We start from the raw sequence: 144,179 nt of genomic DNA, 5'->3' as shown, positions 1-144,179 counted from the left end.
GAATAGAAATCTAACAAGGAATCACCCTCCTGAGAAGATAATTGGAAGTAAAGACAAAAGTGTGATGACAAGGAACATAGTAAATGAGGAGATATGTTTAATATCTCCAGTTGCATAGATAAAATAGTCAAAGATAATCACTAGATCTAAGAAATGAAGGAAGAATTGGATCAAATAGTAAAGAATGATACATGAGAGTTAGTTCCTAGACCAAAAGACAAGAATGTGATAGGAACAAAATGAGTTTTCAGGAATAAGATGAACAAGTAAGGAGAAGTTGTGAGAAACAAGGCCAAACTTGTTTGTAAAGGCTATTCATGGCAAGAAGGCACTGATTATGAGGAAACATATGTACTTGTAGCAAGAATGGAAGAATTAAGGATGTTCTGAGCTTATGCATTGAACAAGAAATTCAAGATTTTATCAAATGGATGTTAAATCTTCTTTTCTGAATGGAGAACTAGAAGAAGAGGTTTATATTGAAAAACCTAAAGGTTTTCCTTTATGAGAAGACAAAGAAATGATATGCAGATTGAAGAAAGCTCTTTATGGTCTGAAGTAAGCACCAAGAACCTGGTATGCAAGGTTGGGCAGTTACATGGAAAATCTTGGATTTGCTAAAGGTACAGTAGACAATAACTTGTATCTAAAAGAAATTGAAGATGGTTTATTGCTTATTGTAATATTTGTTCATGACATCATTTTTGGAAGTAATGATGAAGCTAGTGTTAAATTTGCTGAGGAGATGAAGAATGAATTTGAAATGAGCATGATAGGAGAAATGAAGTTTTTCCTAGGTTTGCAAATTGTGCAAAATAATGATGGTATATTCATTTCACAAGCTAAGTAGCTAAAATATTTGTTGAAAAGGTTTGGTTTGGAAAGTTGTAAACCTATTTGCACACCTATGATAATTGGTCACAAGTTATCCAGCAAAGATGAGACACCTACAGTGGAGTAGAAGAAGTATAGATCAATGATTGGAGGTTTGTAGTATCTAACTCAAACTAGACTAGATGTAGCAAATGTAGTTGGGATTGTAGCTAGAATTCAAGTTGATCCTAACGAATATCATTTTGCAGCAGTGAAGAGAATATTCAAATATCTGAAACGGACATTTGATTGTGGAATTTGGTATGATAGATTAAAAGATTTCACACTTTGTACATATACTAATGTTGATTAGGTAGCCAGTATGGATGATAGAAAGAGCACCAGTGGTGGAGCATTCTTTCTTAGAGGAAGATTGGTTTCTTGGTTAAACAAGAAGCAAGATTGTATTTCACAAAGTAATGTTGAGGCAGAGTATGTTGCAATAGAAAATAATTGTAATCAAGTTATGTGGATGAAGCGGATGCTAAAGGATATCAGAATTGAGATTGAAGAACCTATTATCATTTACTATGATAACACAAGTACAATGAGTATGTCTAAGAATCATGTATTACATTCTAAGATAAAGCATATAATTATTAAGAATCATGTGCTGAGAGAGAAAGTAACAAAAAAGGAGATCAGATTGGAGTATGTAAGTACTAAGGATCAAATTGTAGATATCTTTACAAAGCCTTTTCCTAAAGATAAATTTGAGTACTTTAGAGGTATGCTTGGGGTTATGTGCCTGCCTACTTTTGAGTAGGTGATGTAAAGAGTGCATCAATCTAGTGGTATAAAGCACTATTATTTGACTAGAGTGAATGATGATGCTTCTTGTATGGGGGAGTATCTGGTATGTACAAAGTCATTGAGGACTCTTGGTATTTGGTATTTGGTTTTGAACATTGTCTTTGGACACTCGAGTTGGTTGATGACTTGGACCAACTGATTAACAATTGGTATTTAACAATTGGAACATTGAGTTTAAGGACTTTGACATTGATGTCAATGGGGAGAATATGCATGAAAAATATTTCCTAAAGCATGGGGGAGATTATGCATGAGATGAGAAGAAGCAACAGCAAAGTACTACTTGGTATTCTTGGAACTTATATTTTTTTCATCTATGTTTCCATCAATTCCAAAGGGGGAGATTATTAGCATTAATGTTGATGATACTACATTGGGGGAACATCCTGAGAATTGGAGAGTATTGATATGTTGCATTCATGACTTTGTTTGTCATTGATGTCAACATAGCATTATTTTTGTAAAGACTAACAGAGTAGCAGACAAAGATCTTGATGTTATGAACAATGGTTTGATTGTATGGTCATGTGTAGTTATGGACATGTTCAAAAAAGTGTCCTAATGATGTGGTTAAGTGCATGGAGTCTAAGTCAATGGCGTACAAAAGTTGTACCTAATTTACAGAGACTAGTTCAGACATAGAGTATTGAGAAAGCAATTCCTAATGATTGTTGGCTATCTTACATCTGGGATGTAATGAAGAGATGCATAGTTAGGCAATGATAGAGGATAGTCAGATGATGACATTAGCAAGTGTTCAAGCCTTAGTATCACACGTGTGAATTTTTGTATAGATTGTGAGTCGATAGTGCTATTGTAATTATAATTTAATTAATTGTCTTATTTTAATTAATTAGGAAAGCCTCAAGGCCGACTCAAGGAATTACTATGAAGATATGGTATAAAGGAAAAATGTTTTCCTTGATTGTAAAAGGATGATCAACTGTGTTCAAGTATTGTGATCATTGTTCAAGTGTGAAGTGTGAAAAGAAGCATAGTTCTTACTAAATGCATGTAAGTGATCCAAGGGATTATTGGATGCGAGATTCGAGATTTGGTTACAAGATTTGAAGGAACAGAAGTTTGGTTGACAAGATAGATACAGAGGAAGGAAGTACATTTTAGTTCTATTATTCAACAAGGAATAATGTAGAGATCATTTGGATAGTGGGTTTGTTGGTCTTGTCCTTGAAGCTATTTGGGTAGTGGGTCCAGCTATCTTCCACAACTCCTAATAGGGTCGGCACAACTCCTGACAGGGTTGGAATCTCCTAACAGGGATTCAAGGTATCCTAATAGGAACTCATAAGTACTGAATTTTGTAATAGACTCCTTACATGGTCTATCCTCTAACAAGAAATATTTATATTAGTATATCATCTTGTGGGTACCATCCCTATTGGGGTTTTCCCTCTGATCAAGGGTTTCCCTAGTTAACATATCTAGTGTTATTGTGTATGAGTATCTTTTTGTGGTTTCATTTTATATTACTCATATGGTTAAGATTGTTTAAGGTTGCTAATTGTGATATTAGTTGATAACTAATTAACCCCCTCCCCTCTCAGTTATATCAGTGGACTATATATTCTAATAGGGTCTACTCTTTAAAAGCTTTACAAGACTATTATGTCTCAGCTTGACAAAAGGATTTTATACTTATAATGAAGTAAGGATACTATTAGGAGATTTAAATAAGATGTGTTAAAACCACTCTATTAAGAGATTTTCCCTAACTCAATATGTCAAAATTGATTAAGTACTTGATCCTTCGATTTTCTCTACAAGCTATTTATAAATATCCTCTCTTCAACATCTCAAAATGATCTCCTTATCTAGTATATTCTATTGTGTCCTTCACTATAAGGTTGCTCTGTCTAATCTTCTCTCTAACTTAGCCTCATTGCTTTGTACTTAGCTTGTTCATTTCTTCACATCTTCACACTCATTGTTTTTAATTTAGGGTTAGATCCCTTCCTTAAATAAAGAATTGTAGAAAGTTCTAGATTTTAATAAGCAATCTACATTCAATCCTTTTTCTATTTTACCATTCTAATTTCATGATTGGTAAATCATCTTTTCTTGGGATTAATTTCTTCTACCAAAATGCATAACCTACTCCTTAAATGTCTCTGCAATCGTTACATGTCATGTAGAACTTGGCTAAATTGATTTACATAAGTGTTTGTGTCATTACAAACTCATATGTCAAAACTAGTTTAATCAAAAATTGAATGTTCTAATACTCAATCATAACTAACATTCATTTGTCACTCAATCATAACTAACATTCATTTGTCACTCATCTGATCTTGCATTTTCCCCTTGTTTATTCTGACATTTCCCATTTCATTTTTTTTATACATATTCCCATTGTTTTTGACACTTATGGCTTGCGATCTACAAGGGTCAGCTAATATTTATCCAAAAATGTTTTGTGAGAAGCCAAAATCTCTTCAACTCCTTTATTCCATCTTTCTCTCACTGATTCCATGATTTGTATTTGAATCTCTAGTTGAGCAACTTGATCAATCGAGCTCTCTACTATTGAAATATGGGGATCGTTCCTTGATAAATCTTGAGCCACTAATAATTCCATTTGAATTATCTCTAAATGGGGTAATAACATAAATTAAATAGAAATTAATGTTTTCCTAATGTTATTATCTCTAGCCATCAACTTGGCTAACCTCCCTTGATCATATGTCATTTTATTGAAAGAATGTGAGCATGAACTTGCATTCTTGCTCAGTGAAATTATACAAGCCTTCATATCTACTTGTAACTTATCAATAGTATGTTAATTTTCCAATTTGAAGAAATCAACATCACAAAGTTCTATATGCAAAAAATGAATTACTTTCAAAATTTCTTCCACACTTGTTAGAAGAGTAGAGAGCTCAACCTTCCTAATTACAAGTTAGCTTGAGACTTTCTCCAAAACTTTGTGCTCAAATTTCTTTTCAGACCATCTCATCAATTTTTCATTGGTATCTATATCTTTATTTTGTACTTTATCAATTATATACACAAGTTGATCTAAAATTTGATGTTTCTCATTAATATCATGAATCTCAAAAGCATCAACAAAAATATCCTAATATTATGTAATACATGTTTTTTCTTGTGTTCTCTTCTTAATTGTTCATGCTTTGTCTTGTGACTTAGCAAGGTTTGCAAATGTTGCATTTTCTCTAGAGTCATATTGTTCAATTCATACGTAGGCAATGTAATTACCTCGTCTAAACTCATTATTGCCTTTGGAGTTTCATCCTTTTATGCCACTATCTAGTATTGAGGGGTCTTATTATTAGGTAGTGATACGTGGATTTGGTTTCCCTTTGCACGCAATCTAGATGTTTGCCTCAGCTCCTATGGAGTTGATCTAGCCTAGTTTACAAGTGTAACAATTAATGTCTTTGTTGGCATGGCACTCAATAGTTGTATAAGAGCTTGGATAGCCTCTTGTTCCTTGGATTTCTCTTTTGACTCTATTTTCTTCTCCTTCTTTTGTTCTTCTCTAGTGTCATCTATGACATGGGTAAATTCTGGAAACACAATTATTACCTTACCCTATTGCTCGACACTCATGTCAGAATCCACTATAACTAATGTAACTTGAAAATCATCAATCTTTGCACTTTCAATCCTTGGATAATCTTGAATTTTCAACAAAATTGAATTGGTGCATGGTAGAGAGGAGTCTGAGGCATCTAATGTAGCATTTTTCAAGTCTTCCTCAGTTAATACATTATGATTTTGTGGTGATGAATTAGGAATGTCTTCAATAGTGACAACATCTTTTTGTTTACTCCCTTCTACCAATTGCCTTATTTATTCTTCTATCTTTGCAACTTCATCTTCATCATCTTGACTTGTTAATTATATTACATCTTTTCTTTCTTCCTCTTCTTCTTCATTAGCCAATAGAACAAGCAATCCAAATGCTTTCTGCCATATATTATTACAATCTCTTTATCTACTTCATCAGCTTTATTCTTCAAAATTTTATACGTGTGTGCTATTGGAAATGACATATAATGACATCAACTTGTGACCCTATCCATTCTAACTCTTTTGTTTTTTCTATTTTTGTCTTCTCTACTCACAACAACCTGCACGCATTCTTCAGAAGGTCAAATTTTTGCTCTCTCCCCCTCAAAATGACTCCTCATCTCTAAATATCAAGATCAGATTCATCGAGTATTTTGTCTAACCTTGTTTTTGTATTATTTTGAATGTTTTAGCATTGTTTTGTATGTTGTTTTTAATTTTGAAATTATTTTTGTTTAAAGTTTGTTTAGTTTTTTAAAATGCAATTGGTTTCTTATTAGGAAATGTAAATAATCAACCACCAAACCCTACATCATCAAATGAACCAAATCCCCTTCCAGATCAACAAAATATTCTACAAAATCAAAATTAAAACCCTTGTGAGTAAGAGCAAGAACATTCATGACCTCCACCGATTGCAAGACCTCCTCCTAGCATCGGGAATAATATAATAAATGAAATAGAAAGAGGGGAAAATCAATTAGAAGAAATCATTGGTAGGTTAAAAACTTACATGAAAACTAATCCTATGAGAGCATAATTAGCATCCTCCCTTGAGTCCATTGTGAGCTAGGTATCATTTGTTAGTGGTGAGTTGAATATTGACATGTTAAGAGAGAAGAACAAATAAGATATTATGCCAAAAAATTATCCTATGATGATGTAAAAAATAAGAAAATAACAAAAGATGACATATGTGCATTATTTAAAAATCCAGGAGAAGAAGACATTGTTAGAACTACAACTAAAAGGTTCCCCATCCACTGGTGCATCCATGGTGATATTAGAAATAACTTTTAGGATAGATGGTGGATGGTTTTTGATTTCGTACCTCACGAGGTTCCAATATATTTCTTAAGGAAATCGTATTGTGAATTTTTCCTTGAGGAGATCCCAAATTATTTTGACATGTTAGATTCTTAGGGTAGAGGTGGGGGGTCATCATTTAAGAGGTCAATGTTATATTGTGATCCTATTGCAGTTAGGGTAATTGTTGTCAAGCCATAGGATGAGCATATTACTGTTCCTTCTATTATGAAGGAACGTAGAGACTGATACACTAGGGACTACCAATGCTTTGACATAGATCCTCATTCATTGCAACAGTCTATTAGTTGCAGAGGAGCCTTCTTTGTGCCATAGTTACATGTGTTTGTCATGTGGATTTTTATGCACATTTAGCAGTCACATTGGGGAGACTATGGATGATGGGTTGGTCACTAATGACTTCCTAAATGAGACATTTGGCATTGACACACAAGTAAATATTTACAATTATAATAAACTAATTTGATCACATTTCATATGTACAATGAATGACTAACAAATTAAAATGTCTTAACATTGTTCAAAATTTAGGGTAAGAGTGTTGTTGGCCTTAATGCAGATACCCCAACCCCACTTTACATCATGTTGATGTGTCCATAGTTATGTATTAGTTTAATTATTTCAATTAATACATCTATTTATTAAGTAATTATATGAAGGATTGGCAAAAATAATTTGTCCATGTGCATTAGTTCTCTACTAGACCATCGACATTCGCAATGGACTAGTCTGAGCTTAGGTGTGATACGAGCTTCATAGAGGTACATTTATTTCATGTTAATTTGATTCATTTTATTATATTATAATCTATTAAAAAAAAAAAATGTATTATATTGACGTTAGAGACTCCTCATTTTCGCTAGTCCATCAATCATAGATTTGCTTCTGCAATGGCTAGTTCAGAGAAATTGACTAAGTTAAGAAAGAGTGTGCATAGTTTTTGTTGTTTTAGATTAAGGTAAAAATAGGTTTTGAGGGGACTCAAAACCCCTTTATATCATAGACACCAAAGATATTCAAAGAAATCCCAACCATCCGAAAGGGATCCAAACAAAGGTTATACAGTGACTAGATACCCCAAGTAAGAACTAAAAACTAGAAGCAAGCAGAAATAGAAAAAACATTATATGTCTAGCAGCACCAACAAAAAAATCCAAAAAAGAAACCAAGAGGAACTCTTAACTGGCCAACTAGCAAGGGGACTAAGAATTCCTTTCACTCCCTCTTTATGGGAGCATAAATTCATATAGAATTGAGGAAGGGCCTTTTTAGATCCTTTCCTAGTAACAAGTGTCCACCCCTCCTCCACCATCATAGCCTTAGACTGCCAAACTTGAGAATCCAAAATAGAGGGAAACTCATCCAGATTTTGACAAGGACCAACTGTCATTACTTCTTCTATTAGACTAGAGCTAGTACTAGTAGTCTAATAACCAATTCTAATAATAGAAGCACCAAAGCTAAAAGTGCTAATACCAGAACCAAAAGAAGAAATATTACCAATGCCAGTAGATATACAATTACCAAATCCAACAATTGTAGCACAAGACACCTTATCTTGTCCAGAATTAGTAGTCTCAACACAAAACCACTGGATTTACCTCGACCAGAGTCTTCACCAAGAACACTAGATTTAACATCTTGACCAAAAAAAATAGTCTCATCCTCCTTCTAAAAGGATCCAAGACTACTAGTAGACAAAGGACCAACCCCATAGGAAACTTGAGCATCCATCTTGGAATCAAAAGCATTCACTACCTGAGAAGGACCAGAAGGAACTTCCAATATAGAGGATGGATCCCCCAACTCTATAGATCTAGAGACCTCATCCACTGGAGTAGATATTTTGACTATTGAATAATGTTTCTCTAATGCACCCTTCCAGCAAGAGGAGGGTCATTTATTTCTAGATTTTCCAATCTCGCACTTAGCAGCCATAAGTCTAGTATTGAAACATTTTTTACACCTAAAAGAGAGGCCCTCATAATCTAGCAACTGAGTCCAATAACCCTTAAAATAACTTTAAATAATCTCAATTGGGAGACTCTTTGAAACATCAATAGCCACCAGAATCCTAGCATAAGTGGAATGGAAATGCTCAAAAGATTGGGAGTCAACCAAAAAAAAATCCCCTAAAGCCTTTCCAATTTCCATAAAAACATAATTCATCCAAAAATGAAGAGGAAGATTAGGAAGCCTCACCAAAGTTGGGATTTTGAAGAAAGAGTCAGTTTGAGGGTTAAAATCTAGATTCCATAAGGAAAGTGGTTCTCCCAAGAAAAGATCTGATAATAGAGAATGGTCTTCCTATCCTTAGAATTGACAAAAGAAACAATGAAGAAACCTTTGACCAAAAGGAAGATCTCAACAGTAGCCATAATAAATGGATCCCAGTGTTTTGAAATCCATGCATGAAGCTCTAAGAGAGTGGGCCAAAAACCCTTAAAGTGACAAATAATAGAATCCTTAGAGAGATCCCTAGTATGTTCCTCAATTTCTACAAGTAACTCATCCCCTAGATTAAGCGATATTGACTTGCAGGTGGGAATTGGAAAAGAGACAAAAGGTTTTGTGGCCTTTTCCAAATCCCCACCCTTGCATAGGGACTAGGCATATGAAAACTCTTTCTTAACATCTATTGTGTTGGCAACCACCGCATCATTACCATAAACCTTAGCACCAACACCAACACCCTTGCTAGATTCAGAAGCCATAGAACCAAAGCTAGCACCCAACACACCATTACTAGAATCCTTGGCACCAACACTAGTGCCCTTCCCAAATTTAGAAGCCATCATACTAGTCTTGATCACACCACCAAAACTAGCAACCACCACACCAATGCTAGAAACCCTAGCACCCTTGCCAAATTCTGAACCAGAATCAATAACCACCACTCTAGAACTAGAGTCAGAAGCAACCTCACCATTACTAGAAACCATGGCACCAACACCAGTGCCCTTGCCAGATATAGAAGCCATAGTACCATAGCCAACACCCAATGCACCATTTCTAGAAACCCTTGCACTGGCACCAGTGCGCTTGCCAGATTTAGAAGCCATCACACCACTAGAACTAGCAACCACCACACCATTGCTAGAAGCCTTAGCACCATTCTTACTACTTCCACAACTAGCACCCTTGCTAGATTTAGAAGCCATTACACTAGTCCTGATCACACTAGAACCAACTACCACCACACTATTGCCAAAAACCCTAGAACCATTGTTACTAATTCTACAACCAGTGCCCTTTCCAAATTCAAAAGCCATCACACCAGCCCTTATCACACCACCAGAACCAGTTGCCACTGCACCATTACTAGAAACCCTAGCACCATTGTTACTAATTTGGTAATCAGTGCCCTTGCCAGATTTAGAAGCCATCACACCAATCCTGAGCGCACCAAAACTAATTACCATCGCACCATTGCTAGAAACCCTAATGTCATTGTTACTACTTCAACAACCAATGCCCTTGCCGGATTCAGAAGCATTGTAAAACTGTTGTTTCCTAAACAACATATATAGTTAGTTGTTGTCCTTACATAGTTTTAGTTTTTATTTACAATAGTTAGTATTAAAATATCAAATGGTATTCATAAGTATAATCTAGTGATTATATTGATTGAATTGTTGTAGGGCCTTGTTACTATTGATCATGTGTGAGCCTCTAAGGTGGATATATAGAGTGACTATTTGATGGTGGTAAGAAAATAATTAATTTTGTGTGTACATATATTTGATTTCAATATATAATAATTATTGGTTCATATATACTTTGTTTATATCCTTTCTAGTTAGAGAGGAGCCTAAACAAGAGGATGAGTGAACATTTGAGGAAGACCCCAGCATCCCCCATCATCTCCCTCCACAAAATGATCGAAGAACTCTAGGGATATGTTTCCTTCCCCTTGTGGGAAGGAGAAGATATAGGGATGGACACACATATAGGCATTAGTGGACATATGTCTTGGATATTATGTTAGTGGACATATTTGACATACATTTGATGTATACATGACATTATATATTTGATGTATGACATATATTTGATGCATGGCATTATTAGACTTACAACTTTGATGCATTGAATTGTTCATGTATGACATTATTGGTTATTGTAATATATATCTTATTTTTCTTTTTTACATTTCAAGTATTTCATGTATTTCATTTTAATGTAATTTGCATCCAAAGTAAGCGTAGGAAGCATTATAATAAGTTTTGATAGTATCTTTTGACATGTGAATAAGGCTATGATATTAATGTGTATTTAGATTGTACAAGTTATGAGTAACTTATTTGGAGTTTTTGTTGGGATGAAAATAGTAAAACTTGGATTCTTATTACTATTATACAAAGAACATTGAAATTTGAATCTTGAGTTGGCTGCATTATGTAAATTTTTAAGATTGAATCTTACTATCATCATAAACATGTCATGAGTTTATATATGCTTTATCTTCACAACACATGAAGGCTTGAAATGAATTTTTATAATTGCTTCATAGAATTTGATATCAAGATTTCTTGCTTATCCATCTCTTTGAGAGCTTCATTCATGGAAGCACATTATATATGTTCTTCTTATGATTCTTGCAGCTATAGTCGTTGCATCTTTTCTTATATATATTTTGTGTTATTATCCACTATACATTGACTACACTATCTTTGACCTCCTTTGTATGGTGATGGATTCTACACCCCTGAGATGTCATCTTCAACTTCTTTGACCTCCTTTGTATGGTGATGGATTCTACACCCCTGAGATGTCATCTTCAACTTCTTGTATTTTTTGTTATTCTTACAAGTATCAACACACAATGTTATAGTGTGACCCTTAGGCTCAATTCTATCTGGCATGCCTGAGAATGTTTGAGTGATCAACAAGGAAATATGAGATTAGGATGAGGGTTTACTCATCCACTCAAAGCTAATGAAGCAGATAGTTTGGCCCCACAACAAACGGTTAGAGATTCACCATTTAGTGACTTTGAACTGGCCAACACTACAAGTTACAACATCACCCAAGATAGGGGCGTAAAATCAAAATGGAATAAAATATCTAAAAATAGAGAGAGTTTATTGTAGGCCTCAATAACACAATCTTGTAGCACCTAATGTTGCATTGATATCTCACACGAGCTCTAAGATATGCCTTGTCGAAGATTGCTGCCCTATGACATTTAGTGACCCTTAGGGTCAATTCTAGCTGGCATGTCTGAGAACATTTGAATGCTCAATGGTGAAAAATGATTTCGGGACTAGGGTTTTCCTAGCCACTTGAAGCTAACAGAGAAGATAGTTTGGTCCCACAACAAATGGTTAAAAAGATTCATCAGTTGGTGAGTTTGAATTGGCCAATGCTACAAGTTTTAGTATCCCCTGAGATAGGGCCACAAAATCAAAATGGAATTGAATCTCCAAAGAGAGAGAGAGAGGGTATTGTAGAAATAAAAAACACACTCCTATAACACCTAACATTGCATTGATACCTTGTACGAGTTATGAGATATGTCCTATCAAAGATCATTGCCCTTGGTATTTAGTGACCCTTAGGGCCAATTTTGTCTAGCATGCCTAAGAATGTGTGAGCCATCATTAGGGTAGGAAAAAATGGGGACTATAGTTTACCTAGCCACTCAAAGTTAATGGAGTAGACAATTTGATCCCACAACAAATAGTTAGAGAGATTCACTAGTTGGCAACTTTAAATTGGCCAACAATACAAGTTTCAATATCACTCGATATAGGGGTGCAAAATCAAAAAATCAAATCTCCAAAAAGAGAGAGAGGTTATTGTAGGCCTTGACAACATGATCTTGTAGCACCTAAATTTTCATTGATACCTCACATGAGCTCCAAGATATGCCTCGCCAAAGATCACTACCCTATGACCTTTAATGATCCTTAGGGTCAATTATGTCCTACATGCCCGAGAATGTTTGAGCGATCAACAAAGTAGAATGAGCTTAGGATTAGAGTTTACCTGGCCACTTGGAGCTAATGGAGTAGATAGTTTGGTCCCATGATGAACGGTTAGAGAGATTCACCAATTAACAACTTTGAACTTGCCAATACTGCAAGTTTCAACATCACCTGAGATAGGGCCACAAAATTAAAATAGAAACAAACCTCCAAAAAGAGAGAGGTTATTGTAGACCTCAACAACATGCTCTTGTAGCACCTAATATTGCATTGATACCTTGCACTATCTCTGAGATATGTCCCATCAAAGATCATTGCCCTATAATATTTAGTGACCCTCAGGATCAATTCTATTTGGCATGCCCAAGAACGTTCAAGCAATCAATGGGATAGAACAAGCTTAGGACTAGGGTTTACCCAACCACTCAGAGCTAATGGAGTAGAAATGTGTTGTTGAAAATGAACTATAAATCAACAAAAAAATAATCTAAAATTTTCCAATCACAAGAATGGATCTAATTTAAGATATGTCAACAAATTTTTCAACTAGAAAATTATATTCATCTATTTATATTAATGATATTAATGTCTATGTACAACTTAGCTCTAAAAGGCGCTAGTGGGAAAGAGCTAAGAGAGAAAACCTTCGATCTTGCCCAAAAATATATATGAAATATAAATGTTACATCAAATGTTTTTCTAATTATACCAGTTGGATCTACTCTACAATTTATTATCTCAAGTATTGCCATGTGGTCTAATTCGTTAACCTTCCAAAGAGTCTTATTATATGGTTTTCCCCCATATTTGATCAAGCGGACATTTGACACAACAACAAGATTTGAATAATAAAGAATCTTCCTCTTTGTTTTATGTTGCCCAAGTTTTAGTTCATATCTTTTGCTTTAAAGTTTTCAGTCAGGTCAAGTGTCAAAGGAATGAGTCTGAGTCTAGATTGCCTATAGGATGATCTTTCTTCTCATCATCCCTTTGAGCTAACCTAATGTGGGAAATTATATGAGCAATGCATCAGTCCAAAGATAGGTGATTAGGGTTTTGGGAGGGTTTGTTCATGCTTTTCCTGATGAGAAGAAGTCTAAAGTTTCTAAAAAATTCATATGTTCCTTGTTTCCAATCATGTGAAAGAAAAAGATTTATGGCAACCCCTCATGAAAATATTTCTACAACTCTCTGAGAAACCCTAATTATATGGTCAAGTACTCCATTAAAGAAATAACATAGGTAGAATGAACAAACCATGAGCATATACAGAGAAAATATTGTGTAGTAACATCAAAGGCCAAGCTTGAAGACAATATATAGATTATAAGAATGAACTACAAGAAGATCAGTTGAATTCAATGTAGAATGAATACTTAAAATTGTAGAAATGGTGAAGAACATAGTCAAAGGTGGTGAAGACCTGAGTGTAAATCAATTCAATGAGTCAAAACATGTCTAATCTTCCACTTCATTAAGTTGAAAAGTCAATTGAATGAAAGAACACAATCTATTAGCTAGTTGAAAGTTAGATGCTTACCTGTCATATTGGGTCTCGTTCAAATATTAAATGCAAGTTATATGCCTTTAGCCATTAGATCAAAGAATATCTATGGAGGTCACAATGTCACTATATAAAGATGCTCATTTGTTAATTCATGTGACATAGTGACATGAAGACACGTGTCTAGTGGGCCACCATCTCTCACAAAGCATCATCAGAGTCTAGTCACAAGGTGCCATGAGGCAAAACAGTTTGATGTCAGACAATAAAGTACTACCACATATATGCCATGAGGTACATAACTGGAAGGTGGACCCATGCTGCAAAATAAGAAAACATAACTTCATTTTTTATCACTGTCAAATCAGGAAGAGATCCACGATTGTCACTATCTCACTATGCAAAGTTATTAGACCATTATTCATAGTGACATAGAGATGATTCAATGCATGGAACTATGGGGCCAAATTCAATTGTGAGCCATAAAAGGTAAGTGGCTTCCACATTGGCATATTGCAATTGGATAGGTTCTCTGACAGTGACAGAAGTGGCTCAATTTTGCAAGCACCATCAGATCAGAGAGGATCTACGAAGGTTGTTATGTCACTATGTAGAGTTTCTCGATCGTTAATTTATGTGACATAGAGACCAGAGGGACCCACCATAGAAGTTATAAAGGAAAGTCATAACGTTTAAATCATGATAGTTAATTTGAGATCGACAGCTAGAATTTGAAAATGTAGTGACCGTTGTAATATGAAATATATGTATTTGGCATGAAATAATAGAAGATGAAGGAAACAATGTTAGCATAGGGTTTTCTGAAGATTGCAAGAAGCTGAACAATCATGGAGTGTTTTCAAGAATATCTCTAATTCAAAATCATCAAAAGAGGAGTTGGCACATGCTCATATCATGATATAAATTGGATATTTTCATATTTTATTCTTTATTATATGATTGTTGCTCTACCAGAATTTAGAAATGATAACAAAAAACTATAAATGTAACCTCATTTGATAATACAAAGGTCGTCAAACTTGATGGTGAATGAGTTTGTAATTCCATTTACTTTCTGTTTACTGCTCATTTTTTGTTGCACATTCTTAGATTAGTTTTGCATATAGAGTTGAAGGACAATTATATGTGAACCTGTAATAATTAGGTGGATTCCATTTCATTTTGATATTTGCAGTGAAAGTGATTCCATTTACTTTCCTCATATATGATTATGCTTCCTCTCTCATTCATTTCATATCATGTTAGATAGTTTCATTGAGAAATGAAAGATAAATGTATATAAATCTATTAGTTATTGGTTGGATTCCATTTCATTCAAGGCTGATAGTGAAAGCAATTCCATTTTCCCTCATGTGCTTATCTCTTCATTCCTCTTTTGCATTTAGATGGTAGATCTACACTTAGAAGTAGGAGTAGATGTTAGAAGAACTTCAAGGTAGCTTGTGATATCCATTCTACTGGGTGTTATAAGTTGCTCAATCTATTTCTGCCTAGGGTGCTTGTAGTTATGAACATCTTGGTTTATCCTTTTCTACTCTCAAGTTAAGAGCATACCCCATTTTCCAACGATCTATTAAAAACATAGTTCATTGCATATATTTCATATAAGGGAGTTGTATCTTACGATTCTAAGGGAAGTGATATAACACATACACTGACCCAATTGTTGGTGAACATCCTTTTGTTCCTCACATTTTGGACATCTAGAGTCAAGGTAAAGCCAAGTTAAAAGGAAGGATAAACTATCAACCAAAATTTTCCAATCCTCAAATAACCACAAGTTATGGTTCTTCATAGAATATCATTTAAGCCATGTATTGGTTACAACCACCGCACCTATAGGGTACTATAAACCTTCACCATCTATAATTGGGTTATCCAAATTTTTTTGCCTGGACACAATGACATAAATAATAATGTGTCCCTTCTTCATTGTCTTTTGGTGCAATAATAGAAAAAACATGGCCTACAGTGATAAATGTACATAATATGCTCACTAATTTAGCAAATACTTAGGAAAAAGTTATAAAGTTACATACATACATACATACATACATACATACATACATACATATATATATATATATATATATATACCATGTTGCACTAGATCAGACAAGTGGTCAAATTCAATGGATGAATTCATCTCTACCATTTCCAATGCTCATAGGGGCTAATAGGTGTCAATTGGGTCCAAAAATCATATATCTCATTTGTTGACCCATTCAATTGACTCGCACTCATCCCAATTTTCCTTTGCACATGATGGACAAAAGCATGCAATTTTTTGTGTGTGGATACTCCATGAACCTACATCAAAGCTTCTAAAAGAGTGCAACTAACTTGATCATGTTAGTGTGCAACAATCCTCATATGGTGCAGTGTTAGTATTATCTATCAACCAAACAAATCTATGAACCATAGACTCACCTTCCTTATCTGGACCCATTGTAGTGTTACACCACTGGATGATAGAATTTACATTTGTTAATGATGCTCTATCTTTATACTTTAATTCTTCATGAGCTAAGGCTCTTTTGATATTTCCACCATTATTCTCTCCCTTTCCATGACTAGCCTCTGTGAAATTCCACATACATTGAATTCTAGTCAACATGTGCATCCTGCTCAACCAATAGAACATCCATGCATTCTTGAATCAAGATTCATAGTTGTCTGACCAAATGATGTGTTGATGATATGGTATGCCCCTATTAGCAAAATCACCATAAAACAATTGAAAGCAACCATCTACAAACTCCATATAATGTTAGCAATCATCATTGATGTAAAAATGGTACTCCCTCAATATCTTCATGTCATCCTCTATACTTGTAGGTGAATGTATGAATGTTATGTGAACAAATATGGAAACCTATTGAGAAGTATAATACTTAGCTTGCACCTCATTTTATGGTTGTAGTGTGTAGTTCTTTACAAAATCTACAACTGAAACAATGGTATCCAGTGTAAATGTATCCTTACACAACTTAAATTGCAAATCCAGCATTTGATCTCTATATGTATGCCTTGCATACTCATAAATAATCTTTTCACAAAACAATCTTCAAAAACTCATACACTAGAATCTTTTCAATGACTAAATCACATCTTTTAACATGTTTCCCATCTTTTGGAGCATATGTCACTATCTTATATTTTTTGTAATCTACTATTTAATTTTCAATTGCATCTGTACTATCCATATGTTCACAAGTTGATAAAAGCTGAAAACAATTGCAAATTAAGCATGTACCATCCAAGCATGATAATTTGTAAAAATTTTATCCGTCTACTATTTCACATAAAATGTTGGAAATGAATTCCTCTAAAGATCTAAGTGGCCAATTTATGTCACAATCCTGCAAAACAAACTTAGAATGCAAAAACACACATATATGCCTGAAAATATCAAAATGGTTAGAAAAATCAATATTTATCCCACAATAAGAAGTTGTGCATGCATGATTTATCTTCACATAAAAATGTTTAACCATCTCAAAAAATCTTTGACTAGTTTGAATTTGAGGATATATACCCATAAATTTTGCAAAAAATTGTGTTTGAGTTGAGTCTAAAAAATGTTTTGCATGTGGATTGTGGTTTTAGCTACCAATCCTCCTCCTTACAACATCTATTTGGTTAGTGGAAACACATGTGTTATTTGTCCAAATATGTTCAATCAACAATTTCAATGCTTCACTAGTTTCTTTATCCTTTCACAGTAGTCTACCACTAAATTTCCATAAAAAAATTTTGTTGGATCTTCCACTCTCTCATGCCTTACCATGGCTCTCCTTAGAGTGCCTCTACCAATTTTCAATGTTTTTCTTGTCTTTCTCATGAGTCTAGCTTTCTTCATTTAGATTCTTACTATTGTTAATGTAAGTACGCATCTTGTGATATTACTATCTTTGGTGTGTGAGTTAGAACCCACTTTGTCATATGCGCTCATTAAATTCTTTACAATGATTTCTTTGTTTGACTTATCCATCATTCTTAGCCCAAGAATCTTCATGATGGGCCTAAATTTTAAATTCCTCATCATTTCAACAAATAAAATGCATTGACCTATCAAATTTAATTCTTCAAAGGATAATCTCCACATATGATTAACTTATCTTTTACAAGTACACTTGTTAATCTAGTCAGGAATTGATTTCAAACTATTAGTATCAATATTGTTAGACTTTAGGAAAGATTTATGCAAATGTACTAACATTGCCTCTTCAAGGTATACCTTTTTTAAAGGCATATTTCTCTCTTATATTTATAATGAATATAAGTCACAAAGAGACATGTCCCTTGAAGGGACATGTCTATTTATTAATTATAAAATTAATAATAGCAAATAAATATATATATATATATATATACATCATTATAAAATTATATCTCATATTTTATCTCATATATAATTATAGATATATAATTATATAATTATATATTTATCTGACTAAAGCTATAAAATATCAACACTCCCTCTTAGCTAAGGAGGATAAACACATTTATTACCTTAATGTAATATCAAGTTAACAAGACTAAGGATATCTTTAATCATAAGATATGCATCATTTATTTGATATCACATTTAACATCAAGAATATTGGTCTCCTAGAATATCGACATTCGATATATCCACCAAGTACTCAAAAAAAAGTTTTGATATCACATATGATATCATGAATATTAGCCTCTTAGAATATTAATGATATTCACCAAGTACATGTTAACCATATTTTCCCTCCCATCAAAATTTGAGTTTGCATGCCAAACATGTCCAACGGTCATATATTCAAACACCCAAATGATCAAATAAAATATATATTCAAAACTTTGGCTTATCCTTTATTATCCTAAGTCTCAAGCTTTTTATGCTTTATTCCCTTAGAAACTCAAGTTGTGACCATGTGACTACCCTTCATCACCAAGTCGTTGTAGCCTATGGTTTAACCATCAAGAGAGGTGCAAATGTGCGACGTGGTCTTCCTAGCAATCAGCATAGCTTCGTAGTTTAAAAGGTTGGCATCTAGTTATGAGTGGTAACATAGGGATCTCTCGTGATCACTGGGTCACAAAGAGTTTAGTATAAACCATGGTTAGGATGGCGAAGCCACAAATCACCTTATGCACGCAATCACTAGGGTCAGTGATGAGTTATAGAGTTAAGTTGCAAAACAATGATAGCATGAAGTGAGGATGACCTGGGTGATATGGTAGTCTCTGATTGGTAAAGGAGCTAACTATGTAGGATGGGTCCCAACTATATTCTTGATCGTTAGATCTAAAGAAATCAACCCATATTGCTATGTTGTTATAGATAATTGTACACTCAATTTATATGGCGAGATAATGATGATGTACCATGTGTCTCAACAAACCTAGGTGGAGAGCAACAATGATGGTTAGGTTTCACACTGTCATAGGCATTTCATGTTAAGTCAAGTTCCATGTTGCGACAACGCGAATGGTATGTGATGGTTAAGTTCACAATTTTTCTATGTCACAATAGTCAGTGGAAAATGTTGAAGATAAGCTACGAAGCAGTGATAGATAGTTGGTCACAATTTTGCAAGTAACAACTACTAAGGAAGAAAGGTGGTGGTGAAGTTGTGATCATAGGTGTTCAAACATGAAACATAATTCAAATGTTGGCAGGGTGGCATAATCATAAAGCATGATTGGTTCATGTGGTAAAGCCTAAATATTGACTCTAGTTGGCTGATGACACGGCTGATTTGGTGTATTGATAACAAAGAAAACAACTCTTTGATCATATATTAGATATTTTTGACCTCCTTTAACCACTTTTATCATTCCCCATGCCTAATAAATGTAAAAGAACACTCCATTGCCACCACGTGATCCATCTAATCAATAAGAACATTAGTAGCCAATGTTTATATCTTCTTAGGGCTCTGTTTGGTGAAGAAGTGATTTTCTTGCATCTAGATGTGTGCCATTATGAGATCTTTTCCATATTTTCAGTGACTATTCTCTACAATCTTGAATGTAGTTGTTGAGTTTTACCTTAGAGTAGAAGCTATCCGAGTTATGATTGCACTATAAAAGTAGATTTTGTAACCCTTCTTAGGGTTCATCTTTTTCTCTAATTTTGTAGTATTATGTATCTATGCTCTGCTACTATAATTTCCTTTTCCTCTAATTCAATATATTCCTCTGTTGTATCTCTTTCTTCATTAATATATAATTGTGCAATACCCTCTTGCCTTTGTCTCAATAAATTGTCTTCATTTCTCAATTGTATGATTGTATATACTTGGCTCTTGAATGATATAAAGTGAAGTCTTTCCTTATAGCACTCTATTGGTTTTTGATCTACATATGATTGATAGATTCACAAGGATTGAAATAGTATACTTTGAGGTTTTATTGGTGAACTATGCATTCTTGGGCAGAGATAAGGTTGAACATAGTATTTGGTGTATCACCTCCTCTTAGATTAGATTAGGTAGTTTACTTTCATGCATTCCTTCTCCCTTTATCTCTTAAGAAATAGTAAGGTGCATCCTGATAATAAGGAAACTAGCCTTCTCGAGAGACTCAATCTCAAGTTGCAAAGTCCTACACTTTTGAGATTGTTTCCATGTTACACAAGGTTGCCTTTAGCTAAGACTTTATGCAAGGGTGAAATCTTTTGTGTCAACAATTTTTAGCACATCCTGTGGGACAAACTCTTGAAGCTTTATAATCTCATCGGTTTCAAAGAAGAAAAGTTCCAATATATGTTGAGAAGATAGTGTTGATCTTAGTATTTTCAAGCCTTAAAGAGGTTTATTTTCAAGTACTTGGTGACTCTATCCTACAATATATCTGGTTTCTAGAACAAGTTGTTGTGATTCATGCCCAAAGCTCATACAAGGACATCTTTTAAATGTAATTTTCAATACACTGAGCTTTCATTTTCAAACCCTAGAAAAAAGATAAATAGATTATTTCTATCACCAATTAGGAGTGCAATAGTAGCACATACACCTACAAGATCTCTTTCCACTCCTTATGTTGATTGATCTAATCATATCCTGGGTTGCCATCTTTTCATATAAATAGGTCATTATTCCGTATGGCTCAGCCTAGAGCACATGCATTTGCCACCTTTAATGGTGGGAGTCCTCTCATTTTGGTTCAAAGACATGATATTCCAGTCTTAGCTCTCAAAAGTATACCTAATTTCAATGGTGAAACTTCCATCTCCCCTATGAAACATATTCAAGAGATTTAAAATGTTTGTAATATACATGGTATTGTAGAGGATGTTGTTTTTTTTAGGCTTATAGCTTCATCCTTGAAGGGAAAAGCATTACAATGGTATAGAGGTTTTCCTCATTACTCTTTTACTGATTGGGATGGGTTTAGGAGCAAGGCTTTGTAAGCGTTTTGAGGAAAAAAGTGATCACATATCACTTTTAGAGTAGTTAATAACCATCAAGAGAGCACCCCATGAATATATGATTGATTTTAACTATAGGTTTCAAAAGACATGGGATAGAATACCCACTATAGAAAAGCCTTCTCCTAGTAATGTATTCTTGTATTACCTCAGAGACTGTAACAATGACATTTCTACTACTCTACAATCTATTGGAGGAGACACTTTACCAAATGCTTATGAGATTGATATAAGAGCAAAAAATATCTTGATACAAGTAGGGAAGTTAGCCCCAAGGCCTCCAATGCCTTTCTTTCCTAACATGCCCAATCATCAACCTATTGTAGCCCCTATCCCTACTTCCTCTACAAGTCAGTCTCTTGATGTGGCCCCAATAGCTTCCACATCTTCTAATGGAGTTGATAAGATTGAGGCCATGATGCAAGAATTGATGCAGAATATGGACAAGAAGTTGTAGGATCAAGAAAAGAAGACAGAGGAGAACAATATAGTAATGTAAAAAATGATTAATGAGTTGGTGACTATGAAGAGGAAACAAGCTCAAAATAATAAGCCTACCTAACTTCAATATAAAGGTCCCATACATAATAGATCTCCAAACCAAAGTCATGTCACCTATAATCATAATAGACCTATCAACAACACCCATACTACAAATACCAACCTAAATAGGGTTTTAGTCCCTCAAATAATCTTTCTCAAGATCAAGACTTATGCCTTTCTTATAACAACTCCTATGGATATTGTATGTGTCAGAAGGGAGAATCTTATTTGGGATTAACTACACAAGAACAAGCAGTAGATCAACAACACAATGCTAATCAACCTGATGTTGCTTCTCATCTACGACAACAAGGTGATTGTTCTTTCATGAACCATCATTCAGAGGAGCACTTCCATGCTAATCATGATGTCATAGCTCAAAACACCAAAAGTAAAAGAAGAGGTATTGAAGATGCTACATCCCCCTCACCTAATCAAGTTTCAACTTTAGATGTGACTCCTCATGCACCAGTGATGAATTCAAAATCCAATGGTACTCCTCAGTAGAGACAAGATATGAGCAACAAGAAGTCTACTAAATCTCAGACTTCTCAAATTCAGCCACCAATCCATACAGCTCCTAAAGCTTCAGTAAAAATAGTTGGTGCTCCTTCCTTCAATGTGGTAGATCAAATGAAAAATACTAATGTCAATATCTTTATATGGGATGTTGTTGCTACTGTACCATCACAGAAGAAGATACTACAACAAGAGCTAGAGAGCATAGTCATGAAAGATTAGCCACCAAGAGAGGAGAATGCAACAAGCTTGATGCAACCAATGAAAAAAGGAGAAACAAGTAAGAAAATTGGGCCTCCTCCTTTCTATGTCTCTTTAATCCTAGGAGATAAACTAGTCCATAATTGTATGATAGATTCAGGGGCTAGTAGCTCTATAATGCCTAACTGTGTAGCCAACCTCATGGGTATCAAATATGATCCAACAGTTAGAGATGTGTTCTAATTAAATGGAAGATTTGTCAAGACTATAGGAGTCTTAAAAAATGTAGAAATGGCATTGCATGCCTGCCCTAGTTGTACTATAACACAAGACATATCAGTAGCTGAGGTCAAACCACATTTTACCATATGTCTTTCCAGAGACTTTACTACACAAATAGGTTGCTATATTCCATCTTATTGGTCTTTCATGTTTTTTAGAACAAGGTATGGAACAAAAGCTTCCAGAAGAGCAGATCCTTTGGCCCTCAATCATATAGAAGCCTACACCCCTAGTTCCATAAACATGAATTGCACTATCTTTGAGGGAGAGGATGGAGAGATAGCACATGAGCCTGCCACTTCTTTGACATAGGTTCTTGACTTTATTTTGGATGAGTGGACCACTACTTATTAGTTTGACCCAATACAAGAAGCTCTAGAGACATGCCTTGGCACGTATTGCATATTAGAAAAGGATGCTCCTATTCCTAATCTCATAAAAGGTAAAGAAGATATTGATGGATTGTGGAGCATGTTCTTTATCAAGAAATTTAAATGGCTCAAGGGTTGGTGTCATGCTCATTTCCCTGAATTGGAGAGATACTATTTCTCTTATAGGCTCTAATTTAGCTACACTAATAATGTAGCAGAGTATGAAGCTCTAATCTAGGGTCTCCAACTTGCACAAAGGAGAGGCATCAAGTTCTTGAAGGTATTTGGAGATAGTGAGTTGATCGTTAATCAAGTGAGAAGCTAGAATGTTACAAAGAACAACCTTCTCAAATCATACAAGCATAGGGTTTGGGATTTTCTTGAGGACTTCCAAGCATTCAATATCTAGAGTATCCCTAGGAGAGAAAATAAACATGTTGACAGGCTTGCAAAAATTGGTGCTTCTTATGATATACTAGATCAGGTTGTTGATGAAATGGAGCAACATATAAGAATTGTTGTAAGACCTATTGTTCCTGATAATTGCACAAATTGGCAAGTTTTTGACTCTGATGTGCAGATTGTCAATTTCTTGCAGAATGAAGTAGAGTTCTTTGCTAAAAATTAGTCTAAGCTCCAAAATCAGTATGGAGACTAGATTTTGAACCTAAACTTCAACAAGTTACCTAAAGGTCTAGTCACCTTAGAGGGAATTTTCAACTCTGATGATCAAACAAAGGGCAAGAATTTAAATCTAAGTGCAAGCAAAGATGATCATATGCCTGTCACCATTGTTGATGGAAGGACTCTCAACTTGGGAAATGTATGCACTAATATGGAACAAGAGGTCTTCATTAAATTATATCAAGAATCCAATGATGTTATTGCTTGGACATATGAAGACTTAAAAGGTTTTAATCCAAAATTATCTTAGCATGCCATAGATTTAGATGATAATTCCAAGCCCAATTAGGTAGAAGTAGAGGCCAATTAACCCTAAGATTGAACCGCTAATGAGAAAAGAATTATCAAGGCTCATAAAGGCAAACATTATTTTCCCTATCAAGCACTCCTCATGGGTGGCTAACCTTGTCCTTATTAGGAAGAAGAGTGGAGAGATTAGACTATGTGTAGACTTTAGAGGCCTTAATAGGGCTTCTCTTAAAGATCACCATACCCTTCCCTTTATGGAACAAGTCCTATCCAAGGTTAGTGGTTCAGAAAGATTTTCTTTCTTAGATGGTTTTTTTAGGCTATAATCAAGTGTTAGTTCAAGAGTCTGACAAATATAAGACTTCTTTCAACACTAAGTGGGACACCTATGCCTATTGTAAAATGCCCTTTGGACTAACCAATGTAGGTGCAATATTTCAGAAGGCAATGGAGATGGCCTTCAAGGGTATGTTGGAAAAATGTGTACTAGTATATCTGGATGATATAACTATCTTTTCAAAACATGCAGTAGATCACTTTGATCATTTGAGACAAGTATTTGAAAGATGTAGAGAGTAGCTGTATCCCTGAACCCCAAGAAGTGTGTATTTTCTACTAATCAAGGAAAGCTATTAGGGCATATTGTGTCAAGATATGGGTTAAAAATAGATCCAGAGAGGGTAGAAGCAACTTCCCACCCATAAGAAAGGATTGTAGAGTTTCCTTGGTAGGATCAACTCCATAAGGAAATTCATCCCTGATCTTGCTTCTATGGTAAACCCTCTCATAGCTATGTTAAAGAAGAACTTGGTATTCACTTAGACCAAAGAAGGAAAGGCTAGTTTTGAAAAAATCAAGTAGTCAATTTCATTAGCCCTTACGCTTGTCAACCCCAAATTTGATAGAGATTTCACCCTCTACTCCCTTGGAGGAAAGTCGAGCATTTCAGTTGTTCTTACGCAACTAACTAATGAAAATTTGGAACAACATATTGCTTTCTTCAATAAAGGGCTTAATGATTATGAGGAAAGATATAGTTATGTAGAGAAATAGGTCCTTGCTATTGTGAGTTGTTCTTACATAGCTAAATGATGAAAATTTGGAACAACATATTGTTTTCTTTAGTGAAGGGCTTAATGATTATGAGGAAAGATACAATTATGTAGAGAAACAAGTCCTTGTTATTGTGAGGACTCTCAAAAAAAATTATACATCTCTTGTGTCAGAACAAAGTCTAGCTTTTAGTCCCACATTCAAGTGTAAAAGATTTCCTCTTGAACAAGGATATCAATGAGAAGAGAGTTGGATTGATTACCAAAGTCATGGAATATGACATAGATATCAAGATCACCAAGTTGGTAAGAGGGAAGGGACTGTGTGAGTAGATAGCTTCATTTTTTGAGACACATGGAGAAGCTATCCTTTTAATCCAAAATGAACAACCAATAGAGAATGAAGATTAGATTGATTGGTTGCAAGAAATGATTACCTTCTTGATAGAAAGAAGATGCCCCCAACCCTAGATAGAGCCAAGAGGGGACAATTCAGATTACAAGCTATTCCCTACATCTTGGTGGATGGAGTATTATTCAAAAAAGATTCTGATGGAGCCCTACTTAGATGTATATAGATAGATCAAGTTAGCAAGTTGCTGAAGGAGTTTCATGATGGCCCTGTCGGTGATCATTTCTCAGCCACAATCACTGTGATGAAGATAATGAGGGTTGGCTATTATTGGCCCACCCTATTTAATGACTACCGAAAATGGGTAAGGAAGTGTGAGAAATGTTCCTTTTTCTCAGGAAAGCAAAGGTTGGCTACCCTTCCCCTCCATCCCATTCAAGTTGACCAACCCTTTGTCCAATGGGGTTTGGATTAAATCCACCCTCTAGTGCTGGTCATAAATGGATCTTGATAGCCATAGACTATTTCACAAGATGGACTGAGGCAGTGGCTTTGAAGGATACAATGGAGGCCTCAATAGTTGAATTCCTTGATGGAATTGTCACAAGATTTGGTGTTCCCTCAACTATCATATCTAATAATGCCAAATCTTTTGTTGGAGTTCACATATGTTCTTGGGCTCTAGAATATGGGATATATTTGAGCACTTCCTCAAATTATTATCCCCAAGGCAATGGTTTGGTTGAATCCTCTAATAAAAATCTCATCAAGATCATGAGGAGGAAAATTGGAGAAAATCAGAGGAGTTGGCATGCCAAGTTGAAGACAACCCTTTGGGCTGACAAAATTACACCCAAGACAACAGTTGGAAATTCACCTTTTATGCTAGTTTATGGAAGGGAGGCCAGGCTTCCTATTTCTCTAGAATTCCCCTCCCTTGAGCTGGCTCATCGATTGGAGCTAGAGGAAAATGAACCCATGACAATTAGGTTAGCAAAATTGATTGAATTAGAAGAAAAGAGACAATAGGCTATGCATACTCTTGAGGTACATCAACAAAAATTCAAAAGGATCTTTGAAAAGAGGGCCAAGGCTAGAATTTTTAAAGAAGGAGACCTTGTCCTCAAGTGGGATGTAGATAGATCCAAGCCAGGAAGGCACTCCAAGTTTGATGTTATTTGGAGTGAACCTTATGTTATCACAAGTTGCAAGTAGGCCAATGCTTTCCAGCTATCTAGGCCCAATGGTGATGTCCTACCCATTCTAGTTAATGGGATTTACCTCAAACCTTGCTTCTAGAGAGGGTTAGGGTTTTTTGTATATATTACAATAGTTTTTTAAATTTTCAATAAGTGCACAAGCACATGTTGTTTCTTCTAGAGATAGCAGGGTTTGAGTTTGCAGTTTAGAGGAGGTAGAGTTCTTTTGTTTCATAGTTGCAAAGGTCATAGTTCTCCTATATCTCAAATTTTTTGCAAAACAATTTTTGGATTTTTGTAACTCCATAGCCCAATGGATACTTAAAGGCCACTATTCATATATATAGCATGCTAGTATCCCCTCTGAATCACCAAAATTGTTAACCATATTTGCCCTCCTGCCAAAATTTGAGTTTGCCTTCCAAACATGTCCAACGGTCATATATTCAAACACCCAAATGATCAAATAAAAGATATATTTGAAACTTTGGCTTATCCTTTATTATCCCAAGTCTCAAGCTTTTTATGCTTTATTCCCTTAGAAACTCAAGTCGTAACCATGTGACTACCCTTCATCACCAAGCTGTTGTAGGCTATGGCTTAACTGTTAAGAGAGGTGTGAATGTGTGATGCAGTCTTCCAAGCAATCAGTGCAACTTCATGGTTTAAAAGGTTGGCACCCAGTTATGAGTGGTAACATAGTGATCTCTCTTGATCGCTCAATTGCAAAGAGTTTAGTATAAACTATGGTCAGGATGGAAAAATCATGAATCACCTTTTGTGCACAGTCACTATGGTCAGTGATGAGTTAAAGAGTTAAGCTATGAAACAATGATAACATGAAGTGAAGATGAACTAGGTGATATGGCAGTCTCTGATTGGTCAAGGAGATAACTATGCAGGAAGGGTCCCAATTGTATTCTTGATCGTTGGATCTAAAGAAATCAACGCATATTGCTATGTCATTATAGAAAATTGTATGCTCAATTTATATCGTGAGATAACGACGATGTGCCATGTGTCTTAGCAAGCCTAGGTGGAGAGCAACAATGATGGTTAGGTCCATTTTTTGCACTGTCACGATCATTTCATGTCAAGATAAGATCCATGTTGCGACGACACAAGTGGTATGTGATAGTTAAGTTCACAATTTTGCCAAGTTGTAATAGTCAGTGGAATATGTTGAAGACAAGCTACAAAGCAATGATAGATAATTGGTCATGATTTCACAAGTAACAATTGCTAATGAAGAAAGGTGGTGGCAAAGCTGCGATCACAAGAGGTCAAACATGAAACATAAGTTCAATATTGGCATGGTGGTAGAATGATAAAGGATGATTGGTCCACGTGGAAAAGCCTAAAGATTGACTCCAGTTGATCGATGAAATAGTTGATTTGGTGTACTAATAACAAAGGAAACAACTCTTTGATGGTATATTTGATCTTTTTTATCTCCTTCAACCACTTTCATCATTCCCCATGCCTGATAAATGTAAAAGAACACTCCATCATCACCTAGTGATCCATCTAATCAGTCTGAATGTTAATAGTCATCATTTCTATCTTCTTAGGACTTTGTTTGGTGAAGAAGTGATTTTCTTGCATCTAGATGTGTGCCATGATTAATTCTTTCCTAGATTTGTAGTGACTATTCTCTGCAATCTTGAATGCAATTGTTGAGTTTTTCCTTAGAGTAGAAGCTATTTGAGTTATGTTTGCACTATAAAAGAAAATTTTGTAACCCTTATTAGGGCCAATCTTTTTCTCTGATTTTGTAGTATTGTATGTCTATGCTCTGCTACTATAATTTCCTTTGCCTTCGAATCAATGTATTCCTATGTTGTATCTCTTTCTTCATTAATATATTGTGCAATACCCTCTTGCCTTTGTGTTAATATATTGTCTTCATTTTTCAATTATATGATTGTATCTACTTGGCTCTTGAATGATATAAAGTGAAGTCTCTTCCTTATAGCATTCTATTGGCTTATGATCTACATATGATTGTTAGATTAACAAGGATCGAGCTAGTATACTTTGAGGTTATATTAATGAATTATGTATTCTTGAGAAGAGATAAGGTTGAACAAACTATTTGGTGTATCACCTCCTCTTAGATTATATTAGGAAGTTTTCTTTCATGCATTCCTTCTCCCTTTTCCTCTCAAAAAATAGTAACATGCATACTGATAGTAAGGAAACTAGCCTTCTCCGGAGACTCAATTCATGTCGCAAAGTCCCACACTTTTGAGATTGTTTCCATGTTACATGAGGTTGCCTTTAGGTAAGACTTCAAGAAAGGATGCAAGATTTTGTGTCAATGGTACCCAAATAAGGTTTGATATCACATCTGATATCAAGAGTATTGGCCTCCCATAATATCAATGATATTCACCAATTACTCAAAAGGTTTTGATATCACATCTGCTATCAAGAGTATTGGCCTAATAGAATATCAAAGATATTTACCAATTACTCTTTGAGTAATTGCCTCCTAGAATGTTGAGATGCAAGGCATTCACCATTTACTCAAAATTAGATCTCAAGATACAAGTTATTGTAAGGTTGTCACCTTATAGTAACATCTGCAAATACTAGTGACATCATTTTGGAAGTCATCACTTCTTCATGATGTACATAGGGGGTAGGTCCATTAAAATCACATTCACAAGGTATATTCATGAATCATAGTCCTCTTGACTATTACAATTTATTGATCATTGGAGAATACATTTTAACATGATCTACTCCCTTTGAATCAATAATATTGGAGAATACATTTCAACATGATCTACTCCTTCTAAATCAAAAACACTGAGATTGTTGAAGGTTGACTGAATCACATTCTCTATCTACTTCATCTCTTTCAAGGTTGCCTTTAATGAAATGTCAGGCTCCCTCTAAATCTCAATTTTCCTCTTCCTATAGTAACATTCTCAGAGGAAAAGATCAAGGCACATAGGGTTGGAAATATAAGAGGAGTGACTGAGAGGGGAGGGGTGAACTAGTTACTACTAAAATAATTCCAAATCCCTTAGATTTCAATACAAACTTCTTTTTAATTCATAGCTTAGTTAGAACTAGATATCCACTATAGCTCAGTTAACCAAGAAATCTTAAGATAATGATGTCATTAACCTTTAGTAACTTAGTTGCAAAAAGATAAAGCAATAATAAAATAACATGAACACATGAGACACCAAGATTTAGCATGGAAATCCAATTCGGGAAAACCACCAATGCAACTAGTTACAATTTTTCACTCTTCTGAAGTGAGCCCTGTTAAGAGCCAACCCTGTTAAAGGTTACAAAACACATTGTTAGGTGTGACCCTATTGAAGAATTTGAATAACCCTATTAGGAGAGGCCTTGTTAGAGGTCTTAAAACACTTCAATCTATAATTGTCACCTAGTGAACTCTATTAAGAGATTTCTTCACTACTACAATTGTTAGAGAGTAACAATGATTGAACTGATTGACGAAACAACTAAGTTGCAGATTCAGATCACTATTCTAACTTATCCTCTAGATCCTTTCTAATTAGAATATTATTTGTAGCTTCTTGGATGCTCTGCTCTAAAATAGACATCCTTCTTTATGTGCATCTTATCTTATTCTCTACTTTCTCATTTTTCAATCCACATCTTGACCTTTCATATATATGAAATCCAATGTCAAATCAGCTTGAATACCTTTTCAAATAAATAAATAACAACCACTCAGTCAACTTGCATAAACCAACTAATAGATTAAACTAATCTATTGTAGGTCAACTATAACTAAAAATTGGGTCACTCGGTAAACAATGAGTTCCTTTGTAACTAACCTGACTCGATTTACACTAAACTCCTTTGGTAATCGACTTGACTTAGTTTATACAGGAATCCCTAAACTTTACATCTTTTGAACTTATGCTTGGCTGATACTGGAGTCTTCTAAACTCGGTTCCAACTGGTAGTGCTTGGTTAGAGTATAAAATTTATGTAACATCAATGACAATATACAATTGAATAATTGTTATCAACAATCTCCCTCTCTGGCATTGATGGAAACACAACATGTCATTAAGAAAACAAAACTTAAAGCAATCAAAATGATTTTTAATATTATATAATATCCTTAGTTTCATTCTTATTCTCCATCCATCCATGAGAACTCCCTCTACCATCTTTTCTTCAAACTCCATTAGATCAAGTTCTCCCTCTTACAGATTACTGCCTATGATTCCATCAATCTCTATCTTAATGAATATATGACACAATTCTCTCCCTCTTTGACATCAAATGCCAAAGACTTGACATAGCAATTTTATAATGTACATGATGTACTAATTCATATACAATGAGCTCTAACTTCTTTGCATCAATTTATAATTCTTTAATGAAGCTCAGTTGATGCATCATTAGTCTATACTCTAGTGTACATCAAATAGGGGAATGACCCCTATCTTTTCTCTTAGATACAAAAATGCATCCTTAGGTAATGGTTTGGTAAATATGTCAGCAACCTACTCCTTTGTGTTAACATGTTCTAATTTGATCTCTTTATCTTGAATTAATTCTCTTAGAGAATGATAGTTGATTGCAATGTATTTTGTCTTGGTGTGCATCTCTAGATTTTTAAATATATTGATAGCACTTGTGTTATCATAATAGATAACCACTGGATCCTTGGTTTCTTCTTCATTCCTAATAATAGTTGCTTGATCCACATTATGTTGGAGCAATTAACTGCTGCAACAACATATTCTACTTCTATTGTAGATTAATAGATGCAATTCTTATTTTTTCTTGTCCAAGATGCTTACCTCTTTCCAAGAAAAAATTCTCCTCCACTGGTGCTCTTCCTATCATCAATTCTTCCATCCTAATCAACATCAGTAAATGATTTCAACTTGAAGTTTCCTCATGTCTTGTACCATAGACCATAGTCTTGAGTGCCTTTGAGATATCTCATAATTCTTTTGATTGCCATCATATGATTTTCTTTGGGATTTGCAGAGAATCTTGCAACTATACCAATTGCTAATGCAACATCAGGTCTCATATGAACAACATACTAAAGTCTTCCAATCATAGATCTATAGGTAGTTTGAGTTACCTCTTTTGAATCATCATCCTTAGATAGCTTATGTCCAATAGACATAGGTGTTCCAAATGGTTTGGAATCTTCCATTCCAAAGGTCTTCAATTTTTATTTGACATATTTTGACTGAGTAATGTAAATGTCATCCTTCATTCGATGAAGTTGTAAACCAACAAAGAATTTTATTTCTCCAAATATTGACATTTCAAATTCCTTCCTCATTTCTTCTAAGAATGACTTGCATAATTCATCGTGACCTATAAATAGGATATCATCCATGAATATTTATGCTAACAAAATCTTGTTATGTGATCCCTCTTTAATATGAAAACTATTGTTATCATTGGTTCTTTGAAAACCATTTTTACTAGATGTCAATGAAGTCTCTCATACCATGCTCTAGGATCTTTCTTCAAACCATATAAAGATTTGTGTAACTTATAGACCATTTTTCTATTATTTTGATCAATGAAACCTTCAAGCTGATCAATTTAGTCTTCCTCTTCCATAATTCCATTCAAGAAAGCTAATTTTACATCCATTTGATACACTTTTAATCATTTAAATGCAGCATATTGAAGCAATGTTTTGACTCCTTCAAGTCTAGAAACAAGAGAAAATGTTTCTCCATAATCTATGCCTTCTTCTTAAGTGTATCATTTGCATACTAGCCTTGCCTTATTCCTTGATACTTCACCATTTTTATTCAATTTGTTTCTGAATACCCACTTTATACCAATTACATTTTTTTCCTTAGGTCTAGGAATAAGAGTCCAAGTATTGTTCCTTTCAATTTTCTCAATCTCTTCATGCATTGCCTCAATCCAACTTTCATTATTCAATGCATCTTTAATAGTTCTAGGTTCAAATTCAGTAAGCAAACATGTACCTTTTAGTTTGTTCCTTGTCATTGTGCCTTCTATCTGATATCCAATTATTTGCTCAGGTGCATGATGCCTTTTGACATATCTATCAAGTACAGGTATCTTACTTCTAGATTATGGACTAGATTCACTTAGTTCACCATGCTCAAAGGTTCTATGAATTTCCAAATTCTACTCTATTCCTAAAGTCTGAGACTCGGTTCCCATAGACTATGACTTAGGTTCCTTTGTCTGAGACTTAGTTTGAACTATCTCCAACTCGAGTTGTATTGGCTGCAACTTGATTGACACTAGATGTACCTCAGTTGACACTCCAAATTTGGGTGACTCTAGTTGGGTAATCTTTTGAACGTTGGGTAAAGTATCAGGCTCAATGTAAAAAAAATTTATGTAATCCTTAGGTTCCTTGTTGTTTTGTTCTTCATTCTTTTCTAAAACTCATCAATTTTTACATGTACACTTTCTACAATCTTGTGAGTAGCAATATTCAAACTTTTATATGCTTTTCTCTTGTTGGAGTATCCTAGAAAAATTCCTTCATCACTTTTCACATCAAAATTTCCTTTCCTTGACTCTTTCAAGATATAACATTTTCTTCCAAATACTTTAAAATAATAGACATTAGGTTTATAGCCATACCATAATTCATAAGGTGTTTGATATGTACCTTTCTTTAGTTGAACTGTGTTAAAGGTATGAATCGTTGTGTTGATTACTTCCTTCCAGTATTTGGTTGCAACATTTTTATCTATCATCAGTGTTCATGCACAATCCATGATGGATCTATTTCTTCTTTCTTCTATGCTATTCTACCAAGGTGTACCATATGCAAATATTTATCTTTTGATTCCTCTTACATTGCAATAATTCATTAGAGATGAATTCTCCTCCTTTGTCTGATCTTAGGCATTTAAACTTCTTACTTGTTTCTTTCTCAACTCTAGCCAAATACCACTTGAATTTTTGAAAAGCTTTAGATTTATCCTTCAAGTACATTACCATCATCATCCAAGAATAATCATCAACAAAAAAAATGAAAAATTTGTCTCCAATGTAGCTCTCTATACCTATTGGTCCACAAAGATTTGTACGAACTAGTTTTAGGACTTCTTCAATATTGAAATTCTTAATTTTGAAGCTAGTTTTACCCATCTTTCTAATATGACATTATTTTCATATGGCCATTTCAAATTTCTTCAGATTTGAAATACCTCTTACTCTTATGTTCTTTCTTAAATTAACTAGATTATCAAAGTTTACATGACACATCCTTTTATGTCATAACCAACTTTCCTCTACATGTGCCAAGAAGCATGAACTATTAGAGAGATCAAGATAGAATAGATTACCTTTTGTCTGATTACCAATTCCAACTAGGTTTCCTTTACCATCCAGAAGCCTAGCCTTCCCATTCATGAATTCTACCTTGAATGCAATGTTTTTTAGTTGTTCCACACTTAGAATATTGTGTCTCAGTCCTTCAACCTAGTAGGTATTATCACATCTGATTCCATCAGTCAATGCAATGTAGTCTTTTCCCTTCATATAACATGGTTCATTGTTTCCAAATTTGACACTTCCACCATCATAGTGCTCCAAGTGTTCAAAATTTGTTTTATCACTAGTCATGTAATGAGAACAACCACTATCTATTATCCATGTTTCATTCTTTCTTACATGAGAAATAAGTGCCATCTTTTCATTATCATCATCAACTGATTCATCCTTAATAACAATATACAACATTTCATCTTCATTATCACTATCAGAATCTTTAGCAATATAACAAGATTCCATACCTTTGTCTTTGTAGTCTTTGTAGCTTTTGAAATCTTTCTTACTTTTGAACTTGCTAGATTTTCTGTCATCTTTACTTTCCTTGTTTGGGCATCTTGCAACAATGTGACCAACTTCTTCACAAGGAAAAAAAATCAATGGAATTTTGCTTGTATATTTACCTTTTCCTTTTGGTAGCCTCCTTGCTAGTAAGGCTTTTATGGCTTCAAGATTATCATTAGATTCTTCTTCTTCTTCTTCTTCTTCTTCTTCAATGTTGGACTATTTTCCTTTGGAGCTTCCTCCCTTTTTGTCAAGGTTTAGTTTGGCTTTGAAAGTTGATTCCATGTTCTGAGATCTAGGATGATAGTTACCAAAGTTATCCAACTCAAATGTTGTTAACCTTCCCACTAGTGCATCCAAAGTTATATCATTTTTGGGATCACATCTCATTTCTTGAATAACTGAAACCTGATTGCTTAAATAAGAAGAAGAGTCCTTAATACCTTGCTAACTATAATTTCATCTTTTATTTTTCCTCCTAAGGCTCTAATTGCACTCACACTTGCTTTGATTATGTCATTGTGTTTTGTAATGTTTTCATCTTCTCATCTTCATCTAATCAAATTGACCTCTTAAACTTTCTACCTAGATCTCCTCACATTTTCATCTACTCCATAGGTTTTTTGTAGTTTTTTCCACATTTCATTAGCAGTAGGACGATATTTGACTTCATCAAATTCAACATAATTAAGAGCAGAATCAATGACAATCATCATTGTGTTATGATTATTCTTTTCTACCATTTGATCCATAGCCAAAGGATCAGGAGGTGACACATACATGGTGTTTAGGAATTTTAAGAATGCATCTCCAATGGTTCCCAAATGTAGCTTCATGAGATCCTACCATGCTTTGAAGTTATCTTTGTTCAACTTAGGAATCTCTCTTTTGTAAGACATCTGATCTTTAGCTTAGGTCCTTGAAACCTTCTCTACAATAACCAACAACTTTGATACCAATTGTTGGAAATATAAAAAGAGTAACTGAGAGGGGAGGGGTGAATCAGTTACCACAAAAATGAATCCAAATCCCTTACATGTCAATAAATAACTTCCTTAAACGCACAACTTAGTTAGAACTAGAAATCCACTATAACTTGGTTAACAAAGCAATATGATATATTAATGTGCATTAACCTTTAGTAACTTAATTGTAGAAAGATAAAGCAATAAGAAAATAACATGAAAAAATGAGACACCAAGATTTAACATGGAAACCCAATTTGGGAAAACCACCAATGCAACTAGTTACAACTTTTCACTCTTCTGAAGTGAGCCCTTTTAGGAGAAAACCTTATTAAAGGTTACAAAACACACTATCAGGTGTGACTATGTTAAAGGATTTAAGTCACCTTGTTACAAGTGACCTTGTTAGAGGTCTTAAGACACTTCAATCTAGAACTACCACTTGGTTAGAGGATTTACAAAATGACTATTAATTCTATTAAGAGATTTCTTCACTACTATAATTGTTAGAGAGTAACAATGATTGACCTAATTGATGAAGCAACTAGATTGCAAATTCAAATCACAATTTTGGCTTAACCTCTAGATCCTCCTTGATAAGAATATTCTTTGCATCTTATTGGACATTCTGGCCTTAATCAGATATTCTTTTCTATTCGCATCTTATCTTCTTCAATTCTTGCACACTATTCAATCCACATCTTGACCTTTCATATATATGAAATACAATGTCAAGTCAACTTGAATATCCTTACAATAAAAAAATTAACATTCATTGAGTTGGATTGTATAAAAAAAGAAAAAAGAAAAATATTCTGATGTTGGTCAGCCTAAACTAAAACTGAGTCACTCGATTACCACTGAGTTCCTTGGTAACCGACCTGACTCAGTTTATACTGAACTCCTTTGGTGACCGACCTAGCTTGGCTTCAACTGGATTACTAAACTTGGCTTCTACTTGGCTGATACAGGAGTCTTAATAGCTCGATTCTAACTAGCAGTGCTCGGTTAGAGTATAACATTTGTGTAATATCAATAACAATATACAATTGAATAATTTTTATCAACAATGTTGCCCAATCACATTTTCTTGTACCTTTGGTAAAGTATCAGGCTCAAAGTAAACAAAGTTTATGTAGTCTTTAGGTTTCTTGTTACTTTGTTCTTCACTCTTTTCTACAAACTCATCAATTTTTACATGTGCACTTTCTATAACCTTGTGAGTAGCAAGATTCAAACATTTCTATGCTTTTCTCTTGTTGGAGTAGCTTAGGAATATGCCTTCATCACTTTTTGCATCAAACTTTCTTTTTTGTGCCTCTTTCAAGATATGACATTTGCTTCCAAATACTTTGAAATAACAAACAATAGGTTTATAGCCATACCATAATTCACAAGGTGTTTGATCTATACCTTTCTTTAGTTGAACTCGGTTAAAGGTATGAATTGCTATGTTGATTGCTTCTTTGCAGTATTTGGTTGCAACATTTTTCTCAATCATAAGTGTTCTTGCACAATCCATGATGGATCTATTCCTTCTTTTTGCTATGTCATTCTTCTGAGGTGTACCTAGTGCAGATACTTGCCTTTTGATTACTCTTTCATTGCAGAATTCATTGAATTCATTAGAGATGAATTATCTTCCTTTGTCTGACCTTGGGCATTTTAAATCCTTTCCTGTTTCTTTTTCAACTCTAGCCAGATACCACTTAAACTTTTAAAAAGCTTTAGATTCATCTTTCAAGTACATTACCGTCATCATCCTAGAGTAGTCATCAACAAAAAAAATGAAATATTTGTCTCCACTATAGCTTTCTATACCTATTGGTCCACAAAGATCTATATGAACTTGTTCCAAGAGTTCTATATTGTAATCTTTACTTTTGAAGCTAGTCTTACCCCATTTTCCTAATCTGACATTGTTTACATATGGCTAATGTAGATTTTTTCAGGTTTGGAATACCTCTTACTCTTTTGTTCATACTTACAGTAACCAAATTATCAAAGTTTACATGACATTCTTTTATGCCATAGCCAACTTTCCTATACTTGTGCAAAAAAGCATGAACTTTCAGTAAGATCTAGATAGAATAGATTAACTTCAGTATGATTTCCAGTCCCAACTAGGTTTCCTTTAGCATCCAACAATTTAGCCTTTCCATTCATGAATTCTAAGTTGTATCCAATGTTGTTCAGCTATGCTACACTTAGAAGATTGTGTCTTAGTCCTTTAACCTAGTAGGAATCATCACATTCGAGTCCATTAGTTAATGAAATGCATCCTTTTCCTTTCATATAACATGGTTCATTGCTTCCAAATCTAACACTTCCACTATCATAATGTTCCAAGTGTTCAAACTTAGTTTTGTCACCAATCGTTCAAACTTAGTTTTGTCACCAATCGTTTGATGAGAACAACCGCTATCTATTATCTATGTGTCATTCTTGCTAACATGAGAAATAAGTGCCATCTTTTCATTATCCTCATCATCTGATTCATCTTTAATAGAATCACTATCTTAATCTTTAACAATATAACAAGATTTCTTACCTTTGTCTTTGTAGTCTTTGTAGCTTTTGAAATCTTTCTTTCCTTTGAACTCGTTGATTTTTCTATCATCTTTGTTTTCCTTATTTGGACACCTTGCAACAATGTGACCAACTTCTTCACAATAGAAACAAATCAATGAAATTTTTCCTTTATATTTACCTTTTCCTTTTGGGTAACCTTCTTGCAAGTAGGGCTTCAATAGCTCCAAGGTCATTATCTGAATCTTCATCTTCTTCAATATTAATCTATTTTCCTTTTGAGTTTCCTCCCTTTCTACCAAGAGTTAGTTTGTCTTTGAATGTTGATTCTATATTGTGAGAGCTAGGAAGATAGTTGTCAAAGTTATCCAACTCAAAAGTTGTTAATCTTCCCATTAGTGCATCCAAAGTTATATCATTTTTAGGATTGCATCTAATCTCTTGAATACATGAAACTCTAATTGCATAAATAGGAAGAAGAGTTCTTAATACTTTTTTGACTACTGTAACATCATCTATTTTTCCTCTTGTAGCTTTGATTGTGCTCACATTTGCTTTGATTCTTTCATTATATTTAGCAATGTTTTCATCTTCTCTCATCTTCATCTGATCAAACTAGCCTCTTAGACTTTCTACTTTGGCTCTTTTCACATTGTCATCTCCTCCATATATTCTTGTTAGTTTGTTCCACATGTCAAAGGTAGTGGGACATTCTTTGACTTCATCAAACTCTAAATAATTGAGATAAGAAGCAATATCAATCATCATCATGTTGTGATTCTTTCTAACCCTAATAAGGAGAGTGAGTCTGATTCAAATATTATGGTGGGTAGTTCCAAGGGAGGGAAAAAGATGATATGGGAAAAAATGTGGTTCTACCCACAAAGAAAGGGTTTAGGGGTAGTGAGGGGGACTATACTAAGGATAGTGAGGATGAGAAACCTAAGAAGAAAAAAGGAAAATTTACTCCTAAGTACAGGACTAAAAGAAGGGAATTTAAGGATGAATCTGGAAATTATAGAGGATAGTGATGAGGAGATCAAAGTTGATGGGTCCCCAATGGTTGGTCTGGCTTAGACAGATTTTCCTGGGACATATGTTGTTGGGGGTATGCACAATGTAGAAAAAAAATTAGTGGTGAGAAAATGGTTCTAGGAGAGCTTGTATTATGTCCCCTTTGACAACCCAACATGAGGGGGAAGGTAAAAGTCATACTTGGGTTGGTAGAAACTCTAATAAGAACAAGGATACAGAGGACAAGATCCCACTCCTTAATGATTTTAAAAGCAACTTGGTGCATGATGTTCCTATCACATCACCAAACTCGAAGGATGAGGAGGAGGAGATGCCTAAGAAGGTATTTGATGATCTTTGGTTTAAAGAGATGGAGGGAAAATTTGAGCCCCTTTTGGTGTGTTGCAAACTATGAAGTGCATGTCTCTATATAGTTTTAGGGTCAACCAGTGGACATTTAATGAGATAAAAAATTTGAATCTCAAATATAAAGTTCTCTCCACCAAATGGGATAATTTGCTAAAAAGGGGGAGTACTGAATCTGCTTTTGGGAAGGATAATGCTTACTGGACCACTAAGGAAAATAAATTAATCATGGACTCGATGGAGTTGGAAGGGTCTACCACAGGGATGATGGAACAAAAACTGGAAGATATTACTGCCAAAGTCTACAAGATAGAGGACACCCTTAAGAAGATAGTGGAGGATAGCCTCAATATTATGAGATCTTCTACGAACAATATGAACACATTGATCAATCACGTGGAAGGTAACACTGAAAGGAAGGTTGTGATGATTGATATGGATAAAGGGCAGGATGAGTTTGTTGGCCTTGAAAAGCTCACCAGATCCATAAAGAATAAGGTTGTGACCACTGTTACTGTACAGATGACCTCGAAGACCTAAAGAAAGTGGCGAGGAGCATGAATAAGGTTGGGAATGAGGTGTCACACACCTTGAAATAATTTATGTAGTTTTTTTTTTTAAAATAAGATAAAGATAATGTCAAATCATCAATAGCAAATATCTTGCCTATTTATTACTTTAGAATTTATAAATTTATTGAATAACACACAATCTTATCAAATTTTTTTTTATTACATTTGATATTAATGGTGGTATTGTAATTACACAATATATTATTTGTACTCCTAATAAGTGACACTTGTTTCATGATGTCATTCTCTTTTTAGTCCCTACCTTGCATAAGGCAGGGTACTAATGTTTTCAGTAGTGGCACCTAATTAATTTAAGTTAGGATAATTTTGTCGTATCCCTAAGTTTAAATATGAAATAATTTTTAAAACTTTTTTTTGATTTAAATTCTATTTTTCTATTGGTTGAGAGGATTTTTGCCAAGGGTAATTTTATTTTTTAATTGTAAAAAATAGAAGAAAATTTCCAAAGAGATAAGGTTGTATTAATTATGACAACAACCATTGTCAAAAAGTCTGGGCTGGAATCATTTATTGCATAGTTGTAGGCCAATGAACATTCTTGCTTGAAAAACTGAGAGTAGTGTGTAGGGGGGGTAGTTCTCAAGGAAAGATCCTGTGCAATGGCGTGTTGAAAGCAACACATGCACTTTTGCAACCATCCGCCACCTTTAGCTCGTTTGGGCACTTTGAATTTATATTGTTGCTGCAGGAGATTTTAAAATCATTAAAAAAATTAATCACTAAAAATATTGTAAATCATATGTACTAGTAATATTCTTAAAAAAATATTAATAAATATTTTAATACATTTTTTTAATTTCAAATTGATGCAGTAAATATTTTTTTTGCTTTTATAAAATTCTCTGATATAGATTTTTTTTAATAATGAAATGGTAAGTGAATTTTAGTTAGATTTGAACTTGTGCAATTATATTTTGATTATGACAATGTATTTTAATTATATCTTAAATTTTCACATTTCAATTTATTTTTTATAAATATTATCTTAATTGTCCTAAAATTTTATTTTACTTTTTAATATATATGAATTAATTTAGAATGCCATATATTGAATAATAATAATAAATATATATCTTTTAAAATTTTTCAAATATTAAATTTAATTAAATAATATTTAAATATTATTAATTTATATTATATTATATTTTGTAATACAATTTTTAGAATTTGTAATTATTTTTATATTTATATCCATATTATTTTTCAATTTTCTTAAATATGTATTTTTATTAATGAATTTATTCATTGTTCAAATTGTATTATAAATCACATTTTAAGAATTATAATATTATAATGTTATTCATTAAAATTTAAAATCAAACTTAAAAAAGTATATTAAATATTAAATAGAGGGCAATACAAATTTTTAATACCAATACAATTATATTTGTATTTTCTTTCTTATTTTTCTATTCACTTAAATAAACAAATAAGTGCAAAAACCAACACATTGATTTATAAAATGTAAGGTCTGAAGCTCTAATAGTAAACAACTACCTCTAATTCTAAACAAAAATATTAAATTAATAAAAAATACTCACATAAATATTCTTAGTGCGAAAGGGATTTTTTTTTTTTTTTTTCCTATATTTTTTCTATTACTTTGTAATGCCCCGCCCAGAGATCCTTGGAAACAAGGATTCAAATCAAGCCAAGATATTTTTTTTTTTTTACAAGTATGAATGCACAAGACAACATCATACATGGATCATGAAGATCACAACGGAAGACTTCAACACAATCCCGACAACCAACGAATCTCTGAACGCCACCACCAAACTGACACACACAACCAAAGCCAACAACGACAATGCACATGATGAGGGCACAAGAAACAACCACTCATCAACAAAACACCAAGCTGGGGTAATATGCAGAATCCCAAAATTTGGCTAAGCCTGAAATCCTGAAGCCCTGAAAATTGGCTAAGTCTGGATTTCTGAAGCCCTGAAATCTTCTAGAATCCATAACTTATCTCCAAGAGGTCTGAAACCTATCTCAAACGATTTGTCGCATATATTAAAATATATCTTAAGTATAAGGAATTATACTTAAACGATATATTTTAAACCCCTAGAAAACCTATTTTGAACCAGGAAGGTGTAAAAACCAAAAGGGTGTCCAAAACCAACTTCCAAACTTTCATCCGACAAGCCTATATAGCCCCTGTTTCCCCCACGAGAAAGAAAACTGGTCTCGAGTTTTGCGCGAGATCTTTCACCGCTTCACGCGAGAAAGTGCGCACTTCGCGCGAGGACTACTGAGCTTCGCGCGAGGATTCACATTCTCGCGCGAGGATTCCCTACGCGCCGCGCGAAGATCTACATTCTCGCGTGGGAAGTGTATTCTTTCGCGCGAGGAAGAAATAGTCTCGCGCGAGGAGAAAACAGTCTCGCGCGAGGAAGAAACAGTCTCGCGTGAGGAAAATACAATCTCGCGCAAGGAAACAAATTAGTGTGACACAAAACACAATAAAAAAGCTAAACAAACAAGGAAACCTCCACACCGGGGAGTACCGGATCCACATAAATCGAGGAATGAACACTCGAGAGCACTAACAGCAAGGAAAGAGGAACATCTAACCATCTAAAACATAAAAGCAAAGCCCATACTGAAATAAACATCGCAATGAACAAAATACATTTCAGAACTAAACAACCAACTAAATGCGCGGTTCCTCCCAACCGTCAATAGCATCATAAGACCATTGTGGGTCCTAGCCATTCCCCGCGCGTAACATCCCAAGCCACCGACCAAATCGTCGGTACTTTCGTAATAGGGACGTCACTGCTAAAAACATGCAACAATATAAGCATAAGGAAATCTAACATGCTAGTAGTAAAGCATAAGATAATCCTACAGTAGATAACATCACTTATCACATGCTAAACAACAATAAGCAACAGATATGCTAATACAATAATTCACAGCATCTAATCATATGCTAAACATCATAATAAGGGAATGCGCCAAATAAAATAACATCATCTAAACATGATATACAAGCATCCCAATGAAAGCATAAATCATAAGAAAGCATACTCCGAAACCCGAAGTACCAAGTGAAAACATCCAGCAACGGTCGCACTAGGACAAAGATCGTCTCTGTACACCGATCCCTAGCAGTGGTGAAGGTAGCTACGCCTCCCAACCACGTGGCACCCATAGGTCCACACCCGCTGTGCTGATGGAGATAAAGATCCAACCACAAACACACATAAAGCACAACATCCAAGGCTAACACTCACGCCAGATAGTATGATGGCTGCAACCAAGAACCTAAGACAATGCAAGGAGTACAGGTCCTGGTCAGACACTCAATAGGCTACTAAGTAGGGGCTGACATCATGGAGAGTCGCTTGGCATCGACAAGCCCAAGCTAGTATAGGCAGCTACTCTTCTCAACAGAAGGCGCACAACCTAGGGCAGCTACTCTTCACGACGGAAGGCGCACAACCCACACATTTTAATTATCTTGTATATATTACCACCCAAAGTTTTAATTTAATTATCACTTATATAAAACTTCCTCTGCCAACCGGGAAGTAGTCACCAGGTTACAGGATAGAAGCCCCCTCCATATGCTACCCTACCCTACCCATGCTCATCCTACGACAAGTGCCCGTGGGCATGCATACTCCCATCCCAACCCCAATGATCATAACTTCTGGCCAATCCATGGAAGATCAGGCCTCGCAAGTCACCCAACAAATGTACGCGTACGTACTCGTGTGTGGCGCACCACTATCACGAAGATCATAACACAAGGACAGGAATGAGAACACAATGCAAAGAAAACACCCAACCGAAAGCAACACAGGAAGGACAAATTCTACACGAATCCCAAAGCCAACAAAACCATACATCATAAAATCACTCAACCGGCCTCAATCCGAGAGTATGGATTCTACACGAATCCCAATGATGTAACAAGACCAAACATCATGAACTCACTCAATCGGCCTCAATCCGAGAGTATGGATTCTACACGAATCCTAGCGTTCACGAAACAAAAGCAAAGGTCTAAAGGAAATTGTAACAAGTATAAAATCACTCAACCAAACACGAAGTCGGGAGTACGGGTGCGACACGCATCCCAATGCAACATAAAAGTGCAATAGTGGTCTGACTGATATCCAAATGGATCATCCAGGTCCACGAACCACAATGTGCCAAGAAAACCCAAGAAAACAGGGCAGCACACAAAATGAGGTGAAAACCCCAAAAATTTAGAAAATTACAAAATTAAAACCCATTTGGCCTTTGGGTTCAAAAACCCCAAAAATTCAAAAATAAATGAAATCAGACACCGTATACAAAAACGACTAGCATAACGGCGTAAAATCTCAAACCCTCATCCCAAAAAATAGGGAAATGTTCATACCCGCCCAACTGGGTAGAACTAACATATAGAAACAGAGGGGAACACTAGTTCTTAGCCTCCAAACAAATGGCTACCAAAAATAGAAGCTGAAACGGAGCAGAAACAATAAAACGGGAAAGCCCTACCTCACAGCCAAAAGGGCAAAACGGGAATCTGAACCATAAAATAAATATCCCGCAGAAGTAGCTGAAAATCGCGGCAATCCAAGGTTTCCCCGAGCTAGATCCAACGAGCCCAACCTCGCGACGATCCCACGCCTGTAGCACCCACAACGAACAAAACAGTAAATCCTCATGAAGAGGATTTTGGGTTTTACTCTCCAACTTTCCAATTTGAAAGTGAGAAGTGAGGAATTAAATTCCTCTTTGGATACTTATTCACTTTTTGGGTGAATAATCGATTAGGGCATTTAACCAGCCAATCTAGTTAAACCCCGAATTGACCCAAACGAAAACAGGCTATTCCTATAAATAGGAATTCATCTATGGCAAAGCTGCCAGAAATTAAAATAAATCAAATAAAAAGCCCGAAAACCCAAAAACACATAAATCTTCTTAAACAACTTTCGCGACAATGCGAACCTCTAAATGCATAGACACACTTACTGGTCTAATCACATTATGCAAACGAGTTCGAATTTAATAATCACCGAAATGTTTAAATTAAACATTTAATTAAGGATACGTCGACCATACAAGGACGACATTGGTGAAATATGAACGGCTGAATCATTAACTCCATATGCCACTGCCAGGGATATAAATCCTACACACTAAACAACACGATCAAGTGCAATTGCATATAATAACATAGCCGAAGCAATAATGCATTAAATCACTTAATTTAACCATTTATTTAATTAGATTAAAATAATCTATTTACATCACTCACGTTCGCATAAAGCATAACAACGCAGGAATGAAGTAAATAACCATAGCATTAAATCCATCACATAACATAATCAGAGGTATGTCCAAATACCAGATAGCCAGATAACATCGTAAAACACACTGTCATCTCAAAATGGCATCATCATGCAATATGATTAACTGAACAACATAGTAGTCTAAAATCTATGATACTAGAATCAAAGAGTAACATTTGACCCTCGGGTCCTCTCAAATGTAAACATCACATGAGTAAAAAATATCTCTCTAATCAAAACTATAACAAGGTAAATGCCTACAACAAATAACCAAATAATCCAACAAGAACAATCCATTCTAATTACTTAAGCATTTAATAATGATTGATTACTTTGCATTAAAAAGGCATTTAAAACACATAAGCAAACACAGTCATAAACATGACTAACCACTACTACAGGAACCTAGTCCCGTGTAGCATGGTAATAGTACATAGTGCAATCTCTGCACACATCTCAGGGTAATCATAGAACAACCTCATGATACCACATCGATCCTGGTAACCACTGGCACAAACCTCAGTGAACCAAAAATCACATCATAATCTCAAAGATCAGTCAAAAGCATAATCAAAGCAACTGATAAAGAAACATAAATCCAAACACCTCAACGGTGTAGACCACTCAGGGTCACAATCATGATCCCATCACAACAAAAGATCATCAAGGTTGCATCCATCAGGACGACTTACAAAAGTCAAATGGGAGAGGCACTACATACTTTATTAATTATATAATTTATTTTCTTATTCAAAAAATAAAGCTATTTTAAAGTAAACTTTAACAAGCCATTTTAATACCTTAAAATGAATTTTATAAATATATTATTTGAACTTTTATATATAAATAGACATATCGGTAAGGATTGATAAATTATGTTAAAATATTTTAAAGGTCTCACAAAAATTATCTTAAACTTATGTTGACCTCTAGTAGCTATAGATTTTTGAGAGCAACGACTTTATATTTTGGTACTTTTAATTGAATTTTTAAAACTTTTTTCTACAAATATACCATGAGTTGACTAAGTTTAATCAAATGAAGTATAAAGTTGCCTTATTAGAGTAGATGACACCTTTGTGCCTATACAACTAGGCTAGCCTAAGAAATTTAAATTACTTATATATCAATCTATATCCAACAACATCAAGTACCACCATTCTTATCAAACTAAAATTTGAGACATGATTCACAATAGAACAACCAAACAAAAATTAAAATTATAGTTACAAATTCATATAGAATTGTATACTTTTGATATCTAAAAAATAACATTATCTTTTACATTTTTTTTAATCTTACAAGTACCCTTGCACAAGGCAGGGACTCAAGCTCACTCAGAGCTCTTGTTTACTTATTATTTTTCATAATTGGTTCCTATAAATCTTCTCATATTATCTAATTTTTTAAGCTAAAAGAATTGTAGATAATTAATATTTGTAATATCTTTTGTTAAACAAATTGTAATTTTACTTAAAGATAATAAATTTTGTTTGCAAATGTAAAAATGTCTCCAATTTGTTTGAATCAAAATTACAAACAACAAAATAATATATTAAAGATGATTCAATATTCACAATTCTAAACAAGAATTATTAATAATAAACATTACTCATCATTATATATACTTATTTCGTCACAACTTAATTTTAATCATTCAACCATATTTTACAATCAAAATAAGAAAAATAGACATATTTAAAGCTTTAATTCTCATTGATGTAATGTCAGTCTCATTTAAAGCTTTAATATATCCTCTCTTCCATTCCAAATTATGTAATGTCAATCCTTTTAGCCCCCAAAGGAGTTCTGGATTCAATCAAGAAGCGTCTTAGGGATTTCATCTAGAAGGGGAACCTTGACAAGAAGAAAAAGATAATGCTAGTCTCATGAGATAAAATGTGCACACCAAGAACCCATGGTGGGGTGGGGATTCACAATATTGGTGAGAGGAATATAAGCTTAGGAGAACAATTGTCATGGAAGCTGTACAAAAACCCATCAACCTTATGGGCTAGGATAATTAGAACAAAATACTTAGATTCAGATGCTCCTGAAAGAATATTTACTATGAGGAATCCCCCTTCAGGGTCAACAATATGGAATTTCGTGGTTAGGTGTAGGGAGACCCTTCTTCCCTACCTTTCATGGGCAATTAATGTTGGAGACAAAGCCCAATTTTGGGCAGATTCTTAGAATGGTCTCCCTTCGATCTCCTCCTTGTGCAAATTTCCTAATGCACAAATTGTTCTCAAATCATTATGGGGTAAGAAAGTTCATAATTACCTTAGTGTTTCAGCCAATGATGGTGTTTGTAAGGTGATGTGGAAGGAGATTCCAAATGACATTGTTCCTATGGATGAGAAGATTGAATTGGTTAGTATCCTTAGCCAGAGACCCATAAATATCTCCAACATGGAGGATAAATTAATCTAGTCTTTCAATAAAAATGGTAAATACTTGGTCAAGTAGGGCTATCTTTCTTTGGTAAATGGGGTAACTCTAGTGGCAACAAGGGAATTTGATTTTTGTTGGCATGATTTGGACCCTCCAAAGGCAAGTGCATTCTTATGGCTTGCTTTACAAAACTGAATTCTTACTACTAATAGACTCCATAGACTGCACATTTTAGAAATCTTTATGTGTGTAATGTGTGGTCGTGTTAGAGAAGATGCAAATCACCTTCTCCTTATGTGTGAATTTGCACATGAATGTTGGTATAGAATCATGAATAGATTTGGATGGGTAGGCCCGGTTACTAGCTCACTATCTTGTTGGTTAAGGGGCTGACCACGTATGCACATGAACTCCTTTTTTGCTACAATTTGGAGCATTGTCCCTTCTCTTGTGGTGTGGGGCACTTGGTGGGAGAGGAACAAGAAGATCTTCAGAAAATAGTTTACAAATTTAGATAAAGTTTGGGAAGGCATTGAAAATTCCATCTCTCTACGTGTTAACTCATATGTTACGAGGACAAAAAATCTATCCTCCACATTTTCCTCATTTGATTCCAATGTTCTAAATTGTTGGAAACAAATTTCCATCCCATTTAGAGGTGTCTTGGTTGGCAGGTCATCCAAAAAGGAAGCAAGATATTAGGCTCGCTGGAACTATCCTTCTATCTCTTACGTGAAACTTAATTTTGATGGGGCATCTAAAGGAAATCCTGGCAGATCAGGAGTAGGCTGCGTCATTCGTGATCACTTAGGCAAAATTCAAAGGGCTTGCTACTCTAAACTACCAGATGACTCTTATAATTTGGCTAAAGCACAAGCTTTATTGGAGGGCATTAAAATGGCTCTAGATATAGATATCACTAAGATTCACATTGAAGGTGATTCACAAATTGTGACTTCAGCTCTATCCTCTTTCTCCATTGCTTTGTGGGAGATCCAATACGTTATTGGGGAAGTTTGGAGGCTTCTCCCTAGATTCCAATCTTTCAAGGTTTCTCACTGTTTCAGAGAAGCAAACCAACTTGTTGATTTATTTGCTAACAAGGGGGTTGAGTTGAATCAAGGATCTAGGCTCATTGATGGCGCGAGCTTGAATGTTACACTTAAAAATCTTTCTTGTTAGCTAAGTTGGCATTTGAACTGGTCTGCGAGTGTAGATATTGTCAAACATCTTCATGGTTGGGAATATTTTCTCATTTTCTTTTGTAATAGGGCAAAGATATTAAGTTTTCTTTCTGGCTGCTTCCTCCTTAAACTTTGGAACCATATTTTATTAATAAAGTATGATAACTTGCCACTTTTCTGAAAATAAAATAAAATAAAAAATTCTGATTTATCTTTGCCTCTCTTCATTAATAAACATACCATATAATTCTAATTTTTCATATAACTTTTTTAATTTAATAAAATTCACAATAATAATACTGAACTTTTTTTAATCTTTATTCCAAACTAATATTTTATCAACCACAACGTGGTGTGCTAAATTCGTGGAACAAAAAAATCGCGATGCTTAAAAAAAACTAAAAAAACAAAATACCGGGTAGAATTGAAGATTGAAAGTTACGGGCAATGGAGAAGTGCGCTCGCTTTCAGAAGCAGGCAAGGAGCAGTTCCCTGAGTTCAATTTCATCGAGATCCTCTGCAACAAGACAAACTTGAAAATCAGTGAGAGCCACGCTTTGCAGTTATGTTCAACCATGCTCGTCCGTCTGAACAAATCGATTGGGGGAATCAATATCAATATCAAGCAGAAGCCTTTCAAACTTCCCATTTTACTTTTATCGGCTCGCTACGGGGCCTCACGATCCTCTAAAAGAGTGGAACCTTCAACCTGTCCAAAGTCGCAGAAGGGGGAAATTTATACCACTCTGCAAAGAAAAGCCAGCACAGAGCTGGAAATTAAACGCAGTAAATTCGTGGCTTTGGCAGCACCTGTTTCTGACGAAGAAGCTGCATTTAGTTTCTTGAACCAGGTTTTTTCCCCCTTTCGTATTTCCAGGGCATCTCAATTCAGAAAAAAGCCGCAATTCCATTCCATTATTAGGTGTTAAATAATGTGCTTATCAAATACTGGGTAAAATAGAAATTAAGATCTCCAAGCTTTTATATTTTATTTTGTTTTGATGAAACAGTACTGTATAAATAAGCAAATCAAAGTAAATAAGTACAGGTAACCTCAAGTCTTCGTGTAATTGCTTATGTACAATTGTTTCTTCAATTTAGGTAGCTAGAGTGTTGTCCTGTGCATTTTTTTTTCAGGAAAGAAAAAGAACAAATTGGAATCATTGAAAATAAGCTTCGAGGAAAGGGGACTGAGAAATAAGAAATTGCAGATAAATGACATGTGGCTTCAAATCTTTCTCTCCTTTTACTTGCCTTCAATTTTTAATTTTTTTCCTTTTATGTTTTATTTGCAACAATAATTATAAAGAAGTTCGTATATTAATAAAATATACAGTGGTTAGCCCACTTTTGCTTTAAAAAAATAAAATTATAAAAAAGTTCATTTAGGGATACTCTTTAAGAGGACTGCTGAAAAATAAACAGCTAAATGTTATATCCATGGAGCCATCTGCTCCGCAAATTGCTGTTCAAAAAGTTCAGTAGTGATTACTTGCCAAAATAAAGACCTGCCTTTAGCCTTATCATTTAAAAATTAGCCTTCCACTAAACAGTGGAACAGATTGGTCAAATTGGGAAGCAAATTATCAAATGTTTGAATCATTTGCCATTGCTTTAAAAGCTCGAACTGCCAACACCTGGTACAAATGCCAGATTAAACCCTACCCATGGTAGGCAGTCTGGCCATGCCATGAGTCTCCAAGGAGGTGCTCACCACCAAGTCAACAATATCCCCCTCAGCATTGACTTAGCCTTAAATACCCACTGAAGGGAGACTTGAACTTGTGACCCAAGGCTCTGATACCAACTGTTGAAATCATTTTCTGTTATGTCAGAAGTTCGAACTATCAAGGCCCGATACAAATGCCATATTTAACCTGGCCCAAAGTAGGTGGTTAAATCATGTCATGAGTCCCCAATGAGATGCTGACCACCAAGTTAACATCAAAGTGGTCGCAAAAAGGAAACAACCACAACATAGAAAATCCCTTAAAAACGTGAACAAATGTCTACTGCTTCAGATATTCAAAGTATATAAAAACATGTATGGAATTAACCAGCTAAAGCAATAAATTTGGCAGTAGAAGGGGCTCTGTATTATTAAGGCTACTCTAACCTCCAACAAGCAAGTCCTTTTCATTATCCATTGGCTCCCAACTGATGAGAGTGGTGGTTTCTACCTCCTTGTGGTATTCTTGTGGCTGCAAATCTTGAATGGCAGATGGTAGAAATTGATAACCTTTGGTGGTAAAATTGTGAGAGCTAGGTGAGAAACTTGCATTTGCCTTTATAGGGTACCTGCCCTTATTCTTTTGTGGACTTGGCTGTTAGGAATTGAACCTAGAAATTAATGATAAACAACAATAAGAAAGAGCCAAAATTGAAACAATAAACACCAAAAATATCTTGGGAAAACCCTTCTAGAATGAAGGGAAAAACCCAACCACACAACAAAATATTATTTTATTGATCATAAAAATGTTCAAGTATACAATGTCCTTCGCTTGATGTGATATATATAACAAAATACCGAAGGTCTCTTGAGTTTCCCAAATATGACTCTTTATATTCAAATACAACTCTTCGAATTTCCATGCCTCAATGCATGTTGTATGGCACATGTCTTAAAATTGTATATTACAATTTATCATAAATGTCTTTTCAGATGAAGGTGACCATAATGGTACTAACACTTAGAGATAAAGATCTCTATCGCAGCTACAATCTACAACACTCCCTCTTAGCGAGAGAGATCTTTAGCTGAACAGTCAGTACACAAAGCTGCAATCAAAATGTCAATGATAAAATCTAATCACGTAGGTCCTATAAGATTCATGGAATTACTCAACGTGAAAACCCTGTAGAAACGCAACTGGCTTTCATCACAGACTCTATGTGTGTGATGTTGTCACGGAATTTCTCAACATGATACTGAGAGAACAATTTACTCATTGTTAATAATCATGGAATCACTCAACATGATAGGCTTGTAACAATTACACATAATCATGGAATCACTCAACAAAACTGCAATATTACAATCAACTTTCATTATGGACTCAACGTGATGCTGTCATTGAATCTCGCAACATGACAAGTTAGGTTTACAACCAACATTTTATCATGGACTCTCTCAATGTGATACAGTCATGAACACTCTCAACATGACTTTCAACTCATATCATGGAATCTCTCAATGTGATGACATTATGGACTCTCTCTACATGATGCTCACTTATGAATCTCTCATAAGTGAAAGAGTTATCAGGTTGTCCTTACAACTTATTATTAATTTCATGTGAATATTAGCTCATAATCAACAAGAAAAGAAATCACAGCTGAAACTCTTTTCCAACAAGAGTCTCAAATTCTACAATACCAAACATGAATAAAAAATTGGCAGGGATTCCATAAATACTCCCTTTTAATCAAGAATTATTTTGATCACAACAATAAGAAAGAGGATGCAACCTTCCTCTCAGGCTGAGCATCTCCCTCTAAATATCAAATCAACATTCCCATCTCATAATTAGTTGCATCCTTTTCTTGCAACCAAGAGTTATAAAAAAACAATATTATTTCCAAATATATAATCATGAACTTTACAAAGATAGAATACTTCATTATGTTGGTGTCAAACCATAGTCTAATTTCTTGGGAAACACATCTAGGAATCAAAATTCATGAGATTAATACCATCATCTGATGCTTCCTGCACTTTAGTGATAGTTCTATGTTTTAACCATAAAGTAAGCAGCTGAAGAATACCTTGCAATCTATCATCTCCCCCCTTCTTTTACTATTGGATGAAACATATACTGTTACATCTGCAATAACATATTGACTGATCACAGCAGGAACACTTGGGAGTAACAAGAATCTTGTGCATGGAGTCCACATACGGTCCAGGGTATAGTGTCCACTTCAATAACCCAAGTTAAAAAAATGTTCAAGCAACAAGAGGAACGTTTGCATTTGAAGAACTAAGGGACTCTAACTTCAGTGTCAAGTGACACACAGGAATGCAAAGAAACCAAAATCAAAAGAGTTTTGTTCTCCAATCACAGTATCTCATAGATGGACGATAGATACACAAATGTGCCATTTCGTAATCAAGAATTAATGCACCCTGTATGAGGAGATGGACATCTAAATGTTACAAACTCAAGGATAGCTGGCAGTTACTGGGAATGGGCCGTTACAGAACTCTTTGAGTTCTTTTAATAAGCAATAAAAATGAAGGAAATCTTATCTTTAGAAACCACCATCAAATTCTTTTCAAACCAAAAGAAAAAAATGTTAAAATCTCTGACAGCATACAATAAGATGATATCAATAATGATGTCATTCGAGAAATATAATCAGAAGATGTAATCCACATAGGCAAATAACATGTAAAGTAAAACTTATCTGTCATCCGAATATGCAGACAAGCACAAATATCCTGATACAAGGTCGTTTGAAATTATTATGTGATCATGACTTATCATTTGTATAAAAGAGACGGACGGTTAGCATGTCATTCAATTTCTGAATAGACACATTGGCATTAATGATTTACTGTACTGGACTGAGACATTTGGAAATCCATTTTGAAAAGAACCCTTTGCTCCCAATGAATGTTGTTTGTGCTAATCTGTACTGTATCTGATTTGTATTGTTGACAAAGCCACTTTGAGTGTAAAGCAATACTTATGTTGCTTAAGCTCAAGAGCTTCATATTGCCCTGTCTTGCACATCTGTTTGTCTTTGAGCTGTTTGCTGAATGCATCACAGGAGATTGGGAAGCAATCCAGAATAATAGCAGACTAAAGATTCATCAAGATATACATTACTTCTTGCTCCGAATGGTGGTTGTGCCTATTGTTAGCTTCAAATCAACACGCTCCTGTGACGCCCCAGACGCTTAATGCACGAAGCTTCTGTAACTTGATCATTAGACCTTCACCAAAAGATGTAGTGTGAAGAGTAGTCTCAAATTTCTTTGTACATAGTTCAGGGTTGCGTCCATTTGCAACAATTTGAATTGTAGGCAAGCAAATATGGAGGCCATCTTCCGTATCATCCTCAGCTCGTGACAGAGCAAAGAAATCACGTTGACAAGAAGTTTGAAGTCACGAAATTAGATACTGACAAGAATGACGCTTAATCTCTTCTTGAATATTCAAGACAAGAAAGGCGTCAACTCCCTGTCACAACTAATAATTCAATGCATATACACAAATTAGAGTTGATCACACAGGGCAGTTCTAAGAATAGACTCGATATTTTAATACAAATCTCTCAAACGTACAAGCTCTGGTAAATACTCAAATATAACTGAGAGCTGCTTAGATTTTTTAGATAAAAATTATGATCTCAATTAGCCCATTAGATCAGGCTCATTCTTGACTAAACAAAATACACAAGAAGACTGTCAAGCTCCTGGACATGATGAGATGATATCATGTTGAGATCTAGATGGAAAAAATCCGTACATGAAGATTTAGAGAAGACTATCTGAAACCATCATAGATATCAGATCTCTAAAACACAACCCTCTCAAATTGCCAAGGAAAATACAGAACTGAAATATAAAACCCAGACTAATGGACATGAGAGACTTCTTTCAATGCTGTTATCTAGACCTCTCTCTGATACCATGCTAGGAATTTAACCCAGAAATCTCTGATAAACAACAATAAGAGAGCCAAAACTGAAACAAAACACCAGAATCACCTTGGGAAAACCCTTCTAGAATGATCGGGAAAACCCAGCCACAACAAAATACCATTTTATTGATCATAAAAATGTTTAAGTGTACAATATCCTTCGCTTGATGTGATACATATAACAAAAGGAGAGACTCTTCACATTACAATGGAAGGTCTCTTGAGTTTCCAAAATATGACTCTTTTAATGCAAATACAACTCTTTGAATTTCCATGCCTCAACACATGTTGTATGACACATGTCTTAATAACTAATATTATAAATTTATCATAAATGTTCTTTTCAGCTGAAGGTGACCATAACTCTATTAACGCCCAGAGATAAAGATCTCTATCGCAGCTACAATCTTCAACATTGCCCATGTCATTGAGAAGATATAAGAGAGTGGTAAGCAGAGAATGACCATCTCCTTTGAGGAATAGCAGGCAGAGACTAGTAGAAGGCTGTTTGATTGGGAGCAGGTAAAAACTTCTTTGGCAGCTTTGTGTGCAGTACCAAGAGCACTTTCAGTTGCCATGCTAGTTCCCTTGGAAAAGGAATTGTTACAAGGAGATGAAGAGGGTGAGACCTTGAGAATAGTGTAGGGTATATTCCTCCTGGTGGTCCATAAAAGTTTTAATGCTGAATCTCTTAGGCCACTTATTAGCTTGGCCATGATTTTGCATGAGCAGATTAGAAACCATTAGTGACTTGGAGTGAGGGGTAAACTTGGAATCAATTACAATATTTATTATTAGCACATATAGTAGCATTCTCATCATCTGAAAATTGAGGTACATAAAAGATTGTCCAGCCTAAAAACATGTCATTGTTGGGAAAATTTAGGTAGGAATTTGGTCCCATGTCTAGCAAACGTTATGCTAGGTAAATGAATTTGGCCTAAGATAGTGAAAGGAATCATGAAGCCATTGTTAGGCCTTTTGCGCTTGAGTGAATAACCAAAAAAAATGAAAAAGTGTTTTATGTTGCTGACAATAAGGGTGTCTGGGGTAAAAATACCAAGATATGTTAATTAATTGCGCTTATTGGAAGACCCTGGTAAAGCAAACACTAGGAGAAATACACAATCGTGGGATGCATTATTGCTTTTCAAACTATTTGGAAGCACTTGGACCAAATAAAAGATGGAGATGAAAGAGATCATCTAGAGTTTAACTGTAAATATCCTTCTTTAATCTTTCCCTAGCGTAGTCATTCAATCAACTGTATTTTTCTGTTTTGTCTAAGCTGGCACTGCTGTTCAAGTGCTTTGCATAAATAGAATTTGCTTAGATGACAAAATATTTGGAACATAATTGCATATTGAATACCGACAATAGTATACCCACTCAGGTTTCAACTAAATTGGAAAATATGCCTTCTTAAACTATCAAAGCAGAAAATTATTTCATAATCAGAATATCATTCAATTTAAAAGCTTAATCTTGAAATAAGAACAATATTGAATATTGAGCATATAACTTATTCTAGTATATAGTGGTTTTACAAGCATCAACATTTAAACTTAAAAAGAACCTGTCACAAAGGCTCACAGCTCTTTATTGATTGCACAAGACTTGCGATTGGAGAGAGTTTGGAGACTAATATCTGCTGAGAACTGACTGTTGTCTCTTCATTTCCCACACAACATTAATAGTAATAAAATTATGCCTGGCAGGTTTAACAGAAGCTATGCACGACACAGATATATCTCAAACAATGATGAGTCTTCTAAATTGATGCCCTGGAAGTATGCATTTCACACCAAACAAGGAACCACTCCTATAATTCCTTCCTCATGAACTTAGAAAAGTGTTTGTTTAATTCCACCCAGATAGCAGTGCTTGAAAGAAGACTCGCAACCTTATTCAGTGAATTTTCTTTCAACTGCCTGAATAATATTTTCCACTTGACTTTGTATTTTCTAATGTCAGGAGCAGAAAAATTGGATGCCTGCCCACAATCTTGATTTTGACCTTCAATCTACAATATTCTCGACAATATATAATCGCCCAGTTCACAAGAATCTTAGCGATTATTAATAATATAAATGCTTTCTTATTGTTGAACACTAAGTTACACGGGTACCCCTCCCCCCCCTCCGGACTTTGAACTGGTTCGAACCGGTTCGAGATTCTGGTCTGGTTCGACCAAGGTTCGCCTAGGGTTCGATTTTCGAATCCTGGTTCGAACCCGGGTGGACCAGGCTGGGAAAATCGAACCAGGTTCGAACCCAGCCAAGAACCCGCCCACGGACGCGGAAATAAAGTTATTTATTTGCATTTTTTAATAATTTTTGGGGTCCACGTACCCTAAAAAGGTGTTATGAATTGGTTTTTTGCTCTCTCATAGTCATTTGTTGTTTCTAAATAGGTTGTTTTGCCTTGAAGGAGAGCACATAAGTTTTTGAGCAAGCATCCGGTTGTGCAAGGAGGAGTTTGAAGATTGACTTGTTGGTGTTCTTGAAGTGTTTGTGCATCATTTGTACACATTTGCAAACTTGCAATGGCTGGAAAAGGACCAAGAGGTAAGATCTTATTCCATTTACTATTGTTTTGTTCTAGTTTTTCCATTTTTTTTTCATTTCTCTTTCAATCTTCATATGTTCTAAGTTCTTGAATCTTTTCCATTATTTCAAAATTCGTCATTTTCTTGCATATAGATTATGAACATATATCTAATTAGTAATTTATTGCCATAGGGAAAGGTTCGAAAGTAATGTCATCTACCTCTTCATCAATAGGCAACACTGAACAAAGAATGGAAACCAACTCTGATTCTCCTCTATGGAAGTATATAGACATTATAAAACCCATTCCAGGAGGTGGTGCATTCCGTTGGAGATGTCGAGGATGTGATGTAGAAAGAAATAGTTCTTATTATCGTGTGGTAGGCCATCTATGTGGTTATACTGGAAGAGGAGTAAAGAAATGCCCTGGCAAAAATGGTGTCCCTATACCAAATCACACCGTGTTAAAATATATTGAAGAGCATGAGGCAGCAGAAGAGAGAGAAGGACACAGGGCAATAGAACTCGGTAGTAGTAGCAATAAAAGTAAAAAAGCTAAGGGAATGCAGCCCCCCTAAGATGTTATTGTACAAGACCATCCCTTCTTCAATACTACAATGGACACTGACATTGAATCTGTCCCCATTGTACACAAAAGAAAGGGGCCAATAGAAACTTCTTTTCAAAACAAGGCCCGGGATATTGCTGACATTAAGGTGGGAAGATGCCTCTATGTAAATGGGTTGTCTTTTAATGTTGTCCGCTCTCCGTTTTGGAAGGACATGTTGAGGGGTGCCAATGAAGCTCCAAAAGGGTATTGTGGCCCCGGTTATGAGAAAGTGCGCACCACCTTGTTGGATGATGAGGTCCAATGGGTTGAAAATCAATTGAAGCCCATAAGGGACTCATGGGTTGAGACAGGGGTGACAATTGTTTCAGATGGCTGGAAGGATTCTAGGAACCGTCCCTTGATCAATGTCCTTGCGGTTTCCCCTAAAGGGGCAATGTTTCTGAAAGCGGTGGATTGTGAGGGCAAAGTAAAAGATGGGCCATTTATTGTTGATATCTTAATTGAGGCGATTGAACAAGTGGGTGCAAGAAACGTTGTCCAAGTCATAACGAACAACGCAAAGAATTGTAGAGCAGTAGGTTTGTTGGTTGAATTACGATATCCACATATCTTTTGGACACCTTGTGCAGTCCAGTCACTCAATCTTATGCTACAAAAGATTGGGAACCAAATTGAGTGGATCAAAACAGTGTATGAAGAGGCTGAGGACATACAAATGTTTGTCACAAACCACCACATGACTCAATCTCTTTTCAGGAACTACTCAAAATTGGAGCTATTGAAGGTAAATGAACTTGAACTCAAATTAGTAATTTAATTTTTAATATTTGACAATTTCTGATTTTTCATATTTTACTTGTGCAATTGCCAATGTGTATACTTTTCTTAGTTTTCTAAAATATGTATCTAATAGTTGTTTTTTGCTCTAATTTATGTCACAAGTTGTTGAGACCCGTTTTGCATCACATATAATCGTCTTAAGACGACTTGTGCAAGTGAAAGATGCACTTCAAGGTATGGTAATCAGCAACAATTGGGGTGTATGGAAGCAAAAGAACACTGAAAGGGCAAACAAAATAAAGGATAGGCTATTGGTTGACTCATGGTGGGAACGTGTGGAATATCTCTTTAAGATCACCGAGCCCATTATGAGCATGCTTAGGTACACTGACATGGATAGGCCTTGCCTTGGAGAGATCTATGATGGCATAGACTCAATGATTGAGAAGATCAGGCAAGTTATAAATGAGCAGGAGCAAGATCCGCAAGAGACCTTTTTCAAACAAGTGCAAAAAATTATTGATGAAAGATGGAACAAAATGACCACCCCATTACATTTGCTTGCCTATGCCTTGACCCCCAAATACTATAGCTCACAATATTGTGATCTACTAGGAAGGTTGCCACCATACAGAGATATGGAAGTGTCTGACGGGTACCAGGCAGCATTTAGAAGAATATTTCCTGATGATGATATAAGAGATGTAATCATGGATGAGTTCATAGCATTTGTCAATGCTACAGGCCTAAGTAATGATGCTCTTCGTCATCGGTTCAAGAAGCATGCTCATGGTTGGTGGTACCTCCATGGCCAAAAATTCCGAACATTGCAGCCCCTTGCAATCAAAGTTATAGCACAAGTAAGTTTTATTTTATTTTTAAATTAGCTCACTTTATCTTCAAAAGAATTTTTTAATAAGATTGAATTAATTCCTTTTTAATTGCCTACCCTATGTTGTCTTTATAGGTTGCTAGTTCTTCTGCATCAGAAAGAAATTGGAGCACCTATTCTTTCATCCACTCGGTGAAGCGCAATAGGTTGCAATCAAAAAAAGCCGAGAACCTGGTATTTGTGCATAACAACTTGCGCCTTCTTTCATATAAGAGTCAAGAATACAAAGAAGGGGAGACAAAGAAGTGGGATGTAGATGCAGAGATTGCGGACTTGGATGCTTCCACTGCTGCGCTTACAATTGATGATTTTGATAACTTTGATGCCAATACCATTGTTGATTCTGCTGCTGATCCCATTGGCCTTGGTGCAAGTAATAGCGTAGGCGAAGAAGGAGGAGATGAAGAAGAAGATGAAGAAGAAGAAGATGAATATGAAGAAGATGAAGATGAAGAATGAAGAACTTAGAACTAGAAATTCAGAATTTTAATAGATTTTCATTCTATTAGTTACTGTTAAACATTGAACGTGAAACAATGACACTTGAACTTGATATTTTAAATGTTTTGAATCTTTCATCTTTGATGTTGAAGTTGATTGAATTATGTTACTATATGATGGTATGCTCACCATGATACATTGATATGTTATTGTTTATGCTGTTTTAAAGTTTTAAATGTGTTTATGGTACTATGCTACATTCTAATTTTAACTCATGCTTCATAAAAATGTATATATATATATATATTTTTATAATTTTTACATGTTTTTGTACTAACGAACCCAAACGAACCCAAACCCCTTTCCAAAATTTCGTCGAACCAGCGAACTGGTTCTCGAACCCGAACCCGGAACCGAACCACGAACCGGCAACTTAGGTTGAACATAAATATCAATGTTAAAGCTTCTTCATAACAATACTTTTAAGCTTACATTCTTGTATAACTGTACTCAGTCTGCAAATATTTTTATTATTGCAAATTATTCTCTTAGGGAGACTTCACAAATATGGTCCAGTTGTAGACTTTGTGATGAATCCATCCCTTAGGAAGAGTTAGGTTTTCGTCCAACCCTTTTGAAAAACTCCTGAAGGTCTTGGTCTCCAAACTTTTTAAAATTTTTGTCAAATCCACAACATGTCTTACTTCCTCCATGCAGCCACCTTATGGAGAACTCCAGGAAGTATCTAGAATATTGAAAGAACTTCATTTAATAATGTGACATTTCATTATATTTACTATTTTATTATTATTTAATTAAAGCAATTAATATCATGTGATCATTTGAATATTTCATTTATTTTTTGAAAACTTAATAAAAAATAATTTAATCAATTATCACCTTAAAAATTGGGGGCATTACTGTACTCCTGGCCCAGGCATTGCTTGTCCTCAAACGATTCTCTGCTACACCATCAAGATCCTAAATTAGCTTATGAAGAATACTATATCACTCTGCTGCTGCGCATTGCGCAATCAAAATTATTGAAACCTGCAACTTTGTCTTGCAAGAGAATTCCCATGGTTATGCTTATCCACTCTCCTTCCAACAATGTCTCCTCATAATCCCACCACTTCATACTGTAGATTGAAATTTGATTAAGAATATCTTGCATAGTCATGAGTTCTTGTATACTCATCCATTCTACATGCTCCAATATGCCCACCATAGATGCATAATAGATCGAAAACTCATCATAAAATGTGGTATCTGAAAATTCTCTTTAATTAACATTGTATTCACTCCTTGGAAAATGAATCGGTAAGGCTATCCCCTCATTCACTTTGTGATCATTCATCGCTGTGACCGTCCTTGCTGCTGCTATTTGTGGTGCTTCATCTGCCAAGGCCTTAAATATTATCTTTTTCCCTACTTTATAAACTCCAACTCCATCTGCTGCGAGTCCCGAGTGCATCATCCTAGAGATTACAACCATTGAGTAGCTAATATGATATTGGAAAAAACAATCTCAATCATGTAGAAGTCATCAATTTCAATGCTCATCTGTGGTACCCTCTTGTTGTGCTTCCTTTTAAACACATTAGCCGTCAGACACAAAATCCTGTAAAATCTTTTAGTGGCAATCCTCCTCTTGCTACCAAGCTATCACTCACAAAATTGTAAGGTGCACCACTATCCACCAAACATGTCATTCGCTGTTCATTAACCACACCTCTCACTCTAAGTGACTAGTACTTAGAAGATAATAAAAGTAAGGCTGTAGCGGCATGTGCTAAGGCTGCAGTATCTCGCTCCTCATTCATCTGTGGTACCCTCATGTTGCATTTCCTTTTAAACACATTAGCCGTCAGATGCAAAATCCTGTAATCTTTTAGTTGGAATCCTCCTCTTGCTACCAAGCTATCACTCACAAAATTGTAGGGTGCACCACTATCTACCAAACATGTTATTTGCTAACCACACTTCTCACTCTAAATGACTAGTACTTAGAAGATAATAGAAGTAAGGCTGTAGCAGCATGTGCTAAGGCTGCAGTATCTCGCTCCTCATTGCGGCTCTCGAAAGCATATCAATAACTTTGATATAATGCAATTTTCCTTTTCTGTGACAATTATGGTCAAGCACTCATAGCTCCTTATGCACGACTCATTCTTGCTCTCAAATTCCAGCTTCTTATCATCTTCCTTACTTGGCTTGGATAGGACTTTGGGCTTGTTGCTAAGCAGATTGGTCACTGACCCTGTTTACCCAAAAAGCAATGACAGCCGTGCGAACAGTAGGAGAGATTGTAATAAACCACAACCTTCCTCTGTGTGTGAGAGGGGCAGCTCCCTCGTATGATGGGGGTATTTGTATTTTTGTGTACTTTTCCCTTGAAAGTACATAAAGGAAGAAATATAAAACTAAAATAGGATGAACAACAGAATCCCTATTGGAAGACATACAAAGACCAACTAGGATTCCATAATAAATAATAATTACAAAGAGATTATCAACAAATATGTTTATCCATGCAATGGTGATAAACAAAGAATCACAAATCTTGACATATGAAGAGATTGCCTACTTTAATGCTTTCAAACTAAGATACCAGAGCCTGATTGTGTATCATTACATCAACTAGACAAATTATCAGTGTCTTACATATATGCATAAAAAGGCTGCCACCTTAACATACGAAAAGTCAACAACAATAATACAAGAACACATTTAGAACAAATGAACTTAACTGCATTTTTCATTATCTTTAGAAATTATACCATTCCCAAATTCCTTTCTGTAGATAGTGTTAACATAAAAGTTCTTCAAAACATCTTTGAAAATTTGTCTGAGTTTTCCCTCTATGCTATGATGAATGTCCCTACACTGTTCCAAAACTCCATTATGTGCATAATTTGCAATTACTTCATATCTTTCCTTTGAAATGACATATCTTCAAAGCATTCTGTTGAACCATTGAAGTGTGTGTTAGAAATAGGAAATACTGAGAGGGGGGTAGGGGTGAATCAATATTTCACAAACTTTTGCCCAAAACTGGATATCATTAACAACTTTTTAATTTGCACAAGAAAGTAAACTAACTACGCTGAACATTAAACAATTCCATACAATAAAGTAACTCATAACACCATATCTTGTTAACTAGGGAAACCCTGGCTAAGGGAAAACCTCGGTGGGAATGTTACCCACAAAATGATCCACTATTCAAAAGTATCTGGTTAAAGATATTGACCTTATTAGGAGTCTATTACATTCGTATAGTATCTTGGTCCTTGTTAGAAGCCTCAACCCTGTTAGGAGTTGTTATATACAAATTACAAATGTATGCAAGATGATGCCATTGTCCAAACATGCAATGTACAATGAAGTTCTTCAGTACAAAAGATAGTTACAAAAACCTTTGCATTGTTGTTGATATCTTCAATATCTGATATTGCCTTTATTGCTCTTCACAAAACTTTATCACAGATTGCATAGTTACAAAAACCTTTGCATTGTTGTTGATATCTTCAATATCTGATATTGCCTTTATTGCTTTTCACAAAACTTTATCATAGATTGCATTCCTTTGATCATACATCAGAATTCACATTATACACAATTTCATTCAATCACACAAACATTACACTTAATTTCGCATTTGCAATCTTTCTTTTATATCTTGCTATTTCACAAATATTTGCTCTATCGACCTTCATACCTTTATTACACTAAATAAAATAAAAAATTAACTCTTGCTGACTTAGGGTTAACATCTAGGATATTGTCCATCATTAGTTAAGTAATTATTTTGTAAACAAAATAATCCCTTAACCCAAAATAGTTATTTCCTTATCTGGTCTGTTCCGCTTGTACAATACTACAACTGGTAAAACCATTATAATTCTGTTCATACTGTACGTACAAATCTGCGCTCTTGCACTCGTCATCATGGCATACTATAGTATCTCCAGGTAATTGCACATGTGCCAATTCTTCCTCTGTGAACGGTGCGGATCAAAACTTTGACTGGTCTGACAGATAAACTGTGTAACACTTAGACAATTTTCTAAGTCCATATCCCAAAGCTTTATCCTAATAACTTGCTCACTTCATATGATTTATATGTTGCCATAAGTGACCACATCATAATGACTAACCTAGCCAGATTGCCAACGATCTTCCCCCCTTTGCCATTGATGGCAACATGTGGGAAAATTAGCCAAGTCTCAAAACAAAACTTCAAAAATTGTGGCCTTTACAAAATTCAAAAACTGTGGATCATCAATGTTTATACCATCTTTTCCTATAACTCCTTTTTACAATATTGCCCCCCCTTTGACTATAATCCTTTACTTTATTACTACTACCCTTTCATAAACATTATACATATATACATCTTTTCCTTATAACTCCTTATTACAATATTACTCCCCCATTGACTACAATCCTTTACTTTATTACTACTCCCCTTTTCATATACATTATACATACAATTTTCCTATACACTCACCCTTTGACATTAATGACAAAGGTGCCAAAGTGTAATGCCCGCCTGGAGATCTTTGGAACAAGGATAAATAAAAGCCAAGATATTTATTTAAAAACAACAAGCATGGAATTAAACAACATCAACATGCAATCAATCCTAAGATCGCAACGAAAGATTTAACCAACCAATCTAGGCAACCAACGAGTCTCCAAGCGTCACTACCAATCGACGCGCCCAATTGAAATACGAGAACAAAGACAACTACAAAACCTAGTATCTTTGATCTGTCAAAGCCTAGAAAGACGAGTAATCCAAAAGGGTACTCGAAACACCTAAACACGTTTCTTGAAAACCAATGGAGGTACCCCCTCTTTTTTGCACGGGAAAACGCAACCTCCAAGCTCGTGCGAGGAAGTACCTCTTCGGGCGAGGAAGTGTGTTGCGCCGTGTGAGGAACAACCTTCTTGAGTGAGGAAACACATGGGTTAGCCAGAAATTCTCTCAGCCCTGCTACGGAGGCTCGCGTGAGAGAATGCCTGGTTTCACACGAGAGAATGCCATGTATCGCATGAGAGAGTACAATTTCGCGCGAGCTTCCACTACGCTTCACATGTGAGAATGGCTTTCTTGTGCAAGAGAACACATTCTCGCACGAGGAAACCCTTCTCTAATGTGACAAAAGACAATAGCAAAAAGGAAAAACCAAGGACGAAGAAATAGAAAAAACAATTCCTCCACGCTGGGGAGTACTAGATCCACAAATCGAGGCTTGAACACTCGAACGCAAGAAACACTAGACGAAAACACAACTATCCATCTAATTCATAGAAACATATGAAAGCATGCAGAAAGCAACATCTCAATGTACATAAACAACTAAACTCGTGCGCGGTTACTCCCAACTGTAATAGCATCATGAGACCTCAAAGGCCCTAGCCATCCCCCGCACGTAACATCCCAAACTGCCAACTAGATAGTCGGAGCTGTCTTATGAGAGCGCCACTACTACATCGTAATAACATCATAAGAACAAGAAGATCTAACATGCTAATCCAACAAAGCATAGATACTCCAACTAATAGTGAATCACATCATCTAACAATATGCTAAAACATTTATAATGAAGGAATGCATCCATGAAACTAACATCATCTAAACATGATATCCAAGCAGTCCAATTAAAGCATAAATCACAAGGAAACATACTTCGGAAATCCGAATATACCTAGTGGAACATCAAGCATCGGTTGCAACTGGAAATAGACTCTCTGTACACTGGTCCCCAATAGTGGTATAGGTAGCTACGCCTCCCAACCACATGGAACCCATAGGTCCACTCCCTCCGTGCTGATGGAGATAGTGATTCAACCACAAACACACATAAAGAAAATGTCCATGGCTAACACTTACACTAGACAGTAAAGATGATTGCAACCAAGATCATGAGACAATGCAAGTACAATAGGTCCTGGTCAGACACTCTATGTGTCAACTTTGTAAGGACTATAGTGGAGAGTAATATGCTTGGTACTCCCAAGCTAAACCTAGTGTGGAAACACTCTCAAGGTACTTCCTTGAAGGCCATCACACTAGTGCGGAAACACTCTCAAGGTACTCCCTTGGAGGCCATCGTTGAGTGTCCTCGAAATCAAATTGCATGACACCCACCCGCGGATAAACCGTACAGGCTTGTACCCCAGGATCAAACCGTACAGAGTAACACATTTTAAGTATCTTAGTTTTATTACCTAGTTTATTTCTTTAGTTATCACTTGCTTAGAAAATTCTTCATGCCAACCAACTGGGAAATGGACACCAAGGTTGCAAGAGAAGCCCCTCCATTGTCTACCCGACATACCCATGCTCATCACATGATGAATGCCCGTAGGCAATGCATATTCCCAACCCAACCCCAATGAACATAACTCTACTGGAATCACCCAGGAGTTCGGGTCACGTAAGAACTGACAAACGCACGTGCACGTGCTCATGTGTGGGCACACCAACTTTACAAAGATCCTAACAAACAAGGGTTGGATGATAACACAAGCAAAATAACCCTCAACTGAATACAACTTGAGAGTATAGATGTGACACACATCCCAATGCAACATAAAAGTGCCACAGTGGTTGGGTTGAAATCCTACAGATAATCCAAATCCATGACCAACATCATGCCAAGAAAATCTGAGAAAATTGGGCGACACGCAGATCAAGGCGAAAACCTCAAAAACCCAACATTGACGAAAATCAATGAAAATAAAACCCATTCAACCTAAAGATGAATGAACCACAAAAATCCAATAAAAATCGGGTTTGAACACCGTATGTAAAAACGGCCAGCATAACAGTGCGAAACCCCAAATCCCCATCTTGAAAATCAAGGAAATGCTCATACCTGATCAACTGGGTAGAGCTAGCAATTAGAAACAGAGGAGAACACTAGTTCTCAACCTCCTAACATACAACTAATGGAAACGAAAGCAGAAACAAAGTTGAAACAACAAAACAAGAGAGCCCTACTTGACAACCAAAAGGGTAAAACAGGGATCTGAAAAATAAAATAAAAATCCTGTGGAAGTTGCCGAAAATCGCGACAATCCAAGGTCTCCCTGAGCTAGATTCAACAAGACCGATCTCGCGATGATCCCACGCCTATAGCTCCCACAACGAATAAAAACGCAATCCCACAGAAGAGGATTTGGAAAAAAACTCTCAATTTTCTTATTTCAAAAAGTGAGTTAGGAATAAAATTCCTTTTTGGATACTTATTCACTTTTCGAGTGAATAATAGATTAGGGTAAATAACTAGGTCTCCTAGTTAAACCAAAAATTGACCCAAACAAAAACAGACTATCCCAAGTAATTGGAATTCATCTACAACAAAGCTGTCAGGAATTAAATAAAATAAAATAAAGCTTGAAAAAATCCCTTAAACAAAAATCACATAATTCCTTAATAACTTTCGTGACAAATGCGAACCTCTAAATGCACAAACACACTCATGGGTCTAATCACATAATGCAAATGAGTCCGGATTTATTAAATCACCAGAGGGTTTAATTTAATCAATTAAATAGGATACGTCAACCATACAGTGACGACATTGGTTAAATATGAACAACTGAATCACTAACTCCATGTACCACTCCCAGGGACATAAATCTTGCATACTAAAACACACAATCAAGTGCAATTGCATATAATAACATAGTCCAAGCAATAAATGCATTAAATGACCTAATTTAACCATTTATTTAATTATATTGAAATAATCCATTTACATCACTCACTTTCGCATAAAGCATCACAAAACAAGAATTAAGTAAATAACCATAGTATCAAATCCAACATATAAATGAAATAAGAGAATATGTCCAAATACCGGATAACCAAATATCATCATAAAGCATATCGTCATCTCAAAGAAGGCATCATCATGTAGATATGATCAATTGAACAACATAGTAATCTAACATCTATGATGCTGGAAATCAAAGTATAACATCTGACCATCAGGTCATCTCAAATGTAAAAATAACATGAGTAACAAGTATCTCTCGAATCAAAATATAACAAGGTACAGACTGTAACCATGAGAGGCACTACACAAAGTCTATATTAAGTATATTTAACTAGATAACCTATAGGTCTGAAAGTGCAGACCGTACTACTTCTTCTTGTTCTAATATATCTTTAGGCTGGCATTAAGATTATATATATTTTCCTAAAGGAGCCGGCGACCTCTAAGGAAGCAACTTTATAATGCTTAACTAAACTAACACATTGTTAGTTAGATTTTATTATACTTATCTTCCAAGATCGCCGACTTATAGGAAGATTAGTTAATGCTAGTTTAGGAAGGGATATGTCCCTTTGAGGGACATACCCTTTAGTAAGGATATATAGGGAGGATATCGGTGCAGTTAGAGAACACAAAGAAACAATTAAGTCTGCTCTTCTAAGCACCAATATCCTGCGATTAATATCAGAAGATACTCTCATTCAATAAAAGGTTGATCCTTCCTTATTATATCAGCATTATAGAAGTTTGGTGTTCTTCACATATTACACAATTAAGGTCATTTCCTCAAGCAATATCATCATACTAATCTATTACAGACATATATAATTTCGGATCACATATAAATGTGTGAAACTTCTTATAATAATCAGATTATTAGAAGACTATTCTCAGCTTCCAAGGACTGAAGTAAAAGTCTGATTCAAAGGATACAAAATTTGCAGAATCTTTACATGGTACCAGAGCTCTAGTAGTCAAACCTAGGCTCTGCAAAATTCAATTATCAGACTCCATATGTCTCTAGCAACTATCTTCTATCTTCAATGGCATACACAATCAAACCCGAGGATAGGTTTGATGGGAAAGAGCACTTTGATGCCTGGAAATTCAGAATCATGATGGTGCTTGAAGAGAACAATGTAAAATAATTTGTTGATGGAGCATCCAAAAAACCTCTAGTTGAACCTCACAAATCTATCTGGAGCAGAGGAAATAGAAAAGCTATTCAAATCATCTTAGATGGAGTTAAAAATGATATCGTATCTATGCTTACAAAACATCAAACTGCCTTTGATATGATGAATGCATTACGAAATGCATATGAAGTAAACAATGCAACTAGGGTTCTCGCATTGAAAAGACAACTGAATCACATTCAGATAAAGAAAGGAGAATCGATAAATTCTTATTTCCTAGGAGTTGCCGGCATTAGAGATGAACTATCAAGTATAGGAACCACTATTAGTGACACAGAATTAACACTTATGGCTATAGATGGATTGCTAGATTCATGGGAGACATTTGCACAAGAAATAAGTGCTAGAGATAATCTTCCGGACTTTAATAGACTCAAGAACAATTGTCTTCAAGAGGAATCCAAAAAACTAAAGAAAGGAGGGAAACCGAAAACAGAAGATGAAGAACTTTGTGTTTTTAATACAAACTCCTATAAGGGCAAGAAGAAACATTTCAAGAAGAAAAAGAGAAATCAAAAGAATGGAAAACTCAAGAAAGATCTATCTAAAATAAAGTGTTTCAAATGTGAAAAATTTGTACACTACAGATCTAATTGTCCTGAAAATTTCAAACAACAAGCAAACTGTACAAATGTCATTAGGGAAGAAGATACTTATGATCTTGAGAACCGTGTTTTGTATTCCTCACTATCAAATGAAATTTCAAATAAAGCATGGGTAATTGATAGTGGATCTTCTAGACATATAACGGGATACAAAGAAACACTAGACTCTTTATCATAGAAGGTTAATGGTGAAGTCACCATTGGTGATAATTCAGTACACTCCGTTGAAGGAATTGGAAATTGTATTTTGAAACTAAAATCAATAAATACTCTTTTTCTTAAAGGTGTACTCTATGTACCAGGAATTAAAAGAAACCTAATCTCAATTACAACACTTGAAGATGATGGGCACAATGTTGCATTCGTGAATGACAAAGTATTAACTTGGGCAAAAAACTCCTCCATCAAGAAAGCAAAGTTAATTGGACAGAGAAAAGGATATTTGTATGAATTGAATACAAAATTTAGTCGATCTATTCAAGCCCTAGTTCATGAAGCTGCAGATATAAATAAAATATGACACAGAAGATTAGGGCATCTAAATTTTAAAACTTTATCAACTATGGAGAAGATGGTTACTGGATTACCTAAACTAAATAAAGACCACTCAATTATTTGCAAGGGGTGTGCTCTGGGTAAGAACACCAGAAGTCCCTTTCATGATAGTACTAGGAAAACAAATAATGTACTAGAATTAATTCATTCAGATTTATGTGGACCTATGTCGGTTCCTTCTCTTGGAGGATTCTGGTATTATATCTTGTTTATAGATGACTTTTCTAGGAAAACATGGATTTATTTTTTAAAATGCAAGGAATTAGAAGAAATCCTACAAAGATTTAAAGAATTCAAAACATTAACTGAAAACTTTTCAGGGCATAAAATTAAAACCCTTAGAATTGATAACGAAGGAGAATATACCTTAGACTTGTTTAAAAGGTTTTGTAAAGAATCGGGGATTAAGAGGGAGTACACTGTTCTTTATAATCCATAACAAAATGGGGTAGCAAAAAGAAAGAATAGGACAATTATAGAAGTTGCTAGAGCTATGATTTTTGATCAAAATCTAAAATATTATCTTCGGGCAGAAGCCTCTTGTACTGCTTTATATATTCAAAACAGAAGCCCTCACTCCTATCTTAAAGATAAAACTCCTGAAGAAGTATTTACTAAAGTAAAACCCAATATAAGTCATCTTAGAATTTTTGGGTGTCCTATATATTATCTATGTTCCAAAAGAAAAGAGAACCAAGTTAGAATCCTTTGGGAGGAAAGGTATTTTTGTAGGGTATAGTGAAACATCTAAGGCATATGGGATTTCCATACCTGGACAAAAAAGTATTGAACTTAGTAGGGATGTAATGTTTGAAGAAGATCTTGCATTCAAAAGAGCCATAAGTTCTGATGAACCTTCTCCTTTATCTAGTTCTGAAAGAAATGGTGAATCTGGGTACCAGAGGGAGAACTTAGAAGAAATCGAAGATGAAATTCATAATATGAATCTTGAAGAAAATGCAAAGAAAAGACCACTTTGGGCCATTAAAATAGTTAAAGCAGCTCAAGACTTTGCTGCACCTTCCGGGACAGTCAAAGAAAGCAAAAGGCCTAAAAGATTCTCTAGTTATACAACGAACATGAGTGATTTATCCAAAATAGAACCAACCAATCCCTCTGATGCTATTAAACATCTAGCTTGGAAAGAAGCCATGATAGAAGAATACTAATCTATTATGAAAAATGATGTGTCGGAAATTTTTCCAAGACCTAAAGGAAAATTTGTTATTTCTTCCAAGTGGATATTTAAAATAAAGCATGCTGCTGATGGTAGTATTGAGAAGTATAAAGCCAGATTTGTAACCAGAAGATTTTCTCAGAAAGAAGGGATTGATTATGAAGAAACCTTTGCTCCTATTGCCAAATATACCTCTGTAAGAGCAGTCTTAGCAATTGCCGCATCAAAGGGATGAAAGGTACATCAGATGGATGTAAAAACAACATTCCTAAATGGAAAGATTTCAGAAGAAGTATATCTGGAGCAACCTGAAGGATTTGAAACAAATGATCCTAACACTTTTGTTTTCAGGCTCAAGAAAGCTCTCTATGGGCTTAAACAGGCTCCTAGGGCCTGGTATGAAAGAATTGATAAGTATTTCACCGGCTTAGGATTCTCCAAGAATGAAGCCGATCCAAATTTATATGATAAAAGAGATAAAAATGATATGGTAATTTTGATACTGTATGTTGATGATCTACTAATAATAGGTGATGATCATCTCATAGATCAGTGCAAGAAAGATCTAACTAGAGAATTCAAGATGAAAGATTTGGGACTCCTTCATTACTTCCTAGGACTGGAAGTACGATAGAATTCTGATAGTATCATACTTAATCAAAGGAAGTATGCATCAGACATTTTAAAGAGATTTGGAATGTGAAATTGTAAACCTATGTCTTCTCCAATGGAGACTAATCTACATAAACTTAAGGAAGCATCAATAGAATCACCTTCCATAGATTCTACTCTCTACAAACAGATGATTGGGCCCCTTATGTACTTAGTAAATACAAGACTGGATATTTGCTATGCAGTTAATGCCTTAAGTCAGTTTATGTGTGAACCAAAGGAGATTCACCTAGTTGCGGTTAAACACATTATGAGATACTTACAAGATACTCTTAATTTTGGACTTAAATATGAGAAAGTTGACTTAGACTTACATGGATTCACTGATTCAGATTGGGGTTGAAGTGTTAAAGATAGAAAAAGTACTTCAGGATGCTGTTTCAGTTTAGGATCAGCAATGATATCTTGGATATGCAGAAAGCAGTCTTCAGTAGCTCAGAGCTCCACAAAAGCCGAATACATTGCAGCAGTGATGGCCTATCGAGAAGCAGTCTGGTTGAGGAAGTTACTTGTGGGATTATTTGGGCAAGCCATGAATTCTACAATTATTCATTGTAATAATCAGAGTTCTATCAAGCTCTCAGTGAATCCAGTTTTCCATGATAGGTCCAAGCATATCGAAATTCCTTACCATTATGTAAGAGATATGGTAAATAGGAATTTTGTAAAATTGGAATACATACAAGGCACTCTTAATTTTGGACTCAAATATGAGAAAGTTGACTTAGACTTACATGGATTCACTGATTTAGATTGGGGTGGAAGTGTTAAAGATAGAAAAAGTACTTTAGGATGCTGTTTCAGTTTAATGAGATAGAAATGAGATACTTCAAAAATGTTGTTAAAGATAGAAATGAGATACGTACAAGGCACTCTTAATTTTGGACTCAAATACGAGAAAATTGACTTAGACTTACATGGATTCATTGATTCAGATTGGGTAGAAGTGTTAAAGATAGAAAAGTACTTCAGGATGCTGTTTCAGTTTAGGATTAGCAATGATATCTTGGATATGCAGAAAGTAGTCTTCAGTAGCTCAAAGCTCCACAGAAGCCAAATACATTGCAACAGCGATGGCCTCTCAAGAAGCAGTTTGGTTGAGGAAGTTACTTGTGGGATTATTTGGGCAAGCCATGAATCCTACGATTATTCATTGTGATAATTAGAGTTCCATCAAGCTCGCAGTGAATCCAGTTTTCCATGACCAGTCCAAGCGTATCAAAATTCCTTACTATTATGTAAGAGATATGGTAGATAGGAATTCTGTAAAATTGAAATACATTTGCACTGTAGATCAGACGGCAAACATACTCACCAAACCTCTATCCAGAGTGAAGATAGAACACTTCAGGAAGAGACTTGGTATGGTTGAGTTGTAATCCATTTGTACTCTTTTGATTATTAATAAAATAATTTTTTTGTTAGGCTATTGACTATTATGGGCTCCACCATTTGTATTAATTATTTAAAGAGGTGATGATCTCTAAAATAATGAACACTTGTATAAAAGGCATTACGAGAGATGATGATCTCTTAGATAATGTACTAAACAGTAGAGTTTTACTGTAAGATCTAGATGAATTTTAGATCGTATTGTGATGTTGACATTGCTATGTTCATGAGTCACAAATTGGATAAAGGAAGAATCTTAGTATTCACCGGGTTTATCCTGTATTCTGGTAGATCTTAAACTGAGGATCTTGTTGTGACATAGAAATACCAGTTTCTATGAATTACAACTTGGATAAATGAAGAGATTACGCTTCAAATTTATCCTGTATATTATCACTAGTAGCAGTGATTTGTCATATCACAGGTTTAGTAATATGACTTTGTATCATGTGTTCTATGATACCACATACTAAGAAGAATAAAATAGATATAAAGTATTAATTCTTGTTTATTCATCTGTATTGGTGTTGCTAGATATAATATCTCTCTGTAGGATTATCAGGTTAAGAGGGAGTGTTAAGTATATTTAACCAGATAACCTACAGGTCTGAAAGTGCAAACCGTACTACTTCTTCTTCTCCTAATATATCTTTAGGCTGGCATTAAGATTATATATATTTTCCTAAAGGAGCTGGTGACTTATAAGGAAGCAACTTTATAATGAAGCAACTTTATAATGCTTAACTAAACTAACACATTGTTAGTTAGATGTTATTATATTTATCTTCCAAGATCGCTGACTTATAGGAAGATTAGTTAATGCTAGTTTAGGAAGGGATATGTCCCTTTGAGGGACATACCCTTTAGTAAGGATATATAGGGAGGATATTGGTGCAGTTAGAGAAGACACAGAAACAATTAAGTCTGCTCTTCTAAGCACCAATATCTTGTGATTAATATCAGAAGATACTCTCATTCAATAAAAGGTTGATCATTCCTTATTATATCAGCATTATAGAAGTTCGGTGTTCTTCACATATTACACAATTAAGGTCATTTCCTCAAGCAATATCATCATACTGATCTATTGCAGACATATATAATTTCGGATCACATATATATGTGTTAAACTTCTTATAATAATCAGATTATTAGAAGACCATTCTCAGCTTACAAGGACTGAAGTAAAAGGCCGATTCAAAGGAAACAAAATTTGCAGAATCTTTACAATGTATATACATGCCAAAGCAATTTTACCTCTAACTTCAGGCTAAAACTCTAGAAATATAATCTGCAAAGTTTGCTTTCAGATTCTCAAACTCTTTCTACCATGTATCCTTGACTACCTCAGATACACTAATAAGGGCGCACAGTCCATAGGATGCCAATTCAACTACATTCAAATTTGAGTACACAAACTTTTGAAATGATGTCTTTGTGTAATGCCCCGCCCGAAGATCCTTGGAACAAGATGAATAAAAGCGAATACATTTTTTTAAAGGTAACAAGCATGGATTCAAACAACATTAACATGCAACCGGTCACAAGACCGCAATGGAAGACTTAACCAAAAAATCCAAGAAACCAACGATTTCCAAGTGTCACTACTTACCAACGTGTGCTTTAACCAACTATGAAAGTCAAACTAACTAGAACACTTAATCTCTGAACAGTCAAGACCTAGGAAGGTGCACAACCTAATAGGGTATCCAAAAGACCCTTCGAAACAAATCCAGCAAGTTCGAAAATATGTGTTGTTTGCCTAAGTAGGTTTTTGCACAGAACCCATGCGATACTTTTCCAGTTTCATACAATACTATTCGCTATTGCTAGGTGATACTTTACTAGTATCGTGCGATACTTCTTACAACTAACATGCGATACTTTCTAGTATCACGCGATAGACTTTACTACTACTGTGCGATACTTTACCAATATCGCACGATAGTTCTTGCTATTGCTACGCAATACTTTCCAGTATTGCATGATATTTCTCCCTGTAACCGTGCGATACTTTTCCAATATCGACCAATGCTGAACCAATGTCACCCAGGTTTGAAGAAAAAACTTGACAAACAATTTAGAAGGAAAATAAAGTTAGAACCTCCACACCAAGGAGTGCCGCAACCATAATAGTCGAGAAGTAAACACTCGAAAGCATAAGGAAGATCAATAAATCTAACATCTAAATTGTAACATCTAATGTAATCATGTGGAAAGCAACATCGCAATGAACATACGTGTGCATAAATCAACTATCTCAATAAACGGAAATAGCAAAATCACAAGTGAACATACTCCAAAATGGTACGTAGAACCATGTGAACATCTAGCGCCAAAACCGAACATGGAGGAAGGCCAACTCTGTACGCTGGTCTCGAGTAGTGGTATAGGTAACTACGCCTCTCGACCATGTGGAACCCGTAGGCCCACTTTCGCCGTGCTGATAGAGATAGTGATCCAACCACAAATACACACAATACACTCATGCCAAACAGTACAGAGGACTGAAACCAAGATCATGAGACAATGCAATACAACAGGTCTTGGTCAGATGCTCTATGGGTCTACTACATAGGGACTCTAGTGGAGAGTAGATTGCTTGGCATCGCGGAGCCCAAGCTAAACATTGTGTGGAAACTCTCCCTCAGGAGGCCATCATGCTATGTCCTCGGATGAACCGTACAAAGACTTGCCCTTGGATGACCATATAGGCGCATACCTTTGTATGAACTGTACAGGTACATACCCTTGGATGAACTGTACATGTATGTCACATTTTTTATCATCTTAGTTTTATTAAACATTAGAGAAGCCATTCCACTGGTCTACCCTACATACCCATGCTCATCACCGATGAGTGCCCGTAGGCAATGCAATTTCCCAATCCAATCCCAATGAACATAACTCAACCGAAAGCAACGGGAGTTCAGGTCTTGCAAGAACCTGACAAGTGCACGCTCACGTGCTCGTGTGTGGGCACATCAACTACACGAAGATCATAAACAACAAAGGCTGGATGAGAAACAATAAAACAATCAAGTATAAAATCACTCCACCAAGCACATAGCCAGGAGCATAGTTTTTAGACTCGGACTCAGAGTACTCGGCAGGCCCAAAATTTTCAACTTAGCAAAAACTCGGAGAAAACGAAAACTCTAGGGAAACTTGACAACTTAGAAAGAACAAAAAAAAAAATTCTCTTAAAGAAACATATTTTTTTTTGTAAAATTCAAAAACAAAATGTGTTAAATTAAAAATTGACATCTTGAAAGAGAAAATGCATGGTTTTATAGAAAAAAATAGTACGTGAAAAACATATTTCAACCATCGTTTTACTTGCTTCGACATTTCTATCCATGATTTTTTGTCTATAAAAATGCGAGAGTTAAACTTGAGAGTCGTCGCCCAACCAAAAAAATTGAGAGTACTCAGCAACTTGGGGAGTACTCCGAGAGTTTGCAAACTATGGCCAGGAGTACGGATTCAACATGAATCCCAATGCAAGAAGAATACATCTATGGTCAGATTGGATTCCTTATGGATAATCCGAGTCCATGACCCACATCATTATCAAGAAACACCCAAGAAAACTAGGTGGCACACAAATTAAGGCAAAGTCAACAATGCCCAAAAATCAGCGTTGACGAAAATCAACGAAATTGAAACCCTAGCTCCAATCGGGTATAAAAGCTCCAAATATCATATAAAATTTGGGTTTGGAGTCTGTATGCAAAAACGGTCAGTATAACTGTCCAAAACCCCCAAACCCCACACCAAAAAGCAACAAATGCTCATACCTGCCCAAGTGGGTAGAGCCAACATATAGGAACAGAGGGGAACACTAGTTCTCTGCCTCCTAACATATCAGTACCAGAAACAGACTAAAAAACAGAGCTAAAACACAACGGAAGAACCCTACCTCACAGCTAAAGGGGCAAAAACAAGAATGCTTGCGATAAAATAATCACTCCGTGAAAATTGCCAAAAGTCTCAGCCATCGAGGTATCCTTGTGCCGGATCCAACGAGATCAATCTCGTGATGATCCCACTCCCGTAGCTCCCGCAACGAGTAAACCAACAGTACCTCCTTAAGAGGATTTGAGATTTTTGCTCTCCAATTTCCAATTCGAAAGTGAGAAGTGAGGAATAATCCTCTTTTTGGGCTATATATTCACTTTAAAAATGAAATATTTAAAGAGGAAAATAACTGGCTCACTTAAATAAATTCCTCTTCAACCTAGACAAAATCAGGTAATTCCAATTAAATGGAATTCAACTACGACAAAGCTGCCGATAATTAAAATAACAAGATCAAATACCAAAATACCCTTAAAACATTAAATTGCAATATTCCTTAATAATTTCTGCGAGCAATGCGGATATTTAAATGCACAAACATAATACTGGTCTCATCACAAATGCAAATGAATCCAGAATTATTAAATCACCAGAGGGTTTAATTAACAATTAAACAAGATAGGTCGCCCATACAGGGATGACATTTGCTAGGTATAACAATTGAATCACTAACTCCATATGCCACTGCCAAGGATATAAATCCTACACACTAAACAACACGATCAAGTGCAATTGCATATAATAATCTAGCCGAAGCGATAAATGCAATAAATAACGTAATTGACCATTTATTTAATTACATTATAATAATCTATTTACATCACTCATTGCATCATATAACATCTCAAAGCAAGAATGAAGTAAATATACGTAGCATCGAATCATAGTATCCAGAATCCAATAAGTCCATGATATAACCATCATAAAGCATCATGTCACATCAATAAGCATCATGATGCAGATATGATCAAACTGAACAACATAGTATCTATCATTTATGATACTGGAAATCAAAATATAGTATCTGACCAATCAGGTCATCTCGAATGTCATCCAACATGAGTAACAAAATATCTCTCGAATCAAAATATAACAAGGTACAAAATGCAAACACGAGAGACACTACACTTTGCCTTAAGACATTCTTCTATCTGATTTTGCACATTGCTAATCTTCAGTGTCAAATGTTCTCTTAATAAAGAAAACCTCTTGATGGTTCTCTCTCTCTTCAACTCAATTACACTTATATCGTCATAAGTGTTCACAATTCTGGACTCTTAAGTCTTTAATCTTGTCCTGAGGTTGCAGGAGTTCATTCACAAATTTCTGTAACTCTTTTCTGTTTTTGACTCAGCCCCTCATTTATATCTTTGATGAATTTTAGGACAAGGCACATTGTCCATATAATGCCTTTCCTTCTATCTCACATCTCCTCAACTCTTTTATGCATGAGTCAAGTGTCACCAAATCATTTATGACATTTTGGCACATTGTATCAAACATTTGAGCGTCATGTTTTGCTTGTGCCTGTGTCACTGCGACTTAAGATAATTGAATGAATTCTTTGTCAAAAGCTTTCACCAATTCCTTTGCTCTCAGCTATGGATCTGCCTCTGTTACCTTGGCTGTGATTGCACTCAGTAGCTTTTCTGACACTTCCTTTAGTGATTTCTCAAGATTCCTCACCTTCTTGTTTCTCTCAAGCAATTTGCTTGGTGATGATACCAATCCTTCCTGATCATCATCATCATCATCAGATTTGTTTGCTGTCAAAGCTGCCAATGAAAGTGGTGACCTAGACCTAGGTTCACTTGTTTGCCTCTTCTTCTTTTCTCTTTTTCTCCCTGTCTTCTTCTTCTTTCTTCTTCTTCTCTTCCTCCATCCTCTTGTCTTCTTCTTCCTCTTCATTTCTCGTCTTTTCTTCTTCCAACTTCTTTTCTTCTTCGTTTTCTTTTTCTTCTTCTTCTTTCTTTTTTTTTCTTCGTCCTTCTTCTTGTCTTCTTCTTCTTTCTTCTTTCTTTTTCTCTTCTTCTTTCTTTTTCTTTTCTTCTTCCACTTCTTCATTCTCAGAGCTGGTGTAGCTCACCAAATTGCCAACAATGGATGGTCTGTAATCCTTAAAAGGATCCTCTGTCGTGTCTAAGGTAATTCTTGTGCTGTCTATTTGCATAGTATCAGTAGCAATTGTTACCCGTGGAGTGGTGACTGCCTCTGCCATCACTGTATATGTTGCTGCTATAGGTTTCTTTGTATCCTTTATGATGTAGGAGCATTGTGGGTTGCATGGCTATCCTACATGTTTTCTTGTTCTAGTTGGTGCCGAGCTCTTAGTTGTTGCCGAGTTCATGGTTGATTCCAAGTGCTTATTGGTGCCGAGTTCATGTATGTGTCGAGCATTGCCGAGTGCCAGTGTTGCCTTGGTCCTTCTTTGATCGAGTTGTTTGTCTGGTCCCAATTTGGGCCGACCTTGTGCGCATTTAATTTTGTATTTGTATTTAATATTTGTTGAGAGTTGACTTGTGGCTTGGTCATGCATTTAATGAAGGGTTTATTTAGTTGGTAATTTGTAACAGGCCGACTTGTGGCCGTGCAAGTATTTAAAGGGGTCTTGGGTAGAGGCTTAGGGCAATAGTTCGATCAAGAAGAGTAGGAGGTTTAGAATGCGAAGATCATCATTGAAGATCAAAGTTTGAATTGTAATGTTGGCCGTAACTTGGAAGGCCTCACAGTTGGGCATTTATGTCAATAAAGTGTTTTGCTCTTCTTTCTCCTTTGGTTGTTGTTCTCCGTGTTGTGTTTCCGTTGCATTTACTCTTGTAGGTGACTTTGGCAGCTGGGTGTGCCTTTGGCCCTAGTTTCCATCGTCCTCCCTACATCAGGTGGTATCAGAGATTGAGGTTCGTCCTTGTGGAGATTGGATCGTGTAGAACCCTAAGTTGATTTGGTTGTAGGGTAGCAGACCTGAGGATTTGACCTACAACTTGCAGAGGGTTACAATCTTGCAAGAACCTAATTGTAAAGATGGTTCGAGGTAGAGGAAATTTTGACAATGTTGTATTGGTTACATTGAGACAAATTGCAACAAGATTAAATGCTGTAGAGATAGCCCAAAGGAGAGGAGCGCATCTTGATGATGTAAGTAATGATGAAGCAGTAGCACCAAACCTTAATCCAGAACCTGAAGAAGATCAAGATAAGGCGCGATTGTTGATAATATTGTCTAAGGCACATTCAAAGCCTGTTGTAGAAGTTGTTCCTTATGATGGAAAATTGGAGACAAAGGGACATGACTGTGAAGGAGTATACTGAGGAGTTCTATAGATTGGACATTAGATTTGGACATGTGGATGATGATGTTGAGAAAATTGCAAGGTACATAAATGGATTGAGATCTGGGATTCAAAATGAAATAAGTTTTGTGAAATTGGAAAGTGTGGAAGAAGCATATCAATATGCCTTGAAAGCTGAGCGAATCTTGGCAAAGAAGCATAAACAAAGACAAAGAGGTAGAGGTGGTAGATTCCAGAGAGGTAGAGGTAGATCTTATGGAGAGTGATGACAAAGGCAAGACTGAGTGGAAAGGTGGTGATTCTTACCAAGGAGGTACTAGTTCTTACCAAGGAAGAGGTAATTCTTATTCTAGAGGTGGCTTTTGTGGTAATTGTTTCAGATGTAGTAAAGAAGGGCATAGATCCTTTGAGTGTAGATCCTCTGAAAATGGGGAAAGTAACATAAATGTTGTAGTTCAAGGAGATACTGAGGGTTCACCGAGTGGACCTAAGGCTGGAGAAAATCTGATGGTGACAAGAACCTTATGTAATAAGGGAAGTGATGAAGAACTTGTCCCAAGGAGAAGTCTTTTCAAGACCAGATGTAAGATGGTTGGAAAATGTTGTAAGGTGATCATTCACAGTGAAAGTTCTACAAATTTGGCATCAAAAGAGCTGGTTACAAAGTTGCAGTAATAGAGTCTGAAGCATCCTAAACTCTATCATGTTTCACGGATCAAAGAAGAGCATAAGATATTGGTAAATGAATAATGTATTGTGAAGTTCAAGATTGGACATTATTTTGATGAAGTTTTGATTAAGTTTTGTGTGATATTATGCCTATGGACTGTTGTCATATTTTGTTGGGTAGACCTTGGCAATATGATAGATATGCTATTCATGATGGAAGATTAAATCAATATACTCTTTGGGTGAATGGGAGAAAACAAATATTGTTGCCTTTGATTGAAAGTCTAGAGTGAGGTTAACTGTACTACTGTGAGAATTTGCATGGTTAATGGAAAGCAATTTGAAAAAAAAATGAAGAAGAATCAAGTTTGTTTTACTATAATTTCTAGGAAGCTGAGTTGTACCAGTAGCAGTCGAGTGACAGAAAATAGTGGTGACCGAGTAACAACTAGTGATGGTTGAGTAGAAGAAACTGATAGAAGCCGAGTACCAACAAAAATTGGAAATTTTCTAAATGAGAATAAAGAAATTGTTGTAGAAGATATTCCTGATGGTTTACCACCCGTAAGAAGTATAAGTCCACATGAGGTTAACTGTACTACTATGTTGCCTTTGATTGAAAGTCCGGATGAGGTTAACTGTATTATTGTGAGAATTTGCATGGTTAATGGAAAACAATTTGAAAAAGAAATGAAGAAGAATCAAGTTTGTTTTGCTATAATTCCTAGGAAGCCGAGTTGTACCAATCGCAGCCGACTGACAGAAAATAGTGGTGACCGAGTAACAACTAGTGATGGCCGAGCAGAAGAAACTAATAGAAGTCGAGTACCAACAGAAATTGAAAATTTGCTGAATGAGTATAAAGAAATAGCTGCAGAAGATATTCTTGATGGTTTACCACCCATAAGAAGTATAAGTCATTGTATGGATCTAATTCCTAGAGCTAGTTTGCCGAATAAAGCACCATATAGATTGACACCTACAAAGAACGAAGAACTTAACAGACACGTGCATGAGTTGTTGCAGAAAGGTTTGATCAGAGAAAGTTTGAGTCCATGTGCTGTACCTGTGACATAATGGATTGTTTGAGTGGAGAAAAGTATTTTACCAAGATTGATTTGAAGAGTGACTATCATTAGATCAGAATCAGAGAAGGTGATGAATGGAAGACTACTTTCAAGACAAAAGATGGTTTGTATGAATGGTTGGTAATGCCTTTTGGTTTGACTAATGCACCTAGTACATGAGGTTGATGAATGAGGTTCTCTAGAGATTTTTGGGTAAGTTTGTGATTGTTTGTTTGGATGATATTTTGATATTCAGTAAGACTAAGGAAGTACGTTTTGAACTTTTTAGACAAGTATTGCAGAGATTGAGAGAGGAGAAGTTGATGATTAACTTGAAAAAGTGTTCTTTTATCTAAGAGGAGATTGTGTATTTGAGATTTGTGATTTTAGCTAATGGTTTGAGAATGGATCCTGAGAAGGTTAAAACAATTTTGGAATGGCCTACACCTGAGAATGTGGGTGAGGTAAGAGCATTTCATGATGACTAGTTTTTACAGGAAGTTTATAAGGAATTTCAGTTCTCTTTGTAATGCTATGACTGAGACAATGAGAGGAGACAAAAAGGATTTCAAGTGGACACATGGAGTTGATAATAGTTTTGAGACTTTGAAACAAAAGGTTGTTGAGTTACATGTATTGGCTTTGCTTGATTTCAATAAGGTATTTCAAGTTGAATGTGATGCAAGTGGTAGTGCAATAGGAGCTGTATTGAGTCAAGAAGGTAACCCTATTGCTTTCTTTAGTGAGAAGTTGAATGATGCTAGAAGAAAGTATTCTATGTATGATCAAGAGTTTTATGCAATTGTTCAAGCCTTGAAGAAGTGGAGACATTATTTGATTCCTAAGGAGTTAGTGTTGTATATTGATCATAAAGCTTTACAGTACTTGGGAAGTCAACATAAATTGAATCAAAGACATATGAAGTGGGTTGAGTACTTGTAGAGTTTCACATTTGTAATTAAGCATAAAAGTGGAGTCACTAACCGAGTTGCTGATGCATTGAGTAGAAGATGCTCTTTGTTGATCGAAATGAAGGTTGAAGTTCTTGGTATTGATGAAATGAAAGAGTTGTAGGATACTGATCTTGGTTTTTTTGAGGCGTTGAGAGAGTGCAGAGCACCAAATCTATGAGATCACATGAGTAAGTATGATGAGTATTTCATTCAAGAAGGTATGTTGTTCAAAGGAATTCAATTGTGTATCCCTAGACGTGCTATGAGAGTTAATCTGATTAAGGAAAAACATATTGGTGGATTGGCTGGACATTTTGGAATTGATAAGACATTGAGTTTGTTGAAGGATAATATTATTGGCCACAAATGTATAAGGATGTTCAGAAATTTGTAAAGAGTTGTGGAGTTTGTCAAGTTGCAAAAGGAGTAAGTCAGAAACACTAGTTTGTATACACCTATTTCTATTCTTGAGAAACCTTGGAGTGACATTAGTATGGATTTTGTTTGTGGATTACCTAAGACAACAAAGGGGTACGATTCTATATTTGTTGTTGTGGATAGGTTTTCCAAGATGGCTCATTTCATACCATGTAAGAAGACATCAGATGCTGAGCATGTTGCTGAAATCTTCTTCAAAGAGATTGTTAGATTGCATGGATTACCAAAAAGTATTATTTCTGACAGAGACAATAAGTTTGTTGGTTTCTTTTGGAGGACTTTGTGGAAGAAGATGGGTACTGAGTTGAAGTTTAGTTCTACATTCCATCCATAGACAGATGGACAAATAGATGTTGTGAATAGAAGCTTGGGTAATTTGTTGAGATGTTTAGTTGGGGATAAACCACATAATTGAGAGTTGGTGTTGACACAAGCTGAGTTTGCATATAATAATTATGTGAATAGGAGTATAGGGAAAACACCTTTTGAGATCATTACTGGAATGTAGCCTAGAGGAATATCAAATTTGAGGGATGCTGCTAGTGAAGAAAAAAGAAGTGCTGCAAGGGTAGAATTTGCTGATTTTATGGATTCTTTGTATAAAAAAGTGAAGTTGAGGTTGGAACAAAGTAATCAAAAGTATAAGGAGAATGCTAATAAGTTTAGAAGACATCATATTTTTAAAGTTGGTGATGAGGTGATGTTTCATTTGAAGAAAGGTAGATTTCCTAGTGGAACACAAGATGAAAAAGTTTGGACCTTGTAAGATCTTGAAGAAGTTTGACAGTGGTAATGCTTATGAAGTTGAGTTACTTGATGACATGAATATATCTCCTATATTTAATGTTGCTAATTTGTATAAGTACCATGAGTTAGATGATGAAGTTACTATATTAGATGATTACCCTAAGAAGCAAATTGAAGAGGTTGAATAGGTATTGGGTCAAAGAATTGGTAAAAGCACAAGAGGAAAAGATTACTATGAGTATTTGGTGAAGTGGAAGAACAAACTAGTTGAAGATGCTACATGGATTTCTCAACCTGAGTTGGATTCAACTCAGGTTGTGACACTTGCATGATTCAGGAGAATCATTTCTTTTAACCCCAGTTGTTTGATGTAGGAGCATCCTGCATTGCATGGCTATCTTGCATTTTTTTTTGTTCCTGTTGGTGCCGAGCTCTTAGTTGTTGCCAAGTTCGTGGTTGACGCCGAGTGCCTGTTGGTGCCAAGTTCGTGTATGTGCCGAGTGTTGTCGAGTGCTAGTGTTGCCTTGGTCCTTCTTTGACCAAGTTGTCTGTGTCTGGTTCTAGTTTGGGCTGACCTTGTGCATATTTAATTTCGTATTTGTATTTAATATTTGTTGAGAGCCAACTTGTGGCTTGGTCATGCATTTAATTTAAGGGTTTATTTAGTTGGTAATTTGTAACAAGCCGACTTGTGACCGTGCAAGTATTTAAAGGGGTCTTGGGTAGAGTCTTAGGGTAGTAGTTCGATTAGGAAGAGGAGGGTTAGAATGCGTAGATCATTATTGAAGATCAAAGTTTGAATTGTAATGTTGGTCGTAACTCGAAAGGCCTCACAACCAGGCATGTATGTTGATGATTTGATGAATCAATAAAGTGTTTTTCTCTTCTTTCTCCTTTGGTTGCTATTCTCCGTGCTGTGTTTCTGCTGTGTTTACTCTTACAAGTGACTTTGGCAGTTGGGTGTGCCTTTGGCCCTAGTTTTTATCGTCCTCCCTGCTTCACTTTACCTTTGTTTCAATGCTCTTCTTTATTTCTTCTGAAACCTTTTGTGGATTGGATGCCTTCAAGTCTGACGTCATCTGCACAATTGTTGTCTTTGTCTCTCCATTTATTTCTTCATAATTTCCTCTCATAATTAGGATGGGTCTTGTCTTGTTTCGGAGATAGGGTGCAAGGTTGCTCAGATTGCTTTGCAAGTGTTCATCACTAGTCACTTACAAAGTTTCCTTATGTGATTCTCTCTGATTTTCTTGTCCTCCTCTACTACCCTCTGCTTTCTATTCACAAGTCTTCCATACAAGTCTTTTGGAATAAGACTTTGTATATCATAAAATGTCTTATCATTCAGTATCAAATGCCTTATTACAACATTTTCTAATTCAAATTTCTCAAAACTACTATACAAATTATAGAACTAATTCAACTGTACAATTTTTTATTATTTATGATAGCATCATTTAATGTTTCAATCCTTGGTTTTCATGCTTTTCTTCCATTAGGCGCTTTTACCTCTGTCTTCACTTTGAAAGCCTCCTTTACTTCCGTCTCTTCTTCATTTGATTCTTCTGATTCAAACTCAATTATTTGAATCCTTCTTCTCTGAGTGCCTTTATAGGTAAGAAGAGTCTTTCTCTTCTTCTTTCGTCCTGTAGCCACCTGCTTCACTCTTTTATGTTTAGGAGGTTCAAATAGCTCAACTTCTACCAACCTCGTGGACTTCCTTGTGCTTGGAGGGGTGGCTGATTGAATCTTCACAATGCTGATATCTTCTTCATCTTTTTGAACAGGTGGTACAAATTGGGGTTGCACTTGAGACACTGGTGCATAAGATGCACTAGGTATTTGTGTTGATGGACCTGTTATTGTTACACCTTCAATTGCTAAGGGCTTAGCAATTAGTATCTTTGAGTTTTCTCTTGCTCTCATTTCAAGAGAAATTCCCATAGCTTCCTTGTATTCCTCTCTGCTCTAATACCAATTGTTAGAAATAGGAAACATTGAGAGGGGGGGTCAAATTAGTAATTCACAAAATTTTCCTCAAAACTGGATATCATTAAGAACTTTACAACTTGCATAAGAAAGTGCACTAACTATGCTGAAATGTAAACATAAACATGCAACAAAGTAACTCATAACACCATATTTTGTTAACCAAGTAAACCTTGGCCAAGGTAAAACCCTAGTGGGGATGGTACCCACAAAATGATCCACTAATCAAAAGGATATGGTTAAAGATATTGACCTTGTTAGGAGTCTATTGCATCTGTATAGTGTGTAGGTCCTTGTTAGAGGACTTAGGTCTTGTTAGAAGCCTCAACCCTATTAGGAGTTGTTATATACAAATTACAAATGTATGCAAGATGATACCACTGCCCAAACATGCATTGTACACTGAAGCTCATTAATACAAAAGATAGATACAAAATCCTATGCACTACTGTTGATATCTTCAATGTCTGATATTGCCTTTGCTTCTCTTCACTAAACTTTATCACACATTGCATTCCTCTGATCATACATTAGAATTCACATCATACACAATTTCATTCAATCACACAAACATTATAACTCTGTCCATACTGTCCGTACAAATCTGCGCTCTTGCACACGTCATCATGCCATACTTTAGTATCTCCAGGTAATTGTGCACGTGCTAATTCTTCCTTTGTGAATTGCGCAGATCAAAAATCTTTGACAGATAAATTGTGTAACACTTAGACAATTTTCTAAGTCCATATCCCAAAACTTTTTCCGCATAACCTGCTCACTTCATATGACTTGTATGTTGCCATAAATGACAACATCATAATGACTACCCAAGCAAAATTGCCAATAGTGTGTGGGTTGTGATACCATTGAACTATGCTTAACTGGACTTTCAACCCCTTTTCCAAGGCTCCCATTTTGGCACAGGCAGTGAGTAATGGTTAAGTGTGAAATCGGCTTTATGCTTGTTGATCCACTAATCAAAAGTATTTGGTTCTAGATATTGACCTTGTTAGGAGTTTATTACATCTATATAGTGTCTCGGTCCTTGTTAGAGGACTTAGGCCTTGTTAGAAGCCTCAACCCTATTAAGAGTTGGTATGTACAATTTACAAATGTATGCAAGACGAGTCCACTGCCCAAACATGCAATGTACAATAAAGTTCTTCAACACAAAAGATAGATACAAAACCTTTGCATTGCTGTTGATATCTTCAATATCTGATATTGCCTTGGCTGCTCTTTACAAAACTTCATCACAAATCACATTCCTCTGATCATACATCAGAATTCACATCTTATATAATTTCATTCGATCACAAAAACATTACTGTTAACTTTGCATTTACAATCTTTCCTTTATACCTTGCTATTTCACAAATATCTGCTTTGTCGGCTTTCATACCTCTATTATACCTAACAAAATACAAAATTAACTCTTGCCCACTTAGGGTTAACATCTAGGATGTTGTCCCTAATTAGTTAAGTAATTATTTTGTAAGTAAAATAATTCTTTAACCCAAAATACTTATTTCCTTTTCTTGCTTTGTTTAGCCTGTACAATACTGCAACTGGTAAAATCATTATAACTCTGTCCATACAAATCTGTGCCCTTACACACGGCATCATGACATATTGTAGTATCTCTAGGTAATTGCGCATGTGCTAATTCTTCCTCCGTGAACTGCGCGGATCAAAACTCTGGCTATTTTGATAGATAAACTGTGTAACACTTAGACAAATTTCTAACTCCATATCCCAAAACTTTATCTGCATAACCTACTCACTTCATATGACTTATATGTTGCCACAAATGACAACATCATAATGACTAACCTAGCCAAATTGCCAACAGTGTGTGGGTTGTGATACCACTGAACTATGCTTTGATGGACTTGTAACCCCTTTTCCAAAGCTCCCATTTTGGCACAGGCAGTGAGAATATGGTGAAGTGTGAAATTGGCTTTATACTTGCTGATTGCAATTGTCTGAAAGTTTATAGAACTTCACAAAAAATGTTTTGTCCCCATTTTCATCAATAATGTCATCATAATGCAATGGCGTCTCCTTGGAAAAGCTCTAGCAAAGATTCTTGTACTTTGTTTATGATTCCACATTTGCATCTCTGCTTGGTCAAATGCTCCCATTATATGTAAGCATGGAGAATGCTAAGAAATCTTGTAGAATTTGGCTGTTTGTATTTGATTGAAAGTTGTTAAAGCATTGTCACAAATCTGTCCTGTGCATATCTCATAATCACTATTTCCTATGAGATGACGTTTCTTTGAAGCATTCTGTCAAACAATTCATGTGCATTCTACACTCGCTTATAAAGTGGTAGCACATGGCTTCACCCTTACCATTTATGCTTTTGCTTTAGGTTTCTAAAGCATTTTCAATAAATCTATTTAGTGTATATCCCACGGCCATTGAAGTCATTGGAGTGAATTTTTATCATCATTGCTACAGACAGAGGATGCAAGCAGAGGCTGCAGAATTTGGCTTCATGCCAAAGGCTTTTGTTTAAGAGTTTCTAAAGAAGTCCATTTTCTATTGTCCTTGCAATCATTGCATTCCATGAGATGCTGTCTCTTTATGGCATTTTGACAAACGACTAGAGTGTGCCAATTTTGATTCCACATTCTTGCATGTAGGTCTGTGGTTATAAATTATATTATCTGAAAAACTCTTTAATACTGAAAACACTCTTTAATACTGAAAACATACTGAGGGGATGCTGGCCATCGGGTTTAGTTTTACATCTGCCTGGTATTTTTGTGTAGAGGTCTTGACTCTTCCAAATTCTTTTCAACAAATCCAGTTTGCACCTATTCTGCATCTGAAAACCATCACTGAATTTTTCATCAACACTAGCATGAGAGTAATGGCAAACATTTGTAGAAGACTTGAGCTTTCCGAATTTTCAAAGGTCCTTGAAAAATAGTCACAAGTTCTTTTAACAGAGATTTCAAAAGTTATGATTCTGGAATAAAATTTGCAAGAGTTAAGCTTTGGGCTTTTTCAAAATGAAAAATTTAGAGTTTGTAGCCAAAAGGTGTGCAGAGAGTTAAGGTTTTTAAAAATTTCGCTGAAAAGTTGGGTCTTGGAAGTATCATGTGTGCAAAGTAGAATTTGGGAATGTCAAAGCATGAATTTGGGAAGATTTTGTGCAAAAGTTAAGGTTTTAAAATGTTTGCGTGCAAGGAAATTGACTTGGAACTTTAAACTTTTGGGTCTTCGAAAATCGAAGCACTAAGGCTTCTCTTGAGATACCTTCTTGCTTGGTGCTGAAGTCTTCATTACAGTATTTTCTTGAAGAGATAAAGCTATTCTTAGTCCATGAATCCTCCTAATCAAGGGCTTTTATAACGGTATCTTGTAGGGCATTTGGAGTGAATGACTTTACAAAACCCATGAGAGGTACAAGTAAACCTTCAGCAAATAGGGCAACAAGTCTTATTTCTATTACTTCTCGTATGATGATGTAAGCCTTTGAAATTCTGCTATATAATCCTCCACTTTACCCTTTTGCTTCAACCATGCTAAATCCATGAATTAGATTTCCAGATCCTTCCTATCGAATCTTTCTGTCAATTGTTGGCTGAGATCCTCATAGTAGCTATAAAGTTATGCCCTTGAGTTATCATGCCACGATACACCATTTGTGAGCTATCTCCTTCAAATGCAAAGTGACAACTTCTATAGCTGCTTCTTTGAACATTGGGTTAAATGAGAAATTGTTAGAAATAGGGAATACTGAGAGGGGGGGGGGAGAGGGGTTGATTCATTGTTCCACAAACTTTTGCCCAACTATGGATATTATTAGCAATCTTATAACTTACATATATGATCAAACCGAAAAGTAAACATAACCATAACACAATGTAACACATAACACCATTATTTGTTAAGTAGGGAAACCCTGACCATGTGAAAACCTTGGTGGGGATGGTACCCACAAAATGAGCCACTAGTCAAAATTATCTTGTGAAAGATATTGACCTTGTTAGGAGTTTATTACATCTGTATAGTGTATTTGTCCTTGTTAGAAGCCTCAACCCTGTTAGGAGTTGGTATTACAATACAAAAGTGTGCAAAAAGAGCCCATTGCTCAAACATGCAAATACAACTTTACAATGCTATCAATAGAGATAGATTCAAAAACCTTTACACAGTGCTGATATTTTCAATATCTGATTTGTCCTTTCGGGTCTTTCTTCAAAACTGATCATACAATAGTTTTACTTTATACAAGCATCAAATTCACATCTATACTGATCATAAAAAGTGCACATTATATCATTATATCATTACAATACAATGCCACACTTCACTAATCTAAAATGTGTTTCCTTTATTCTAGATTCTTTCATTCTGTAGGCCTTGCTGCTTGATACTTTATTAATTTTTTTGAATTATCTTTTGCCACATGTTGGTTATCTCAAGGACATGAAAGAGAATCAAGGCCCTAGTAAACGCACCAGAGCTAATTTAAAGAAGACTGAGGTGCTGGAAGACAAAGAAATTGATGAGCTGAAGGCCTTTGCTGTGAACATGAATATCCTTGCAGATCAGGCTGCTGATTTACTGAAGAGTCTGTAGCTGTCCTAGTGCTGTCTTTTTGCTGTTTTTTTCCTGTTTCTTGTGTTAAGGCTTTTTGTCTTAGTTTGCTTAGTTTTATGGTACTGATGCACAGTTCCTTGTGGACTCTCAATGCTTATTCTATCTAGTACTATGTAAAAGGTTTCAGGTCCTTCAAAACCTGTTTTTACTTAATCAAAACATCTAGGATGTTGTCCCAAAATTGTCAAGTAATTGTTTTGGTAAACCAAAACAACTCCTTAGCCAAAATGTCTTTATTCTGCCTTTAACTTTGTTCTATCTTGGTAAACTGCTACTGGTAAATCTGTCATATACAGTGCGTTCTTCCTTCCTATAAGTGCACATAAGCTCAAGTGCTTCCAATGAACTGCGCTAAACAAAATAAGCTAAATGTACACTGTTCTGCTGATATGGACATCGACAATTTTATAAATTATTATGCCTTCAGATTTATCCTTTCATTTTTCCTTCTCAAAGTAAGCTCTATGTTTCCATTAATGACAACTCTGACATACAACCTTAGCTAAATTGCCAACAATATGGGAACAACTGGCTAACTGTCCAAAATTTCAAAATTTCAAAATTTGTGAAGTATTTCACATGGCCATCAAAATCCAAAATTTGTTGATCATCTCTATTTACTTTTACCATCTTTTACATATAATCTTCTTCATATATATATATATATATGCTGTACTCCCCCTAACTTAGATCTCCCTTTGCAATATATATTTTACAATTTTTTACACTATTACTCTCCCCCTTTGACATCAATGATGAAGGTGAGTCAAATGTATATTCAAGTTAAAATTGTGGTTCTACCTTGTTTCATTAGGCTGGATGGGTGCTGATAAGTGTCGTGCATTCATCAAATCGTTTCTTCAGGCTGCCAAACTCTTTGTCCAAAGAGTCTTTTACTGCATCTACCACACTGGTCAAGGCACATAACCTATACGCTGCAACTTTTTCTGCATTGATGTCAGAGTAGGCAAATTTTCCATATGATTCCTTTGCCTCTAGACATGTATCCAATTGCCTTTGAACAATGTCAATCTTCAAAGTCAGGTGCTTTCTCAATAGTGAGAATCTCTTCAAGATTCTATCTCTGTTCAGTTTAAGAGCCCTTAACTAATCATAAATTGTGCTTATTCTTTGCCCAATTTCTATTATTTTGGCCTTAGGATTCTTCAACTCATTCACCATGTTCTCCATTTCATTTTGCTTGTTCTTTATTTCTGTGGAGATGTCTTGAGTGAATTTATGTGCCAAAGCACATTTTCCATGCAAGCCTTTTCTGTCATATATATTATATACCACTCCTTAATTCCTTGATGCAAATATCTAACATTGTTAGATCATTTCTGATATTTCCAGAACTAAACAAGTTTGCATCATGTACTATTTGTGCTTTCAGAGAGGTTGCATCCTCGAGAGTAGAAAAATGTTTATCAAATGCTTCTACTACCTTCTCTGCTCTTTTCTCCACATCTTGTTCAGTAATCGGTACAGGTATGGTGCTCCGGAGTCTATCTGTAATCTTTTCTAAAGTGCCTTGTGCACTTTTGCTCTGTTTATTTGTTTTTTCTGTAATTTTACTCATGGAAAATACGATGACTTGACATAATTTCTCAATCTCCATGTCTTCTGCCATCTTCAATATTGTTAATAAACTCTCAAATGGTGTTGGAGAGGTGGTAGAACTAGGCTCACCAACCTCTTTTGTAGGTGTTATCAATTGCATTTTTCTCCATTGATTTCCTCTATTCTTTGTTCTTCTTGTGGCTGATCTGATGATTGCTCCTTGTTCTTCGGTATATCTTCAGTCTTCTCTTCTTCTTTCTTTTCTTTCTCTTGTCCTTTCTGCTCTTGTGGGGTAGAACTGGTGTGTGCATCCTCAACAGTTGGTGCTAATGCTGACAAACTTTGTTGTGGCCAAGTGAGAAATAGTCCTTGAGTTGACTGTTCACTGCGTGGAATGCTTTTTTCAATTTCAATGTACTTTTCCTTACCATCTTTTTCATCTTCATCGTTGCTGGAGTAATCTGCAACATAAACACTCACCAAATTGCCAATTTCAATCTTTGTGTAATCCTTGAAGGGATTTCCTCTTCTTTTCCTTGTATTACTGTGATTTGTACATCATCAATAAACATTTCTGTTTGGTTGTCTCCTGTGTCCATGACTGAAATGTCAGGTTGTTCTTCTTCTGCTGCTGCTTCTGGAGGTATTGCTGACTTAATATCTGATATTACCTTTTCTGTTTCTCCTCTTACCACTTCATACTGTCCACCCATTATTCTTATAGTGCTCATTTTATCTCTCAATGGGGACACAGCTTTTGCTTGATTTTCTCCAGTTGCTCATCATTCTATTATGCAACATTTATGAATACATACCTCTCTTAACTTCTTTTCTTCCTCTACTGCTCTTAATCTTGATTTGTTCAATCTTTCATACATTTCTTCAGGCAGACTTCCATGTAAATTGATTAGGGGATTCTTGAATTTGATCATGTATTTAATAATAGGTCTATCCTAGTTTTTCTTTTGATTGTCATCATTACTATCATAAAATTGTTTCAACTTTGCTAAGTTACCTTCATTTATAATCATCTTATTCATTTTTCCTATCTCAGGCATCCATTTTCTTTTCTTCCTACCGCTTCCTTGTTCCGGTTGATCATCTTTTCATTCTTCTGCAGGAGGAGAGATTTGTCCTCTCATCCTTTTAGCTGGTACCTCTTCCTCTTCCCGAGTCTTACTCTTCTTCCCAACATATGTAGCTAATACCTTTGGCTTCTTCCTAGGTCCAGGTCCACTTGCCATTTCCTTGGTTCTCTTAGATCTCTTAGGAGTTTCCTCTTCTTTTCCTTGTATTACTGTGACCTCAGGTGTTTGAACTATTGCTGGTGCAGTCACTGTAGACTTCCTAGTAGATGTAGCTGGTGTGGCTGAATATCAATAATTCTGACTTCTTCCTTTGCCGTAGGCTGATGTACTGTGGCTAAGCGTGCTGCAGGTGTAGTTACTGCTGGTGGAGTTCTTGGTGAAGGTTTTATAGACAATGTTTGGAATAATAGAATGTTGCTTTGTCCACTTGCCTTCATTTCAAAGGTTTTTTTTATCTTCTGTGAATTCTTCCTTAGACATTTGTGTCCTTGAGAATTTTCTTCATTACATTATCAACCTTTTTCTTAGCTGCCTTGGTTATTTGAGTTTGTTGTGCTTCTGTTAATCTTTCCTCAGATGTACCCCATCTGTCACTGGTCTCATCTAAATCAAATTCTTGTATCTCTTTCGCATATCCATCAATTTTTTTTTTTTGTTACCTCATATCCCAATGGTTCAACAAACATAACTCTAGGCTCTACAGGCTCCATGCATGTTTTGTTAGTTTCCATCATGAAACAATGTCATCTTTGTATTTGTCCACTACAAATTTAAGAATCCTCACTCTCTTCTTCATCTTTGACTGAAATAATTTCGTCATACTTGTTATGCTTTTGGTCATGTATTCCCTTGAAGTCTTTTTGAAATAATAGCTTACTGATTCCATAGTGCATTTATCAGATTACCATTCAGATGTAGGCATGTTGGGAAATCTCTTTAAGACATGAAAGGAAAGATAAGCAAGCAATTGTCCAACTCTGAAAGTTGTATAAATATTCTTCTTTATCCTTTCAAAGTTGTCAAACAGGTGGTCTCAAAATCTCACAAAGATTGACTTCTACTCTATCCACACATTCTGTAAGCATCATTTATAAATCTTGCTGATACTTCATCTTCTCTAGAATTGGAGTTCATTATGTAAGCCAAAATCTTACTGATAAACCTCACATCATTCTGTTTAATCAAGCTCAACATCATTAACTCTCCATTCCACTTAGTTTCTATATTTTGTAGTACAATCTTCTTCACATTTTTATCATTAATAAGAATTATACCCTTGTTGCTTAATCTTGTAAGCTCTCAAATTAGATCACTAGTAATTTTAACAGGTTCATCTCCAATCCAAAACATGTTGTCATGCACACGGTTCAAAATGATTCTTATCCATTCCTCATTATCAAATTCATGGTGAAATATGTACTGTGCAACCTTAAGTTGTGTTGTGAGGTTTTCACACCATCACCCCAAAATTTTTGGGGACCCCTTTTTTTGGTTGCCTTAGTAAATTTGGAGTTGTTCAAGGGTTTTCGATTTGAAAATTTTACACCTTGGATGCCTTTGGGTCAAGAGGAATTTGATTTGATTTGTTTTCATCCGGTGCGAAACTTGATTTTTCAAAACATGTAATTTTGCCCTTAGGCCACATAGAATTCAACAACATTTTTGGATGGTTAAAATAATAACTGGCAGAATAAAATTGCAAATTTTGGACTTAGAATTTTTGAAAATTTGATATAATTGTATAAGACTGAGCATTTTCAAAATGAATTTTAGATTTGGTCATTTTGGAAAATCTTGAATTTTTTCGGTGAAAAGAAATTTTTGATAGTGAAATTGAAATTGGAGTTTGAATTTTGACTGCCAGGAAAAGGATTTATTTTGTTAAAAAATTGAAATTGGATTAAATTGCAAAATTTCATTAATTTGGTTGAAATTTTGCCTATAGGATTTTTGAAATGTTAAAGGAAATTACCAATTGATTTTGGCTTGCTAAAGTCGATTTTAATCATATTTTAATTGTCAAAACATTAGTAAATGAAAATTTTGACATCTCTTAGGCTTACCTTGTTTCTATTTTGCAATTTCTGATTAAAACTAGCAATTAAATGGGCCAATTTCACTATAAGGCTAAGTAATTTTAATGTTGCATTTACATCTGGGCTATTAATTAAGGGATAACTTAATTTTGTTTTCCCTCCAGGCAGGTTGGCCCACTTGGAGAGGCAAAAAGTTTGGTATAAGAGGGGCTTCCCTCCTCTTATTTCCTCATTCATTCTTTCTACCTCTTGCAAGTTGGAGCAATTTTCTTCCAGGGAGCAAATTTCCAACTAAGGCGATTTTTGGGGCCTGATTTTTTCTTTCTTTAGCAGCGATTTTTTCCTCCTTGGTTGGGCGATTTTTGCCCTAGGGCGAATTTGAAGGAGCATATCTGATTTTTGCAAGTGGGGCGATTTTTGCCCTAGGTCGAATTTGTGGTGAAGAGGCCTGATTTTTGCGAGATTGGTAGCGATTTTGAAGTCTGATTTTTCTTCCAAGGGCTGTGATTTTCTTCTTCCAGCTTGGCGATTTTATTTGGTGAATTGGCAAGGCAATTTAAGGTCAAAATTTAGTGGCATGAGCAGATTTTTACAAGCAATTCATTAGCTAGGGCATCACATTTTGAAGGAGGATTGAAATTTTTTGAGATTTGATCCGAACTTGAAGAGGGCCCAATTATTGGTAAAGGCAGATTTAAGGTAAAATTCCATTCATTTCTAGAGGTGAAGATTGGTTTCAAAGGCATATTCTATTCCTTGTTTTGGCTTGGTTCGTTTCCCTTATATTCTTCTTGCACTCATCGTCCACTACTTAATCATTTCCATTGATAGGCTAAAGTTGGGAGATATAAGTGTAAATTTCATGATAGGACACTTGGAGAGGCATAAATAAGCTAGACCACCCTAGGATTGAAGTTGGGAGATAAGTGTAGTCCATCCTAAGGTAATGAAGAGGCAGAAATAAGTGGTAGTCCCAACTCTAGGATTGAAGTTTGAAAATTGATAAGTGTAGAGATAGGACTTGGAGAGGCAAAAATAAGCTAGATTCCATCGATAGAAAGAAGGCTAGAGATTGATAAGTGTAGTCCATATCATTTAAAAGGAAGGGGCAGAAATAAGCGTTCAGGATTGTTAGTGTAGTTTTTTAATTTTCTAGTGGGTTATTTATTTTTCCCTATATTGCTAGTTTTTTCCTTCACTTTTAATAATCTTGCTTAGGTTAATAAAGCATGTCTTATTTAAAAAGTGGTTGCGAGGTGTCACCTTCCTACATGTGAGCACCTATTAGCTATCTTTAGTTTGATAGATGGTCGCTCCTCATTGGTCGGTGTTGCCACCTCCTCCCTCTTCCTAGTCTATATAAGCATGCTACCTGGCTTGTATTTGTAATCGATTTCTTTTGCATCCTCTTAATGCTATTTTGCTTCCAACATTTGCATTACTTTCTTGGAGACTAACTCTATGTTGCTATTTTGATTTTGTATCATTTACATTCATATTTTACATATCTATTCTTTGCATTGGTTTTCTGGGTTATCAATCTTTTCAGATTCTAACATGGTATCAGAGCTTTTCTATGTGCAAGAGTAGATTTTAGTTTCCTTATTTGAGAGATTCGGAAGGGGGGGGGCTAATAAATCTTATTGTAGTTTTATGAAAAATGAAGCATGCTCTTCTCTTGCATCTTTGGATGATCTTGAGAATAAAAAAAGTTTTGACAAAAACCTTTTTAATCTCTAGGGTTTCAATCTCAAATCTGACAACCAACGTGCATATTCGAAGTTTTTAATCCGTATTGCAGGTTCCAGTATGCCATTGATGGACTTAGGAAGCTAATTCAACATTTGCATGTCATCTTTTGGTTGCCGGGGTCGTTTCTTGGTTTTTGGAGCCGTTTTTTATTGTTAAAGGCGTCTAATTTACACTACAACTACATCTTTTGTACATTAGCAAGAAAAATGCTTTATGGGTTTTGTTCGCAGCACCGAAAAACCATCTAGGTATCTTTTAGTTTTTGCATACAATTTGTATATTTTGTAGAATCGAGCACGGAAAGCTACAGCCGTACCCATCTTCATTGGTAGTCGCAAATTTGAATGTAGTTTTCAAATGCCTCGTTTTTGCTCATACGAATGCCGATTTCGATGATTCTTGTTATGACCTTGGCTATTTTTTTGTGCTCTATCCACTAGTGCAGTTTTTTTTGATTTTCATACATAAATTTTTCAGAAATTGCAGATTCTCAGCTATGATTGTGCACAATTTTCGTTTTGAAAACTTTGGAGGATCATAACTTTCTCATACGACCTTGTATCGAGGCGATTCTTTTTTTGAAAGTGCATGATTTTCGAGTAGATCATAGTAGTGCTATTTGTTTGCTTGATTATTGTGCCCAAGTTTCACTTTCAGCATATGCTCTTCATGAGGGTTTGTAATGCATTGAAATCAAGACCACTAAGTATTTCTTTCTAGTGGTAGTTGTAAATGCACTAAAATAAAGTGCCAAATCATATTTCTTTGAGGGGTTCTTTGATTGAGTAAAAAGAGGGGGCATTGTCGTGGCTGGGTTCTCTTCTTTTTAACATTTCTTCTCTGCATTTCTTTGTCATGGATCAAACAAATATGCCCATCCTAACTCCATACAATTACTTTAAGTGGAAATCATGTATGACAATTGACTTAAGGAAAGTTGGATTAAATAGGATAACTATGGGACTTGAAAATGAACCTAATAAAGATGACGATAAGCCTAAGTGGTTTAACAAATGTGATGAGGCATATGGAACATTGTGTTTTTCTGTTTCTCCTGATTTGCTATTTCACATTGAATCGTTGGATACACCAAATGAAATATGGTTAAAGCTGGAAACACTGTTTGGCACACAAGATTCAATGAGGGGTCATATGTTGGAAAATGAACTAATCAGTTTAAGTACAGGCAATTTCAACACAATCCAAGATTTCTTTACTAAATTGAAGTCATTAAGGCTGCAGTTAAAACAATGTGGAATTGAAAAGAAAGATGAACAACTGATTCTTAGTATTCTCTCTAAGCTAAGTTCAGAATATTCTGTGTTTGTCTCTACCTTCTATGCTACCAAGGGTGCACTTGGTACTCAATTCACCATGCCATCTCTAGATGATTTTGCTATCAATCTCACTCGAGAACAGGACGAGCTAATCCAAATGGGCACTCTTAAGTCCTCTAAGTCACATGCCTTGGCTGCCAACCAAGGCACAAAAGAACAAAAAGGACAAAGTAGTAACAACAATAGTAAGGATGAGAAACAAAATAATAGCAAGGAGAAGAAGGATTAGATATGGGTTGCTTCAAAAGCAACTCTTGATACTCCATCTTCCAAGGGTAAGAAAGAAAAGGTCAAATGTGCCTATTGTAAAAGACCTGGTCATGATGAACATAAATGTTTGAAGAAACAAATTGATCACTTGACACACATTCTTGAGAAGAATAATATTAGTGTTCTTGAGTCTATCAAACAAGGTTTGAATGAAGGATCTAACAAGGCAAAAGAAAACAACAAAGGGAAAGGAAAGGGCAAGGCCCTTGTTGCAGTTGCTTCCTCACCATCCACTTGGGTTCTTGATTCAGGTGCTTCACACCACATGGCTTCATCTAAGGAAGAACTTGCATCCTTGGAGCCGTGTACTATGCCTTTTATTTTGATGGGTGATGACACTCCTGTTGAGGTGTGTGGGAGAGAGTCTGTTGATGTGGGGGATGGCACATTCCATGATGTTCTTAGTGTACCCTCATTGTCAACTAATCTCCTATCAGTATACCAGATCACTCACACAGGTTCAGGCAAGCGAGTTGATTTCACTCCTGATTCAATGGAGATGTGTGAGTTGCACAGTGATTCTATAGTTGCAGTTGGAAGAGCAGATCATCAGTCACGACTCAATCTGTTTTCCCACTTTGTTCCTGATCCTCCTTCGTCTGTTTTGCTCAGTCACTCTAATGATGTGAGTAAATTATGGCATGAGCGGTTTGGCCATCTTAACTTCCGCTATTTGCATTAGCTCAACCAACAGAGCATGGTCACAGGGTTGTCTTCGGTTCAGTTCTCAGGCGGTGTTTGCCAAGGTTGCATTCTTGATAAGTATCCTAAGGAAAAGTTTGACAAAAGTAAGGTATGGGGAGCTTCATAGATACTAGAGTTAGTTCACAGTGATTTGGCTGATCCATTTCAGCATCCTTCTTTCAGCAGGGCCCAATATGTCCTCACATTCATTGATGACTTTTCTCGATATACTTGGGTGTACTTTCTCAAACAAAAGTTAGAGGTATTTGATCATTTTCAGGACTTCAAAACTTTTGTAGAGAAGCAATCCGGGAAAGCCATCAAAGTTTTGCACACAGACAATGGTGGTGAGTATGTCAACCATCGGTTTGAAAGATTTTGCACTTCAGAGGGGATTGATTTACAACATTCAGTTCCATACAATCCTCAGCAGAACCGTGTTGCAGAATGGAAGAATAGATGCTTGAAAGAAATGGCAAACTGTATGATTCACTCTAGATCTCTTGCACCACAATATTGGGTAGAAGCCATTAATTGTGCTTGTTATATCCAAAACCGTGTTCCTCACCGAGCCTTGACACGAGTTATTCCTTTTGAAGCTTGGAACGGTCGAAAACCATCAGTTAAGCACTTTTGAGTTTTTGGCTCTCCTGCATGGGCCCACATTCCTGCAGAGAAATGCAAGGCCTTGGATCCGCAGTGCAGACCTTGCATATTTGTAGGTTATCCTGATGGTGTGAAGGGTTATCGGTTGCTCCACCCTACTACGCATGAGTTGTTCATTGAGAGGAGTGTTTAGTTTGAGGAGGGACCGTCAAGCTTCCTTTCTATCACTTCTCCAACTCCTACTTTGACATTGGAGTCACTTGGAATACATGACAGATCTTCTGATGAGTCAGATTCACCTGAGTAGTCTTCTACCTCCACTTCCGATGCAAAGAGTGATTCAGAGGACTCACCTCCTTCCTCTCCTAGTCATCATTCACAGGTTGATGATTCTCCATCTTCTGGTCCACCTTGGGCTAGATAGACCTTGCAGTCTGTAGGTGATTGGGTTGGGGATCCATCAGACACCAGGCGGACTCATTCACAATTCCAGGATGCTCCACATGTCTTCATTAATACTGCCTCAGATCCACCATCCTTTCATGAGGCTTCTAGTATTCCTGAGTGGGATACAACTATGCAGGAAGAGTATAGTTCCTTGATGAGGAACCACACTTGAGATCTTGTCCCTCTTCCTAAGGGAAGAAAACTTGTTCGATGTAAGTGGATCTATCAGACAAAATTTGCGAGCTTTGCTGGGGGTGTGGGATGCTTCATCTTTTGGGGGGGCCTCTTCCTCTCACTTGGAGTCCTGATTTTTTTTGGGGAGTCTATTTTCTCTCTCTTTTGGGAGACTTTTATGTACATGGGTACCTCATTAGGCCTGACTTGTCGGGACCCATTTCTCCATCCACTTAAGCTTTGCTTATGGGGGGGTGTTAGGGTTATTTATTTTCCCTATATTGCTAGTTTTTTCCTACACTTTTAATAATCTTGCTTAGGTTAATAAAGCATGTCTTATTTAGAAAGTGGTTGTGAGGTATCACCTTCCTACATGTGAGCACCCATTAGCTATCTGAGGAAGATACTTTGCTATCTTTAGTCCGATAGATGGTTGCTCCTCATTGGTCGGTGTTGCCACCTCCTCCCTCTTCCTAGTCTATATAAGCATGCTACTTGGCTTGTATTTGTAATCGATTTCTTTTGCATCCTCTTAATGCTATTTTGCTTCCAACATTTGCATTACTCTCTCGGAGACTAACTCTATGTTGCTATTTTGATTTTGTATCATTTGCATTCATAGTTTAAATATCTATTCTTTGCACTAGTTTTCTGGGTTATCAATCTTTTCAGATTCTAACAAGGATGGTGGATGTTAGTGCAAGCAAGAAACCAAAGGGAACGAATACCAAAAAAGACAAGGAAGACATGATATCTAAGACCACCTTCTTCTCGAAAGTGAGGTGAATAAGTGATGCCAATATCGACATGGTGAACATGGTACAATTGAAAGATAGATTGAAGGACAATCCCCCATGGCGAAGAAGATCTACAAGAGCGGAATTGTACATGCGGCGACTTCCCTACTACCTTACCTTGTCCGGATTCGGTAATGGAATGTGCATCTCGGTTTGATATTGTGACGAAGTCCATCATTTTTGATGAAGGGAAGAGAGTGTTGGCTAACATTAGTGGACAAGTGATCGAAGAAGTATTCAATAGGCATGATAGTGGTAACGATGGATCAAACAACCAAGTTCTTTCAGGGTAACCAAGAGGCCTACTTCATTCATTTAAAGTAGAATTGGTTACACGAAGGCAAGAAGGGAGTTACCAAGTCATCAAAGCTCACCAAGTCAGATTTCAAATCAGAGTACGACAATCTTATTGTGCTTCTTAGTCGAATCATGGGTGTGGCTCAAGGTATGCAATTCGAGAACTGGATGTACTACTTTATTGATGAAATTGAAAATGGAAAGAAAAAATTTGATTGGGCTAGGATTATAAGTGAAAATTTAGAGTTCAACTTAGGACAATACAAAATCAAAAGCAATTCTATATGAAATCCTATCTTTTCTATCTGATTGCAAGACTATATGAAAATCTTGGACTTAAGGCCTTAGGAGTGATTGGCAATGGGTCGGGGCAATGTTTGGTGCATGAGTGCTATCCACAACTTCATTTGCATAGCACCAAAGATTATAAGATGTTTTATGACACATTTGCCATGAAGACGATAAGGATATTACAAGGGACACCTGCTAGAAGGCTCTCAACGGAAGCGAAAGAAAGTTAAGAAGTATGGGAGTTGGTTCATCCAATTTCCGTAATTTACATATATTACAGTAGCAGGAAGTATAGTTTGTTCCAAGAGACTTTCGAGGTACCCACCCGACAAGATAGTTTCGATGGAGTTGGCTAGGCAACTTGAGCATCATGACAAGATGATGAAACTTAAAGGTGAGACAGGGATTGCCTTCTCATTTGGAATAGGCAATGATACTTGCCCCAATCCTATCGCATTTGCAACTGCAGAGAAAGAATTAGAGTGATATCATCTAGGATGGTATAGAGCAAGACAAGGATTCGATCCTAATGGTCTTATCAAGGCATCTCACGAAAACACATTCAAACATACTCCTACTATAGAAGATTTTTGGGCCAATGCACAGGATGACTCTCATGTGAGAAAGCTAGCTTTATCAAGATTGTCAGTGGGCATGATGAGGGCAATCAGATGGAGAGGCCTTGATATTCCCGATCAACTGGAAGATGATGAAAATGTGCTAAGAGAAGATTATAATATAGTGGATGGAACAAAATTAGGTCCAGTGGATTGGGATGATCATTAGGATCCTTCCTTAGAGGCAGTTACAAGGATAGTTGATCTACACACTGAGTTGTGGTACAATGGGAAGTTAAGGCAATTACAAAGTCAGAAGGTATGCCTTACTTATGAGAAGGTGTAACTGGAGAAAGAACGTCCAACGGGGTCAGTCAGACAGAAAGATGAAGGCAGTAGCCAGCAACAAAGAGTAGTTAAGAGCAAGAAAAGAAGTTTGGAGGTTGAGAAAAGTAAAGAACATCAGAAACCTCCAACAAAGAGATGGAATGCAGCACCGTCAAGGGAGAGCATAATTGAGGCGAGAGGCCAAGGGGATAATACAAGTGGAGAAGGGGTCACTGTAGAGGTGAGCTCTGATTCAGAATTAAGTGGTTACAATGATAGTACCGAGTATGAGATAGTAGAGCATAACTTGGGAAGAATCACAGATGACATGGAATGTGAGGAGATCTAGAAAGGCATGGTTTCAATTAGAGAAAGGTCGAGGAAGGCAAACGGGAGGATTGTAAAGTTTGAGGCTGAAAACAAGTATTGGAGAGATTGCCAGCCTATCCAACAGTTGCACCAAGCACCCCTTCCACAAAACATCGGGAGCAATATAGAAGAGATATCGGCTTAGCTGCGCGAAATCAAAGATTGGATGAATGATATAATTCAAGATGGGCGAAATTTCTTGCCTTCCTTTATCTCGACATTCAGGTCATTGGTGGCTATTAGAGACAAATTCAGAACATTTGAAGGGGAGTGGAAGGATTTCCTTCCAGTCAAGGACATAGCCATTGTCAGGCTACGAGCATTTATTGGGCTACCAGAGAGATATTTGGAGAGAACCAAGTTGGTTAATGGAGGAATGAGTACGGTGGAGTGTTTATTTGTTCTCTTGACTATCAGATTGAGGATACTTGAAGAGAGACAGAATAAGATTGCACAGCACAGTCCAGCTGTTGACACTTACATTTCAACCATGATGAGCGATGTTGGGGCTGCACTTGATTTTAAAGATATCAAAAAGGAGAACGTCAATGAGACAGAATTTGAATCAAGATTGGATGAGTTGGGGAAGGTTGTCATCAAGAAGAAGCATTTGGGAACCCTTGCCTCCCTTGGTGCCTTTATTGGATATGCAAGAGAGTATGAGAAGGATCATGAAAGACACTGCAAACAACAAGCAACATGATGAATTCAGCTGAGCTCAAGATGAAGCACACGCCTTGCCCTCCCATGAAGGAAGTCAACAACAGGCTAGCCAAGCTCATTGCTTTGGCTAAGAAGATGAAAGAAAAGGGTAGAATTATATTAGAAGATCATTTGATGTAAACCCAAGTGGCAAATTTTCTTTCTTCTTGGGCAAGATAGGTGTCTGATTTTGATTGGATACCATTTTGGTGCATTCTCATTGGTCGCCAGTTTTCCTTTTTTTCATTGGTCCATTGATGAGGTGGCATCTTCTCATTAGTTGATGGGTTGGCAACCTGTTGAGGTCGGTTTTTGTACCACTAAATAACATATAGCAATTGAACACTTGATATGGAATATGAAATCCTCAATTCCTCTCTTGAAAAGTTAATACTCACGCGGACATAAGAAAAACTCCAATGTTCCTTACACCTGTGGATACTAACTCAGTATATTGATGTGATTTGCCGATAATCACGTAGGCGGCCTTACGCTATTTGTTTGAGGACAACTTCAACTTTTGGTGGGATGGTGGTGACGATGGTTTTGTATGAGTTCCAGATGATATTGATGGAGATGGTGATGGTGATGGAGGGTGAGTGTTCTAATGACGTTATGCCTTCCTAACCTTCTTTGAAACTCCAAATACTATATTACTTGCTATTCTACTCCTACTCCTATGAATGGAAATATTAGCAAATGGACGAGGATTGAATCTAATGAAAGCTAACCAACGGCTCCACCTCCATAGATGCAATGATTCAAGGGAAAAGACTAGTTTACTACACAAGGCTTCCTAACAAGCCACTAGGATGCTAGTGGCCTAGTTATAGATCCCTATCAAACATTCACTAATACTACCATGCAACTATCCTCTAATATAGTTCTACCCTTTTCTTTCATCCCTTTAGCCAAGGCGATGAATTTGGCTAGCCTTTCGTTGACTTCTGTTAGAAGTTGTAATCTTTCCTTGGTATATTTATAAACCAAGGTTAGAACTCCTTTCTTTATTGTTATAATATATTAGGATATAAGCCAAGGTATCCTAATATATTTCTTTTTTGTCCTTTTTCCACTACATCTTATTTTGTCATCTAGTGGAATATGTGAGGACAAATATTTATTGTAATTTCTAATTTTAGATTATTCCTCCTTAAGAGGAATCTCACACTTGGCCTCACACACTTATAAATGGTGGCATTCATAGACATGGGAGTTACATTCTAACTCCTCTCTCTCATCTCTATTTAAGAGATGACCCTCTTCTCTCATTTCACAATGAGGTTGCTTCCTCTTCTCAATTACTGTATGAGCGATTGCTCTCTCTCTCTCTCTCTCTCTTTTCCTTCTTAGGCTTTTCATGCCTCATTCATAATGTCACAAGGGGTTTTCTTTGCTTTCCCCTTTCCAAATATCTTGTCTCATGGTGTTGGAGCTTGAAGCTTTCTCTCTCCTATTTTATGGTAATATCTTTTCATGCATTTACTCACTTAGATTCTTTCCTGGTATTGCTTATTTACAGATTTCTTTTTCCATTTCTAACAACTTCCTTCATGGGAGGACAAGGTGTATGTTTCATCTTCAGTTCAGCTGAATTCATCATGCTACTTGCTGCTTGCAATGTCTTCTCATACTCTTTTGCATCTCCAATAAAGGCATTGAGGGAGGCAAGGGTACCTAAATGTTTCTTCTTGATAGCAACCTTCTCTAACTCATCTAATCTTGATCCCAACTCTATCTCATTGACGCTTTTCTCTTTGATAGCTTCAAAATCGAGTACCGCCCCAACGTCACTCATCATGGTTGAAATGGAAGTATCAACGCCTAGGCCGTGTTGTGCAATCTCATTCCGTGTTTCCTCAAGTATTCTCAATCTGGTAGTCAAGGCAACAAACCAAGACTCCACAGTGCTCAATCCTCCATCATTAAAAATGATGGACTTACTAACCAAATCAAACTGGGATGCACACTCCATTACCAATTCTGGACAAGGCAAGGTGGGAGGGAAGGCCACCGTGTGTACAATTCCGCTTTTGTAAATTTTCTTTCCCAAGGGGGATTGCCCTTCCTTCAATCTGTCCTTTAACTGGATCATGTTTACTGTGCTGATATTGGTATCACTTATTCGCCTCAATTTCCAAAAAAGGTGGTCTTAGGCATCATATCTTCCATGTCTTTTCTGGTGTTCGTTCCCTTTGGGTTCTTGCTTGCACTAACATCTACCATCCCAAACACTTATTTCTGCCCCTTTGTTCTAAGTGATATGGACTACCCTTATCGATCTCCATCCTTCTTTCTATCAGTGGATTCTAACTTATTTCTGCCTCGCCAATTCTTATCACTACACTTATCAATCTCCAATCTTCAACCTAGGGGTGAGACTACCACTTATTTTTGCCTCTTCGTTACCTTAGGATGGACTACATTTATATCTCCCAACTTCATTCTTAGGGTGGCCTAGCTTATTTCTGCCTCGCCAAGTGTCCTATCATGAAATCTACACTTATCTCTCCAAACTTCAACCTATAGATGGGATGATCAAGTGGTGGATGATGAATGCAAGAACATAAGGGAAATGAAACCAAGCAAGAACAAGGAGTAAAATCCACTTTTAAACCAACCTTCAGTTCTAAAATAAATTGAATTTTACCTTAATTTTACCATTACCAATAGCCGGGCTCTCCTTGAATTTGGATCAGACCTTAAAAAATTCAAGCCTCCGTGCAAAAAAATCAGAATTTCGTTCTCATTGAAACTGCCCACATTTGCCCAAAAATCAAATCTTGGATCATGTATCTTCTACCAAATAAAACTTGCCCAGATCTGGTGCAAAATTCGCAGCCCTTTGCAAGAAAATCAGACTCCACAAAAATCTCCAAACAAGAGGAAAGCACTTAGATCTGCTCCAACAAAATCGCTAAGGTCTGAAATTCGTTCAAGTTGGAGGAAGGAGAATGCCAAACACATGAAAATCTGCCTCAAAGAAAATCGGCTAGGGCAGAAAATTGCCTCCTTTTAGGAAAAATCGCCAAGCATAGAAAATATTCAGGTCTGCTCCATCATTGCCAAGGTTGAAATCTGCCCTCTAAGAGAAATCGCCAAACACACAAAGCTGCCCTTTCTTAGAAAATTGCCAAAGCATGTGAAATCTGCTCCTCCAAGAGAAAATTGCCAAGCACACAAAGTTGAAATGGGATGAGATAATGGGAGAGGAGGAAGCCTCTTATACCACACTCCCTTTACTCCTTGAAGCTGGCTGACTAGCCCTATAGGAGAAGAAAAAATTAAATTAGTGTTTTATCAATGGTCCCAATTTAAATGCCAAGCCAAAATTAATTTTGCCTATAGTGAAATTTGCACATTAATTGCTAGTTAGGACCAAAAATTGCAAAATAAAATTAAGAAAGCTTTGGAGATGTTAAAAATTTTCATTTAATGACGTTTTAGTAATTAAAATATCATTTAAAATTGGATTAAGCAAGCTAAAATCAATTTTCAACTTTAATTTACCAATCTTTTTTAATATTTAAAAAAACAAAAATCTTCAAGGCAATTTTAACCAATTTAATACAAAATTTTGCAATTAAGTCCATTTTCGATTTTGCAATGCAATTTCAATTTTTTACCCAAAAAAAAAACCATTTTTGTGGCATTCAAAATCGATTTTCCCAATTTAATTTCACTCTTGCAAAATTTTCTTTTTCACCAAAAATAAAAATAAAAATTTCCGAAACAATTGAATCTAAAATATTTTCATGTTGAAAATGTTCAAGTCTATACAATTGTTTCCAATTTTCAAAATTCGTCTAAGTCCCAAATTTTTTTGCAAATTTATCTTGCTGAATATTGTCCTAACCATCAAAAATAATGTTATCTTTGAAATCGTTTGGCCTAAGGATACAATTTACATGCTCCGAAAAATCAAGATAAGACTGGGTGAAGAAAGAAATCCAACCACATCCCTCCTGGCCCGAAGGCGTTCAAAGTGTAAAATTTTCAAATTGAAACTTTTGGACAACTTTGAAATTTTTTTGCTAAGGCAATCTAGAAAAGGGGGTCCCCAAAATTTTGGGGCGATGGTGTGAAAACTTCACAACATTTGGCAACTCCACAGGTGAAATGTTCCTGAACGTTTCAAGAATAAAACAACGTAGAACAAAAAATCTCAGGATGGCCTCTCCGCAAATTTATTTAAGGGCAAGCGCTCAACAAGGGGAAGAATTCTCAAGTTGAACCTAAGCACCTTGACCATAAGTTACTCACATGTGTACAAATGATTTATTCCCGCTCGACAAGAACTTGATAATCTCTCAGATCCATTAAACTTAGCTATTATAATATCCTTACTTCAAAAGCAACCTAGATAGAGCCTTGCTGCCAGTTAGGCGTCTATAGCCTCGACGGAGTTATTGCTGTGGCACCACAATCATGGTTCTACCTTTAGTGATTATTTTTATAGCACCAGTAGAGACGATTGCACACCCTTGAACCAAATTTCATCTTTATTTTCACTTTGATACCGTCTTTCCTTTTGCATAAATTCTCTTGTTTCTTTTTCTCATGATATTTCTCTTCTTTTTTCTAATCTTTTGTTTGGCTTGTAGGCAGTGAAGCTTGTAGAGGGTTTGGAAGACCACAGTGGTGTTGAAGCAGGTGTAAGATTTTTACTAAGTCCAACTTCCCTTCAACACACCAAGAACTTAGAGCAATTAAGTGTGAGTAGAACGTTGTAACCATGTCAAAGATAACTTAAGAACCTCTATTGAGTTTGACCCAAATTTAGTACAAGTCCTACCATAGATTAATGACTAAGCACATCCTTTAATCTCTAAACCTTGCCAAATGTATTCAAGAAATGAACAAGACGAACTCCGTTTTGTCACCAAAAATGTAAAATCTACACTCCTCACCCACGAGTGATAACATGGACCCCCTTTGAACTTGCAAAGGCCCAAAACCAAAACTGCTCTCCAACTAAGGGAAGCTAAAAGATCCCAAGTCAAATGACTTGGTGCTCCCTCACAACACCTAAACTAAACTACTAAAAGAAAACTACTCTAACCAACTGAAAGGGAAACTACTCTAACCTTTGGGCCAAATGGTCCAAAACAAACTCTACTCTAAAGAATGGAAAGCAAACTAACTACTAACTGAAAGCAAACCTAAATTAACTATGTACAAAAAGGGCTCTGGACGGAGTCCTAGGCTTGGAAATAATGCTTGAGGAATTACTCATTGATGGGCAATGGGACATCCTCACCAGTGAGTGTCTTTAGTCTAAATGCATTATCCCCAATAATTTTTGAAATCTGGAAAGGACCCTTCCAAAGTTTGTCAAATTTATCATGTTGTCCTTTCCTTTCATGGGCTTTGTCCTAATATAAGACCAAGTCAGAGATCTTGAAGGCCTTGTTTTGCGCTTTTCTGTCAAACCAATGTTTTACTACCCCTTGATGTTTTGCAAATTTTTCTAGGGCTTCGTCTCTTTTTTATCTAACTGCATCAGTTGAGCCAACCTAACTTGGACTCTGTCTTCGTTTTCATCATAGTATTCCTGTATGAACCTTAAAGTTGGGATTTTCAATTGAATCGGGAATTTAGGGTCTTGTCCATAGACCAAATGATAAGGAGTATTCCTATGGACTCTTTAACTCTTGTTCTATCAGCCCACAAAGTGTATCTCAGCTGTGTGTGCCAATCTCTTGGGTTCTTGTCTAAAAGTTTTCCAATCATAGTCAAAAGGTTCTTGTTTGTGGATTCAACTAGGCCATTCCCCTAGGTATAGTAACTTGATGAGAATTTTAAAATGATCCCATGGTCAAATGCCCACGTATGAAATTTCAAAGAAATGAAAGCAGAACCATTATCACATACAAAAGCAGGACAACCAAACCTAGTAGTAATTCTTTCCTCAAAAAAATTGATGACAATCTCAGCAGTGCAATTCTTGAAAGCTTGAGCTTTTGACCACTGAGTACAGTAATCAGTTGCGGTTAGAATATACTTCTGTTGTGTCGAGGAAGGTGGATTGATAGGACCAATGAAGTCAAGTCCCCACATCGCGAAAGGTCTTACCTCAATAATCGTCCACAAAGGCATTGCTAGATTCTTCTCTCTCTTTGCCAATGTTTGGCAAACATGACAAGTCTTTACGTGCTCGTGAGTGTCTTTGAACAAGGTTGGCCAATAGTATCCGACCCTTAGTATCCAATGTGGCGTAGCCAAATCTGATCCATGTCTTGTTCCCCATTTATCATGAACATGTTCCAAAATGTTTTTAGCTTCTTCTTTTCCTCTTATTGTTTCTCTGGTAAAACCTTGCATTGCTAGCCGGATGTTGAAATGTTTGGTTCCCACCTGTCCTTGAACTAGAACAGCGTTGCCTAAAGGTGGGAAAGAATCCGACCCATTGTTATACTCATTTTGATTTATTACCTCGCTAACTGGTCCGTTTGCTAACTCGGGAGGAAATTTGCCTTGGTGTTCTTCATATGCTTTAAATTTTGGTGGAAATAAAATCTCCTCAAAAGTTAAGCATTGATCATATCTTGAGGACGGGACAATTTCATACCCTGTGACCTTAATATCTTCTTGGTTGTTTGACTCATCTATTATGTTTTGAAACAGGTTAGATGCCTTCTTGAACTCAGCACATCCCAACTCTGAATGTTGATCAGTCTCATGGAATCTGCAATATTTAGACATGGCAGACTCGGCTAGAAATATTCTATCCACTGGCCTACTCTTTGCTGAGGCTTGATTATCTAGTGGCGACACCATGTTTCCATTGTTTGGGCCTGTGTTCCACGTCCTCTTTTGGTTAGATTGATTGTTATATCCTTGATCTTGGGATTGGCTGTTACCTTGATGGTTATTATTTTGATAGTTCCTTTGATAACCAGCACCTTGGTTGTTTCTCTGATAGTCTCTGTCCTGATAGTTTCTTTGGTATCCACCTTCTTGATGATTTCTTTGATACCCTCCTTGATAACTTCCGCCATGATTTTGATAATTGTTTCCTTGATTACCTCCTTGATTGTTCCTTTGGAAAGATTGGAGTTGATTGTTTTGATTTCTCAAATAAGTAACTTCTGTAGATAGCTTCTTGACTTGCTCGATCAATTCCTTCATTTCCTCCTTTTCTTCTTGCATTCTTGTGGATGAACTTGCACTTTGTAGATAAACTGGCATCGATGGTGGTGCCTGAGACAATGGAGGTCCCGGATGTACCACCAACTGATTTGTAGGTGCTTGGTATGTAAGCTGTGGAACTAGATTGTTCAGATACCTAGCACTTGGAGGTTCCATTCCTTGTTGGCCAATTGCTTCCCTATTTCAATTGCTTTAGTGTAAGCCTCATTCAACATTATGGGAGCAAGATTCGCCATCCTTGTAAACATAGTTGTTCGACTATCTAAGGCACTGTAATATGCTTCTAAAGCACCTACCTCCATCATTGTGTAATGGGCTTGCAATTTTGTGTAGGCCTTATGGAAATGATTGTTGAAGGAACTTATTGACTCTTTATCGTGTCTCTTAATGTCCACAAACATCCTATGCAACTCCAATGGTGTGGTGGGCATGCCAAATTTCGCAATAAAAGCTTCTATGAGCTGAACCCATCCTGTTATAGATGACATTGGCAGATTGACGAACTAGTAGTAAGGGTCTTCCCCAATGAATAAGGGAAAAGCCTGCACGCTACATCCTCGTGTTGAATCCTTTTGTTGCACAATGCATCTTCAAATACTTTGATATGCTCCTCTGTTGTGCGATTAGGGTCATTAACAAAGAACTTGGAGCAGAATCCCGCCTAATTCTTCGGTAGATCATTATATTGTTGGAACGAAATGGGTGAGGCATTGTTTTGAATCCATGGTGGTTGAGCCATCACTGCTTGATTGACTTGAGCTTGACGTGACTGACTACTTGAGGAGCTAGCCAAATTTGAAGTATCAGCTACCCAGCGATTCTTTGATTTCTTATGAAATTCTAACACAAGTAAATCCTCTTCCTAGTGTGGTGTGCATCTCAGTATCCTTTGCCTTCTATCAGATTGTAGTTTCTCAAACCTTTCGGGGGAAAAAGATCCAATTCTTCTATCCAGCTTGACTATAATTCTGACCCGATTGATTTTCTAATTTGAGTTTTCCTCAAGAGTGGCCTGAGCTTGTCTTCGTGCTTTCCTTTCTCTTTCAAGCTTCCTTTCAAGTTCTCTTTGACGTTCCAACCTTTTCTAAATTTTCCTTTCAATAGCTTGTGCTTTCCTTTCTTCTTGATTCAATACGTCAACGGTGTCCAAATACTCTCTAGTGTTTTCACTTTCCTCCCAAGCAGTTGAGCACAAACTGGCTACAATATGGTCTTGGAGTGTTCCCCAAGTTGCTCTAGGTTGATTTGATCTAGGAAGCACCATCGTTCTTCATAGTTAAATGTGAACAAGTCCTCAAAAAAAAACTTTGAAGCCCTCCTAGCGCCAGATAATGTTGAGGTCGGTTTTTGTACCACTACATAACATATAGCAATTGAACACTTGATATGGAATATCAAATCCTCAATTCCTCTCTTGAAAAGTTAATACTCATGCGGACATAAGCAAAACTCTAATGTTCTTTACACCTGTGGATACTAACTCTGTATATCGATGTGATTTGCTGGTAATCATGTAGGCGGCCTTACGCTATTTGTTTGAGGACAACTTTGACTTTTGGTGGGATGGTGGTGACAATGGTTTTGTATGAGTTCCAGATGATTTTGATGGAGATGGTGATGGTGATGGAGGGTGAGTGTTCTAATGACTTTATGCCTTCCTAACCTTCTTCGAAACTCCAAATACTATACTACTTGCTATTCTACTCCTACTCCTATGAATGGAAAGATTAGCAAATGGACGGGGATCGAATCTAATGAATGCTAACCAGCAACTCCACCTTTATCGATGCAATGATTCAAGGGAAAAGACTAGTTTACCATACAAGGCTTCCTAATAAGCCGCTAGGATGCTAGTGGCCTAGTTATAGATCCCTATCAAACATCCACTAATACTACCATGCAACTATCCATCTACTTTTAATCTTTACATAACAAGCTTCTTGAGGTGAAATCTACGTTAACAACTTCAAAGGAAATTTAATTCTAACTATTGGAAGTAGAAACCATGCAATAGTACCAAATGTTCTTAATCCCCATGCAAGTCACAACAATGATAAAGAAAAGCGATTTTGGCATTATCTTAGCAACAATTTTCTCCGACCCTTTACAAATGAGAGGAAATGGCCTTATATAGAGGCCCAAAATTACAAGTGACAGTAGAGATAAAGAGGCAAAACCAACAATCCAGATCGGATCCTAGAAACCCTAATTAGGGTTGCCACCCCATCGGCCAATGAGAAGATGCCACCTCATCAATGGACCAATGAAAAAAGAAAAGAAAATTGGCAACCAATGAGAAGGCACCAAAAATGGTAGCCAATCAGAATCAGGCACCTATCCTACCCAAGAAGAAGGAGAATTTGTCACTTGGGCTTACGTCAAATGATCTTCTAAAATAGTTCTACCCTTTTCTTTCATCGTTTTAGCCAAGGCGATGAATATGGCTAGCCTTTCGTTGACTTCCTTCATGGGAGGACAAGGTTTATGTTTCATCTTGAGCTTAGCTGAATTCATCATGCTACTTGCTGCTTGCAATGTCTTCTCATGGTCCTTCTCATACTCTTTTGCATATCCGATAAAGGCATTGAGGGTGGCAAGGGTACCCAAATGTTTCTTCTTCATAGCAACCTTCCCTAACTCATCTAATCTTGATCCCAACTCTGTCTCATTGACGCTCTCTTCTTTGATAGTTTCAAAATCGAGTGCCGCCCCAACGTCGCTCATCATTCTTGGGAAAAATCAGAACACTATTGGCGGACATACCCTCCATTGTCCTTTCGTCAACATTATTTGGTGCTAGAAGGAGGGCTGAAGTGTAATTCATTCCTGGAAAATCATACTGATAGTGTTTCTTTTTGAGGACTTGTTGGTATTTAACTATGATGAAGGATGGTGCTTCCCAGATCAAATCAACCTAGAGCAACTTATGCAATGCTTCAAGATCATATTATAGCTGGTTTGTGCTCAACTGCTTGGGAGGAAAGTGAGAATACTAGAGAGTATCTGGACACCGTTGATGTATTAAATCAGAAGGAAAGGAAAACACGAGCTATTGAAAGGAAAATTCAGAAAAGGTTGGAACGTCAAAGAGAACTAGAAAGGAAGCTTGAAAGAGAAAAGAAAGCACGAAGACAAGCTCCGGCTGATCTTGAAGAAAATTCAAATTAGGAAAATATATCGAGTTTGAACTATAGTCAAGTTGGATAGAAGAATCGGGTCTTTCTCCCTTGAAAGGTTCGAGAAATTACAATTAGAGAGGAGGCAAAGGTTACTAAGATCTACACCACACCAAGAAGAGGATTTAGTTGAGTTGCAATTTCATAAGAAAGCATACTTCAAGTTTGGCTAGCTCTTCAGGTCAGCCAGTTCAAGCTCAAGTCAATCAAGCAACGATAGCTCAACCACCATGGATTCAAAACAATGCCTTGCCCATTTCATTTCAACGATATAATGACTTATCGAAGAATCCGGTGGAATTCTGCTCCAAGTTCTTTGTTAATGACATCAATCATACATCAGAGGAGCATATCAATGTTTTTGAAGATGCATTGTGCAATAGAAGGATTCTACATGAAGATGTAGCATGCAGGCTTTTCCCTTACTCATTAGGGGAAGAACCTTATTATTGGTTCGTCAATCTGCCAGTGTCATCTATAACAGGATGGGTTTAGCTTAGAGAAGCATTTATTGGAAAATTTGGCATGCCCACCACACCATTGGAGTTACATAGGATGTTTGTGGACATTAGGAGACATGATAAAGAATCAATAAGTTCAAAAATCGTTTCCACAAGGCTTGCACAAGATTGCAAGCCCCTTACACAATGTAGGAGGCGGGTGCTTTGGAAGCATATTATAGTGCCTTAGATAGTCAGAAAACTATGTTTACAAAGATGGCGAATCCCACTCCCACAATGTTGAATGGAGCTTACACTAAAGCAATTGAAATAGGGAAACATTTGGGCCAACAAGGAATGGAACCCTCAAGTGTTAGGTATCCGAACAATCCAGTTCCACAACTTATGTACCAGACACCTACAAATCAGCTTGTGGTAGACGTTCGTTGTCTCAGGCACCACCACCAATGCCAGTTTATCTGCAAAATGCAAGTTCATCCACAAGAATGCAAGAAGAAAAGGATGAAATGAAGGAATTGATTGAGCAAGTCAAGAAGCTATCTACAAAACTTATTTGAGAAATCAAAACAATCAACTCCAATCTTTCCAGAGGAACAATCAAGGAGGTAATCAAGGAAATAATTATCAAAATCAAGTTGGAAGTTGTCAAGGAGGGTATCAGAGAAATAATCAAGAGGGTGGATACCAAAGGAACTTTCAGGACAAAGACGATCAAAGAAACAACCAAGGTGGTGGTTATCAAAGGAACTATCAAAATAACAATCATCAAGGTAGCGGCCAGTCACAAGATCAAGGATATAACAATCAGTCTAACCAAAAGAGGACATAGAACACAGGCCCAAACAATGGAAATGTAGTGTCGCCACTGGATAACCAAGCCTCAGCGGATAGTAGGCCTGTGGATAGAATATTTCTAGCTGAGTCCACCATGTCTAAATATTGCAGATTCCATGAGAATGATCAACATTCAAGGTTAGGATGTGCCAAGTTCAAGAGGGCATCTAACCTATTTCAAAACATAGAACATAGTAGTTGAGTCAATCAATGAGGAAGATATTAAGGTCACGGGGTGTAAAATTGTCCCATCCTTAAAATATGATCAATGCTTGACTTTTGAGGAGATTTCATTTCCATCAGAATTTGAAGCATATGAAGAACACCAAGGGAGATTTCCTCTCGAGTCAGCTAACGGGCCTATTAGCGAGGTAATAGATCAAAATGGATATAGCAATGGGTTGGATTTTTCTTTTCCACCTTTGGGCGACCCTGTTCTAGTTAAAGGGACAAGTGGTAACCAAACATTTCAACAACCGGCTAGCAATGCACGATTTTATCAAAGAAACAATAAGAAGAATGATGGACCTTTCACATCCTCCATACCTCTGAACAATTTCAATATACCTCCACATCCCAATGCAAGTAATATACCAAATTCTTCAAGGGATGCACTCGAGTACAGACAAGGCAACCTTAACAATGGAAGTGAACAACAAAGTTTTCAATAAAGTACGCAACAAAACAAACAAGACGAACACAAGAAGCAAATAGAGGAAGAGCAAGGAACAATGCCGTAAATAATGATGAGTTGAAAAGATTAGGACAAAGTGCAATAGAGGAGATGAAGAAGATTAAACTCAGTCTCCCTTTGTTTGAATTGTTGAAGGTAATGGAAATTAGAGATACATTCCTTAACATTTTGAAGGATAACAAATCACAAGGATCTCACACTCAAAGTGAAATAATGCATACTCAAGGGAGGCCTCCTCCTAACTCAGTGCATGAGATCCAAGACATTCCAAGTGAGAACACAACAAATTCATCTCAAGAGATTTCATATGGAGAGATAGAGAACTCTACACAAGAGATTGCATATGATGACATTGGTAGTTTCAACAGACAGCCAGGGCCTCAACTAGTTTATGTGGCTCAAGGATCAATGCCAATGGAACAACATACTCAAAGGAGTCAAGACTCGACAAATAATAAGGAAACCGTGAAGGTAGAAGAGGTAGTTCAGCCGATAGATTTCAGAGTGAAGCCGAAGCAAGTACATGAGACACTAGTGGTATATTATCAAGGTGTCATGCCCAAAATATAAGGGCAAAAACTCAAACAAATTTTTTTTTTTTTAAAGAAGACTTTAACCCAACATCTAGACTAACCATAGATAAACACGTGCAATAGAGGCAACTTTGCTATCGGTTAAACTATTTGTATTTTAATTTTATAATTTCCTCCAACATACTTATAACCATCTAATTTATTGACCTATCATTTATAATAACGATTGAAGACTAGACTTTATTCAATTCAATTCAATTGTTAATTAACTCTACACTTTATCCTAATCCATTATAAAACGTACGTTCAACATTACATTGCAACTATTGTGATTAATCTAATTTAATTCACAATATTATAAAACTAGTTAATAGAACACTAAAATTATTATAATATGCAAATTGCAAATTTGAGAACTTTTAAATTAGAGCTAGAAAATATTTTAACAACTAAGACACTATTTTGTACTAATGTCTATAATAACATACAAACATTGAATCACTTTCTAATATTATCGAGACTCCTAATCTATTCTTAATTTAAAATATTAGCAATCTAAAACTAACTAAATGTCATTCTTCCTAGATTGCATACTAATATACTACACTTATGCAACATATAATACTAGACCAAGTTTCAAATGACTTTATTGAAATCTACTTATTTATTTAATTAACAATTTAAAACCCCTCATATTTAAGATGAATCAGAAATCTAAATTCTATCTAACTTTTAATTAACAAAATTTAAAATGACATATACTAATTACATAAAATAAATAACAAAGCTAACATTTAATCATAATAAATAATTTTGGACTAATTTAAATATCTTTTACTATAACTAAAAGAATATAAAGATTAACATTATTAAAAACTAATGTTACTAATCTCCTATACTAACTAACATAATACTAATATTTAATATACAACCAAAATAAAATATATAAACTAACTAATGAATAGCTACACCTATACATGCTTACATAAAAATAATAACTAACAATATCTAACAACCAACAATACTAACTTAGTCTAAACACCAACTAGCAACTACACTTCACAAATAAATAATTAAAAACAATTAACAATTATAATACTAATTTACCCCAAATCTAATACCTACCCCTACCCCCTATGCCAAGTGGGCTGACCCAAGGGTCTGCGTGTTACCCCACGTCCTGACATCTGACGCGGGCCTGTCCCCACTGATAATGCATGAGGGGTGGTGAAGCCAAAGACCAACACATGGTAAGGAGTGTGGTGTTTGGAGGAGTAAATAAGGTAAGGTTTAAAGTTAAAGGACTCTACTTAAACATCTTCCCTTGCTCCTCCAATGTGACATGACCGTTGTACTTGTTGCAGACGGTTGGACAAATTGTCACGCCTGGCATTGAGATGGTAAGGTAAGGATGGAGGGGGGAAAGTTAATAAGGGTAATAAAGAAATAAAGTTTATTAGGTGGGTCTTATGGAAAGGAAGGGGGGGGGGGGGGGGGGGGAAGAGAAATCTAGCATATAATATTACTTAAAACAATTTTATTTACTTTTATATATACTGGATTTGAATAAGGTTTATTTGTTGGAGAATCAGGATAGGAATATTCTCTGTAACTTGGGGGGGGGTAAATAATTTTTTTCTCCATACATTTTCCAGAGGTCTTTTAAGCCTGGAGATGCAAATTTTTTTGAAAGTCCATTTTCTAAGTGTTGATCTATAAATATTTTCTTATTGTGATATCCTAGGAATGGTATCTATCTATTGACAACATTGATTCCCTTATTCAAATATACTATTATAAAGAGGTGTATAAAATTATTCTTTTCTCCTATAATTCAGGTCTCAACAATTAACATGTAACAGGGTGTATGTTCCATTTTTTTGAAATTCAAGGAGATACATAATCTCATAATCAAATTGATTTTTTTTTTGTCCATTATGAAACTTAACAAGAAGAGAGATAACTTCGAGATCACAATGTCGGAATTTTATTACATCTTAATGCTTAAACATTGAATTGAAATTTCAACATATCAAATTGCTTTTCATTAACATAATTGTTGCTTTTCATTAACATGATCGAAAACTTGGAAGTCCATAATTCAGAGTCATTATCTATCAATCTATTTTCTCACAACATATGCAAAATTTGAAATCACATGAGAGCAATACAAGGAGGTTTTCATAATCCTTTTTTTTCTATTATTCATCTTGGTTCAAGGCTCCATCGGGAAAGAACCAGTAAGAAAACCCGATGTCTTTGCCAATACATCAAATTTCAAACACATTTTACATAAATTCAAATACATTTTACATAATATTACAATTCAAATGAAATCTCTTCTAAAATCATCACAAGTGCTTTCTTCCAATATCTTCAATTCTTCAAGGAACACAAGGGGAAGACAAGAGCTGACCCGGGGTAAAACATCACAACATCAAGAGCAATTCAAGCATACACCCCAACCCGGTGATTCACAATAGGTCCAACCATAGAACTTGACTAGGGGGGAGGTGGATTTTCCCAATGGGAGACGTCAATCACCATGCCATAACATAGCCCTTTCGGGGCTAAAACTTCAAGAACTTCCGTTCTTCTACAAGGCCCTTTCGAGGCTAATACCATAAGGATTTTCATTCCTTTCCATATTCAAGAATTCACAATATCAAACAAGGCATGTGATGACAAGTAGGGGCCCATACACCCTACCCTTTTTCCCTCCTCTCACCATGAGAGGAGACTCTACACCATTGAGGTCCAACTAAGGCCCTACCCCTATACATGGCCACTTCTTCCCTATCCAAGGGTGAGTAATGCCAAAACAATCCATATGGAATCCCCTCAAAAACAAATCAACAACACAATACTTTATGCAAGATTCAAGCATGAAAAACATGAAGAACAAAACCAAAAGAGTGAAGAACTCCTAGCTTCACAAAATGTTATGGCAAAATGGTAACTTGAGAAGAGCCTTTCCCTTTTCTTCCTTCAATCTTCAAACTTTCTCTAAAACTAGAGATTGGGTAACAACCCCAAAACTCCTCCAAAATCCTCTAAGTATGATCCTTAACTCAACTAGACTTCAAGCAAACTCAAGATGGAGTTTTGAGTACAACTCAAGTAGATGACAATCCATTTTCGCAATCCATCAAAAATAGGGCTTTTGAGTGACTCTAAAAGTCAAACTAAGAGGCTAAGGGGTGGAAAGTACTCCCCACCCATACCCTTACCCCTAGGGCACTTAAATTTGATGTTTTTAAGCCTTAAAGACATAATAGGAACAATTAAAAGCTAGGAGAATAATAAAATCAAATAACAACCTTTTAAAGATAAACAACGCAAGGATAGCATATTTAAACAAGGGGTTCAATTTTGTCTTTCCTTTAGGTTTCCCGGCTACATGTCCTGCACACTCATTGCACACATCAGTAGGTTCAAGAAATCACATGCATTATGAAATTTACGTATCAGAAAAATCATATAAATTAAAACCTCCATTTTTCTAATGATCAATTATTTATCTAATTCTACTCATATTCCCGACCATTTGAATTATATAATCAAAGTGTTAGTTTTGCATTCATTTACTTTATCATCATACATGTTCGTAAAGCATTAAATGACGAAATCAAATACCTAAAAGTAAAGCATCACACATCATAAATATTATAATAATGTTCAGTGCATCAAATAATGTTCTGACGTATTGAGTCATGAGTATCAAAATAATAATGTATCATCGATGCTAGGATGGGTCGGGGCGAAGCCTCACACAAGGGAAAGATGAGCCAACCCCATTCTTGCTCTCAGTAAGGATATTTGGGAAGCTTCTTCATAATTGTTTGATAGATTCAGGAGCATTGAGTAATGTCACGCCTTTGACTATTTGTAGAAATTTGGGAATCATGCCTTTGGGAAGGGTACCCAATTGGATAAGACAAAATTGGCGGTGGTAGGTGAGCTACACAATATACACATGTAGTTGGCATCTAATCCGAGGATCGAATACATGGTAGATATTTCAATGGTAGATGTGGCCGATACTTATGGTTTGATCCTAGGTAGGGATTGGGCTAGAAGGTTGAATGGATACATGGCACTTGACTTTTCTCACATGTGGCTTCCATGGAGAGGACTTGCCAACCAAATCAGAATCGATAGCACCCCAAGGTTGAGATTGACAGTTACTAAGTATGAGGAATCAAATGACATATTGTTTGTGGAAACAAGTATGAACATATATAGACCTAAGAAGACAAAGGTACTGATTTTGAATATCATAAGTGAAGGGAGGGATTCCACTGAGATCTTGATTGAGTCGGATCTCGACGCTTCATCCGATGATGGTGAAGGCATGTTTGAGAATTTTAAGAACTTTGTGATTAAGGCTATACAACAAGGAGTGGAGTTGGGTAACTGAACATCAGTAAGAGACTTATTATTGCCCAACTGGTGCAGAATCCACAATGCCTTCCATTCGGAATTATCTTGCACTTTGTTCACAATTGCCTTAAAACAAGTAGAAAAGAGAATCCCAGAGGCACTAAAACAAGATGATCAACATGGCAAACAAAAGGTTGAAACTTTACAAGTTGATGAAGCAAAAAGTAACATGAAACAAAGAACCAAACTACACCACCTAACTTAAAAATGAAGAAAAATGATGAATCAGACAAGTCCAAGGTCTCCCAAAAAGATCATCAAGAAAGTGAAGGAGTATGGACTCTAAGGTTCGATGGTTCCAAAACTAGGCAAGGGGCTAAAGCCGGATTTGAGTTAGTCAGCCCAATAGGGGCAACGTATCTGGAGGTTACATAGATTGCAATTCCTATGCACCAACAATATGGAAAAATATGAAGCTTTGATTTTAGGCTTGTTGTGCGCTATCAAGAAAGGTGCCAAGATACTTCACATACTTGGAGATTCGTATTTAGTAATTGAGAAAGTAAAGCAGAAGTTCACTTGCCATGACAAGAGATTGAAAAGATATATAAACAGAGTTTGGGATTTGATAGAGGACTTTGATGCCTTCAATATCAAGTTTAGCTATAGAGCAAGTAATCAGGTAGCTAACACACTCGCACAAGCTGCAAGCTCACTAGCACCAATTAAGTTGGACGGCTTAAAGAAATTTAGAGTTGAGTTAGCATCGGTCCCATCAGTACCACATAATGTCAAGAACTTCCAGGTGTTTGAAGATGATAGACATATCCTCAACTTCTTGACCAATTCAGATGTTTTCATAGCACAAATCATTGATGAAGTGGATGAAAAAGCATAAACCAATTTTGAAGGAATTATGAGCTTGAAGACAAATGCTATTCCAAAGGGAATGATTGAGTTAGAAAGAATATTCAACATGGACCAATTCAACAATGTGCCATATCAATCCACAGGGGGTGATGAATGCGAAAAGGTAAATTTGCAAACAAAGGATTGTCCCAAAATAATTCACATTGGGAGAGTTTGCACACTTAAGGAGAAGGCGGATATACTGAGTTTGATGAGGGAATTCCCATATGTGATTGCTTGTGAATATGAAGATTTGAAAACACATGATCCTTCCATCATCACACATACAATTCCATTGAAGGAAGGAAGTAAGCCATTCAGGTAGCGACAAAGGCCAGTCAAACCTTTGTTCGAACCATTAATATTCCAAGAAGTAAAGAAGCTGCTAAATGCGCGGATCATCTTCCCAGTGAGGCATTCAACGTGGGTCGCCAATCTTGTCCCAGTTGAGAAGAAAAACAGAGAGATAAGGTTATGTGTCAATTTCAGGAATTTGAACAGAGCATCCAAAAAGGATAATTATCCATTGCCATCATTAAATGAGGTCTTGCAAGTTGTAAACGGAGCACAGATGATGTCATTTATGGATGGGTATTCGGGGTACAATCAAGTGATTATTGAAGAAGAAAATTATTGCTTAAAGTAATACCAAAATTGCTTCTCTTTATCATTGTTGTGACTTGCATGGTGATTAAGAACACTTGGTGTTATTGCATGGTTTCTACTTCCAATAGTTAGAGTTAAATTTCATTGAAGTTGTTAAAGTAGATTTTATTTCAAGAAAGTTGTTAAGAATAAGAGTAGATGGATAGTTGTATGGTGATATTAGTGGATGTTTGATAGGGATCTATAAACTAGGTCACTAGCATCCTAGCAGTTGGTTAGGAAGCCTTGCGTGGTAATCTAGTCTTTTTTCCCTTGAATCATTGCATCTATGGAGGTAGAGACATTGGTAAGCTTCCATTAGATTCGATCCCCGTCCATTTGCTAATCTTTCCATTCATAGGAGTAGGAGTAAGGCAGCGAGTAGTGTAGTAGTTAGAGTTCAATCGAGAAGAAAGTTAGGAAGGCATAAGTCATTTTAACACGCAACCTCCATCATCACCATCAACATTATATGGCGCTCATATACTTTACAACACTAGATTCATCACCATCACAGCAAAAGTCCAAACTATCCTTGAATGAACAACGTAAGGCTGCCTACGTGATTAACTAAAAAAGCACATTAATATAATTGAGTTAGTATCCACAGGTGTAAGGAACCTTGGAGTTTTTCTCATGTTCTTCATGAGTATTTACTTTTCAAGAGAGGGATTGAGTGTTTGATATTCCATATCAAGTATTCAATTTCTATATGTTATGTAGTGGTACAAAATTGACATCAACAAGTTGCCCTAGGTGCTCAAAACTGTCCTAAATGTCTTATCCTCCTTATAAACATTATCAAACTCACTTATTATGGAAGAATCTCCTATGATTTCTAGTTTGTAGTGAATGTATGCCCTAATATCCTCCATGATTAAAACTCCATCCAGAATTTTTGAAAATGCCTTGACAGGATCATCTTGCAAAGGTGCAATAGGGTTTCTTTTGAACTTATGCCTAGGTTCCTGCAAAATATCATGTACTAGCGAAGGATCCATTTCCATGATATTCAGCTTCAAATTTACTTCAGAAATTAACCTTGCAATCGAAAAATACCTCTAGAATCACAATTTTAGGGCTTTGATAGGAATCCAATGAATTCACTTTTAGAATCCTTCAAATCTCTTTTCAATTTCTTTGTTGAGTTCCTCTAAGATCCAATCGATCAAATGGTGACTGAATTGATTGATTCCAACCCTTAAATCTACCAAAATTTGCATCTGTATTAATTGTTCAAGTACGCACAAAAAATTTGGTACTCTATCTTGTAGTCTAGATTTCTTTTTTGTGGTCTTATACGATCATATTTTCTTATGCGCTCTCAGCTCTAGCTTCTTAACAAGATTTCCATGCTTCCCTCAAGTGCACAAAACTTGATTATTCCAATAAGGGGTCTGATGAATTTCCAGTGTATTATCCCATGTTTCCTTATAAAGATGAGTGCTTAAGTTGATAAGTGGTTTTCAACTACAATTACTGAATTCATCTTTTTCTCTGATGTGCCTTTTGTCTTTTCTACCCATACCATAGCGTTTGTAGATGTTCCTTCTCTAACAAATGTTTTATTTAGACCTTCAACTTGCTTTCCTTTCACATTCTCATTCCTTATTAAATTCATATTCTGTGATCTCATGTTAGGTGTTCTCATGTTATTCATTCTACAAAATCTTGCTGTATGTCCCTAATTGTTGCAAATCTGACATGTTATAACTTTGTTCCCATATCTAGGTCCAAATTGATTTGTTTGTAATGTGTAATCTCTAGCAATATGCCCAAAATTGTTGCACTTATAACACATAATTCCATTTCTTGTGACATTTGTTGCTCCCAGTGGGTTACTAGCAGTAGTGTAAGTACTTTCATATATTCTATTATCATTATTATATTTAGGTTTCCTACATTCATTAGATTTATGTCAATAAGAAAAACAATTATATCAATATCCAGAAAGGGGTTTAGTATATTTACCTGTCCGGTCCTTCTTCATTTGTCCAAGCTGATTACCTGCAAAGCATCTTCCATTGAATTGTTGCTTTATTTCTTCAGATTGTTCAGGTTGATTAGGTACTTCTTTGTTTAGATCTTCTTGTTAATTAGGTTGTCGGTTGACTAGATCTTGTTCCTCAGTAACGTCAAATCCTTTAAATGATTCTCCTTGAACATATCCAATCTCTATTTTGTCTCCAACAAGTCTTTGTGCCATAATTTGCTCATCAGGTTTCTCAGTGCTTGAATATAACTTCTCAAGATGTTACTTTGTTTGTGTAAGTTCTCCTTTAACAATAGTGTTGTACTTCTCAAGTTCTGTATACTGGAACTTTGTAGTCTCAAGTTCATATGTCATCTTGGTAAGTTTGGATTTTAGATCTGCATTATCAGATCTCAAATCTGACTGACTTTTCTTCTCATCTTCATCATGCTCATCTTTAAATTTGTCATTCCAAGTTCATGTTTCAGCATTTCATTCTCCCTCAGCCTTGAAGCTGCCTCACTATCCTTGATTTGATCATGTGACTCTTTATTTTTCAATCTAGATGATTCAATCCATTCTTTCATTTTCTAAATGAAATCTTGTGCATCTCTACGTTTGATCTTCAGTTTGTTTCTTTCCTCTGTAACTGTATCAAGTTCCTCAAAAGCTTCCTTAAGATTCTTTTGCAATTGATCCATATCCATAGAGATCTTACTGAAGCTGCTCACCCTCCTTTGAGTAACTGTGCTCTGATACTAATTGTTAGAAATAGGGAATGCTGAGGGCGAGGGGTAAATTAGTGTTCCACAAACTTTTGCCCAACTATGGATATTATTAACAATTTCTAAACTTGCATATATGATCAAACTAAAAGTAAATATAACCGTAACACATAACACCATTATTTGTTAACTAGGGCAACCTTGGCCAAGGGAAAACCCCGGTGGGGATGGTACCCACAAAATGATCCACTAATCAAAAATATGTTGTGAAAAATATTCACTATATTAGGAGTCTACTACATCCGTATAGTGTATCTATCCTTATTAGAGGACTAGGCCTTGTTAGATGCCTCAACCCTGTTAGGAGTTGGTATTACAATACAAAAGTATGCAAGAAGAGTCCCTTGCGCAAACATGCAAACACAACTTTACAATGCTATCAATAGAGATAGATACAAAAACCTTTATACAGTGCTGATATCTGATCCGTTCTTTTGGTTCCTTCTTCAAAACTGATCATACAATAATTATGCTCTTTACAAGCATCGAATTCTCATCTATACTGATCATAAAAAGTGCGCATTCAAACATTATATCATTACAATACAATGCCACACTTCGCTAATCCAAAATGTTTTTCCTTTATACCAGATGCTTTCATTCTGTCGGCCTTGCAACTTGATACTTCATTAAATATTTTGTATTATCTTTTGCCATGCGTGGGTTAACATCTAGGATGTCGTAACAACATTGTCAAGTAATTGTTTTGGTAAATCAAAACAGTTCCTTAACCAAAATGCCTTTATTCTGCCTTTAACTTTGTTCTGTCCTAGTAAACTGTTACTGGTAAATCTTCAATAACTCTGTCCATGCATAGCCAAACCTTAAGTGCTTTTACCCATGTGCCATACACACTGTGTTCTTCCTTCTGTAAGTGCACATAAGCTCAAGTGCTTCCAGTGAATTGTGCTAAACAAAATAAGCTAATTGTACACTGCTCTGCTGATATGTACTTAGACAATTTTCTAAATTATTATGCCTTCAGACTTATCCTTTCATTTTGCCTTCTCAAAGTAAGCTATATGTGGCCATAAATTTCAACCCTGACATACTACCTTAACCAAATTGCCAACAGAAATAAGTATCAAGTTTTTGGAACCATGATCCCGCTGATGTACTGCTTGTCCCATCAAAATTGTGGATTGTAATCGTTCCCAACCAATGCTGGATATCCTTTCCTTCCACATACCGCTTCTTTGTATGCCTTCTTCTCGTTTTTAGTCTGCAATATTTAGTGAAAGTCATGTCATTTTAGACTGCTTCATTTAAGGCATTTTATTCAACATGAAGTCAGTTCATTTCATTAGCTTGATCAGGTTGACCTTCACCCACATCCCCCTTTGACAAGAATCTTGCTTTGAATGACCTCATAATCACTGATGCGTTGTCATGTTCTACAGTGGACTTCTCCCCATTAGAGTTGCTTCCTTCATCCTTGTCATTTGCAGATTTATTTAAGTCTGCCGCTGATTGAGATCTCTCAACAATTGGACTATCTCCCTCAGTGTTTTGGATATGTTAAATGAAATTCTTCCAACCTTTTAAAGAAGGCTCCTGCACTCTTTTTAGTACCCAATGGAGGCTTTTTTCTCTCTCTCTTCTGATACCGGTGTTTCCTTTCACTCATTCGCCTTCCCCAGGCTGGTAGGATCAGAAGCTCTGATAGAACTTTAAAACCTTCTTTAGTCTGTCCTTAGCATAGTCATGCACTCAACTGTATTTTTCAGTTATGTCTAAGTTGGAACTGCTGTTCAAGTCCTTTGCATAAATAGAGTTTACATAGATGACAAAATATTCAGAACATAGTTGCATATTGAATACCAACAATAGAATGCGCATGCAGGTATCAACTAAACTGGAAAATATGCCTTCTTAAACCATCAATGCAGATACAAATATTTTTATATTCAGAACAGCATTCAATTGAAAAGCTTGGTCTTCAAATAAGAACAATATTAAGTCTTGAGCATATAATTTATCCTAGTATACATTGCATTGATAACCATCAGCAGTTAAATTAAAAAGAGCCCATTTCAAAAGCTCGCAACTATATATTGATTGGATGAGACTATTGATTGGAGGGAGCTTGGTGACAGATATCTGCTTGGAGTTCATTGTTGACCTGTCATGCCACACAGAACACTAACAACAATAAATATTATGCATGGTATGGTTAACATAAGTTATACACTGCACAGAGATATCTCAAACAATGACAAGTCTTCTAAAGTGATGCCCTGGAAGTATGCATTCCACACCAAACAAGGATACAGCTCCAATAATTCTTTCCTCATGAACCAAGAAAAACTGTTTCTTTGATTGCCCAGAGACCAGCAGTGGAAAGATGAATCACGATCTTATTCAGCAATTATTTTTTCAACTCTTGGAATAGTCTTTTTCCCTCGACTTTGTACTCTTTAATGTCAGGAGGAGAAATATTTGATACCTGCCTGCAATCCACATTTTAACCTTTGATCTACAATATGACAAATAAATCATCCAGCATATCATTTGTATGAAGTTAAATACATCACATATACACAATTTTTAATTTATAATAAGGAAATACATATCTCTCTCTCTCTCTCTCTCTCTCTCTATATATATATATATATATAGAATCCAAATCCCTATCTACATGTGATAATCAATTAATACAAAACAATATAACATATTACTCATCCTTTATGTGCGACTTGAAGTTTAAGAGAGGCGCAAATGCCCATTGGACATACACATGGTATGAAAAAAATGGCGATTTTTTATCAGCAACCATTTTAATTAACTATTCTTGCTTACTATATTTCCAGCTTGGCGCATAAGTCTTATTTTGATAAACAAAGAGAATCTATGGAGGTATTGTATGATTATTGTTTTCATGAACATAAATAAAGGCTTGATGTCTCAAATTAATAGGTCTTCTTTAAGTTGTATTTGTTATATTAAAAGTGTGCCAATGCCAATCTTTAGGTCTATAAAATATTGTATTGGTTGTGCATTTCAAAAGAAATCCTAGCTGAATTCTTTTTATTTATATAAAAATTTGAATTTGTAGCCACTAGAAATCTTTACTTCTGCCTTGGTCAAAGAATTGACTTTAGAATTCTTGGATTCATGTGTTTTTGTTTTAGGTCCGAGACCCACGTGCAACACATAATTGTTGGGCTTACAAGGTAGGTGGTATTAGTAAGATCAAAGTGATTTCTCAACTTCTGCTGACATTATGAGGTTCTTGAGGTTACATAAATCTAAGAGAACTCTCACCAATCTCTCTCTCTCTCTCTCTCCCTCTCCATTTCTTTGCATAAATACAGCTTGGGGAGCTGTATCGATTCAATGATGATGGGGAGCCTGCAGGCACAGCTGGCAGGCCAATCCATTCTGCAATTGTTGCTTCAGGACTAGATAGAATAATGGTGGTGGTAACCAGGTAAATGATTAAATATCGTCCATCACATTTGAATTGAAGAAGGAAGTTGACATAATAGTTGAGGAGCTTTTGCTTAATTCTTTGCAGGTGCATGTTTCTTTTGACAAATTGACAATGTATATCTTATTGCAGGTACTTTGGAGGGATCAAATTAGGAGCTGGAGGGTTGGTAAGGGCATATGGAGGGGTCGCTTCGGACTGCTTAAAAGAAGCACCAAGTTGTGTGGTCAAATCTAAGGTCACGGACTTCCAGCTTTGTGGCTTCTCCTGGATAACTCCTTTTGAATTTCATTTTGTTAAAGAGTTCCTGCTGGTACTTTCCAATATGTTCATATTGTCAATGGTCCTGCATTTACAAATTTCGTTGAAAAGTGGTTGGTTCATTTGGTGACTGGAGAATGAAATATGTTCAAGATTTAAAACAATATTTTTTAATCTGAATCACTAGACTCAATTTTAATGATTGCAATCTGGCTGTCAAATTAAGTTTGGGTTCTGTTTGTATATCAAACTCTTCTCGAGAAAATCTGATCATGCCATTATATTTCAATGATCTCTTGTTTATAAAATGATTTGAGTAAATAAAATAGAAGATATTATGTCATATTGGAGCCTCTTTAGGTAACAAGTCTCCACCTACAGTATTGAGTTATGCTACATGATACTTTAGTTTAATAGTTTGTATGAATCGGTTTATCTGTTGTGTAGGTTGCAGTGACTCTGGAAGTGCCTTTTGACTTTTTAGGCAACATCTATTCTCTGGTGAGTTTCTTAAGAAGCACAATCTATTCATGGAAAGATTTTATATTTTATTCTTTGTTTAACACACCCATTTTATAGTTTAATACAATTATATTATCTGTTATACCAAATGCAATTCTCTGTGAAATGCTTGTTATTTGCAATCTGATACTTGCAGTTTTAATGTGTTGCATCTAAGATAAATTAATAAAATGACATCAGAAACTGCACTTTATTTAAATTTAAATTATCTATATGGAGCCAAATTCTATTCTTTTGATTATTACTATTGTGATAGTCTTTCAGCAAGAGACATCAATCTCCTTGGGTACGATAATGTGATGAGTACTGGAACTTCTTGAATCAGATCTAATTTTTCTTAAAAATTGGTTGGAAATTTCACCAAAATCTCCCCTAACATATGTTCAATATATCTCTTAGGTCTGCTGAAAATTCTTCTCCATATCTGCTCACAATATACATCAATTTCTGCTAATAGATCTGCTATAATATTTCTCAGAAGTCTGCAATATTGTCTTTTATAAGTTTGCTATAATATCCCTTCATAAATCTGCAACAATGTCTTTCATAGGTCTGCTATAAAAGACAGAGATAGAGAGGCTATTTTGTCCTATTGATTATTCATCATGGATATCGAATATGTTGCCTGGTAGTAAACCTGATTGGCATATTCAAATATGCATTGATTTTCACAATCTCAATAAGACATCTTTAAAAGATGATTCTGTTGAAAGCATGAATGCTGATGATACTTTTATGGGGGAGTATTGTAAAAACATGATTAGATCATTATCATGATGATATGTTACATTCATGATTGTGTTTGTCATTGATGTCAACATAGCAATTTTCTGTGGTATCTGACAGAAGAATAGTGCAACGATCAAGTTGGTATGGACAAATTGTTGAGCATTTTCATTAAGCGAGGTTAAAAGGAGATACTTCTAAGTGTCTAATATATGCAGCTAACCTCGGAAGCATAAGATATTAAGTTTGGAAGAAGTTATGCAAGTTTTGGTGAAGACTGTTCTGAGATAGAGTTTACAGAAGCATGTTCTGGTAACCTTGTTATATCTCTTAGCAAAATTGATATTCTGAGAAGCCGAAGTTAAAGATGTGTAGAAGACATTCTGAAAATGACGTGGCTAAGCTCGCTCGTCATAATGTCACACATACGGAAAGTTATTCAAGCTACAAGGCAAAAGATTAATGTTATCGCTAAGTGTAATGTATTCTTAATGAGGTCTTATAATAATTAATTGAGAAGGTGTAATAGCTGACTCAGGGAATTGTTTTATGGATTCAGTATAAAGGAAGGACTTTCCTTTATCATGTATGGAATGTATGAATGATTGCAAGAAGCATGAAGAGCGGAATGCGAAGATAAGTAGAGCAGAGCGAAGTTGGAGACAACTTCATTGCCAAGGTTTTATTATGAGATCCGAGGTTTGATATTTGGATCCGAGGTTCGTGACCTAGTCTACAAGGTCAAACAGTGATTGGTCCGGTTGACAGGACAGAGAAAAGAGGTTAAAGCACAATACAAACAATTATTCTGCAAGGAATAGTTGAGAGATCAGTTGGATAGTGATTCTAACCTTGTTAGGAGTTGTGATTTCCCTAGTTAACAAAATATGGTGTTATGAACAAGTTTTTTGACTTCAAGAGTCATGATGGAGGCATTGTTAGAGTTTGAAACAATGCAGCTTGCCATGTTAAAGGTAGTGGATCTATAACTCTTGATGGTAAGACTAACAATGAGTATGTATATTTTGTTGATGGTTTGAAACACAATCTTTTGAGTGTTGGACAACTAGTGGATAATGGTTATTAGTTACAATTCACAGAGAAGACATGCATGATCAAAGACAAAGATGGAAAGGTAATTGGAACATGAACTAGATCTAGAGGTAATGTATTTCAGCTGAATCCCACTGAAATGACATTTTGGTTGCAAAGGTAGATGACAGTTGGTTATGGCATAAGATATTTTGTCATATAAACTTTTGATAGCATTGTGAAAACTAGTAGTATGTTTGCAGTTAGAGATTTGCCTAAGATTGTAATACCTACCAACACAATTCGCAAGGAGTGTGTACTAGCAAAGCATACCAAAACTTCTTTTCCCTGCAAGAAGTTTACTACTACAAAAAAGTTGGAGATTGTACACACAAATCTTAGTGATCCTACGAATACTAAAGGATTCTGTGGTGAAAGGTATTTCATGATTATTGTTGATGACTTTTCTAGAATGATGTGGGTTGCATTTCTTAAAGAAAAATCTGAGGCATTTGATAAGTTCAAGATATTCAAGAATAGAGTTGAGAATGAATTAGGTATGAAGATTAAATGTTTAAGATCAGATAGAGGAGGAGAGTTCAAATGAGTCTAACATCTTTTGTGAAGCTAATGGAATCAAAGGACAATTTTCAACTCCGAGAACCCCTGAACAAAATGGCATTGTAGAGAGAAGAAACAGGTCAGTAATAGAAGCAACAAGATCTATGTTAGCTGAGAATGATGTATCCAAGATGTTTTGGAGAGAAGCTACGAATACAACAGTCTACACTATGAACAAAGTGCAAGTCAGGAAAGACACAAACAAGACCCCTTATGAACTATGGTTTGGTCACTTACCTACAATTAAGTATTTCAGAATTTTTGGTAGCAAATGTTACATCAAAAGAGATGATGATGTTGGTAAATTTGATGCTAGAAGTGATGAAAGTATATTTCTTGGTTGTTCATTGAAAAACAGAGTTTATAGATGTTATAATCTGAGAACTAAAACTATTGTTGAAAGTGCAAATGTAAGAGTTGATGAGAAATTTAGGATACAAGAAAGAGTAGTTGATTACAATTCTAATGATGAGAATGTTGTTACTAAACCAAGCAATGATGAAGTATTCTTTGAGACAAACAATGATTTGCAGAATGAAGGTGAGCAAAGCCTGGAACAAAGTTCGAAACCTTCAACAAAACAAAGAGTTAAGATAACAACTACTTTTGGTAAGAATATGACAAAGAATCGTCCACTAGAGCAAATCATCAGAAGCAGAGATAAAGGTGTGATGACAAGAAGCAAAATCAATGAAGAACTATGTTTGATATCTTAAGTTGAACCAAAGAATGTAGATGAGGCATGTAAAGATGACTATTGGAAGCAAGCTATGAAAGAAGAATTGGATCAGATATTGAAGAATGAGACGTGGGAGTTGGTCCCCAGACCAGCCGACAAGAATGTGATAGGAACAAAATGGGTATTTAGGAACAAGATGAATGAACAAGGTGAAGTTGTAAGGAACAAAGCAAGATTAGTATGTAAAGGTCACTCATAGCAAGAAGGAATAGGCTATGATGAAACCTATGCTCTTGTGGCACGAATAGAAGCAGTAAAGTTATTCTTAGCCTATGTAGGACATAAGAAATTCAAAGTGTATCAGATGGATGTCAAGTCAACATTTTTGAATGGAGAACTTGAAGAAGAGGTATACATAGAACAACCTAAAGGTTTTCCTTTAACAGATGACAAGGACACGATATGCAGATTGAAGAAAGCATTGTATGGTTTAAAGCAAGCACCCAGAACTTGGTATGCAAGGTTGGACAAGTATTTAACAAAGCTTGGATTTAGCAAAGGTATGGCAGACAATAATCTATACTGGAAAGAAATAGATGATGGATTGATGACTTTGGTAATATTTGTTGATGATATCATATTTGGAGGAAATGATGATGGAAGTGACAAGTTTGTAGAAGAAATGAAGAAGGAATTTGAAATGAGCATAATAGGAGAGATGAAATACTTCCTAGGATTATAGATTGTGCAGAATAAAGAAGGAATCTTTATTTCTCAGACTAAGCAATTGAAAGATCTACTAAAAAAGTTTGGTTCGGAAACATGTAAACCAGTTGGAACGCCTATGATAGCTGGACATAAGTTATCTACAAAGGATGAGACACCTACTGTTGAGTAGAAGAAGTACAGATCTATGATTGGAGGGTTGCAATATCTGACTCACACAAGGTCGGATATAGCAAATGTTGTTGGAATTGCTGTGAGATTTCAAGCTGATCCCAGAGAAGCACATTATGCAATAGTCAAAAGGATATTTAGATACTTGAAAAGAACACCAGAGTTCGGATTGTGGTATGATAGATCTAATGATTTCACTTTATATGCTTATACTGATGCTGATTGGGCAGACATAATGGATGACAGAAAGAGCACCAGTGGTGGAGCCTTCTTTCTTGGAGGAAGATTGGTTTCTTGGTTAAGCGAGAAGCAGGACTGTACCTCACAAAGTACAACAGAAACAGAATATGTTGCAGCAACAAACAATTGTAATCAAGTTGTTTGGATGAAGCAGATGTTGAAGGATATAAGGATAGAATTCAATGAACCTGTTGTCATACATTGTGATAACACAAGCACAGTGAATATGTCTAAGAATCCAGTGTTGCATTCTAAGACTAAGCACATTTCTATCAAATATCACATGTTGAGAGAGAAAGTTGTAGAAAAGGAAATTAGATTGATGTAAGCACCAAAGAGCAAATTGCAAATATTTTCACCAAGCCTCTTCCCAAAGAGACTTCTGAGTATTTGCGAGGTATGCTAGGGGTTATGCCCCTACCTACATTTGAGTAAAAGATGGAAGAGTGCATCAATCCAGTGTTACAGAGCACTATTGTTTGTCTGGACTGAATGCTGATGCTTCCTGTATGGGGGAGTATCTGTGATGGACAAAGTCATCTAGGACTCTTGTTGAATGTTATTTTGAACAGTGTCTTTGGACACTTGAGCAAGTCCGAGATAGTTGTTGCAGAGATTGATGGTTGTTGAAACCTTTGACATTGATGTCAATGAGGGAGAGATTACAACATGAAAAATAGTTTGATATAGAGTACATTGAAGAGAGAGATTACAGTTTGATATAGAGTACATTGAGGCATATCAATGGGGAGAATGATTGATGAAGAAGATTTGAAAAGAAAGGATAACAATCTTTTACAGTTGGTATTTTTGGAACTAGATGTTTTTCATCTATGTTGCCATCAATGCCGAAGGGGGAGATTGTTGAAAGTATGAATGCTAGTGATACTTCTATGGGGGAATATTGTAGAAACATGATTAGATCATTATCATGATGATATGTTACATTCATGACTGTGTTTGTCATTGATGTCAACGCAACAGTTTTTTGTGGTATCCGACAAAAGAACAACACAAATATTAAGTTGGTATAGACAAATTGTTGAGCATTTTCACTAAATGAGGTTAAAGGGAGATACTACTAAGTGTCTAGTATATGCAGTTAACCTCAGAAGCATAAGATATTAAGTCTAGAAGAAGTTATGCAAGTTTTGGTGAAGACTGTTTTGAGATAGAGTTTACAGAAGCATGTTATGGTAAACTTGTTATATCTCTTAGCATAATTGATATTCTAAGAAGTCGAAGTTAAAGATGTGTAGAAGACATTCTAGAAATGACGTGGCTAAGCTCGCTCGTCATAGTGTCACACGTATGGAAAGTTATTCAAGTTACCAGGCAAAAGATTAATGTTATTGCTAAGTGTAACGTGTTCTTAATGAGGTCCTATAATAATTAATTGAGAAGGTGTAATGACTGACTTAGGGAATTGTTTTATGGATTCGGTATAAAGGAAAGACATTTTCCTTTATCATGTATGGAATGTACGAACGATTGCAAGAAGCATGAAGAGCAGAATGCAAAGATAAGCAGAGCAGAGAAAAGTTGGAGAAAACTTCATTGCCGAGGTTTTATTGTGAGATTCGAGGTTTGATATTTGGATCCGAGTTTTGTGACTTGGTCTACAACATCAAACAGTGCTTGGTCCAGTTGATAGGACAGAGGAAAGAGGTTAAAGCACAATACAGACACTTATTCTGCAAGGAATAGTTGAAAGATCAGTTGGACAGTGAGTTCAGCAATCTTGCCCTAGAAGATGTTTGGATAGTGGGTCCTTCTGCCTTCTACAACTCCTAATAGGGTTGGCACAACTCCTAACAGGGTTAGAATCTCCTAACAGGGATTCAGAGTCTCCTAATAGGGACTCATAAATACTAAATGTTTTAATAGACTCCTAACAGGGTCCATCCTCTAACAAGGAATATTTATATTAGTACATCATCTTGTGGGTATCATTCCCACCAGGGTTTTCCCTCTGATCAAGGGTTTCCCTAGTTAACAAATCTAGTGTAATTGTGTATGTGCATCTTATTATGTTTGCTGTTTACTTTGATTGAATGGTTAAGATTAATTAAGGTTGATAATTGTTTTAATTGGATAACTGATTCACCCTTGCTCCTCTCAGTTATCTTGGTGGACTATTGTTTCTAACAGATTCTCCCTTATCTAACATTGATATAATTGCTGATTCCATGATAAACCATGCCCTTCTATCTTTTATATATGGTTTCTTAGGATACAATCAAATTCAAATAAACCCAAAAGATCAATACAAAACTGCCTTTACTACCCCTTGGGGTACATTTCATTACGTAGTCATGCTCTTCAGATAGAAGAATGCGAGTGCTATATATCAGCTAGCGACGAGCTTGATATTCCGCGATTTCATCCATAAGATCCTAGAAAACCATGTCGATGAGATCCTGGCAAAATCTATCCTTTGCTCAAACCACATTGATAGTCTTTGGCTTATATTCGAAAGGCTTTGCCTCTATAAGATGAGACTCAATCCCTGAAAGTGTGTTTTTGGTGTGGATGTTGAAATACTTTTAGGGTTCATTACTTCTCATAGAGGGATAGATGTTGACTCTGATAAGATAGATGCCATAGAAGAACATCTCTCAACTCCGAAGTCTGCAAGGCAAAACCATAAGGAGATTTGTTGTTGGCATGTTGGCAGGTATGGATGCATAGATGCTGTCATTTATGACAACACTACATATTGATGAGGTTGCATGAAGTTAAGTTCTATTTTGGTTTTTGGTTGATATGAAAATTGTCTAAGTTAGGAGTACAAACAACAGAAGCATAGTTTTAGTTAGCGAGGTTCATTGGAGTAATATATATGGCCACAATTTTGTAATATGGTAGAATGGAGTCTGTAGATAATGTATTTATATTCGCTGGTGTTAAGATAATAGTCAGTATATGTTTTGGATGGAACACATGAAGACATGTTATTATCGTAGTGTACATAGTATATCGCAAAGACTAGGCATTTTGGCCTAAGGAATTGAATTGCCCCATCAATTTAATTACTTGGCAATGTGGGGACAACATTCTAGATGTTACCCTTAGTTAATAAGTTTTGATAATATGTTTTGAGTAAGTGTATAACACGTTTCATCATGAAGGTCGATTGGACGGAATAATCAAATCGGTATATAAGAAGGCATTTTGGATGCAAACTATAACGATGCTATGGTTATGTTATGTGAGCTTTATGTATAATGGTATATTGATGTATTTATGGTTAAATGCGATCAATTGTTGCGTGGGCATGATCAGATGTGAGATACACAAAGGACTAATTAAATATTGAAGATATTAGTACAACCAGTTTTTGTATAGTATCTATAACTCTTGTATAGATTGTATATCATTGTATGAGTAGTGAGCTCCACTGTAATGCAACTTCTAATAGGGTTGATGTATCTAGCAAGGACTCATGTACTAAATGTATGTAATAGACTCCTAACAAGGTCAACATTCCTAATAGAGTATTTTAAAATTAGTGCAATATCTTGTGAGTACCATCCCCACAAGGGTTTTCCCTTGGCCAGGTTTTCCTTAGTTAACAAATCACGGTGTTATGAGATTCATCATGTTATGTACTTTACTTTTCTGTTTACTCATTTATGCAAGTATATGGTTAAGTGCTGACCTATGTAGTTGGGCTAAAAGTATTGGAATACTAATTCACCCCCCCTCCGTGTTCTCTATTTCTAACAATTGGTATTAGAGCTTAGTTACTCAGAAGAAGTTTAACAACTTGAGGAAGATCCTATTGGATTTAACAGATTTGCAAAGTAACTATGAAGCAACACTTGACAAATTGGATCAAACAAACAATGAAAGGAAAGAATGAAGACTAAACTCAAGGATGCACAAGGGTACATTAAGAAGCTTAAGGATCAGGTTGATGTTTTGAGGACTTAGAGAAAAGAGCTGGCCGAGCAGATCAAGGAGTCAGATTTGGTTATGAAACTCAAGAAAGAAAATCAAGCACTCAAGGATGAACTTGAAGTTACATCAGTTAAGTTGGTCGAGATATTAGATGATAGAAAATAAGAGAAAGACAAACTTGAAGCAGATCTGAAAGGTAAAACTAGTGAATGCAATGATTTGAACACTTGACTTACGAAGGTAAAATCTGAGCTTACAAAAGCCTAAGGGAGATATGATAGGGATTGGATATATAGAAGGAGAGTGTTCTAAGAATTCTGAAAACTTGGTTGAGCAGGAACCTGAACAAGATCCAAATCAGATATTAGATCGGATTGAGGAACCTAATCAGCGATCTAGTGGAAGAACAAATGAGAGATCTAACATGACATCAAGAAGACCTTTGGGAATGAACAATGTCATAAACAATGGTGTTACATGCTACAAATGTAATAACTTTAGACACATAGCCATTGATTGAAGATTGTAAGTTAATTAGAATGGACCAAGGTATGGAAATTCAGTTGTTACATGTTATAATTGCAGTAATTTGGGTCGCACAGCTAAGTATCACAGATTTAATGGATTTGTGAACAACATGAGAACACGTAAGGTGAATAATGAACAAACTTTGTCCGCGTTCACATGCTTGATAGTGCTGTGGGTTTAAGTCATATCTGTAATATTCATGTGAACCAATAATCAGGAAACCATGATGTCTCAATGCAGTTTTGTCTCACTTATGAAGTATTTATGTATCTACGCAGTCCTCCTGCTAAACTCAATGACTCATGAGCCCAGTATGAAAAAAAACACGATAACTTCTTTTCACGGTATCTATAAAATCTCAACTCCGATCTCCACTTGATAGCCTATTTTTTGTTCACACACTCAACCAAGTGCTGGCATAGTCAACTAGAACCATGGAAAGGAAACACTTAACCTTCTCACCTAGAGATCAAAATAAAAACTGACACCCTGCCTCAATTTTAGCAAGAAATACTCACCCAAAGACTTCTCTTTTCATATGCCTGTATTGAGATATTCCCCTTTGGCTTCTGGTCGCGTAATAGGATGGAGATAAGAATGGTTTAATGCAACTTCCACACACATGTAAACAGCTTTTCAGTTACGTTCATAAGCATGAATCTGGGAGAAGGAATTCAAATTTGTTAGGAGTTCGAAGTGTAATGCCTAAAAGATTGTTGAACCTTTGCAACACAATCAATCCTGTTTACTGGAAACCTCACAGAAAAATTCTTAATCTAATGAAACATCTCCAACTTAATTCAGAAATAGTGCTGGGAACCTCACAACTATTACTCATTTTTAATGAAAGCATCTATTAGTTAATTAAGAATAATTGCCAGGATCATAATATTCAAATCTGTGTGCCAATCTGCCATAAAATGAATAGTCAAAACATTAAATTATCCTGAGTCTTTTCCAACTCTAAAGATGATGTCCCTTGAAGAGTTTTTGTTCCCCAGAAGCTGAAACCACTGCAAAGGTCTGCTATATTCATGCACTGAATCGGAATTGCTAGTCCCACCACCTTTAACTTGACCTGCAAATGTAACTACTAGAAATTCTTTACATTCCTTTCTTTAAATTTCCCTCAGGTAACATGAGACAAATGAAAATATTTGACTTCTTTAAAAAAGTTATACAATTGCAAGTGAAATATTAAAATCCAATTAAATGCTAGTAGGGACCATCTTAGCATTTAATTAAAAATAATGATATCAGCCTCATCAATGAGGGAGAGACATTACATTAATCTTGTGTGTTGCTTCTACATTTTGCATGGTTTCTACCTCTCTAAGTTTAGTTGAAGTTCACAGATCAAAATGGAGAAAATGTGAAGATGTATGTGAATTCTACGTCCATACCTTTTGTTGCTTGTTGATTACAAGTCATAGTGTAAGATTAGTTTGGACTTGAATAAATTCTAATTTCAATTGTGGATGTTCATTTGGGTTGTGCCATCATTGGGTATTCAGATGAATGATTATAATATGAAAATATTTTGTGCTCCCTTTGAAGATAGCATCATCTTTGTGTAGTTTTTTTTGTGGAAGCAAAGCTTGAATATAGGTATTCACTGACCGAAGCACCATCCATTGATATCATTGTCCTTAGGAGTAGCTTAGATATCTCAAACCCTTCACCCCTTTTGTCATTTTTTTGAAGTCAAGTTAGTATTCCAAGTTCTAGTGACATGGAGGAGAAGAATTGATAAAGTCTGGGAAGAATAGTGCAAGTGCTTGTGTGATTACCTGCATATCACATCATTGAATTGAGTTATATCCAACATGAATTCACGTGTATGCACTGTAAACCTTGGGGTTGCTTCATTTGATTACACATTTGTTACATTGTTTAGCATTTGAAGTTTCTTTCTTCAAGAGGATACAATATTTGGTATATTATTCTGTAGGAGTGTTCACAAACTCACATCAAAACTGCACAATATCAAGCTGAAGTTAAAAACATACGCCTACCTATTAGGGTTGATAAAAATATGCATAGAAGCTCTTAGGTTTAGTTGAAAAAAAAAATCTTTCGTATTTAGTAAAAACTACTAAACTTCAAGCCTAACCCTAATTCTAAACTAAAAATAAGTTTAAGACTGTTAGGGTTAAGTTTATTATGGTAGCTGTAGCATTAGGTCAAATGTTGCTCATTACTAAACCCTGATTATATACCAAATGCATCGGTTTATGTTTAGGATTAGGTTCAGTATAAAATCAACATTGTCTAGTTAAAATGAAATAGACCTTAAACCTAACCCTAAAGCCTTGTTTCTCTTGGGTCTGACCAAATATTGTTTGGATTATTAAAATCATAGCTTTTCTGTTCTGACCTTGCTTGGTGTTTGGGCTAGTCAACAATTACATGCAATGAATCATGTATAATTCCCTCATTTTCCACTGGTTCTATCTTAACCTAACCCTATTGGCAGGCTTGTGGTCTCTAATTTTATACATTTCTGGTGAAGTGTGGGTTACCCTCTCTCTTTGCCATAGTGTGCACAGCTATTCTGCCAACTACAATGATTATGCAGATTATTGTAGGCCTTGTCACCATGGTGCCAACATTAAACATTAATATCTCGACTATGTTTGTTAATCTTGATGTTTACCATCATGCTCTACAACCCACTAGATCATTCACCATTATATTTTCTCTTCTTCTCTTATGCTTGCTTATTTTGCTTCTTAATTTAACTGAAAGCAGGTTCTCTTCTTTACAATACAGAAGCAATCTACTAGATAAAATAAAACCATACTTGCAATGCCTACTAGAACCGCTACATACGCTATTTTATTACAGTAGAATGTATCATTATATCACATGAAAAAATATATGCTGTTTAATAATTATACATTTTTTTGCAGAGTTTTTGAAGGAAATTCTGTTTTCAGTTTCTTTATATAGTTACTATGGCTTATACATGTCTGTTTTGTCAGATTCAATCCTATCAGGTTGCAAACTTAAAGCATGAGTTTGACCAGGTTGGAAATGGCATCAACTACATCAGATTTGAAGTAGATTTTGATGAAGCTGACATGTTGGAGCTGAATATTAATAGTTCATGCAGTGGCAAAGTTAGCATCCTGAGAATCTAGACTTATATGACACTGTACACGCATCCTTATAGTGCTTCATATAGAAAATTCATTTGAATGCATTTAAAAATATTGTGATGATACACAAAGGCTGGACCAAGGATAGAACTGGGTGATTTTGAGAAGAGGTTCTGTTGGCGTGCATGTTGTGCTAGAAGTTGCACAACCCATATAACTTAATGACTATTGGCACCCGTCTATCAAGGCTGTGAGTTGTTTCAAATCAAAAGAAGATGTTTATTATTGAAGCTTAGAAGATGTCAAAACAGCAAACCAGAACTGGAATCTCGATATAAAAAGTAGTAGATAATAATATGCACTTAACAGCTTGCAAACTACTGTAGAGAATCATCTACGATGGCTTGCTGCTCTTGAGAGGGATCTCCTTCCTTAGATAATTATCTGAAGCGAATATTCCCACATTTGTTCCCCAATTGGATTTTCCTGTCCTGATTTTGTTTCCTTGTATACTTATGCAAATTGTAATTAGTAGAAATCATATCAAGATTATGCATCTTTTTCCAGTACGTACTAAGTTGGTCGATGCAATTCCTTTATTAATAACATGTCATTAATTTTCCTTCAGAGTCAGTCAAATAAATTTATAACTACATGATTCTGTTTATAGCATCTCATAATGTTGTCTCAAAGTCATCAAATAAATTTATATGTTGTTACGTCCTAAATTTTGCTTAATTTAATAATCTCCTAGCTGTTGAGAGTTCATGTGAAGTTAGTTGACCAGTAAAGTTGTTGAGATATTTGATCGCGTGAAATGGAATGTATGGTTGTTCATTATTATTTCATATGTCATGTTAGTTAATTGTTATAGTTGAATTTCATAGGACATGTTAGTTAATCGTTATTTATGAAATTGAAAATGAATATTATGGAAATAAAAAAATGATTGTGATATTTTGAAATTTAATTGATATTTTGGAAGTCATGGAATTATGTTATTACTCTGGGACCTTTCCTTTTTGCAGAAGCACGATGAAGGGTAGGGGCGGTGTTGGGGTGAGTATTGCCAGAATGGGAGTTAGGAATGAGGCACCAAATCCACTTTAATACTATTAGGTATGAAATCTAACTACCTTGATTTGGGATGAAACGACTAGACAAGCAAGAATGTACAAAGAACGACTATGAGCTAATCAGTGGAAATTATAACATTAAATTATATATAAAGAAAATATTACCTTCATAATGTGGAGTATCTAAGCATATCTTGCAAATTTTATCATGTCTTGATATAATAATACTGTATCTATATTCATACTTGTGTGGGTAACACACACACAGAGATGTGTAATCTCTAATAAAGCGTATGCATATAAATATGTACACACATACGCACACATAAAGGTTACTCATACAAGTGTGCGCACACACACGCGCGCACACACGTGCACACACACACACACACAAAGATATGCATAATCTCTAATAAAGTGAATACATATAAATATGTACGTACGTGCGCGCACACAAAAAGACTACTCACACAAGTATGAACACACACACACACGTGTAATCTCTAATAAAGCGTATACATATAAACATGTACATGCGCGCACGCATACACACACAAAGGTTATTCATACAAGCATGAATATAAAAGGTGATATCATTATATTAAGGCATGTATACGAAACATTATTGTTGCTATGCTTATTATTTTGGACTTTGGTGATAGCTTTCTTATTTTTCCTTGAGTGAGCACCTTTCATATTTTTAAAAGTTTCTTCAAGCCTTATATTTGTTAATTAGTACTACATTGCGACAGCCACCCATTGCCCAAGCGACAATACCATGAAATTGCTCTCGTCAGACGGGCATCAGAGTTTTGCTGTCGCAAAGTGTGATGAGAAGGGCATCCATTGCAAATGCGATGGATAAAGTTGTCGTAACTTGGAAGAAGGCAAGAGCAAGAGTTTATCTTCATGCCATCACAATTGTGACAATCAACCTTTGCAAATACAACGGATAAGGCTTCCAATCTACCATCCTAATTGCAATGACTGTGTGGCAATGGTGTTGTGGGAGCGACGACTATCCGTAAAAAATGGTCCATTGCAATTGCAACAGGTATGTGACAACAATGCTATAGGGGTGATGACTATCCATCAGACAAGCCGTCTCAATTACGACATGTTGAATTATTAAACAAAAATAGTGGCAAATGTTTAATAAGTATTACCAGATTCTCCACAAGGATATGACAAAGAGGCTCAAAGTCAGCTATGATGCTCTAGGGAAGCAAGAGAAGGAGAAGTTCTTGGAGTCAACATGTTTCTTCATTGGAGAACGAAGAAGTGCAACCATTGTAGCATGGGACGCTGAGTTTTATGGAACACTTTGTTGGGGAATTCTTTTTAACAGATGTCTTGTTGAGGAGGA

The 144,179-nt window shown here is 35.9% G+C and overlaps 1 protein-coding gene across 1 annotated transcript; it reads left to right on the top strand.

Annotated features, from left to right (window-relative positions):
• Window positions 1–49,468: 49,468 nt before the first annotated feature.
• On the top strand, window positions 49,469–142,306 carry LOC149542650 (ribosomal protein S5 domain protein). The gene is made up of 6 exons (XM_089797536.1): window positions 49,469–49,899; window positions 128,929–128,970; window positions 129,112–129,227; window positions 129,360–129,465; window positions 129,936–129,989; window positions 141,621–142,306. Exons 1-6 carry the CDS (start codon window positions 49,624–49,626, stop codon window positions 141,777–141,779), a joined length of 753 nt encoding a protein of 250 aa, XP_089653662.1. The 5' UTR covers window positions 49,469–49,623; the 3' UTR covers window positions 141,780–142,306.
• The last annotated feature ends 1,873 nt before the right edge of the window (window positions 142,307–144,179 follow it).

This window comes from Cupressus sempervirens, chromosome 8 (genome assembly GCF_028749045.1).
Source record: "Cupressus sempervirens isolate cs-2001-9-10 chromosome 8, ASM2874904v1, whole genome shotgun sequence".
NCBI lineage: Eukaryota > Viridiplantae > Streptophyta > Pinopsida > Cupressales > Cupressaceae > Cupressus > Cupressus sempervirens.
The sequence above is the reverse complement of the archived record's forward strand: the minus strand, read 5'-3'. Positions and strand labels throughout refer to the sequence as shown.

Bases quoted from the DNA above. Each gene is read 5' to 3' on its own strand.
- LOC149542650 (XM_089797536.1), top strand. From the start codon at position 49,624: ATGCTCGTCCGTCTGAACAAATCGATTGGGGGAATCAATATCAATATC. The intron at 49,900-128,928 runs GTTTTTTCCCCC...TTTTTGTTTTAG, and splicing joins CATTTAGTTTCTTGAACCAG to GTCCGAGACCCACGTGCAAC. The intron at 128,971-129,111 runs GTAGGTGGTATT...GCATAAATACAG, and splicing joins ATAATTGTTGGGCTTACAAG to CTTGGGGAGCTGTATCGATT.